Source organism: Phlebotomus argentipes, unplaced genomic scaffold (genome assembly GCF_947086385.1).
Source record: "Phlebotomus argentipes unplaced genomic scaffold, Phlebotomus argentipes genome assembly contig_8, whole genome shotgun sequence".
NCBI lineage: Eukaryota > Metazoa > Arthropoda > Insecta > Diptera > Psychodidae > Phlebotomus > Phlebotomus argentipes.
This window is the reverse complement of record NW_026776151.1, coordinates 232,797-365,862: the sequence shown is the minus strand read 5'-3', so window position 1 is coordinate 365,862 and position 133,066 is coordinate 232,797. Positions and strand designations below refer to the sequence as shown.

Below are 133,066 nucleotides of genomic sequence, written 5' to 3'. Positions count from 1 at the left end.
ACAGCAATAAGCGACGCGAACAAGCTTAATGAAGATTGAAAATTGAGATAAATTATATTGACAAATGCACATCAAGAAAAATGCTATTGCCAAGGAGGAGATAATGCAGCAAAATATTGATTTAGAAAACTTTCTGGGTCATCTTGACTCTAAATCTGCAATTTTCAGATCATTGGCGAATCACAACAGACGATTTTGTGATCTAGAAAGCTTCCACAACAGAGAAATTCAAAATATTGGAAGCCCTGCGCATCTTCTTATCTGGACATAAAAATGTCAATAAGAAGGATGACTGTCCTGCCGTCAGCATGATCTATCTAAGAAAGCGATTTTCGTCAGTTTCCTCAAATGAAAAGCTTCCAAATGGAATCTTTGTAGATTTCTCAGTGATATTTTGAGGTTATGATCGAGAAATATGCCCAAAAAAGCGTTTTCAAGTGAATTCTTAAAGAAATATCGGTTGGAAACTTAAGATTTCTACAGCTTTAAGTCATATTATCTCCCCCTTGGCCCTTGAATTTGATTTTCTAATAAAATAATACCTCTAAATTGCAACTGAGGAAGCTGAGCGGTACAAAATGAAGCAATTTCTTGCACAAATGAATGCAAAGAATTTTACTGCACTCTAATCACACTAAATGCTGCCGCATAAAGCATTAGATAAAGATCTTATCTTTCAGAGAGTGAAAAAAGCGAGAAAAATTTCTTCGGTCATAATTTTCTACGGCAAGAAAAACCGCGGAGAGAGAAATGTTTTTACACCTGCCACTCACTTTTATAGTATCCAACATTCGAGCTTTCTTGCAGAAAAACACTCAAAGCCATTGAGATATTAAATCATACTGAAGTCACGCTAAAATCACTAACGACACGTAATTTATCAGCTCGACTGCTATGAAAATCGCCTGAAATTTAACAATAAATTCATATGAAAATATGGCTCAAAATGTACATTATTTCTATAGCTATGTATAGTTTCACAAGCGGGAAAATCGCGAGGAATATATATATTTGTCAATACAATCCTGAAGGTCGAAGAGCCTCTGAATTGGGCGAGTCAAAAGGCTCGATGAATACAAAATTAAATTGATTGTTTAATTGAAGTGCAATTTAACCCTTTCGTGGCGACATTGAGAGTTCACCCTAAGCGGGAAATTTGATCCTTTTTCCAGTGGAGGGACGCAATTCTCAGCACATTCACACCGCGCCGCAAACTATTTTGTCAGACAATGAATTTTGAACTTTTCCATGAGCGAAATTCGGGACTGTCAGCCACATTCCTCGTTCAGGTTGGCGAACAACAATGGGAAGAGACTCGGTGTTTGTAATTTTCCCAAAATACACAGCAGTGGAGTGGATACAGGGCAGAGTGGAGGGGAGATAACAACAATCCTGGGCAATTAAGACACTTCATTGTTGAGTTCTCGTGAAGTTCATGTGTGAATTGTCCCTCGAACTCGATTTTCGTATCTGACGAACGCACATGAAGAGCCGCATGACAAATTGCGAGAAGGAGATTGATTGCTAAAGTTGCGATTGCAGACATAATGATAATGTCAGGAACACCTTTAGAGCGCAAGCATCTTAATAAGCAGAGCAGCAAATCTGTATTATTTACATTCTTTATTTCTTTTTCCTTCTTGTACATATAAAATTAGTCAACAAGATGTTCGTAACAAAAGTCTGTGGCAACAGGAACTTGTCAGTGGATTGGCAAGCAAAATCAGCCTTTTAGTGCCATCCCTTGTGGTCGGCCTTCTCCTTCTGCAGGATGTGCTTGTAGACGGTGAAGGGGACGGGATAGGGCTTGGGCACGGGCACCTCGATCTTCTTGATCACCTCCACGGGATAGGGCTTCTGGATCTCAACGGGATAGGGATGCTCAACCGGCACCGGCACGGCCTTCTCGATGATCTGCGGCACGACCTTGTAGATCGGGATCTGGATGGGCTGCTGAACAGTCACGTGAACTGGATAGGGCTGCGGAATGCCGACCTAGAACAGAGTTAAACGTCAATTTTACCCCTGAATGTTCTAGCTGAAACATACGCTTCAGGGGAATTATGTTTCACTTTCTGTTAACCTCATAAATTTATGCCAATTTCCCTTTAGTGCTAAAAAATCGGTATTTCTATCATATATAGAGACATTTACCTCAAGACAAGAAATGATCAAAATTTTATGATCTTTCACTTGGCGTTGAGATCATGACGCTATCTCAGTTTGGAGTCGAGATATCGCAAAATGCAGAGAAATATGAGCAAAATGACAGCGAAAATTAACTAAAGACGCTTCCTAATCTACTCTAAAACTACTACTGGCTCAGAGAACCACATTAAATTATGAGTTTGGAAAATCTAGAAGACATTTACATTATAAAGCGCCTTGGTTTGGACTTGTCAACTTGCTTATCTCTCCTAACAGAGAAGTCTGCGTCCCTCAGAGATTGAAATCATCCTTACCTTGACGTAGTTGGGAACTGCAACGGGGACAGGATGGGGAATGGGAACGCCGACTTTCTCATAGACAGGAACAGGGACGTGCTTCTCCACTTCGGAGTGTGTTGTGTGCACGTCGTGATGATGGTGGCTGTGGCTGCCCTCATCAATGGATGCCGAAGTGAGTGCGATCACAGACAAAATAGCGATGATTTTCTGCTACGGAGAAACGATCTCAATTTGAGCACTTGTGGGAAGATCTCTCTCTCTTCACATCAAAAGGGTGTGCAAAATAACACTTACCATGGCGTTCATTGTGGTTGTTCCTTTGCACTTTGAGACGAATTGAAGTAGAATCTCTGTGAATTGAGCACGGAAAATGCACTGGCAAGATAGTCACGAAATAACACGAGAGACACTTGTGCTGCTGCCTTTGTTGGTACACTGCGAATGATGCACCTTTCTCCGTCACGATCGCCTTTTATACGCGTGGATTTAATTGTAAAAGAGCATTTCTCTCACCGTGACCACCATCTGTGATTAGTTTGAGTGAAAGAATATGTAATTGTGTATGTTTGATCTTATTGACTAATAGCAACCGTTAAAAAATCTTTTGTACTTCAACTTTTTGCTTCCTCAATTGCGGTCCGAAGGTGAGGAGAGAACTCCAAGCGAAAGACACACAATTAAAGGTTAGAGAAGAGAGTGAGAAAGAGAGAGATCCCATCGAGTGTGATAGAGTGCAAGAAAGGGAGAGAAAAGGTGCAAGAGATGTGGAGTTTCAATTGAACTGGAGAGGCGAACAACATGAGATGATATTGAGAGTAAATTAATGATCTTGGAGTGTGTTGTTACATCACAAGATCAAGATCGCGATCACGATTTCAACCTCGTATATTACAAGATATATTAAGAAGCCAATGACTGGTTTCAACAGTAAAAGTGATCTACAAGAATAATATGCCAGCGCGCACTCAATTTATTTATATATTCTTAAATTCACAATTTAAAAATATACAAGAAATTACATACAAATATGAGGAAAGATCACTGCAACGTGAAGACTTGGCTATCCATGCATCGAAGTGATTGTTTACCTTATTCGTCTTAATTATAAACTCTCTTTTCCACTTCTTTTGCATTTCTCTCTTTCGCCACAAAGTGATCCATTCCTCACACAGTCTCAGGTGAGTAGAATTCGAGTCAGTGTGAAGATTACGCAAAAATCACGGGTAAAAAGTGTCTTGGAGAAAATTCTGGTGAATTCCCGCGAAAAAGAGCAAGAAATCCGTCACTCTCACTTAAATCCCCAAATTAACTTTTTTCTCCCAGGCTTATTGAGAGTGAAAGAGATTGTGTGTGATTTCTGGTACCTTTACCAGAAATTAAACCGTCTCATATTGCTTCTTTTGCCGCACGATCTTACTTGCTTGTCTCACTCGCCAAAATTTCAATTCATACTTCTCTTCTCACTCGCCATGCGCCTCTGACCGCACTAAGTTCAACGATCCGCAAAAGATCTTTTTTTTCTTCTCTCGCCATTCCTCAAATGGATCACGCATGTCATGCTTTGGAGCTCCACAAATCTCTCTCTCTCCCCAAGAAGAAGGCGCGAGCGAGAGAGATGCACTTTTTTCTTCCATCTGCACACGATCATAGACGCATTTTTTCTCTAATGCTCCACATGATCACAAAAGTGTGATCACTCTCACTTTCTATACAGTCGGCTTCTTGGCAGTGCGCAATTGTGTGTGATTCGTCGGAAGATCGCCGATCGCGATTACCGTATTCGATCATGGACCTCCAGATCTGCGATGTCACTGGGCCGATGGCTCATGATCGATACGATCACATGCAGCAATGATCTATGACTTCAGAGGAAGAAGTGATCGATCACAATATTCCCAAAGGTCACAAAATCTAGAACTGCATTCGCAGATTCGTTGAAATTCTGCCACAGTCTAAGCAGCTGCTTGCATCATCGTCAAGACGCTGCTGAAGATCCCAGCAATAATCTTAAAGTTAGCTGCATAGCGATGCAGAGTTCTAATGCTCTGATATCTCGGAATTCTTCCACGTTACTTTCCTATGCCGTCTCAGCAGAAGATCAATCTTATTTGGCGTAAGAATCTCAATTCTCGCAATTCTCTGTCCTGTTTGGTGATTGTTGCGATCCTGTTAGGAAAAATCAATTATAGATATCATTATATCCATCATAATCCGAATCTACTTTTATTATATTGTCGGAGAGCATCTTTACTTCCGATTCTTTGGAGCTTCCAGCTTCCTTGCAAGAATTCAATGGAAGAAAGGCTGAGAGGATCGATTCCTTGGACATTAACACAGTCAATTACACTGCAATTGATATTGAAAACCTCCTTAAAAGGATAGAAAAACAAGACATTGCTCAAATTCCTCCTTTTTCCTCAATGGCGCCAAATTCTCAATCATATCTTTGTGTTATTTCTTGCCAATTGGCGTCAACAATCCTCAAAGCGTCACTTCAGCCTTTAAGATCATTTCTCGATCTTCTCTGTTTTTATGGCTAATTTTCAATTTGTCTGAGAAGCCAAAGTTGTCGGTGAAATAATTTATGAGTCAAAATAAGTAATTTGGACGTGGTTAAGCATCCCGATAGGACAGAGTGTCCTCAGCACAAACAAACCGCCGTCGAAGTGAGGATAATTTTATGGATGAGACATTTATCTTCGGCAGCGGTCAGAAGGATCCGGCAAAGGGAGGAAAAGTCAAGCTGCGCTTTATATCCTATTTGTCTCCGTTTGCCGCCGACGACACAGAGAGAGAATCTCCAGAGACAGGAAGAGAAATCCTTCGTGTTGCAGAGAAAGTTCGTCTGATGGCGAGATGATTTGGCGATGGTGAAAGAATGAGATATCACGACCTCTTCATCCGAATCAGTGCGCGCGGATTGGCGATCTCGGGAATCAGTGATCCATTGATCCATCCATCTCCGCGCAGTCCGCATGCAAATGGCGAGTAATATCCAATTGTTCCATGAACATCATCCATCTAATCTGACCATTTGGTCCGTCCAATGAATTTTCAACAAATGCCTCACAAATCAATCCGAAAATCCACCCATTCTTCAACCACTGCGCACTTCTTGCAGCCGCCTTCAATTGTCCAAAGATGCAGGACTCCCGCGGACTCTGCATCTTGTCACTCATCGTTGGGGCCAATTGACTGGACAATATGCGCACAGAGAGGACTCGCCGGCGAAGAGAAACGACCTGCGGGAAAACAGTGGGATTTGGACGAAAATTGAAATTAGCACAGGGTGGAAGACGAGCTTTCCTTCTTCTCTCTTTCTCTCTCCGAAAAAAGACACTGTTTGAATGCTTTTTGCCCGCGCTGAAGTCCTCCAGTACTTGGAGATATTTTATAGCAAAGCATTTGCATACAATGCACATGCAAATAGATTGTGTGTGTCCCTTTTTGACGAGAGACAGAGAGAGGGAGAGAGCGAGGAAAGGGTAAAAAGAGCAGCACAAGATTTACACTCCATCGCCAAAGTCCACTTTTTCCCGACCAAATCCTCGCCGGTGGTCAGCCAATTCCGCCACTGATGAACTCTCTGGCCGATATTTAATTACCCCGGGAGGCTTAATAAATTCACCCAAGTGCTGACATGGACTTTCACGAGGAAAAACCAGCGGAACACATTCTCTTGGACTCCTTCGAAACCGTCTCAAGGCGGGTTTTTGTGCGAATTCGCCGAATGGCAAAAAGGCCCACCGGGGAGAATTTATTCACTATAAGCCAATTTATGGCCCAGATGGGCAAATCAATTGATTTTTCACAAACTGCATTGCAATTCACGAGCAATTCCATCGATATTGCCAAAGGACGAAATCAAAGGAGGAAAAATTATTGCTGAAATTTGTCAGTGTGGAAAGCGACTGAAAACTAACCAAAATCTAACCAAAATCTAACTGACAACTTAATAATCGAGGTTTTCAGATAATATTTTACGTTTTTCTTCAATTAATTGCACTTTGGGGTATATTTTTTAACGTTTAAATTATTTATAGCTTAAAATCGCAGTTGTTGAGTAAAATTGTGAGATTATGTTTGACTTTAGCATTATTTTTAAACACTCAGCTTACAAAATCGTGATTTTCATTGAGAGAAAATGCGCAATTCTGTAAATAATTTAATTTGCAGCACAAGAATTTCTATCTTAAGTTGTTATTTAGTCTTTAATCAGTCACATAACCTAGAAAAAAACATGTAAAAATGCATATCTGGGTAAGAATTGATATGTTGAACTGAATATTACAGTTCATTAAACATTATCTCCCCCTTGATTTCAACGTTTCAGCGCCGACAATCGTTATGCAATCAATCCAATTCATCAGATGAGATAAAAGACTTCCTTTAGACTTCAATCGAAATAACACATTGGCCACCCCTCGTAAACCTTCCGCAGAGCCGCAGCGCGCTTTCGCGAAAGGGTTTCTCGAAGGGAAATGTAAGGAATATCAATGGAAATCACATATATATGTGGCCCCAAGTTGAGTGCCGTGCCACGGGAAAAAGTTTAACTCTGTGGAATTTCCAAGCATGTTTTCACCCTCAATTCGCGATAGGTGATATAAGGTAAATTCTTCAGTTTCTGCAAAAATTCCCATAACTATTGCCCGTTCCCACGGCGACGATGGAGGAAAATAGCGGGAAAAAGTGGTGCGGGAGGAGAAAGGCGAAAAGCACTTTCTCTGTGTTGTGTGTTTGTGTGTGGAAAAGCAAATAAACGATTAATGATATCTGCAGAATATCCTTTCCTACACTACAAATAAACACTACGCCTGTCTAAACAATGGCAGCTAATCTAAATTCATTTTGTTTTTGCCAAATGGCGTGCCACATTTCGAAATACGCCGCGCCACTCGCCGCCCCCTGGCATTTGATGCATTTGATGGCTCACGGGCCCAGCCCTCTGTGGCATCGAGGGCAACCCTTGGCAGAAATCTGCATACAACTCTCGCGTACTCATTGTCTGGCCCACGGAGAGTGATTTGGTGCCGATACACTCTCAATCTCCGCCGATCGCCTTTTTACTCGAAAACATCGCCGAGACAATGCCAGGGAATTGTGATGTGTATGCAAAATTGATTCAATAGCGCGGTTTTTCTCTCAGGACATATCCAAGAAGCTCAGCATGATGGAATAAATTGATTTCACACAGAAGACACTCGAAAATTGGAGGGGATCCTTTCGATATTCCGCTCGGTTTTCACCCCTAAGCAAATTGATTCCGATTTTACGCGCTTCAGGCATCGTTAGACGTACTCTCGAGTGGATTTCATACTTCCGGATGACTTAAAATTCATGACATGGAAATCGGAAGACTTGTTTTCGTCATCCCTCAAATAAAATCAGTGTATTTTCTTTACATAATTGACCATAACTCATAGAATTAGGGATTTATTCTTTTGAAAATTGATAGTCCAAGAACTAATTACATATTTTCAGTCCTATTTTCTCCTAAAATTTTGTTAAAGATATGAAATTTTCACCCTATTCGTGTCGATAAGTGTCGAAATCTTCAAAAATTGGCATGAATGTTGTGTAATTTCCGTTTATACGTAAATTTTAGGGAAAAATAAGACAGACTGTCGATTTTTCAATTGTCGATAACTTTAAAGCTAAAAGAAGTAAGTTAGATATCGCATTCAGTTATAAAGAACGTCTTATCTAAATGACCAATAGAGTTTCTCTGAATATTGCTCATTACTTAAACTGAGAGTTTGCTAAAGGAAATCATTTCACGCCATAAAAAGCGATAAAGACAGAATTTAAATTTATAATTAATAATTTTTCAAATCTGCAGAAATGGTAGCATCAATTCCTAACCTATTCTGCGAGATGAGATAATCAGCAAAGTGTTTCTGCAGGTGATAAATGTCAATTTTATTCAACCAACCCACAAAATTCTTATTCTATTACCCAAATTAAGATTGGAATTTGCATAGAATTTTTTCCATGAATATAATTTATTGTTGGAGAAGAAAGAAATCAGTGGAGAAATGTGGGGAAAAAGAATTGCAGTGGAAGTCATAGAAGCTTATGTGAGTCTTCAAAGACACATTGCACAAGTGAAAAAGACGCTGTGGCAAAGAGAGGAGATTTATTGATTCGCCGATTTGCAGTCAGCAAAAAAGCCACAATCTCTGGCGTGTATGTAAATAAATCTGGGCAAAAGAAGACTCGGATGAGGAGAAGCACATTTGAATATTTACGCCAAGGCGCCATATCAACTCTCCGTCCTTCGGCGCGCAGCTTCTCAGCCTCACCTGGACCAATCTAATCCCAATCCGGCGAGCCTTTCTCCGCGGCATCGCAAGTGGCGTGAAAACAATCATTGCGGCTGATGAATTTATAAGTTCATTGAGAATTCCAATCAGGCGCATCATCTTCAGCATCTCGAATCTTTGATCTTTTTCGCGGACAAGCTCCGGGATTCTGCCCGCGATGCTCTCGCCTATTGGCCTGGATGGGGGGATCGTGATCTATCCGCGCGCGCTTCTCTCTCTCTCTCTTGCCTCTGGGACTAATTAAGCGGCAAACGACTCGCCTCACTAATTACCAGAAATCGTTATCGTTAATTAGCAATTGATTGATTATTAACAAGCTGGTCCTGATGGCCCTGCAGCCTCTCTCCGCCGCTCGCGCGCCATTCCCAGGCCCGCCGCGGAGCCCAAAACTAATGAGGAGGTCGGTCAACACTCGCTCTACCCGCGGAGTTCTTGTACTAATTACACAGACGTTCTACATGAAATTCGTGAGGCACTCTGCGGAACCTGCCTCCGCCACGGAGCATCAGCGCCACGGCCATCATGGTCATCATTCGCCGGTACAGTTTCTCTGCCTCACTCGCGGAACATCTCCGCGAATATTTCGTACGTGTTTTTTTGCGAAATGAGAGCCTGTCTTTTTGAGGGAATATGTCGCGGCATTTGAAATGCACCTCTCGCCATTGCAAAACCTCCTCTTCTCTTGCACAATCACTCTGTTCTGCTGCACCAGAGTGTTTCAAAACTCCGCACTTGATGCAAAAAGTGTCTCAATATTAGTGATTTTGATATATTGTCATGGGAAATTCACCTCTTCTGAGACACACTTTGTGGCGTGGGAAAAACACACAGAGGGAAGATCGCATTTATATAATTGGGTAAATTTGCTGAAAAGAATGTCCGGAATATTATGAACCAAGGAGGAGATATTATATTATGTAAGAATCTTAATTCCTTTTGATTAAATAAACTCCAAAAACATCAATTGAAAGTGGAAATATTATTATTTATTGACAGAATTAAGCATTTTTGTATAATTCAATTTTGCTCAATTAAACGCTTAAAATTCAACGAATTTAAAACATAACCTCAAAATTTTATTTCGATTTGAATAACGACTGTTTTTAGAGTTTTTCCATGAAGTTTTGAATCAAAATCTTCAATTTACAGTTGAAAACAACACAATTTGCATCTTTTGAATGTTCTAAACCGTTGTTTTAAAGTATTTTATTGTTGTTTTTTTAGGTTATGATCGGGAAAAATTTACAGAAAAGCAAATAAAAGTAGTTTTTCTTTCAAATATCCATCGAGATTTATTAAAATCTCCTTGTTAAAGATGCCAATTTAGTTTTGAAGCTGATAAAATCAAAACTATTATTGGTTTTGTCAATTAACCTCAATATCTCCCCCTTTGTTTTGATCAAATGTAGGTTTTTGACATCAAAATTCGTTTCTAGAAATTTTCCATTTCATAAAATATATTATTGAATGAATATAGGAATTTTACGAGCACCGCACGAAGTTTAGAAACTTTTCCCACGATTCCAATCAGGCGCGGAAAAGCGCCAAAGAAAAGCCATTGAGGAAGAGATATTTCATTAATGAAAAATGCAAATTCCACAATGAAATGATATAGAATTGCGTGACAGAAAAGGAGGCAGAAATGAAATTATTCCAACATTTCAACTCATGGATTCTCATGCAAATTGAATTTCATCTTTTTCTCGCACCATTTATGTCAAAAAATCACCGGACTGGGAGATTGAATTTTCCCCGGATGGCGGCGTCTAATGAAATGTGCTGCCCATCTTCGCCCCACAACACACGCCATCCAGAGAAGTTCGGCTTTCTCTCTCTCTCTGGGCAATTCTGTGCAATGTGTGCTAATATTAAATTTAGAAATTTCTGTCTATTGACAAGTGTTGTGCAGTATATCTTTGGCGGGGCGCAATTGTTATTCGGCTGAACAACACAAACACACAGCAGAAAAGCAGAAAAGTGACTCTGCGGGGAGTCGCATTGATGGTGTTTCTGGGGCCTGAATAAAATCCTGTCTCTCTCTCGCATCCCGTGATGAAGGATAGAGATTTACCGGACATTATTCTAATTTCCTGCTTGTCTGCAGAGTTCTGCTCAGCATCTCGGCGAACATTTTGCAAACATCCCAACAATGGAGCCATCGTCCAACCATGGGGATTTTGCACTATACAAAACCGTATTTGTATTTACAATAAGCCGCGCCAAACTGACAGAAAATAGCAAACAATTTTCACCCTCTCTCCAACAGCAACAACAGCCCATCGAGAGAGCGGGCAAAGAAGTGCTAAATATGCCGGGAAAAACGCTCAACGTGTGATTACATTCGGGTGCTTTTCACGACGAGGGAAAATTTGTGGCAAAATTCAGTGGCCAGCAAAATTTTATCTCACGCTCCGTTTGACCATTTTGCTGATCGTCCAGAACATTTGAGACAAGGAAATACTATTTGTTCATTGTTTCGCCTCGCTTTTCTTGGCCATTTTCTGTGTGTGTGCACTTCATTTTCCACAGCAAACAAACTTGAGAATAAACAGGAAATTCAGACAGAGAAAAATTCGCTATTTTCACCAGCTAAAAACCACAATAAACACCACACATTTTGCTGTTAGGAGTTCAATAGTCACACTCATTACAAAGTGGTGTCTTTAATTCAATTTTAGCTTAGAACAGATGAGAATTGATGCAAAAATGTAAAGCTACGAAATGTAAGTCACATTCTGAGGAAACAGAGAAAGATTCTCTGCGAAATTCTTCGGCTGAAATGTTCTCAAGATAAATTCATTTTATATAAATATCCGCCTCATTTTCTGTTTCATCCACTGTGCAAATTACATTGTGGAGTGGAAATTGCGGAGTGATCGCGAAAGATTGGCGCACAAAGGATGAGGAGAAGTGAAGATCACTCTCATGGGTGATTTTAATTGTAAATTATCCGTTCATTTGAGCAAACATCGCGCATATGAATCGAGGGCAAATTGGCCATTGAGGAGTCCGAAGAACAGACTTCCCAAGGGGGAGATATTATGGTCAAAAGTGGTGTTCATGATCAGTAGAAAATTTAGGAAGTAAAAATGTTTCAATTTATGCAATATTTCGTTCAAAGCTTTGATTTCCTAACGATTATTTGACTTGTAGAAATTAATTTTCTATTCAAGTCTTAATTTTGATACATTTTTCTAGGTTATGTGACTGATTTAAGACTAAATATCACCTTTAAGTAGAAATTCTTGCGCTTAAATTTAAAGTGTTGTCACAATTATAGTAGAATTATGTATTTTTACTCAATGAAAATCGCGATTTTGGAAGAAATAATTCTATAGTGAAACATAACCTCAATTTTTCACAAAACATTAGCATTTAATTAGAAATCACGATCAAATAAATTACCCAAAAGCGCAATTTTCGCGCTAAAAATCATAAAATATTACAAATTGTCAGTTAGATTTCAATTGTTTTCCATTGATTTTCAGGGTAACAAAAATCAACAAGATTTTTGTACAGATTTTACTATTATTTTCCCCTTGAAATGATCCATTCCTCGACGGTGTGTTCATAATTCGCACGAGGATCTCTTTCTGAAGGCGAAGCGGCTGTCAGTCCTTTATGGCTTGAAGTTATGGATATTCATTAAATGCGCTTAAATACGAACGTGTCTCTGATCGGCGCAAAATTCGCCTGCGAGGTAAAAGAAATTCCCAGAGCGATAAAATATAGTTTTGTAATTGCATTATTGCATGATAATGCTGAGTAACATTTTTCAAACTATTGCAATGCAATAAATCCTGGGAATTTTAATGAAAACAAAACCCTCCAAAAATACGCTACACTTGCGAAAAAAAGTTCCCTATTTATTTGAATTTCAATTATCATATCTTTGGCTGTCGATGGATGAAAAAAAAAAACACAATTCTGATGCGAGGCGAATCATTGAGCAACATATTAATTCTTGTGTGTGCTCGAGAGAAAATCAGAACTCCAATTTGAGTCTGAGCACGAAGAAAGGAGAGCTGGAAATAATGGAGCAGATAATTGAATAAATTAACAAAGTATTATTTATTTTTTCGGTCGCAATAAGGCCGATCGCCTGGAAAAAAATCCCCCTCTAATTGACAAGGTAATAAAAGCATTTAAATTATGTTGATTACAAACGCTCAGCAAGCCTCATTCGCCACTCATCCTCCCAAAAACTCTGTGCGCGCCGTTTTTCTCGCAAGGATGAAAAATATATTTACACCCAAAAATGCACGAGCCGCGCAATTTGCATAAAGCATTGATAAAGTTTCTCTTTTTGGCCAGTCGCGCCTCATTTATTCATCCTGCGCTGCCTTTTTTACCCAATAAATTTGTCGCAGCGGCGGTTCGCGCTGTGAGCCGCGGCGGCGGCGGGCGCGCGTCAAGCATGAGCTGAAGCAGAAAGCTGACATCATAATTGGAACAGAAACAATGGCTGTGTTTTGTTAGCAATTGGCTTAGCATTTTTATTAATTTCATTAAAATGCCAAACACACAATTGCGAGGCCCTCAAGTCGCGACTCCTCCCTTTTATACATAGTTGAGAAGAAGACGCACGCGAAATTCACGTTGCATTCTCAATAAAGTATCGTATTTCTTTCTCAGATAAATTTGCGCAAAGTGCTTAATTGGCTATAAGGAAACTTTAAGATATGAAGAAGCACAATTTAATTAATTTACGATGGTGATGATTATCTGGATGGAAAAAAATATAAATAATTTATCGCCTATTCAGAGATGCGTTGTTAAATAATTGCTCCCAACTTTCAGCAAACATGTTAGCTAAAATGCAAATTCACACAACACTGCAAACCTTCTCAAGCTCAATAGACTGAAGAAATATTAAAGGAAAGAAGGTTCAACACATTTTTGCTTGAGAAGTTTTTCTCTCCAACTATAAATTCTCATTTTAAACACTGAATTAAAGTGAAGTTAGCAAGGAAGTGTTTTGTGGTCACTGTGGCCAAATCTCAATCTCAAATCAATTCAAATTGATCCTCGGAAGCACTTGACGACTGGCCAGTGTGGCCAGATGACAGATGTCAAACCCATGCAAAATACATAAACGCCAGCAGAGACATCTGTCAGTCAAGAGAGCGTCGTTAGAATATAAATGAAGACGCAGTTTGATGGGCAAAATGGACAGGCGCAAAAATCGCGTTTAAAGCTCCCAAGGATCCGCCTCTGCTGCTCTCATCTCTCAGCGGAGGACCGAAGTTTGGGCCGTTTTCTGCATTTCTTTTCCTGCGGAGGCTCAAAATGAAGAAAAGTGTCTGCATATGGCGTACTGACACCATTCAATTGGCAATTTGTGAGGCTCTCAAGTGGTGCTTATGTTAATAATTGGGTTTAATGGCCGCTTTATTGTGCATAGCCGGCCATCCCCCCGCCGCCGCCGCCTGGGCACTAAATCGTGGGGCACTCGCCATTGCAGCGTGTTGATTGCATCTTCAATTCCAGAGGATTGTGCAAATGGCAATTATTGTCATGTAAATGCGATAAGAAATCGCTGTCGGTGCTGATAAAGTGGCTCGGGATTTATTCGACATGATCCACCGCATGAATTGTCTCGCTGTCTCTCTTGCTCTCTCGCAGACACGAGAAATTAAGCCCCGCGATGGAGGGCAAAAGAATTCATTTCTCCTTAGCAATCGACATCAAATGAAATGTGCCGGCATTTCGGGGGATTCACTTGTGTGGAGTCTTTATTTTATTCCTCAGCCCAAAAGCCATCCTTCTCTCAAAATTCACTCTTAATACGCATCGAATCGCCTCTCCGCCCCCTTGTCTCGGTCTGGAGTCAAATCTTCTCATCCTCCCGAGGATGTGTCGGCCATCGAGAGATGCTCTTTATTAATTCTCATATGGAAATTACGATTCGTGATCACTAATGAAATAACCTTTCCAAAACTGAGAAGATTTCGTGGATGAGAGAATGAAAATTGATCTCGTTGTTTTACCATAAATACATATATCAACATATGTTTCCATCTCAGCGGGGAAACGGACAAATTTCATGTCCGGAAACTGGTTTAAGCGCGATGCACTGAAATCAATCAATTTCACAGGCCATCGATCCACAAATTCCCAGAGCGAGAAGCACCGGAAAGCAACATAAGATCTTCCCGAGAGATTCAGAGCGATGAATAGAGTTATCAAAATTCATACGAACACCTAATCTCATACCTGTTTTCCCAGATCCCCAGAGATGATGACGAAAAAAAAAAATAGAAGAAGCGAAGAATCACCATCGATATCTTGATTTCGAGACACAAACACCGGCAATTTTACCGGGAGATTTATACAATTAACGATATATATATCGGGAGAAATCACGTGTGATTCCTCCAATAGAACAAATTGAGGCCGGGAAGATAGTGCGAGAAATTAACATGATTGATGGGATCTTTCTCTTGAAAACTTCTCCATTCCATTCCAATGTCTTCAGCAACGCCCAGAATAGCCATTAGAGCAATTTAATTCTTTCTCTCTCTCCTTCAGAGGAGAATTTATGAGAATCGATCTGTGCTTTTTTTTTCCATAACAACCCAACAAGGGAATTCCTTCACCCTTTTTTTTATTCTCTCTCTGGCCTCTTCCTCTCACCCAGAATGGTCATTGACTCTCAATAAATTAGTCAAAACAACCGAGAAGAGGCGACCCGGTGCGTTTTCTTCGCCTGTCACCTCAAGATCCCATTTTTACAAGCATCTGCTGAAGTTTGTCCAACAACTTTATGGGAACTTCCGACCAAGATAAACGACCAGACGAAGGGGCTAATAAAATTTCAGGTGACTTTTACTGGGCTATTAAATGGGGAAAATCTGAATTTATTCACACACAAACAGTTCTTCAATTGCTCAACTCCGCGATGAACAATGTGTTTGCATTTTGCCTCTCATTAGAATTTCATTAAAAACAGCGCCTCAGCGAAGCCCCCTTTCACCCCCCTTTCAGTCGGCCAACAGTGGCTCCTTGAGTGCATCAAAGAGAGATATTCATCTTGCTTGAAAGATGCTGTACTTGATGTTCCCCCGAAAAATTCCCTCATTTGTGCTCTCGCCGATACAATGTTCCCGCGCGACGAGGCAGTTCGGAAAAGAAGAAGGCCTTCTGGCGAGTATAAATCACCGCCACGACATCCTATTGTCATATTGTCAGCCTTGTAAGGTGCTCCTCTTCTCTCAAAAAACCCGAAGGAGTTGTTTGTTTGTTCAGCACGGGATGCAAATCTCGCTGTGCTGAAAGTCAGAAAGGCAAAAGTCTCTCTCTCTCGCAAGATGGATTCTTTACATTGCGCGCTTCTCCGCAGCTGAAAAGAATTTTCAGTCGACTTCTCAAGCACTTGCAATTCTTCTGTTCGCCAAAATTTATTTGCCCAAAGAAAGATGGTGAGGTAATTTTCAATTGCTGATTAAAAGGAAAATTCCAAGGAATGGGAAAATTGGTGAAAGACTAGAAAATTCAATAAAAAAATCATTTTCTTCGTGGAATTTCTAAAATTTCACAGTCTTTTCCTAATTATTCTTGAATTTAGATTTATAGAAATGAATCTATTTAAAAGGCAATTTTTCAAAGATAGTAAAATTTCATCAACTATCGCAATTCTTCACAATAAAAATGAGCAATTTCTTAGAATTTCCAAAGTTTGAAAAACACTTTAGCAAACCGTCAATTTTCCCATAATTACAAATGTCCACAAGAAGTTGTTCGTCTTCGAGACAATATAACTCAATTTTTATCTCCCATAAGAAGTCTCACGCCTAATTCATGACATCGCGGATTCCCATCAATTGATCGCGTAATCGTCATCGACGTCGTAAAATTATAATAAACAGATTGTGGAGAGAAGCGCGGGAAATTTGATTGACGGACGATTGACAAAGTGCCGTCAATCACGCGGTGTCAGGAATCATGCGGCCCTCAATGGATCAAGAGCCCAAATATTTGGATGTCTTCCTCCTCTCCCGCCCAGAGACTTCTCTGTGTCTCCTCCTTTGGCTCCCGCGGCGTAGGGTTGACATAAATCGATGTGGACGTGGCTCTGGCTTCTTGCCTCTGCTTTATGGGACTCACCTCTGCCCATCAATATTTTGACTCCGCACTCGGTGTACACCTTTTATTTAGATTACCTATGCGCCCCATCCCCCCACCCTCCCCGCGTCTGTCGCGGATGATAGCCGTCAGGGAGATTGACGACATTGTTTTACGGTCTTCACGGTCTCACTCTCTCTCCCTATCGCTCCCCATGCATCTTCTTCCCTCGGCTCTAATTCAATTGCTCCTCTTGCGCCCCAGCAACCACTTCGCGCGGGGATAATTGAAAATTTACGCGTCACTTATGCCAATTAGAATGTCTCTCGTCCTCATGACTCTTTCTGCCCTTCCACAAACTGGCGCTCCTCAGATGAAATATAGAAGTGCGCGGCATAAAAATATGCGAATCTCATTTCTTCTCAATTTCAAAACATGCTCTTTTAGCCAGTAAAAATGCAAGAATTTGGTTAAATATCACTTCTTCCTCTACTGCTTCTGACGCATTACAGCATTGCTTTGCAAATAAGTGAGCAGATTCAGCAAAAACAGCTGTAATTCTCACAAACAAATTGATTCTTTAAATATCTTTGGATTTTAAGTGAGTAATCGAGAGTCTAAGAGAATTAGAGTCTTAGTGAACTTATCGATATGAAATGCGTGCGAATTCTTATTATTTTCACACAGTTTTAGGGGAAAAATAGGACTAATACGGATTAATTAGTCCTAAACTTGGTTAAAATTCATAGTCGATAATCTTTAAGATAAAAGAAGCAAGTGAAATATGACGCTAAGAACTAATTAATCCACTTCTGTCTTATTTCTCTCCCGAAATTGTGCTAAAAATAGGAAATTGCACGCAATTCGTAACGATAAGTGTCGGTAAATATCGATAACTTCAATCACTTCAACGTGAAAAAGAAAATATGATAACTCCAGAAGCAAATGAAGCTAAAAAGTGAATTAAAAAGAGTCAAACTCACTGATTCTAATTCAGTAAATCGCCAAAATGCAACTTTAATCGATGATTTCTCATAAAATTTATCTTTCTTCTAAGTTTTCTACCAATTTGTAGCTTTGTTCTTCCAAAAACCACCCCTAAAAAATCAAAATTCCCCAGACAGAATCGATAAAAAAGCAATCCAGACAAATATCGCTGAAGAGCGAAGCATTTGCAGATCAATCTGATGATCTTCAGCAATGACAATTACAGCAAGAGCAAAAGAAGGCACAAATATTGAGATTCTTATCGCAGAGAAATACCTAGAAGTGATCAGAATATTCTGTTTGGTGGCCTGAGAGACTTCCTTCTTCTTCTTTTTCTCCATTCAGCCTCGGTTCAATCTCTTTTTGGGCATCCAAAAGAGATGCAGATCGCATCTGAAATGTTCTTGTGGCGCGAGCAAAAAATATGCGCTCGGCAAAGAACAAATCTGTGGGAGACGCAAAAGACTCAATTTGGTCGCATTTCCATAAATGCATTTCGGGGATTAATCGACATGGCGAGGAGAATAAAAGTAAAACAGGTCCTCGTTTGTGAGATTTTGTGGTGAGAAAGAGAAAAAGTTTTCTTGACATGCGGGACTCGCGATGATCGTGGCGTTTTTTTGGTGCCACTCTGTGTGGGTAAATTGATTGAATTTATGGTGCTAAAATAGCTGTATTCATCTCAAATTGCATAATTGCAATATTTATGGGCTTGATTGATGGGCAAATTGACGGCTGAAGATGGACACACATCTCTATATATCACACTAAAGAGGATATAATTTGCCATTTTAGTCATTCCACATCATTTCCTCTCTTCATCTCTCTCCCCATTTTTTTCTCTGCCCGCGCCAAAGCGATTCCACCTCTTGTGACATGCAATTTAATCCACCTGGAAGGAAATTAATTTACACACAGCATCGCGACCGTGAAGCAAAAAAAGACTCGCTGAGCTTGGAATGGCAAAAATTGTCACCTTCTCAATTACACACGCCGGAGGAATTAAACCTCTGGTAATTCTCATTTGTGTGATTTTGAGGTGTTGTGGCTGAGCAAAGAAAAAAGCCTCTGAGACTCTTATGGGATCAAATATTTGCCTCTTAACACTCTCTGTACAAGAACTATCTTGCTATGTTCACCATTCGCGATCTTTTCTTTTTTCCTTGCAACCCATTCGCACAAAAGCTGGTAGTGCGACTCTTCCTTTTGCCCCAACGCAGGAGAGACAAGTAAAAAAAAATTGTTTTTCTACTTAGAAACATGCTCGATTGTTGTATTTGCCTTATTCCAACCTTCTTTTGCGCGCCCAAAAGAAACCTTCCCGTGAGAGAGTTGAGCAAAGGCGGCAAAATCTCCTCTCACGAATTTTCACTTCACTCTGTGAGAGAATCGAGTGAACTTTTCAACTCGCGTTTGCGTCTTTGCGCTCTTTTGTCCAGTGATTCAACACACATTTTGCCCACAGATGGCGTGTCTGAGCGGAAAACATGCATTTGAATTAATTAATCGTTGGCAATCATTCGCAATTCAACTCTATTTGCAGCAAGAGTTCAGTGTCTGAATATCAATGAGATTGTTATGAAAATTGGGGCAGTTTTATAGCCAAAATTTAGGAAATCGAGCTTTCGTTTTATGCATTTTTCGACAGATCTCAGGAGTCGTTGCAACTTTACAGATTTCGTATTAGATTTCCTAAAAGTTTGCGCTTTTCATAGCTTATATTAACGGCTTCTAGTGTTAAATACAAGCGCAATAAATTAAATGCTTCTGAAATCCATCAATTAGTTTCCTTGAAAAGGATCAGAGAATGTCCGGGAACACATAACCTCAAATTAGTGCATTGAAATGTATCATAAATCCTCTCAATCTTTACTTATCAACCTGAAAACGTCATTACTGTCATTTTCATTGCTTTTCACATGAATATTCGATAAAATATATGAATTGACTTCCAGCGCTAACTTTTGACAGTTTTAAGAATTAAGAATTTTGACAGCTTATTTAAAATGTAATGAAAGTAAAGTTGCACAGATTCCTTGAGTTGGTTTTACATTACAAATGAAAGTTATAAAAAAATCATTAGAATTCATCAATATTAACAGTTTAGTATGATTTGTGATGTTTCAAGACTGAAATCTAAGCTTATAATGTCGCAAACATCTTTTATAACAAGTCATGATTTACCAATTAAACTTGCACTTTAAACACTCCAAATCTAAGCGGTTGAATTGATCCAGCTTATTCGCATATTTGATCACAGTGATTAGCAGAAATCAATCAAACGACGACGTGAATTATGACGGCGAGATCTCATTAGAAGATCTTCCCAGTTACATGACTGATCTTCGCCCAGCATCCAGCACTGCTAATTAGTGTTTATCGCGCCAATGCGACTCACATAACGCGCAAATGCATTCCCCGCTCTTGCCATTCACTCCGCAATTGCACACCATCGCATAAAAGACACCGAAGACCGTCTTGGCGCCTCTCGGCAGTCAAGCTCTGGCCTTTCTCGCGCCAGCACGCGTCCGCGGTGGTGTTTGTTGTCTCTTGTGCCCAACAAAAGGATCCACAAAGTGGCCTCAAAGCGCCACTTAACTCTCCTTGGCAAATATGAAAGTGTCTTGGCTTCTCTCTGCATCGCTGCTGCTCGCCGTGGTTTGCATAACATCGTGTGCAAGTACAAATGGTACAGCTGAGCTCGTCGGTAAAGGCAGTCGCGTGGCCAAGAATGCGCCAAAGTCCGCGGCCGGGGCGCCAAAGGAGTCCGAGAAGAGTCACAAGGGTGAGTCTTTTGATCGTGCTGAGCAGGAAAAGAGCGACTCTGCCCGGAAGTGTTGGCGCAAAAGTGGTTTACCAGTGAGATTAATTGGTCTGTTCGGATGCCGCGCACACGATTAGAGATCACTGAGCATTGCGCAACACTTCTTCTTCGCCAAGAGTGTGTGTGCGCGGGAAAGTGCGCGGCTTAATGTGTGTTTGCGCCTCACCTGGGCGCGCGCGAGTGGGAGGTGAAAAATGCGCCATCGCGAGATGAAGAATGGGACAAGAAATTCACAATGATCTTGATCCACTTACCCACTTTTCGTGTCTGCGCATTTTCCCGCGCGAGTGCGCGCTTTCAGTGAAATTTCACTTTCATTTGGAAGACTTCTTCGTGGGCGAAAATCACTCTCGATGGCCGGGAAAGAAGTGAAGTGAATCCAGCAAAGTGAATGGCAAAGTTGTTGATCTCATATCTTAGAGACTTTTGTGCCAATCACTGCAATTCTTGCAAGAAAACACAGTCAAACGTTAATGACCTTTCTTGACCCAAAATCACACTGCAAAAAGAGTCGTTTTTCCATCAACTCTCAGCCATTTTGCAGTCTCTGCAAAAACCTGAGCAATTGAGACAGAAATCACCTGTCTTAATCTCGATAATTAAGCCTAATAGATTATGAAGCTTTTGTCGCAATCCTGATGAAATTCTTACCCAAAAATACCCATTGAATCTCTTTCTCTCTCTCTTCTGAGAATATTGTCTCTAACGTGACTTGAGTCATTTTTTTTTCATTCTTTCACAATTGCTTCGGCACTTTGTGTGCATAAAGAGAGAATAAAATGGCACTTTGATATGGGAAATATGAGAGAAAATGAGAAAATGTCTGAGCAGGAAATTGCTTAAAAAGCAGCCAATTCAAGTACAGCAAGACTTAAAGAGGGCTTAAAGCATTCCGCAATTTCCAAATTCTTGCATTTTCCTTAATTGGGCGGCTTTGGAAAAAAATGCCCTATAAATTCGACTGCTTTTCGAAATGGCATAATAAAAGTCTTTCTATATTTCTCTCGCTGCATTTCTTCATCTTGCATTTTTAACGATCATTTCGTGTCGCAAGAAGACTCAATCAAAAAGTGCTTTTCGGCCACTGAAATGCGATGGAGATTATTTAAATTGATCTTTCAACTCTTTTATGGCTTTTGAGGATCTTGAAAAGAAAGCATCAAAGATCAAAAGCTAATGCCAAAAGCGTGAATTGCGCGCTTCTTACATGGTTGAATCCGTTGAATCACTGGGCAAATGGCACAATTCTGACCTGCCCAAGGGGGAGATAAGACGTCTTGTACACCACTTTCAGTCACTTACTCAATGTATCTTGAGAAATTGATTCTATTTTGATTTTAACCCCCTGAATATTAGTTGATGGCTCAGAAATCTATTTCAAAACCGTATTCTAGAGAGAATCTAGAGATAATGAACTCCAAATAGACATAAATAATTTGTCAAATACGTCAAATTGTGCATTTTTTAAGGTTATGTTTGATTTTGGCACTGTTTTTCAACAGAAAAATTCTGGAATTGTAATTTTAAAACCCTTAAAATATTCAACTTTGGAGACAAAGGAAAATCTTTCAAGTTTAGGCACAAAAATGGACGTTTTTATAGTTTTTTCGCCACTGAAATCTGTTTTAATTAATCACATAACCTAGAAAAATCTAAAATTGATATTTCTCAGCAAAATATTCCAAAAAAATGCAGAATTTTTGACAATTTCACTAGTTTAATTAAAAACAAGGAACATTAAAGAAATTCAAATATTGCAATTTACAATAATGGACGTTATACACCACTTCTGACCGTGATATCTCCCCCTTGGACCTGCCGAATATGTAATGCAGAGTTTCTCTGCAATTGCCATGAAATGCTCGCCGGTCGTTTCGCATTTCGCGCGCCAAAGATTTTCTTCTCTCGCTGGTGAGATTTGGCCAATCAATCACCGATCAATGGTCCGCGGATTGTTCGTGAGAGGCTCTCTGATTGAATTTCGGCGCGTTATCTAACGCTGCAGCTCAATTTCAACACACGCGGGCATTTTTTTCGCCCTCTTCGCAGGCGGTCAGAGGCTGGCCAAGCAGATCAAGAGTGACGCAAAAACCAGCGACAGCCGAGTCGTGGTCAGCACGGTGAAGCCCAACAAGAAGACGCGCAAGGCGGAGAAGACGGAGCTGATCTGCCCAAAGAATCCGGAAAAGCACGTCGGGTGGTTCGCGCTGCCCTGCACCAATGACAAGTCCTGCCTCATCATGGGCAAGAAGCACGTGTGCTGCAAGGTCAACAGCTACAAGAGATGCATTCAGGGCGTCCCGAAGCCAATCATTGAGCCTCCACATGAGCGTGAGTCGCCCTCCTTGCGAGATCCTCAATTCCCCTGCGAAACACAGTCAGAAACTCAATCGTTTTCCTCCCCCAAACAGCCATTCTCGGCCTCATCCAGCAGCGATGCCCTCAAACGCCCCTCGCCGAGCTCTTCTGGGAGCTGAAGACGTGCGACACAGACGCCGATTGCTGGCCACGAGTGTGCTGTCCGGATGGCCAGAAGAAGTACTGCCGCAGCGCCACAGTTGAGCTCCAGAAGTCCGACATTCCCTTCGCGCGCTCCCTCGCCAATCCACTGGAGGCCATGTCGGGCTACATCCAGTGCACGCCGCCGCCGGCGCCCAGCTTCGATCTCTTCCCGAAGCCCTGCAACAACACGCTGGACTGCTTCCCCAACGTGTGCTGCCAGGAGAAGGGGCGCAAGCACTGCCGCCCACCCAAGCGCTCCCTCCTCGCGCTCCTCACCACCATGACGCAGAACGTGAGCGCGCAGTGGCTGAAGGAGTGGGCCTCGAATCTCGTCATCCCCTGACAGTCTGTGATGCGGAAGCTCTTCCCGATACTTTTGTACCTTGAAATAAACGGATTTTTTAACACTGAGCGATTTATTATTGGCCAGAAAAAAGGAGTTTTCCCTGATTTTCAGGGAATTTCCGGGTATTTTCTAAATATGGTGTGAAGATAGCAGTTATATTTTAAATATTCCACGGCGAACTTTCGCCACTGGAAGAGCTGGAAATTCCATCGGACAACACTAGTTGGCAAGTCAAAAGAACCGCTTGAAACAGGCGTCGAGCTCAAAGCGAGCAATTTTCTTCGATTTCCATCAATTTCCACGTAAGAAGACCTTTTATCCGCCGCATAGAGACTGAGAATCAGGTGAGAATTGTCCCTGAACACCTCGCGTGGTAGATCTACACGGTGATTTGTGTGAAAACCGCCAGAAAGATGGACTTCGATAAGATCCTCGACAAGCACTTTGAGAAGATTGCGATGCTGAAGCTTCACTATCGGATCTGCCTGAACAAGGGGAAGCATCAGGAGCAGTGCAATGAGCTGGCGAAGGTGACGGCGGAGGTGCAGGAGCTGATGGCCAGGGCCAAGGAGTATCTCAAGGCCTGGCCGGCTCTGAAGCGCCAAATGGAGGAAGACGCCGAGCGCGCGCATCGCCAGAAGATGTTCATGTTGCGCCTCATGGAAGTGATGGAAACCATGAACCAGAGCGTCCAGCCCACGACCCTGTCCACCACCCCGCAGTCAGCGCTGCGCGTGAGGGAGCTCAGCACGCCCGGATCGGTGTTCAAGATGCATCGCCTCCAGAGCGCTCCGCGAACGGTAAAAATGCTTCGAGATCTGCAATCGTGTGACGCAGTGACAGTTATCTCTCTTCTCTCTTGCAGCCCAGCTCGGTTCTGCGCCACACCCAATCGCCCTTCGGCTGCCGGGCAGCGGCCAAGAGTCAGGACTTCAACTTCACCATCACGCAGAGCCTTTTCGAGCAGATTCCGCGGTACATGCGCGGCCGCGACACGCTGAATGACTTGCAGGACTTCCTGGAGTCCGTGATCCACAAGTGCTTCATGGAGAAGTACAAGATGCTGTGCCGTGAGAGGAACACCATCGCGCTGAGGGATCGCCATCTCTATGATCTGTTCCTGGAGCAGGAGAAGGAGTTTCCCACCCGAACGTTCATCACGCAGGGCGACATCACGCGCATCATTGGCAAGATGATCGACAAGCGCACCAGCACGCGCCTTCAGATGCTGCGCCACATCAAGATTCTGCAGGAAGTGCGCAAGAAGTCCACGATTTACTACATGCTTCTGCAGAATGATGAATAACTCTTTATTTTGTGATTAAAAACACACTTTCTAGATGCTCAGCTGAACACTTTTCAGTCCCTTGAGTTGATCCTTGTACTTTGCCAGCACCGGCGCCACTTCCTCCGCCAGGAACTCCTCCACTTGCTCAGCCGCGCGTCCAATGAACGTCTTGGCGTCCAGGATGGCGTCCAGTTGGCTGAGGATCGGGGCGAAGTAGGCGTCCGCCTTAATGCGCGCCACCAGATCGTTGTCCTTGCCGTGCACCTTCACCTGCGCGCCCGCCTCGTGCGACAGCACGCGGATCTTCTCGTGGCACACCTGGCGATCGCCGCCCGCCTTCACCATGGCCATGATCACGTTCTCCGTGGACATGAAGGGCAGCTCCTGCGCGATGTGACGCTCGATCACCTTCGGATACACCACGAGGCCCTGCGTGATGTTCAGCAGCGTGAGCAGCACGGCGTCGGCGCTGAGGAAGGCCTCGGACAGGGTCAGGCGCCTGTTGGCCGAGTCGTCCAGCGTCCTCTCGAGCCACTGCGTGGCGTGCGTGTTGGCCGCGTTGGCGTGCAGCGTGATCAAGTGTCGGGCGATGGCGCAGCATCGCTCGGAGCGCATCGGATTGCGCTTGTACGCCATGGCGGAGGAGCCGATCTGGGTGCTCTCGAAGGGTTCCTCGAGCTCCTTGCGCGACGCCAACAGGCGCAGATCCGAGCACATCTTGTGCACCGTCGCTCCGAGTCCCGAAAGCGCCGCCACAACTTCCAAATCCACCTTCCGGGAGTACGTCTGGCCCGTGACTGGATAACACTTGGCGAATCCCGCCAGCTGACCCACTCGCCTGTCCAGCAGACGCACTTTGGCGCCGTCGCCGTCGAAGAGCTGCAAGAAGGACGCCTGCGTTCCCGTCGTTCCCTTCACGCCGCGGAAGCAGAGATCCTCGCGGCATCGGCGCAGCGCTCGCTCGTCCATCAGCAGGTCTGAGAGCCACAGCGACGCCCTCTTGCCCACCGTGGTCAGCTGCGCCGGCTGCAAGTGTGTGAAGCCCAGCGTCGGCAAGCTGCGATATTCCCGGGCGAATTCCGACAGGCGCGAAATCACGCCCGCCACGCCATCCAGCAGCAAATCCAGACCACCGCGCAGGATCAGCAGATCTGTGTTGTCGCCCACGAAGCACGATGTGGCGCCCAGGTGGATGATGGGGGCCGCTTTGGGGCACAGCTTGGCGAACACGTGAACATGAGCCATGACGTCGTGACGCGTGAGTTTCTCCTCAGCCGCCGCCGCCTGGAAGTCCACATTGTCCACGTTGGCCTCCATCTCGGCGATCTGCTCGTCCGTGATGTCCAATCCCAGCTCCTTCTCCGCCTTGGCCAGCATTATCCACAACTTCCGCCACGTGGAGAACTTATTCTGGTCGCTGAACAGGAATTGCATCTCCTTGCTGGCATAGCGAGAGCTCAGCGGCGATCTGTAGCCCAAAAACTCCTCTCCGGACATGATTCTGGATTCTCGGGCTCTGGATTCTCTCGAAAGGCACTCTCCTGGGCAACTGAACAAACAAGACTGGTTGGAATTGAGTAAATCAATCGAATTATTGCGAAAAATACCCACGTCGCTCTTGATGAACTCGATGACCTCTGAAGCTGATAATTCTCCCTGTTGTTCACTGATTTCCCTGCGGAAGCTCACTTGAGTTTCTGGGGCAGATCTTGGGCATCAGCTTTCACTATCTGCGAAGCGAGATTGAGCAGTAAATCACTGCAAAAAGAGGGCAAAAGAGAGCGAATAATTATTGTTTACTTTTTGCATCTGGGAAACCACGTGGTTGACACTGGAAATACTGGAAGCGCGCGCGCTTTCCAGTAATGCAAATTCGCATGTGAGAAAAGAGCGGGAAACTTGCAGACTTTCAATGGCTCTCCAAGCTTCTGACCGACATTCAATGCAGCAATATTTGCGTGAAAAACTAGGTGAAAATCACCGAAACAACTTTTCTCAACACACTTTTCCCCCACGCACACGCACGCCACGAAAATGTGACACAGAAAACAGGTGATGAAAGAGGGGAAAAACCTGCACTTGACTCTCGCTCTCAACCTTAGAACGTCACTGACCATTAAATACGATCTTCAGCCGACTGGCATGAAAAACCATATCCATTAATGATTCTCGCGAGAACACAGCACGAAGCTTTTCACCATTTTCAGTATGTTAAGTTTGTGCGACAAGTTTTCACGCATCAAATATGGACATTCTCTTGCGAATCTCAATTCTCTGGATGAAATTCACATCCCTCCTCATCTATCCACTCCTTATCATTCACGGAGCAATTTTTACACCCCGAAAACCTCTGCCGCCCTTCGTAAATTGTGATCTCCTGACGATTTCTGCCAATGATCTCGCGAAGAAAATACGGTGTCGCGAAGTGAGGCAAAATCTTTCAGTCCAGCAAACGCAGTTCTAATCTAAGTTTCTTCTTCTCCAGGTGAAGTCAGAGAGCGTGGTCAGAGCCTACATTGCTCGACAGGAGGCTGTGAATCCTCTGATCAATGCCATTGTGGAGAATGGCTTCGAACGCGCCATCGAGATGGCAAAAGATGCTGATAAGAAGTGTTCAGAATTCGAAGAATCCTTTCTGGCGGAGAAATTTCCCCTCCTCGGCGTCCCCGTGACGATCAAGGAAGCGTGCAGAGCCGCCGGTTTCCCAATCACCATGGGAAACTTCTGGCGCAAAGCCACGCGATCTCTTGAGAACAGCGAAGCTGTTCAGCTGATACTCAATGCTGGCGCTATTCCGCTGCTTGTCTCCAACACGCCAGAGTTCTGCTACAGTTGGGAGACCAACAATTTTGTCACAGGACGCACGCTGAATCCCTACGATCAGAGAAGATCCGCCGGCGGATCGTCCGGAGGCGAGGTGAGATGTGAAAGTGCCTGAAAATCTGGGTTTTGGTCACAAGAAGAGGTTTAAAAACAAGCTTCTTGGAGTCAAATATTTCCACTGATCCGTACAGCACAACGAATCAAATTATCTCCCCCTTGGAAACTATTATTATCATGAATAGTTACAACAGGTTCAAGGGCAGAACTACACGAAGTGTAAACAGATCTTTATCGCTTATTCCAGCCATAAAACCACAAATTACCTTTTGCAGGGCGCTCTTCTGGGCTCTGGGGCTTCTCTGTTCGGCATTGCGGCCGACACAGCCGGCTCCATTCGCTGTCCGGCCATGTACAACGGCGTCTTTGGCCACAAACCCACACCCGGAGTGATCTCCAACGCAGGAATGCTTCCAGATCTCACCAAAACCGCAGGCAGTGACTACATGAGCGCCGGTCCAATGTGTCGCTATGCCAGAGATCTTCCGCTCATCACGAAGATCATGGCAGGTCCGAAGGCCATTCATCTCAAGCTGGACGATCCCGTGCCCGTGGAAGAGATCAGGATATTCTTCAAGAAGAGCGTGGGAAGTTCTCTCTTCACCATTCCGACGTCAAAGGACATGAGTCGAACCTTTGACGAGGTCATTCAGCACTTCAGTGACTTCGGAATGAAGCCAATGCCGGTGAGAAGATCAATCTAGAGACTTAAACAATAGCTGATCTTACTCATGAGATTCCACGCGTTTGCAGCTCGATGTGGACATGAGTGAAGCGCCTGAGTTCATGATCGCGGGAACGGCGGCTCTTAAGGACATTCCGAGTGTCTTGGAAGATCCATCAGGTGTTCACAAGACGCCATATCTCTTCCTGGAGATGCTAAAGTCACCCTTTGGCTGCTCCAGATTCACCTTCGGCGGCATGTACTTGATGATTCTCGTGAGAATCGCCACGAGTTTCCTCTTCAGGCGCAACAATGCCAAATACGCGGAGAAATTCGAGAAGCTCCGCAGTGATTTGGTGAGCAAACTCGGCTCCAACGGCGTCTTCATCTTCCCCACATCGCCGCGACCCGCGCTCAGGCATCACGAGTACTATACCATGTGGTACGGACTGTCCTACACTTTCCTGATAAACATGCTGGGCTTTCCCGGCACCAGCGTCCCAATTGGCTTCTCATCCGGCGGACTTCCGCTGGGCGTTCAAGTTGTCGCTGGTCCTTATCAAGATCGCCTCTGTTTCTCCGTGGCTCACCATCTTGAGCGCGCCTTTGGTGGATGGAAGCCGCCAAAGTGATGCTCAAGTGGGAGATAATATGAGCAGAAGTTGCGAACAGCGTGGGGAGAGTGTTTATCATCAAATTTTCTAGGTTATGTGACTTATTTGAGACTAAATAACAGCTGGAAAGGGAATTCTTGCAAAGCAAATGAAATTTTATCCACTTTTAACCAGAATTACGTTATGAAAATCATGATTTTGGATGTTTTGTGGTATAAAACAGCGCTAAAGTCGAACATAACCTCAATTCTACTTACTTAACAGCTGGAATTTTAAGCTAGAAAGTTGTTAGTTAGATTTCGGTTAGTTTTTGGTCAATTTTCAGGATGACAACGCTAAAATAACCAGAATCTTAAGAATTGTAGAAGTGTTGTGCAGATTTCAGCCATATTATCTCCCCCTTGGTGATGGCAATCGACGTGATCGAGTTGAAAAAAATCGTGTAATGGAGAGGAAAAGTCACAAAACTGGTCAATGTCTGTATCTGTAGTGCATTGGTAAAAGTGGATAATCATGTAAATGAGAATAAAGAGTTGTGGCGAAGGTCAAGATGAAATTGCATTGATGAAAACTTGTCAACAAATTCACTTCCACATTGCATTGGGCGCAAGTTGGCTGGCGTGGGAAAATCTGGAAAATCGTCAGACTTGTCTGAAGATCGTACATAAAAAAAAATTGATTACAACTCTTTCTTGTGTGTAGTTAATTTGCTTGAATATTCACAATCTCATAAAATTAACACACGTTAATCTCATGCTCATCTCCGCCTCGAGAGTTCAGAAGCATAAATTATAACATTAAAGTGTGCAAATGATAAAAAAAGCTCCTCATTTCTTCTGAGAAACAATTTATACAATGACTTTTGCCATTGAATATTGCATTTCAGGTTCTATTGGCGCTATAAGAAAATTTCCAACTTCTCCAATTACCAATAAATTCCTGTGAATTCATTTAGAAGACACAACATCACAAGGTGGTCAGCTAATAGCTCAATTCCACCTTACTTCTCCTGTCTCTTATCTGCACAATAACCACTAATTGTGGCTTTAGTGGAAGCCTTCAATTCTGCACAGTCTCAATATATCAATTAAGTTAGTAAGTTTTAAAATTGTACGCACAGCCAAGAAAACCATCATTTCAGTGCGGAGAATATTTGCAGAAAGAATCCATTAAATAGTGTTTAACAAACACACTTTTTCACTGCTGTCTCTGTTTCAATCTTCGTCTCGAACCTAACATCAAATATTTAATCATTTGGTTCATTCATCCGAAGAAATCTCCCCAAGAAAAAAAAGTCATTTGTACTCATCGACAAATAAATGGTCATTTCTTGAATAAATTCCTAATTTATCCTCTCGAGCACGTGAGCTTTTTTCCGCAGATCCGCAGAGAGACAAAATGACTCTACAATTTAGCAGCATTTTGCAAAGATTACAACGATGCATTTGTCCAGGAAAAGTCTCTATCTCATTACCGGAATTATTGAAGTGACTCTAATGATTACTTTGAGTGATTGTGCGAAGCCACACGGTTAAATTGTGAAAAAATACTGATAATTAATCGCAATGCAGAAGGAGACAAAAAATAATAGTGGAAGAGCCACAACGCTGCCTTATTGATTCTCCACGGCAAACACTCAGTCTGAGCATGTCTGCTGAGCTGAACAGTTCAATTGTAAGATTCTCCGTCTTTGCATCCAGTTTCTTGTGTCTTTGGACTCAGAAGTGCAATGAATTGAGTGATTTATAAGTGAAATAACCATAAGAAAGTGATCAAATCATGAAGGAATATATTCTAAAGTTCATTCTTCTCCTACTGAAGATCTTCTACTACATCAGCGATCCTTTCTACAGGATCTACATGTGCTTGTGCTATGCCAGTTATGCCAAGTGTCGATTGCCCACATTCTCCAATAAACTCTTGGAAATCCCAGCAATTGACCTCGCGGAGAAAATACGACTGCAAGAGGTGAGATTTGTGCTACAAAATTCTTTTTCTTCCATCAACAAAAAAAAACACTCTTAATCGAGCTTTCACTTTCAAATATTTGGCAACGGACGACAATATTTGAATAATGAGGTCATAAATATTCAAACAATCTCCGGCTGTGCAACCGAATCAAAGAAATAAATCCACTTTTTTTCCGCAATCGTGTGAGAAGAACAATTATCTCTCGTGTCTTCAATTGCATTCGTTTCTCCATTACGCAATAGCCATTAATTGTATTCCAATTGAAACAAATATAATTACTCTAAAATCGTCATAGTAGAATTGCTTATCAATTGTTACAGGAAATCTAAGCGTCTGAGACGCAATTTATAATAGAAAGGTCATATAAGTGGGGGGAAAAAACCGTCTCACAATCTCCTAAAAAAGCTTTTTGGCTGTGGCGCAAAAGAGACTCGAGCTATCGTGGGATTTTTTATGTAAATTGCTCAATGTCTTTTGGTGGTTAATCTTCTCTCAATATCGCTTCGGTGTGAGAAATTTCATAAATCATGCTGTGATTATTTTGTCCAAGCAAGGCAAACAAGTCGATCTCTCGCGCGCCACTCCATTATCCACATTGTGAGAATTGTTTGAGCAAATAGAGAACATTTCAATGCAATTAATTGCACCTCCGCTGTTATCTCGCACTCGCAGATCACATCCGAAGACGCCGTTGCGGCGTACATTGAGAGGATCAACGCCGTCAATCCTCACCTCAATGCCATCGTCGAGAGTGGCTTCCCGCAGGCTCTCGATCTGGCCAAGAAGGCCGACAATCTCTGTCGCAACACGCCAATTGCCGATCTCAAGACGCGCTTTCCTCTCCTGGGCGTTCCCATCACTGTCAAGGAGAGTTGTCGCCTGCAGAACTTCCTCTGCACCCAAGGCAGCCTCCTGCGCTCGAAGACTCGCAGTGCAGACAATGGTGAGGCCGTGGGACGCTTGCTAGATGCCGGCGCCATTCCTCTGCTCGTCTCCAACACACCAGAATTCTGCTTCAACTGGGAGTGTTTCAACTTCGTCACCGGACGCACACTGAATCCCTACAGTGGCCAGCGCTCCTCCGGCGGATCGTCCGGCGGCGAGGGAGCTCTGCTGGGCTCCGGAGCATCGGTGATTGGCGTAGGATCCGATGTGGCGGGCAGCATCAGGATTCCCGCACTCTTCAACGGCATCTTTGGCCACAAACCCACGCGCAGAGTTGTGTCAATTGTGGGTCACGCTCCCTATCCTGGTGACGCCACCGGCGCTGACTATCTCGTCATCGGACCCATGTGTAGGTACGCCAAGGATCTGCCGCTCCTGCTCCACATCATGGCCGGACCGAATGCTGCCCAGCTGAATCTCACTGAGTCCGTGTCGTGGAAGAACATTCGCGTATTCCACTTGGAGCAGATCGAAGGATCTCTCATTGTGCCGGTGACGGAAGACACAAGGACGGCCTTCTGGCAGGTTGTCAACCACTTCAAGGAGATCGGAACGCCGACAGAAGCTGTGAGTTGAGACGCAATTTCCTCCATCATATACTTAAGAGCTCTTTCGCAGTTCATTAGTTCATTTACTTAGTGCAACACTAAAAGTGACACTAATAGCACGTAATGGACTCTAATAAACTTAATCAAATGTCTGGCAGACATGAAATAAGAGTTAAATGAATGCATAGTTATCGATATTGGTCGCAAATAAGTATTAAGTCACATCGTGGAAGTGTGTTGAGTAATGGCGAGGAAATTGATTTTTAGCACGCTGCTTAGAGATGTTGGTCTGGAAGTGACTGTTATTCACTCATTTCCTAATGTTGTTAATGATCTCGATGCTGCAGCCGTGTCCTTTCCAAGCCTGTCATTAAATCAAGTGGTTGCTATTGAATGTTCCAACTGAATCATACGCTTCACTGAAATTGTCTTGCACGCTCTGTCTTATGGTTGGTCAGCAAACTGACAATCGAATATTTCTTATAATGGAGAAGGCTCTGTCCCTCAATGCATATTTCATAAGAATACTTATCTTTTCTGTTGTGTCTAAAGTGAGTTTCTTGTTCCACAGCTAAACTTAGACATGAGCAAATCCCTCGAGATCGCTTTGGCTAATCTGGCAGTCGTTCCTGTGGACTATGTCACGTCAGATCCGCAAGATCCCAACTCCAGTAAGAGCATCTACTGGGAATTGCTCAAATCCATCGTGGGAAGATCGCAGTTCACATTCGCCGCACTCCTTTTCAATCTTCTCTGCAACCAGAAGGCCTTCATTCCTGCCCGAGGCGGCAAACGGTATCGCCAGATGGGAGAGGAGATAAAGGAGCGCTTGATTAAACTCCTGGGCACGGATGGCGTCCTCGTGATGCCCACTTGCGCCACAAACGCGTGGCGTCACTACGAATACGCCGTCAATCTCAGCTCGCTGGTCTACGTGATCATCTTCAACGCCCTCGGGCTGCCCTGCACGCACGTCCCCACCGGACTGTCCGCCGGCGGACTGCCCGTGGGCGTGCAAGTGATCGCGGCTCCTCACCAGGATCGCCTCTGCCTCGCCATGGCCAAGCATCTGGAAGACACTTTCGGCGGCTGGACGGCGCCGAAGTGAAGAGCCGTCGAAATCACTTGAGCGAAATACCAAAGAAAATCCCATGAAAATCCCAGTAAATCATTTATATCTGGCATTTTATTATCATTTCTCTCTAGTACAGTATAGTTAATTATAATCAAAATTTTCTCCTCCTTTCAATCTTCACTTAAAACATAAAAATTTATTAATCGACCAAAAAGCATCGCTAGACAGAAAAAGTGGGGAAATTCTATAAGGAAATAAAATCCAGAAAATTAAATCACTTCTTTTTTGAACTCTGTTGGAAGGAAAAAAAAATTTCTGGAGGAAGAAAGAAAATGTGATAAAAAGTCCTTGAGTGGAAAAATGTCATTATTAAGAGATAAAAACTACACGATAAATTTGCAATGCAAGAAAATAAAATATTATACTTTCTAGATAAAATGAAAATATATATAAATATTTAGCCGCCATTCTCAATCTCAAGAATTTCATTCTTTGCCACTCTTTTTTTTTGCATTTCACACTTCAATTTTTCTTTTCTTTTCTTTTTCAGCTGTGATGGATTTTCAAGTGATGCATTCGCTTTTGCAATAAAAGTCCCGAAAAAGAAGACTCTTTAAAGCACTCTTATAAAAATACAAATATTTACCGAATAATTTAAGAGAGGGGAAAAAACGGAAGGATAATTAAATTTAACCATCGGAAGAGTGAATAAAGTGTATTGTTTTTCTTCATTCTTCCAAGTTTGCGCTGCAAAAGGTTTTTTTTTCCATATAAAAGAACAAGACGCGCGCGTTGCAGATTTTTTCTTTTCATTTTGTATACAATCAAGCGGATATTTTTTATGTAATTTGATTAACACTTGTGGCTGTTTTTTCATCTTCTCTTTCTCTCTCTTAATTTCTTTATGCGATAGAAAAAAATTTTTTTGTTGTTTTTTGAATAAAACCTTTGGTAGTTTGTAGCTTTTAGTGTTATTTTTCATTCAATTTCTTATCCTTTCTTCACACTAATCAACTTTTCAACACCCTTCGAATTTTCTTCAATTTTTTTTTCTTCTCTTCTTCAATTTCAAACCTACACTAGAAATTACTTCTCATCTCATCGAATTTTTTTTTTATAAATTACACGCTATTATAAGTAAAAGTTTTTTTTTACTCATCGTTCCTCCAATATAGAAATATATAGATTTTTTCTTCTTCTCTCTTCTTCTTCTTTCACCATTTTTCCGCCACTCTTATTTTCCTCATCATCATCATCATCAATATAATAATCAAATAGAATATATAGCTTTTTTCTATATACCAATTTTAACACGATTTAAGATTATCTTCAATGCCTATAATTTCTCGTCTCTGTTTTTTTTCTCTCAGTTTATTAGCAAAGTTGTGTGAAGTTGTATTTTTTATTTATTTACCTATTTCACTATGTCATTTGCAGTGGAATTTCGTCATAACAACATCTCACTGGGTCACACACTGTTATAAAATTCCACTGCTCAAGATTGGTAAGATTATTGGTAAAAAAAGAGGAAATTTTTCCTTCATTGATCGCCTATTAAAAAGTGGATTGAAAAATTTGAATTTTCCTAAATATTTTCACCACGCTCTGCACCTTCTTTTTCTTCACTTCCCCAACAACACACAAATGATGCTGCAACATTTATGGCGCGCGCACATTTAGTACAGAGAAGCCTAAAGACATCTTTTTTTGCTTATCTTAAGCCTTATTCCAGAGCTCTTTTCCTGCACGACTTCTAAATGCATATTTCTCTCTCTTTCTATCTCTTGTCAATGGCCAAAAAAGCTCATCTCTCCAATTATATGTAAATATAGCTTTTAAGTGTGTGTTTGTGTGTGTGTTGAAGTATTTTTCTCGTGTGAGTTTTTTCAAAGCCTTAGAATAGACGACATCGCCTCTTCAGCTCATTCCTACGCCACTGAGGTAGTCGATAGAACTCCGCTCGAGTACACTGTAGTATTGCTTCAAATTCCACGTCAGACAGATGACGCTAAACGACCGAATCGTTGTGTTAATTGAATTAGCATCGAATTGCAATTGATCAAATGAGAAACAACATTGTGCGCCACTCGCTCACCTCCAGATTGCATCGATCCACATCCGCTGGCAGACGATAGTTGGTGATAAGTAGCAGATGGTAAGGATAGATCTTGGCCGGCTCGTGGACTAGCATGGAGTGCGCCATGTTCGGCAGACTGCGACGAATGAGGCCCGGCTGTGGATGATGGTAGGCAATGCCGCCGGAATATGTGCTCGACACTGGCAATTCGGCGGCCATCAGAGCTCGACGATCGCCCTCAGTTATTGAGTCCACAGAAACTGTGCAAAACCCCCAATTAAAGGACGCTCTAAAATCCCTCCCAAACACTTCCGCAGCCAAAGAGGAAAGTCACAAGTGTAAATCGAATTCCCTTTATCAATCATCATGACCGTCATGGCGGCCTTCTCCTCCTGACGAGATTCTCGCTGTTAGCATTACTTGACGACAGAGGCAGCACTGAGCGGAGCGGTGCAGTGCATTGCCGATAGGAACAGTGACAGTACTAAGTACTAAAAACCGAACGTTTTCCAAGTCAAATTACGAAAAAAATCAAATTAATTTTGCCCAATATGACCGTTAGAGGGCAGCAAAGTTATCATTTCCTTTTCCAGCAGAGAAACGATCTTCTATCGTTAAAATGAATCTTTTCGCATAGAAAAAAGACCGAACTTTAGTTGACCAAGTTTGAAAAGCATTTAGAAGTTTTTCGACTCTTACTTTCACGAGTTCGAATCCAATCTGAGGCAAATTTTTTTTCTCCATATTTTCTCTTTTAAACCCACAAGTGACTTTCCCCTTTGTTCACAACAGACAATTTTACAACACTCACCATCTGATTTGCCACAACTAAACTCCGTGCTGTGTGTCTTGTCGCCAAGACCGCCAAAGGAGAAATCCTACGGAAGAGTTCAGTAAAATGTGTCGCAATATTTATTTGCCCAATTTATTCAGCGAGAGCAGATAAAAAGTGAAGCATTCATTCACTCTCAGAACTGTTCTACTAAATTGCTGAACACTTTACATTAGCAATTTTCTACAGAAGCACACTAATTATTTCTGCATAAACACAAATGAAGAAATGCGCTTTCATGTATGAAAACAAAGTGCAAAAACGAAAGAAGAAGAAATGTGCACCAAACCAGAAAGGAAACAATCTTGATCACGGATGAATGGGGGAAGAAAAGTGGAAATCATGCAAAATAGTTGTGCATTTATGAACGCATGAGAAGATTAAAAAGATCACTAAGAAAAAATCATATCAAGAGATGCTAAAATGCTCAAAATCCAAATAAAATCTATTGAATTACGAAAGCAAAGGCTGAAAAGTGCAACAGAAGCTCACTTTCTCACAACGTTCTCTCATTTACTTTCATCTTCATGTCTGGACAACTAAACACAGTCTAACGAAAAACATCTTAACACAGATAAGAAAAGAACAGAGAGAAATCATGGTAAAAATTTGGTGAGAAACTGAAAGAAAAATTAAAAATCAGGAAGTTTATACACAGTGAAAGCTTACAGGAGCGCCCTGGCCGGAACCAGTCGTTGTAGCAGAACTGAATGTATGCGAACGGGCAGCCAAGCCGTACCCAGGTTTAGGGATTTGTCTCAAGGAACTCACCACTTCAGTGTGAGATGCAACAGATTGTCAGTCACACAATTGTCCGCAAATTGTGTGTCACACAGAGAGATTATTAGTTGATGCAGTTTTCAAGTGTGAGGCATTAAAGAAATATTAATGAATTAGTATGATTTTCTGTTTTTTTTTTAGTTCAGAGAATAAAACCTAAAGCTATGCGCAAATTCATATAAAATCGAGGGTTGCTCAAGTTGAAGAATGGACGGGAATGACAGGAATGGATGAAATTCTTGATAAAATAAAACATCAAAAACCCAAGGAATATTCGGAATATGTTGTAAATATTCCGTTTTCCAGTCAGAATAAAGGATTTTCTCCTATACTCGTTTGGAAAACTACTAAAATCGCATTTTCATGCCATTTTCCATCCATTTTCATACATTTACATTTGACTTTTTAATAACTTTCAAAGTTTTTTTTATAGTATTTGCAACATTTAGAATAGTTTCAAGTCCCAAAATAAACATAAAAGCGTTAAAAAGAATTTAGTAGTCAAAAGTTAGTGAAAGAAAAACAATTCCGAGCATCAGAATAAATTCTTGGAGAAATTGAGGGAAAAATGACGATTACAAAGGAATAAAATGAAGGAAAATACACGAAAAAGCAAAGACAAGTGAAAAAAAATCACAACTGAAGGAGAATCGAACCCGCGATACTTCACGATCTTGTGCTAAATTCTCTTATATGGAATTTCTTCATATCTCTCTAAGTAGACGATTGCGAAGACACAATTTCTAGTTAGTTTTTGAGGGAAAGAATATTTCGAAAAATAGATGGGAATAGAAAGGAATGGATTGTGGAATATTATGGAATTTTTACGAATGGAAACCACTTGAGTAACCCTTGTTAAAAATGGATTCTTTCTTTCTTTCTTTCTTTTCAACAGAAGAAGTCAAACAGAGTATCGACACACCACTAGCCATGATTCTAATTCTCTTTCTTTCTCATTAAGATGTTTTTCTTCAATGTGTGTTAGTTTTTCTTTCCAAGCCAGTCGAAGTGATAGTGAAACTCAATCAATCAATCATTTTTTCTTTGCCTTTCCAACCAGTTTCTTTTTGACTTACAGAACTGTAACCATTTCGCATTGATGCCGGTAGGGTTGATGTTTTGAAACCATATCCTGGCTTTGGCGGTGATCGATACGAGTGTATCGCTAGAGTTTATCAATTGATATCAAAAACTTTATCGTCTCTCTCTCATTGTTTCAAACTAATTACTAGATATTCTAATATGTATCTTTTCAATGTAATTGGAAAACAAGTTTTTGAACAAAATCCACTTGTAAATTCATCTCTCAACTTACCATTGTAACTTGGTGCGCTGCCAATTGCACGGCCAACTGAGCCACGGTAACTCGTACTTCGATCAAATGTCGTTTCATCATCGTAAAACGGTCGAGGATGATCCAGATTCCTCGATGGTGAAGCACCAACTGGGGATTCATATCTAACACCAGAGAAATACATCAATTAGCAATCAATTTCATACAGAAATTTCCGTGAAATAATTGAGCAATTCCCAACAAAACTGAGGACTGTTAAAGATCAGTCATATTTTTCCCTAAATTGTTTTTTTAAATTATTTTTCTCAATTTCACTGAATTTTTAATTGCGATTTCAAACTGTTTTTTTCTGCACACAAGAAAATACGTCTTTATTCATATTCTAAGGACATTCTTTCGGCTGATAGATGTCTCTGCTGGCGTCCTTGTATTTTGCATGGATTTGACAGCTGTCATTTGGCCACGCTGGCCAGCTGACAAGTGCTTCTGATGGTATTTTTTGGTTTATCACGAATAATAAATGATCTTATCAAGCTTTTCTACTGCATTTTGCGCCAAAAGAAAGCTTTTTCAATTATCTACGCATATTTCAAAGATCAAGTCTTGACAGAAACCGCTTTGTAGTGTTAAAAAGATCACTTGTGTTATTTGAAATAACACATTCGTCTAACATTGCTCAGTTTGAGTGGGAATTGATCGGAAAATCGCATCACCTCAATTTATAGAGTGGCTCTTTGGAAGCTGACGGAGTCCTGGAAGCATTCCTCGGATCCAAGTGCTGCTGCTTCCACTTTGTATGTCTAGCGTGTTCCTTTAGGTCCTTGAGAATCACAGCCCCCATCCCAGAATTCATCTTGGCCAGCTCCTCCTCCTCCTTCTTCAAACGCCTGTTAATAGAACAGGAAATTATGTTAGACTTCCAATGCTTCAATCGCTCTTCAATAACAAAACAATTCGCATTACGCAATAACACTCGGAAATTTACAAAAACTGACCAAAGTCAGCACTTTCAGCATGATAAAACCTATGTGAAATCTTATCAAACCACCCAAAGTTATACAGCGTGTGAGATATGAGTCTCTTGATGACCTTTAGAAGAATCATAATGTCGCGAACACTTTTCAAATCCACTCATTGAAGTGTATTTTATTCGATGAGTTAACATTTTCCCAAGACTTTGATGTATTTGTGTGTCTTAGAGAAAAAGTCACTCTCTTAAAATGCAGACAAAATTGAGCACAAACATCCAATAAATATTCCCAAAGCGCCTACACAGAAGAAATGCCATTCAACCACTCAAAACACTGTGCGAAACATGTTTTAATTCCACAAATAGCACGCGAATTGATTGAAAAATCTGCACTCACTCCGCTTTGCTGTTCACCGCCGCCGTTGCGTCGGTTTCGTCCTCATCATCAGACACCGGAACGCCCTTGTAGGAGTCCGAGTAGCGACGCCTTCGCTCCGGGTCTGTGTAAGGATATGGCGGCGCTGGGAAATCGTCCCTCTCAATCTTCGGCTTCTCACCCGGCGGCGGTTTCTTGGCGCCCGGATAGTGTGACAACTCAATCGGCTCCTCATTGTTCATCGCTGGACTCTTGGGACGCGGCGTTTCCGTTCTGATGGAATCCACGAGCACCTTCATGGCACTCTTGTTGCGCGAATGCGGCCTGGACGACGGCATACTGATCGTGCCGCCGCTGGCCGAGTGTGGCCGATGGAAGTGCGGCGACACGGGCGTCTTATCGTACGGATCAATGGGCTTCTTGAGATAGTGCGGCTCATCCGTTAAATAGCTGTACGTGTAGATCCGCGAGATATCTTCATACCCATAACCATGCCGACCGTATTCGCGCAACATCAGTCCCGGACTTATTGTGCGATGATACTGAAATGAGACAAAAGTCACATAAGTATTCGTCTGATTATCTCTTTTGGCAAGAAAAAACATGCACAGAACATTTAATTATTATCAACAACACAGAAAAATACAGTAAAAAGAGAAAAAAACATCCTTGGCAAACACAAACTCAGATCAAATTTGATGGTGTCTTTCCTTTGGGTTTCTGTTCTTTGCGCTACAATTTAGGGGAAAATGGGGCGCAGCACTGACTGGAAAATGCTAGTTTATCATTGTGAAGATTAACAATCGTCAACTTTTAAACAAGAGGCAAGTCACAAGGAGATTTTTGAGAAAACTTAATGTTCTCTAATTAAATAATCAATTATTTGAGTAAAATAATCAAAAAATAATTATTTTCCTAAGTAAAATTGAAAAATAATCAATATCTGAATTAAATATAATAAAAAAAAGTTATTATTTTCAATCAGAATATTCTGAATATTCACAATTTTTCAATTATATTCAAATTTTGATTAAATATTCAGGAAATAATCAAAAAATAATCAAAATTTGATCAATAATAACCAATAATCAAAAAAATTATTGATGGGCTTAACTTGCGAGTGACTGTTCTCTTGCTTTTAAAGTTCTGTGAGTGATTTTCCACCGTTTTCTCTTTATCACAACTGTAAAAATCCCATCCAGAATGTTGTTCGCATTCTTTGTTTAATGATCCGCATTGATCATTCTAACGTCAGCACAATCTTCCTTCTTATTGACATTTCTATGTCGCGATAAGAGGATGTGCAGAGCCTCGAATGCTTCTAGTTTTTTATTACCCATGCAGTAATTTGAGTTTGAGGTCAATTCTGGAATTGATTTGATTGACTGACCAAATTCGCCCAAAAGATTCTCCATTGTAAGTCGAATTCCCTATTGAATCAAGTCCTGCCCAATTGGTATCCCTGGAGAACTTAAGGCGCAAATGCCACTGTCATGGCGACCTTCTCCTCCTGATGAGATTCTCGCTGTATTATTTGACACGGAGAAATGCACGATTCAGTCAGTCGTGTCATGATTGCGGAGCAGTGCTTGATTAATAAGCTTGAAGGAGGGAAAATCTTCCGAAACGTTGTAAGAAAATAAATCAAGTGCTTAAGAAAATCGTCAATTCTGTCTTTTGAATCAAATCCAATTCTAGATTAAAGCTATAATATATGAAATAATCGTCGTGATCGACGGAATCCCGTGGTCAGCGCTGCCCCACTTTTCCCTACAGAGATGACAGAGTGTAAGGAGAAAAAGGCTGTCTTCATACTAACCTTCCTGCTCGTGTACGGAGTGTTAAAAAGTGAGCCACTTGGCGTACGTGAACCAATAGAGTACTGAAAGTAAAATAAAGAAAAAAAAACACAACACACAAAAATGCAAAACATATTAAAACATGCTGATAGCAAAATTATAATTAAATTGATAAAATATATATTTCTTGGTAAAGAGATAAAATGAAAGTTGAAAAGCATCATTATAAAATGCCACAACATCGAGAACAAAGAGTAAAAACTGATAAAATTCTGTCTTTCTAGCTCAACAAAGTGGACAATATTGTTATTTTTCTTACCTGCAATTCGCTCATTGCACTTGTGCTCATGCGATCACACTCCGTGTCGGTGAAGTGACCATTTGTGCCGTTGAGGACAGTTCCCACGTCAGCTCCTGGGCCAGGACCGCAGCGCGGATGCCAAATGGCGCTGCCCTGCAAGTACATCTCCTCGCCATCCCCAAACGGATCGCCACACTTTGTGCACCTGGCGCACGTGGGATGGAAGTGATGATTGTCTCCGGCCTGCAACACTTTGCCACTGATGTAGCGATTGCAGTAGGCACACTTGACGCCGAAAGACTTCTGGTAGCACTTCTCGCAGTACGGCACCGAATCCTTGCCCATGTACTCCCCGTTTAGCACTGCGCTGCAACTTTTACACCTGCCAAGGGAAGGAAAAACGCAGAGATTCATTAGAACATGAGGGAGATTTCTGGGTCACACACATTCAATCATCGTGTTTGCTCTGTTGTTGCTAAAGCAGCCTCTCTTCTCAAATGGTATTTATCATTCAAATTCCATCGCAATAAATAATAAATTCAATTATTAGCAGAGTCAATAGAGTGAAAAGAGGCCCGAATGAATGGAGAGAGAGAGTCTATAGAACCAAGATACAGGAGTAAAACAACAGAAAGTTTACCGAAATAGACATGAAAGAGAACAAACTGATAAAGGAGGCAATTTCTTCTCCAAACACTGAATAAATACTGAATCACACACACACTGTTCAGCCAAACTCATGTGCGAAATTCGTAATTAGCAGAGTTTCAGCACAGAATTCCAGACTTAATTCTCACGAGTGAATCGAAAAGTATCAAAGACGATTTTTGATTGAACTTATCAACACTTATCGATACGAATTGCATGCCAATTTCCTTTTTCAACCCAATTTTAAGGAAAAAATAGTCAAAATCGAAAGTTTATGGACGAATTAATCAAAATCAATTCTATTTCTCCGTTAAAATAGTGTAAAAAAAAGAAAATTGCACGCAAATCCTGTCGATAAGTGTCGATAATTGTCGATCATTTTGTAAGTTATTGATCTGTTTCTATTATTTAAGAAATTTCGAGATTTCTATCTTACAGAGCAACAAAAAGAAATCTAATTTATCGAAAAAACACGATTTTTCAAAAAAATATTGTCCAAAACGCCTCTTTTTCAGTATTTCTCTGAAATTTAGATAGATTTTTGAAAAAGAATAATATTTAGCATATTTTTTTCAATTTCTTCAATAGAAAAATTTAAGAAAAAGTACATTTACAGTGTGAAAAGTCGTCAAAATCTATTTAAATCGACTTTTCAGTCAAAATTCCAGTAAAAAAGCAATAATATCAACCAGAATATTCACAAATTAATTAGAATAGATCGATATTAAAAGCTTTTTGGGGTAAATTTCGCAGTGATTTTAACTCTGAAGTCTCAGTCTCAACCACTGTTGGATCCTCACCTGAAGCACCACACGTGCCATTGGCGATCGAGCGCAATCAGCGCCTGGCCCTCCTTCAGCTGATCCCCGCAGCCGGCGCACTCGTTGGGATCGTAGTCCGTGGAGTTGTTCACGCGCCGCGGCACTTCCTGCTGCTGACTGGCCGCGGTGGCGCGCGTGGGGCTCATGGTGATCTCCCTGGCCGCGGCGGAAGGCTGTGGCGATTGCGGCTTCTGCGACTCGGCGCGCGATTGATGCGTGGCAGTGACTTTGCTGGACGCCGGATTGGACACGCACGTCTCGCAGAGCACCTCCTTTCCCGTGTTCGTCACCTTTCGGACAATCAGCCGTGAGTAAAAGCAGGGAAAGAGAGACAATTTTTGCATAAAAAGTAACTTCATTCCACGAAAGAAAAAGCCAAAAGAAAACAAATTGCGTGGAAATTTTGCACAAATTCTTGGAATGAACAGACTCTTGAATTCAAGGAAGATTTCATAGTCACCTTGCTGCCGGACTGGAAGGACTTTTTGCAGCCGCTGCACACGAAGCACTTCTGATGATATGTCTTGCCCATCGTGGACACCACCTCGCCCTCCACGTACTGCCCGCACGCGGCGCACTTGGTGCCGTAGAGCTTCTGATAGTCTAGCGTGCAGAAGTACGCGCCATCCTTGGAGAAGAAGCCGCCAGTGGCCAGACTCTTGCTACATGTTGTGCACTGGAAGCACGTCTTGTGGAAATACTTGTCCGTCACCCGCAAAACCTCACCGGAGCACTTCTTTTGGCATTTGGCGCAGTAAATCTTTGTCTTCCCTGCGAAACACAATCGAGCAAAAATCCATCGTAAGATTATATTGTTGGGGATTATTAATTAAAGCCCAGCAAAACACGCAATTTGGAGAGTTTATGATGGACTTTAAAAATCCTCTCCTAACCCAGCGCGAACACACAATGCTAAGTCTCAAAAATTGAGCTTGAAATAGTTGATTTTTGTGCTATTATTCGCTCAAATTTTAGCTATTCGATTGATTCACTAGCGAAAGTAGCGGCGACCAGTCAATAGATGTCGCTTCATGTAAAACCATGCCGTTCCAATAATATACTTCGTGATTACAACACTCAAGTGAATTATATAAAAACCGCCATGCAAATCCCTTCAAAAGTGAGAGATTTGCAGGAAGTTGGACTTCCTGTTTCCCTGTTAAATTTTTATCAGAAAAAAGCTCAAAATTGAGCACAGCATTTGGCGAAAAAGGAGCAGAAAAATTCGGAAAATTGCTTAAAAAAAATTGATGAAAAATTAGCTTAAAAATGTGCTGTAAATTGATGTTTTTTCAACACTGTTTAATTCTATTTCAACACTTCAGCTTAACACATTTTGTTCGAGTGCTGTTCAAATTTTAGCTCAGTTAACTTAGCACTTTTTAGCTAAACTAACTGCTTTTTTTTTTAGCTATTTTGACTCGCTGGGAATTTTTATCTCAACACAGGGTGAGCAAGAAAAGTATGAGAATAATTCTAGTTAATAAAAAACACACAAAAGGAATTGAAAAGGTGATTTGCTGAAGATGAAGAACAACAGAGCAAATTACTCAGAAAACACCCAAAAGAACACTCAATTTGCCTCCCAAAAGACATAAAAATTCATACACATCGCATTGCTTGACGAGCCAAAATACACACAATAGAAGAAATTCGGTCAAATTCCTTGACATTTTCTCATATATCTTCGCCATTGTCTTCTCTCTCTCTCTTTCGCTCTGCTTTTGTTCAAATGATTTATTTTCTCCAGTCGCGCTTCTTCGTCATATTGTTGTTTATTATGTTAAATAAAGAAGGTCAAGAGTCAATAAAACTATTTCATTTTGATTGTGACTCCTTTGGTTAATTCAATACACAGAGATAATGAAATTTGAATTGGAATTTCTCATTTGCATTCAATCAACAATCATTCAAATGGTCACTCGTTCAATTTTTCTCTCTCTCTCTCGCCCAATTGAGAGAAAAACTCTCTTTTTCTCTGTTTCGTGATCTCATTAAAAATCACGTCTTTTCCTTTGCGCACTCTTTGGTAAATGTCTTCTAAAGAACCGTCCAAGAGGCGTGAGAGAAAATAAACAAGAAAGGCAATTGCAAGAAGATTTACTCGAAGAAATTCCTTCACCATTAAACCCGAAGAGAGAAACGTGTTGTCTTATTGGTTTAAAGGACAAATAAACAATTATTATTATCATCGAATATCTCGATCGACATTAATATTATTTGAATATCACTCGAGGCGACTCATGTAATTTGCAATTTCCTCAGAATCCAACACATTCCCACAGCGTGTTTGATCCATTTAGTGACCTCTTCTTCTTCCTCGCCATCGACATTCGGTTCCAGCCTTTATTTACAATCCCAGCCTGAAATGCGAGAAGAGCGCGAGATATAAAGTGCGCTCGATGTTGGCGAATGCGGAAATGAACACAAGACGCCTCAATGTCTGACTAGGAATCGATCCGTCCACTAACAAATTCGCCCTCTTCACCCCCTTTCCACCCCTCCGACACGAACGCTCTCCCTCTCCCTCTCTCTCCCTCTCTCTCTCGCCCCGGTGTCCAATATATTTCCTCGCATTCCAGCCACCTTTTCCCGCCGCACCTCCGCGACCGGGCGCAATAAAATATCGTGCAACAAATCCAGCAATGTGTGAAGGGCAGTGAGACAATGTTAAAAGCCTCTCTCTCTCTCTGCCTCTCTCTTTCTCTTTCTCTTCAGCGCCGTTCGCAATCCTCATGCAAAAGAACACGTCAGTTGAGAATGGGAATTGTTCAAAAGTCAGGGAAAGAACACAGAAAAACAGCCATTGATCCAGACAAGAGTGAAGGAAATATTCTAGAGAACAGAGAATCCAACATCAGAACATTGATATTGAAAGCTTTTCCTTCAAAATTCAAGAAATCAAGCAACAGTAGACAAATTTTTATGAATTATAGCGTAAAAACCAAGGAAAGTAATCGTCAATGGGCGGAGCGTGCGAGTGGGCGGAGCTTCTGAACAATTTATCACTGCTTTATTGGCTAATTTGACCACTGAATTGACTTTCAATGAAGATTTTGACATCTCATGGTTTGTTATTTGTTTATTTATGACTAAAATTTACGTTCTTCTCTCGCAATTACATAATTTTTCCATGTATATTTACACAAAACATAAGCATAGCGATAATTGGTGACTTTTATTAGGTGTTTAAACACTTCTTCAACTCTAATTTGACTTTTAGTTAAATTTCCATGCAAATTCCTTCAACCTTTAACTCAACAGACTCTCCAGATTATCCCCGCACTCCCCTTAATATCATTCAACAATCGCACAACTTGTTAAGTGTGTCTTTGGCTCTTTTTTTGCAAATTAGACAAACAATAACCCTTTTTCTCTCTCTCTCTCTCTCTCTCTCTGCAACTTTAATTGTTCTCTCGCCGTCAAAAACTTCTTCAAGAGACACACAAAAAACACACATGAGAAAACCTCAAACAAGAGGGGAAACCGAACAGTGGAACTTATGCACAATTGAACCTCGGGAAGTGTGCAAAAAAGTTTGCGCAATTACAGCTATTCTATTGAGAGAAAGAGAAAGAGAGAGACAAAAAGACACCCGTAACTCTGAAGATGGAGAAAATTCTGGAGAGTTTCTTTGAAGATTAAGTAATTTGCGTGATCTCTGCTGAATATTTCTCCAGTTAAATGCCTTATAAGGGAAAAAGAGACTGTCTTAATAGGAATTCCATGTCTTTTCCCCGCATTCTTTGTCGATAGAATTCAAGAAATCGCTCAAATATCTTCAGCAAAATCAACCACAGTTGATTCTCAAATAATCAACTTGTTCTTGCAATTTTCTTCTTCTACCATTTTCTGAGACAAAAAAGATCATAAGCTCGTTAAGTTCCGAAATAACTGCCTTTCAGGGGAAAATTGCAAAGACACAAAACACGAGAAAAGGAAGTTGAAAACATCCGAATGTCAAAAACCAGAAAATAAACACTGGGAAAAAGACAATTGAATTGGAACCACAATTGCATCAAATGCTCCTCTTCGGAAGTTCCCTCAACTGCGACCAAGAAGTCAAAGACACTTACAGAACGAGAGAGAGAGAAAGAAAGAGAAAGAGAAGAAATTCGAGGCATCATCGTGATCAAGTCTCATTGAAACAATACGAGAGATTGTTGAATTCTATTAACACACAGTCGCTATTGCACACAATCAGGCCTCTTTAACATCCACCCAGCGATCCATCCATCCAACTGGACTGCGCGCTAATTTGAACTGACGACTCTCGAGGTCAATTATGAACATCCTGTGTTTAGATCAAACCCAGCCCACAGACAATTTCCCTCCATCGAGCAACTCTCCTCGCTCTGCCTCTTCGCGCTCTTCGATTTTCCATCATTCTCCGCGCGACAGGCTGCCAAAACCAAATAGTCACACTGTGTCGGAAAAGCCTCAAGCACAGAGTCTGCTTGTGATTCCCGAAGGGGATGTTAATAGAGATCTTGAGGGACACAAAAACCAATGATAATGAGTAATAAGCAACAAGAAGACGAGAAGAAGACAAAACAGCTGATTTAGTGACGAAAAATTGCCAATTTTTGAGCAATTAGGGAAATTTCTGGTGCTCTTTTAAAGCATTAAAGCCAATTTATTACACTAGAACCTTTGCAAAAATTGACTACAGAAAAGTCTTCGAGTTGCGGCTGCCGCCGTCAGTCACCACAAGCTTCAGTGGGAAAAAACAGCAGAAAAATCCTGCATCTTCGACTGATTTGTCCAACAATATTTTACACAAATTTAATTATACTGATAATTAAATGATGGATTTTCGATTTGACTTAATTTGAACACCAAAATTAAGTGGAAATGCGATTTAGAAAATCTGTGCTCAGTTCTTTGTGCTCAGTTTATTCGTAGAAAAGAGTGGAATAACTCCCATAGATTTTATAAACGGAAAATATACCTAAATTAACTCATTTAGAATATTTCTGCGGAATATAGAGTGAAAAATGTATTCCAAGTGTCAAAAGTCTCCTCGTCAGAAATAATTATAGATTTTAGATGTTTAAGCGAGCATTTTTGATTTGTTTGAACCACCATATAAAAGAATTTTAGGAAGAAAACATCGCAAAAGACTTAGAAAATTAATTAAATTCCTTTTAGCAAACGACTGAGAATAAATACTTAAAGAGAAAAATAAAAATCTGTGTTAAATACAAAAATTAGGACAAGATTCTAATAGAAATTATTGATATTGAGCGATTAAAGACACTTTAAAGGTTATTCTCTACTCTCAGCTATTGATCAGGTAATTATTAACACATTTTTAAACGTAAAACCGTAAATATCCGATTAAAGCTTAAGATTAACCGCGTTTTGTCACTGCATTTCCAATATTCGCAACCCCTTTTGTATGTTCCAAAGGTGCCGATGAAGGCGCCAAATGTAAAAACGAGAACCACTCGAGAATTTCCCCCCACTTGTGTGTATTTGTGTGTGTGTTTGTGTTGAGGCCTGATAAGAAATTACCCACAAAAGTACAAGATAATAAATGTGTATTTAATTTATCATAGACCGCGAAAAAAAATTACAAATTTTGTCGCTCATTAAGATATGTTTTCTCCTTCACCAAAAGCCACTGCCGAAGCCGCGATAAAGCGCTCGATTTACTCGCTAAAACACACAGTCGAATTTGTAATACTTTTGTGGTTTTTGATTTGACCGTTTGGGCGTCATTTTGATGATTTCCCCTGAGAAACAACACACACAAGACGTGATGAAGAAGAATGAACTGTGAAAGGCACTTTGGCGACAAATTTACGATGTTTATCTTCCTCCTACGTGCCCTGCTTCCCCACGATATTTCACCAATTTTTCCTTCTCCGCCATCATTCAGCATTTAAATAAACAAACAGAGAAAGGTCGAAGCACTTGAATTGCCAAAGAAGGCTCGCGCTGTGATTGATTTCTTGACAACCTCAACTCGTCTCTTCTTCACTTCAATTTCCTTACAGTCAATAAATTTGAATGTCAATTAAAGGCGGATTTTTTCATCATCATCGTCGTCGTTGTCGACAGTCTGGCAAACGTGATTCGAAGGCATTATTAACCTTTTCATCATAGAAGAAAAGTGTTCTCAGACCATCGAAAAGGTCAAAAGCACAGGATCAATTTTGCGAGTAGAATAACACGAGTGTGCAAAAGAAGCAAGAAAGCCGCTAAAGTGTGAACATTGAGTTAAATTACAAACTTTTCTGTCTTGACTGTAACAGAAGATCTTGTTGGAGAAAAGAAAAGAACATCAACAATTATAATTTAAAATTGCTTCCACAAATTGTGCGCGCGCGGCTCTTTTAGCACCGCAACAGTTTCTCACTCAATTTCTTACTCCATCAACTTCTTGAGACAGACAGAAAAAAGCGCCCCTCATTTGGGGATCTTGAATAATTCTATGTCTTCGCTTTTCTTCACGCGCCACTTTAATATTCGACGGGTGAATGGAAAACTATGAAAAGTCGATTTATCAGTTAGTTTTCGTTTTATGAATCTTCAAAAAGGCTTTTTATTTATTCTTCCTGAACAACAATTTTGAGATTTGTATCTTATAAGACAATAGAAAAAATCTTATTTATCTAAAAAGCACAAATGGAAAAAATTGTAATGTTTTGCGAATGAAAAATGTCTCAAAAATTGCAGTCAAACGCATAAAACACCTTTTCAGAAAATAATTATAGATTTTTAAAATGATCAGAAAATGTTTTTTAGACTTTGAATGAATATTTCTCATATCTTTTAATTTTTTTGACTTGAAAACCTTAAAGAAAAATTGATTTTTCAGAACTAATCGTCTTTGAAAAGTAATATTTTCAGATTTTCCATTGATTTTGGCATATTTTAGTCAAAAATTCCAATAAATACCGATAAAATCAAATGAAATTTTAAGAAAATAATAAATACAGAACAATATTTGCACTTTAACGGACGATTTGAAGGCGTTTTGAGAGTTTTGAAGTAAATTTGGCAATTTTCACATCTTATAAACGTTAAATTTTCAACTCAATTTGACTTTTGATAGTTTTCTATGCACCCGTCGATAATATATCCAACACACAATCTGGCCAACGTATAGATTTGACCCACAATCTCTTCAGCGACACAAACACAAGAGCAACATAAGCGCAAAAGTAAGAGTTTTTCGACTCGTCAACATTATGCAAATGACTTTTGGTCATAATCTTGGTCAATTCACATCGTGAAACAGTGCGATGATGTTATAACTCGCATGAGATCATCAGCATCACTTGAATATCTCGTTCTGTTTTTATATTCCTTCTCTCTCTCTTTATATTCAGTCAGTGGGGTATTATGTCTCGAAGTTAATTAATTGGAAACCGCATCGTGTCAAGATGATTCTTAATTTATTCTTCAACGACAAAATGCCACTCAGAATATATTTTCCTTCTTCTTACTTTATCAATTCTCTGTTACATTTTTCACACGTCTTTTCTCTCTCTCTGAAACCCCGCAAAATGTCTCAATTTTAACCACAAAATTGTGTAATTCTCAGCTGATAAAACAACTTCAATTCCTTAAGGATTTCAGCTCAGTTGACAGGCAATTTGTCCTAAAATTCACCACACAAACTTCCATAATAATTCCAGCCAGTGACTAATTCGTGGCAACAAAAATAGTTCATCGTCAGTGAAATCGGTCAACAAAGTGTGTGTAAATCAATTGAGAAGAGTTGAATTAAAACCGCACACACCGTCAGTCTTTTTTTCCCTTCCATCCATTCATTTGCTCTCACATCATCATCCATTGAAAATGCCATCGCTCAACCTCTTTTCCGCCATCAAACACATCCCAAGAGATGAAAAATATTCAGTCTTTTTGACATATTTACAGCTAAACCCCAACAAGTACGCACGTTTCGCGCCTTCACACCCCCTCGAAATTTGACTGTTTTTCACCACATAAAATGCGTGCCCAATTAAACTCACTCTCTCTCGCTCTGCGTGTGATTTATTCTCCGTGAAAGTGATTTCCATGCCCAAACTAGGCATTGCGTAAAACTATATTTGCGCCAAAAAATGCCAAATGCAAGCGAAATAGTCGTGAAAACATATCGATCTTGCTCTCTTTTCTCTCTCTCTCTCTCTCTGCACCGCACCCATTTAATATTGTTAGTTTATATTTGTGAAATTGGCATTTATCATTAAATGAAAAAGAGAACAAGAAGTTCATTTCATTTCATTATCCATCATAAAGAAATATTATTATTATTATTATTATTATTATTATTACTTGTGATGCTAAAATTAAACTTCTGTTGATGATTTCATGAGATTATTTCATAACTATAAATCAGGTAGAAATTTTTCTAAACATTCTTCCTCATTTGGAAGACTGTTATTTATCTCCGAAGTGATTAAGTTTGCATTCTTCACATTGCTCAAATAAGTAGTTTAATTCCCACTAAAACTGTGGAATGTTACAGATGTGTTATAGAAGATAAAACAGTCTTAATATTCTTATTAACACACGGAAAGCTTCAAATGACGATTGTGTTTAAAATTTCACCACTTCTGTCAAGAAATTCACCATTTGTGTTACGTGCTATTCTGATTCACTCGTTGACGGATGAATTTAAAACTATGAATTGTTAATATCGCTTCAAAACTTGTCAAATTTATCTGAAAATCCCTAAAATTGTTCATTAAACTGTTAAAATTACTTTATAATAAATGCTTTTTTTAATCTTTAGGTTGATTTTATTGGTATTTATTAAAATTTTTGACTGAAATAATGACAAAGTTAACAGATACAGGCCAATTTGTACCACTTGAATGTGTTATTTTAAAACACTCTCCAGAGGTTGTTTTAATGTCTCAAAAGCAGGTTGACAGATCAGAATAATCTGTCATTGTGACTCTAATTTTCAAGCCTGAGCATGAAAAATATTTGCAATAAATTCAAACCTTCAACATTCATATTTGATCATTTAACATTCCTCACTTTCAGTGGGAATTGATCCAAAAATCCTCCGAAAACACTCCCGTCAATCGAGACTCAACTGTTCGTTCTGAATGGTTAAAAATCACTCAGTAAAATGCACATTATGGCTCTTGTATTTTGTGTACGTGCACAAGAGAGTCTCTCCGTCAAATAATAATAAATTCTGTGTGTGAACACAAAAAAATGCCACGGAGGGAAAGCTCTCTGTGTTTTTCATCCATACACAAAAAAAGAGAGACCCGTAACCACAATCATTATGACGACGTGAGGTGGAAAATACAGAAATAGAATTTTCTTCTCTCTCACTCTCTTGGCTTGTAAATCTCCACGAGATTTCTTGCACAGCTTCTCCAACTTCATCTTCCGGAATTAATTGATTACGGCGACACAGGATGAATAAAAAAGACAGAACAATTTATGCTAAAACTTCACCAACTTGCGCAACACAGAAAGAAAGAGAGTTTGTCGACATTTTGTGCGTCTTTTTCCTGACACCAAGAAATGCAAGAAGATCAGCGAATTGGGTGAGGAATTTGGGATGTCATTCTTGTGTGTCTGTATTGTGAATTCGCCACCCACATGACCTCCGGTCGCACGCACACGAATTTCCTATCTATTTGAGGGCGATTTCAGCCGCCAACGAAGACACAACACACATTCAGCCGCGGGTTTATCATGCTCAGAAAGCAGCCGAACATGAGCAATGATGTAATAGCTTAAACATCTCCATCGCGTCACGGTCAATCGTCGTCACGGCGTTTCGTGTGCGGTGAAAAACAGAAATTCAATTGAACACATTCTTATTAACTGAAAATCTCTGGCCGCCCAGGAAAGACACTTGAGATTTCTCTTCAAACACCAAATCCTTCACCGAAATTATTTTCCACATTTTAAAGAAGTTTTCCTCAATGTTAAAAAACCCCAACAGAAAGTCAGTGAACTTCCTTAATGTTGAGCAGAAAAATACTTGATGTTCTCTGAATTGAATAAATATCTCAAAACCGTACAGGTTAAAATCACGAAAGACGGATTATTGAATGGAGAAAAGATGATTAAACAGTCATTTATCTTGAGAAATAATTGGAAACATGAAATTCATCGCGTTAATTTTAATCAACATTCTTTTATTTTCCACCATCCGCACGACAGAGAGTAAAAATTCATCTCACACACAACATGTGATTAATTTTCCTCCACACATTTATTGCAAGTTGTGTGCTTGAAGAAGTATTAGGAAGATTTTGACGTGATCAAAAAGTCCAAGGTTAAAACGTGTGTCATCTAAAATTATACTTTCCTAATACACAAATTAGAAGTGAAGGAAAAAAAACTCGACAAAATTTATTGTGCTGAGAATGAAAATGCAAATGAGAACTTTTTGTGCATTTTCTCCGCACTTTGTGTGACCCTCAAAGCTTAAAACATTACATTTCGATCAACTTGTGCCACTTTCTGCATAAACATGCCAAAATTCTCATTCTCACACATCATCAAATTAATTTGTCAGTGAATTAAAATCAATTATCGCCATTGATTTGCAATTAAACGATCAGAGATTTGCGGTTTGACAGCCTTCCATGGTGTTAATATTGCATGAACTTCGTGAAAATCACACCGATTAAAGTCACTTCGACACCTTCGATCGCAAGAACAACATTAAGAAAGGGTCTGAGATGCTAAATCTATCATTCTAACTTCAAGAATTCAATCCAATTTCAGAACCAATTCCCAGTCACACTGTGTGATGTGTTACGTTAAAACATGTGTTAGGATCTTTCTGCAAAACTACACTTGTGTTAAAGTATTCATCAGCATTGAAATGCAAATGAAATTGACAATTTAACCTCTGGCGATACAATTTTTGACATGAATTAATCATAAATAACATGTGTTATTTATTATGGGAAACTGAGGAATGTTTAACGTTCAAATATGTGAAACTTTAACATTCCCCATGAATAAAGATAAACATTACTTGATATTTATGCTTAAAACAAGCTAACATAGTGTTAGAGAGCTTTGAGCGATTACACATTGTGTTATCTTTCATGCTTAATCATGATTGAATCATTTTTGCAATCCATTCCGTAGCTTCCGATCTGTCAATCTGCTTTTGACACATTAAAAGAACTTCTGGAAGCCGGTTTTAAATAACACATTAACGTCAATTATGCGACGTTCCGAAAAAGGGTAATTTTTGCATAATTTCCTGATTTCTTGCCCTCTATTGGTGCCAGAATTGGGATCACGATTAGTAGTAGAGAGAAAATAAGAGTATTTTGCACAGAATTGGTGCTTGAAACTATATTTTAACCGATTTGAACACTCAAAACCTGCTGTTAACTCTCATAACACATCTCTAACATCCCCTCACTTTTAGTGAAAATCGATGCAGGATTGTGACTGAGAATTGCGTCCTTCTCAATCGCCGGTCACTTTTCTCTCATCAGCAGAACTTACGAGCCGCCCAATTACCGACACTCCTTCACAGCTGTCCACTTGCGTGGGAGTCGTAAAGACCGAATTACAGTGTGAAATTCCACCCTGAGCGAACCTTTCGAGACAAATTGTCTTTCCCCGCCGCGCCGCTATCAATTCAATCACCCTCGTATCGGGGCTAAAATTAAAGTCTCTCCTCAGCTTGTGGATTTTCAACAAACTTGACTTGTCCGTGTGGTGTGCTTATTAGGACAATGTCTTTATCGTTTTCACCGCAACGTCTTATCGCGCTCGCTTTTTTCTTTTTCTTCTTCCACACTTTCAACGCTATTTCACTGCACAATTTTTCTTCTCCCGCGCGCCTCACAAGCACAATTAAAATGGGGGAAAAAAATCGCGATGAAGAAAGCGAGTGGCTTTTCTTGGTGCACTTGCGGATGGGTGAGAAAATGAATCATCATCTCAGGGATTTGGTGTCTTCAAGGTCCCTTCGAGGAGGTTTTCTTGTGCGCATGAATGAACGACGCTTGACAGTCTGCAATCGCCAGTCGCAGAGGCTTTTCTCCTGTGCCAGGACAATGAGGAATGTGAAGTTGCACGCGATCAGCACTGGTTTTCCGGTGAGGACAGAAAAAGCCGGGAAGGCTGCTTTTGGTGCGTCTTGAGGAGGGAAAACACACCCATTTTCTAGCCCATTCACAGTCAGAGAGAGAGAGAGAGAGACACTCAAGTGGAGCCCAATTTCACTTTCTCACGCCAGAGAGTCTTTGTGGCGCAGAGGCGGCCTTTGGGGCCTCTCTCGGGCGCCCCCAAGTCCACACAGACTCGCCGGGCGTCCGACAGTGTTGGATTTTCGATGGAAAATTATGTAATGAAGCGAAATCGCGAAGGAGTGCTTTGGAGAGCTCTAAAAGTGAGTCTCAATGTCACTTCGGCGTGTGTGTGAGAAAATTCTCCAATCCGACTGCATTTTCTTTTCTAATTCATTAGCATTCATACGCAAATTTAGCGAATAAACACCGCCTCGGGTGCGCGTTCGTGGCAAGAAGAAAAGGCAGCAAAATTTGTGGTGGAAACACACACAAAATGTCAGGAGGAAAAATCAATGGAGGAAATTCTCCTGGCGCGCCCCCAGTAAATCCTCGTAGGAGCGACTCAATCTCACTCAGTGCACTTGAGAAATTAACACAGAAAGTCAGTGTGTGAAAAATTCTGTGTGTGAGAAAAACTCCCGACCCGGCATTGTTTCGCCGTTTTTCACACCAGAAGAGAGAAGAGAAAAAAAAACCCGAAGATGGCACACGAAATTCCCATTCGGGGCGCGGACTCACCCATTTCGGAAAATTCTCAGCGACTTTTCTCCACCACGCAGACAGGAAAATGTCACACTTTAGCACTCAGCAACACCACTGGCGGACGCAGAAGACAGGTATCACTAGGATATCAGTTGAAAGGACACATTTCCACGCGAAAAAGAGACACTTTTCCTCGCAGACAAACCGCGAACGACTGGAGATCGACTTTTCTTTTCTTCTTCTTCTTCTTCTCCACCGCCGCAGCTGTCAGCCGAGCGACAGTGGCGACGCCAGGTGTGTGGGATCGGCAGCGCGGAAACCGCCTCTTTCCGAAAATTCACCACTTTTTTCTGAAGTCTGCGCTGGATTAATTCCGCGAGGCTGAGAAATTAAGCAAAAGAAACCAAAAATTATAAAATTAGGATGAAGAAGAAGGTCAAATTCTATCCTTTACCATTCTTTCCGCCATTTTGAACACCCACAAAAACTGATTTTTCTCATTTACTCAGCTTCTAAAGCATGGATCGGCTTGAAATTATAGTATATTATAGCTGATTTGAAGATCTCTCCAACGAATGCACACTTTAAGTTCTAGGTTCTTCTGGTCCTTTGATTTCAAGACCTACATTTTGAAATTAAAAATGGCCATAACTCCTGTTCTAATTGTCCGATAGACATGATTTTGTGCTTTTTGGAAAGATCTCGTAAAATTCCATCTTCTCTCCTAACATCTCAAGTTAGTAGAATCACCACTAAGGGCGCTAAAGTCGTGAAAACTACTTCCGAAACTTTAAAATCGAATATCTCCAAGATAAAACTGTGATTTATCTTTATTAATTGTGGTATTGATCAGGTGGATATTATGGTTTAAAGATGTGTAAACACGGGACGGCCTATTGCTTGATATCACTAGTTTTTATTCAAAATCCTACGTTTCGGAGGTGTTTTGTCTCCTTTTTCAGGGATGGAGAAAATTTAGGGTGAGTTTTGTCGCCAGAATTTCACTATTTTGTGCTCTCCAACACTCTTCCATCACTTTCTGCACTTAATATTTTTATTAATTCACTTCTTTACCGACTTTAGTAGGCCAAAGCCATCTTTAGAGTCTCTGACGCAATGAAGAACGCCGCCATATTGAATTAACGCGAAGCGTGTGATCAAAAGTGTGCAAAAGAAACTCATAATTGAGAAGAAACATCCCTGCTTTTTCCATAGTTACTTTATTGATTTCAATTTTTCAATGATTTTCTCTCATTCTCCGCATATTTCTCTTTCACTTGATTTTCTTTTAACAGCCCACAATAACATTGTTTTTTTTTATGATCTTCTCTTTCTCTCCATTTCATTCCTCAAATATTCGCTTTGTACTGTTTCACATTTTTCCTCTTTTTTTTTTAAATTTCTCATTCTCTCCATCGATAAAATTTTAAAAGCGAAAAACCCAGAAACAAAACTTAATAATCTTGGATTCAGTGTTTGCCTCTTTCCATGTTTTTTTTTTATTTCTTAATCTTCTTTTTTAATTGTTATTTTCTTCACCTAAAATAATTCATTATAAGGTATGATTTATCACACAAATTTGTAGTTGTTTTTTTTTCTTTTCCTTTTCATATAATATATTCCTTTTAAGAATCATGTTTTCACCCCATTTTTTTTATTTCTTTTGAAAATATATAATTAATTAAATTGCAAGAATTAAGTAAAGATCTTCTTCGGGACTTTCTTCCGCACTTGTTTCTCCCTTTCATCACTATTTTACAAATACCTAGAGTTTTTTTTCATTTAGCAATTTTCAAATTGATCATCTAAATATATATAATTTCGTTTATTCAATTTTTCCATTCACTTCTTCTCCTTTCCTTTCTTTTTTTCTTGTTTAAAATTGATTATTGTTAAATATTTGGTTAAAACTTTTAAGTGGTGTTCAAATAAATTGATATTCTTTTGCAACATTTTACATCTTCTCCTCTTCTTCTTTTATATAATTTTCTCTCTCTCTCTCTCTCTTTCTCCCCCTTTCGTGACTACATTTAATATTATTTGCAATAATTAGCAATATATTCACCTTCGACAAGTAATTCATCGCAAGTAGATTTAATTCGCGAAAAAAGAAACTTATGAATTCAGCTATTTTCTACTCCTCATCCGTATCACCGTCACTCAGATATCCGGTAAGTTGTGGTCGGCGTGCAAATGGTGCGGAAATAACTTGCCTGCAAGGAAGAGAGAGAGAGAGAGAGATGAAATGCCTTTCGCACTTGCGGAACAAACAGCAATTTATGCTCAGGAATAATTACGCAATTCTCCGATAGTGATTCAGCCATTCCTCCAGCATTTGGGCCACGAGCAGCGGGCGCTTGTGGAGTCGCTGCTGCGCCACCATCAGGCCACCCTCCGTCATGCAGACATCCAGCCACTGTCGCATTATCGCCTCCTCCCGGCCCATCTGCAAGCGCACACGAAGCGGAGAGTGAGAAAATGCGAAAATGTCAATGGAACAGACTGAATCGCATGCAGATTAAGGATTAAAATGCACACCTTTAAAGGTTCTTTAAGAAATCCCTAAGAATCAAAGAAATCCCTAATATTATTCCCAGAACTTCCACACTTCATGAACTGTTTGTGAGATTGAGAAGTTAAATCTTAGTCAAAATGGAGTTATTTTTGGGTTTTTCAGCATGAAATCTAACCGAAATCTAACTCAAAACTAACTAAAAACTTTTTCACTGTAGTTTTACTGCTTTTAATCATTTTAATCACAATTTGTGTCCTTCAAAACCCTCCTACACTCGTTTCTAACACAAAATTGCAGCTGTTCAGTGAAAAATTGAGGTTATGTTTGACTTTAGAGCTAGTTTTCACCACTAAACTCTTAGAATTGTAATTTCTGTTAACTGAAAATGTGAAATTCCGTTTAGAAGTGAAAATATTTCATGTACAGCAAAAGAATTTCTATTAAAAAATGCTTTTTAGTCTAACATAACCTAGAAAAACAAACTTAAACTTAATTTAGTTGTCTTTTTAACACACATTTTCAGCTGTAAATGATTCAAATTGAAGGACAAGAGCTTAATTAGTGATTAAAATCACAAACTAGTCAATAAAAATAGCATAAAAAGTGGGAAAAAGCACAGAAATATTTAGAAAATGATAGAATTTTTCATTTTAAACATGAAATATTCACAAAAATACAGCTAAAATTATTTATTGTGTGAATGTTTGAAACAAAGCTCTCTTCTATTCTGTGTGAGTGTAAATAAATTGTATAGAAAAGTGGTTTCGGAGCATATTTCAATTCTAGTTTCCAGAGAAACAGACATTTCATTGCGTCACACACACAATTTCCATGCCCTTTCTGTATAAATAATGGCCTCAAACCACTCTGTGAAACACCCTCAAACCCCCTCAAAACACCACCGCGAAGTGCGCGCCACGACGTCCCGATACACGTGGAAAAAGCGACGGCGGGAGAGGAAGGACACGTGCTGGCATTTGAGACTCACCTCGGATTCTGTGAGAAAGTGAATTGGCAAGAGTTTCATTTCGCAATCCATCAGAGGCAGAAATGTCACATCCTCCGCATCATCACGCGCCCCGTCGATCCTTGAGTAGGGCTCAGTCGGCACGAGGGCACTGAAGTGTCCACGTGTGTATCCCAGCGAGATGGGTGACCGAATGCAGAAGCTTTGTTCCCACAAGAATGGCAAATAGAGTCCTGGCGAAAGGAAACACTCAATTACTCTCCACGCGCTCTAGAATCTCTCTCTCATTGTCTCTCTCTCTCTGTGCGACACTGCGGCGGAGCCTTGACATGCCAGAGAAGGGAGAGAGAATTGGGTCACGCAGCAGCCAAACTCACCCTCGAATCGAGCATATCCAATGTCTTCACCCCGGAAACTCTTCACATACTTCACGCCATACACAATGATGGGCCGCCTGAGGATGTGCGCCAGGGCGAAGATGTGCAGTTGCTCAAGCGACGAGCCCGGCTGACTGGCCAGCGACAGCAGACTGTTCCAATCCTCCTCCCACTGCGCCTCGGCGAGTGTGAAGTGCAGCAGTGACGCCTGAATCATCTCGTACTCCTTCCACCGCGGATAGAATCTGTCGAGAGAGATTTTCTGGGTCAAAAGGCATCAATTTATGGCATTGGAGGCACTCACAAGTGTCCGCACTGGTGCAGACTGTCGGCGAGGGCGCGCCGGAGGACGTTGTCGCGGTCAAAGACACCCCATGTGGCCTGCATGGCGGAATCCAGGAGGCAATCGCCGGCGCTGCGATTCCACAGCACCATCAGTCGCGATCCGAGGCGCGCCGTGATCTCCAGCGACCAATTGAGCGCCGGCGGTGGATTCTCCAGCTGCTTCTGGGCATCGCGATCGAGGAGCTCATCGAAGAGCTGCTCCTGAATGGCCAGCGGCAGCTCCTCAATGTCAGCTGGCAGTGCAAAAGTCGCGTGTTCATTCACGTAGTGACAATTGAAAGCACCTTTGCGTATTCGCAGGAAGGCGGCAAAGTGCCGGCGGATGTCCGCCGCGAGATCTGGCGCCACATACGACGGCACCCGCTTGATGCCCGGCCCAGAGCCAGAGATCTGCGCCAGCAGCATCGGCAGCATCTCCTCGCGGTGGAAGCGAATCGCGAGGTGGATGAGCGTGTGGCCGACATCGAAGGCCGAGTTCCGATTCAGCAGCGTCACTTCGTTGATCGTGAGCGAGCGTCCGGGATTGCCGCCGCACGCCAAGTACGTCTCCACGGCGCCAATGTTGTTCTCCACAACGCCCATGCACGCGTTCAGCCAGTTCCAGTCCGCCTGCCGCCGCAGCTGCCGCAGGCGCCGCTCCTGGTGTGCGTCACAGTTGTTGGCCGCCTCCAGACAGCGCGCCTGGCCGCGCTTCCCACTGTTCACCACATTCGTGGCCACGCAGTTCTCCTCGGCGCTGAGATCGCGCTCTGGCGAGGCGGGGAGGCCGCCGGGAGGCGTTTGCGGGGGCGCCAGCGTGGCCTGCGCCGCGTGTTCGGTCGGCGTGCTGGCCGGCGGCTCCTTGCCGCGGCCGCACATGGAGCACTTGAGACTCTTGGGCCAGTTCTCGAAGGTGCAGCTGACGCAGAGCCACTTGGGCGCCAGCGCCTGCGCCTGCCGCCCCTCGCTGGGACTCACGCGGGCCGCCGCCAGATTGGCCCTGGAGCCGGCGAGATTGGTGGCGGAGCCGAAGGGACTGGAGCGATTGCTGGCCATGAGATCGGGATCCGAGCGCCGGATGCTGAGCGCCTTCAGCTGCTCCTGCATGTTCTGCACGTCGGCGTCCCGCCTGGTGTGACACTGCGTGCAGCGCTGCGCCCTGGGCCAGTTCTGGTACGTGCACATGGCGCACAGCCACTTGCAGCGCGCCTCCGTGGACGGGCCGCCGGCGGCGCTGGTGAGATTGGAGTTGGACAGACTCAGCGCCGAGGACTCGATGAGCGCGGCGGCCGGCGGCGGCGAGGGGTTGAGCCGGAAGATGTCCTCGCTGAGGAGCGGCTTCTGCCCTTTGCACATCGTGCACTTGATGGCCGAGGGATAGTTGGCGTACGTGCAGTACTCGCAGACCCACTTCTCCGCCGACATGTCGCACATCGCGTGGCGTCCGGACTGCCCAGAGAGTCTTCCGGGTCTCACCTTCGCGACCACCTTCTCGGCCGACTTTCACTCGCTTCTTTGTGTCTCTGGCGAGGCGCTCAGGTGTGCTCTCTCTCTCTGGCTCTCGCGCTCTCTCTCGCTCTCGCTCTCTCGCGTTGCACTAGTGACGCTCCTGTGATGACTTTTCCTGCATTTTCCCACCACGAATTTCCCACTCGCACACCACCTGCAGGAGATGGGAAAAAAGCGAAGGGAATTCTATTAGCGAAATCCCAGCAAAAGCCACTCAAAATCAATTGCGAAATGGGCGAGAGAAAGAGAGAAGAAACACCACAAAAAGTGGAACAAACTTGGCAAATTTTCACTGACACTTTTCTCCCTCTGCCACATCAATTTCCCTTGATTTTCCCACACAAGCCACCACTCACGATCATCAGACACCCTTTCCCGCACCAACACCACCAGCACAGTGCCTTGGAAGATGGGAAAAACTCAATTTTCCTCTAACTCTCTCTCCCCATCTTTTTTTTCGATTGGAAAAATGTCAAATTCCTCCTGAGCTTCTCACCTCCAATGGCGTTTTCACCCGCAATTTTTCAGCACTCTTTCACCACCACCAGCTACACCATCTCGCGCCACATCAGCTCAAAAACCCTGCTCGCACCTTCCCCGTGGCCACACGTGTGATTTTCACCCCTCGAAAAGCGAAACTAAAGTGATTTTTTGCCAATTTTCCGCAGAGTTTCTCGCGAGCCACCTAAAATAAAATAACACACCATTACGTCACAAAAGTCAGGCAGTTTGACAGTTCTTCCGGACGATCTGCCATAACCTCACACGGTCGCTGCCGTGCAATGTCCCGGGAAACAGCGAAAAAGTCCTCGAATTCAGTGTCAGGGAAGATCCTGCTGGCCGTGACAGGTAGCTGAAGAGTCCTTCTTCCGCTCCAGATTGTGTGATTGGTAAATCATTGGCTTTGCAGGTGGTTTGGGAGTCGCCATAACATGCATCTCGATTCCCTTCGTGGCGCCTGCTTTCCGGAAAATCTGTTTACCCTACGTTCCAGCCACTCCTGCCCAGATCACAAACGTCCTCACCGCTCTCCAGCGAGCTGGCGGTGTGCCCAAGCCCCCGAGGAATCTCCTCCTGGACATAGGATCAGGCGATGGAAGAATTGTCATAGGTTTGAAGATGGATTTTCTGACAACAATTACACTTTTTATTCTCACAAATTTGATTGATTTGATCAGCCGCTGCCCAAAATGGCTACAAATCTCACGGTGTGGAGCTGAATAGGTGGCTGGTGCACTACTCGAGATTCTCCGCCGCCAGGGCGGGCGTGTGGCGCGATGTGTCGTTCTTCCGGCGCGATCTCTGGCGCTTCGGCATCTCTCAATACAGCCACATCGTGATCTTCGGCGTGGATTGCATGATGGAGGAGCTGGAGAGGAAGCTCCTGGCCGAGGCGCAGGACAAGTGCACGATCGTCGCCTGCCGATTCCCCTTCCCCACCCTGCGGCCGGCGCACACCATCGACGCGGGCATCGACAGCGTGTGGACATACACGATAGGAAGCTGAGAGCTAATCTTCTGTAGTGATTTAATTAAACATGTTAAATATAGTATCTCGTAAGATCACAATGCGTGGGTTAAAAGGGGGTGAAAATGGGGGTAAAACGTAAAAAAGAAGAGAAGAGAAGAGAGGAGACGAATCGGATTGAGAAATGCAGAGAGTTAGAAGTTCCTGCCCAAGTAGATGCGCATGTTGTCCTGCAGGATTTCAGCGAAGCCCAGCTTTGTGTAAAACTGATGCATGTAGCGATCTGTGCGATTGATGCACACGTGCACGCCGAACGATCCATTGGACCGGAAGGCGGCCAGGAGCACCGTGACGAGCCTCTTGGCCACTGACGGATCGTGCGTGAGTTGCTCCTTCAGCACGCAGCACGTCATCATCGACGGATAGCCGTTGAGCACCTCCTGCGGGCAGTCGTACTTGAAGTTGTGGAAGTGTGTGATCGTGTCCTTGGCCGTGGGCGTCAATTCCGGCGACTCCAGCAGCTCAATCGGATACTTGAGACACATGGCGGGCAGCCAGCACATCTGCTGGTTCTTGTAGAACACCTTGGCGTCCAGGGCGCCACAAATGTACCCAATCAGCCCCAGCGAGCCACACTCCATCACCATGCAGAACTCCGGATTGATGGTGATGAACGGCCCGACCAGGCGATCCGCCGGAATGCCCTGCAGATTCTCCGGGAACAGCTCCGAACAGTCCGATCCGTCGCGGCAGGTTTTGTGGCAGATTGAGTACACCGCCTCCTCGTCCGTGAACACGTACGGACGCACCGTGTAGAAGTTGGACGACGGCGCGTCCGGGAGTTTGTACAGGAACAAATCATTGCCCGAATCCACAGGCAGAAGTCTCTGCGGGAAGAAGAGGAATCTCTTTTACCATCAAATCCCCACATTTGCGACGCTCGCAAGACTCTCACCTGAAGATCAGCCGTCAATCCTCCGCGGAACACCCAAGGCTCCTGCTCGCCAGACATAAAAGTGTCCTTCCATCCTTTGCTGAACCCTGAAAACACAAGAAATCCTCAAATCCACAGCCCAAAGCGCTAGAAACAGGAGAAATCCCAGGAATCTTACACGTGTAACTGCCTTGCGTGTAGGAATTGATGTTGGACGGAAAGTGGGCGAGCGCCAGCCACTGGACGAAGGCATTCAGCAGCGCCACGATGCCCGCGATGTCCCACACGTACGAGTAGAGATCGTAGAGCAGCTCCTTGTTCACGCACACGCTGAACTTCTTCGCCAGCGCCAGAATTGATTGGCAGAGCGAGGCGAACTTCTCGCTGCGCTGCAGCCACTCCTGCACTTCCGGCTTCACACTGGCGTCCGTCGAGGGCTTCTTCGGCGCGCCCAGCAGCACGCTGGCGTTCGTCTTCAGCCAGTGGAACTCATTGAGTATCACCAGACCTTTGCTGCCGTGCTCGAATGGCAAGTAGAACAGATCACAGAGAAGACTCAGATCCTCATTGCTCAGCTCCTTGGCCACATCCTCACCCAGATCCACATTCGAGTTCAGCGATCCGTCAGAAGTCTCCACGTGCATGCTTCCGGAGCTCGTCTGGGGAAGAGTAAACTTCTATCGTCAAATAATGCTAACAGCGAGAATCTCGTCAGAAGGAGAAGGCCGCCATGACAGTGGCATTCGGGATCCTAATTGGACAGGACTTGATGTTTTGCCAAATGGCATTAAGAATTTGACTTACATTCTGTTGTTTGAAAGAGTTTAGCAAAATCTTTCCAAGGAGTTCAAGATCATTACAATCAGAGCAATAATATGTAAAGCCGACTGAGCCGAAAGGGTGTTAAAACACGTCTTTTGGTGAAGAAATAATCAAAATCGGTCTGTAAACTACTGAGATATAGGCCATTAAAGGTTTGAACTTTAAACTTCCATATCTTCGCTCCCAAAACATCAATTTCCATAAGTAGGGCATCGTTGGAAAGGTCTCGGCTTTAGCTACAACATACTGAAATTTAAAGAAAATCCACCGTCTTGTTCTCGAGATATTCAGTTTTAAGGTTTCCAAAAATCGGTTTTGCGGCTTCAGCACCCTTATCGGTGGTGGTAAGAACGTAGAATGGAAGAATTTCTATTTAAGTGAACAAATTCATGACTTACCGAGACACTCTCTGACATCACGACGTCTTCCGAGGAGCTCTTCTGCTTCGGCGAGGAAGACAGCACGCTGCTGCCGCACTCCATGGGCTCCGTTGTGCTGTGCGGCGAGGGATTCTCATCGGCAATGGCCATCACCTCAGTTCCGGCCTCAGTCTCAGCCCCGGACGCCGACGGAAGCGCCTTACCGTCCACCTTGTCCACCATGTCGTCCTTCTCCGTGATGTCCTCCACCTCAATCGGCTCGCTGATCTGCACCTTGGCCGCCACGTCGGCCTCCTTGTCCTCCTCCACGCTCTCCTTCAGCGCCATGATGGGCGCCTGGATGCACGGCACGGGAATCTTGTCCGGGATGGACAGATTGGAGACAATGGGATTCGGGATGGTGTCATTCGTCACGATCTTCTTCGCCGACACCAGCGAGTTCATCACGACATTGGGCAGCGGCGGGATCGTCTCGCCGCCCGTCACCGTGCTGCACACCTCGGCCAGCGCCTGCAGCTGCGTCGTGTTCACTTCCGGCACCTTCATCGTCTGCGTGCACGTGACGGTGGCCGTGGTGGACGTGGTGAGACTCATGCACGTGTTCACCGACGGGATGATGGGGATGATGGGCATGACCATCGTCACGGGCGGATGGGGCTTCGTGATGGGCCCCCACGCCTCCTTCTCCACCTGGAACTCCGGCAGCCACGCGCGGATGGCATTCTTCAGCGCCTCGCGCGGATGATAGATGTTCTTGGCCAGGCAATTGGGCGTCATCTCCTCGCCAAAACCACCCTGATCGCCCTCAGTCTCTAGTTTGATGTCCGCCGATATTGCATTGTCGATGCTGGCCTCGGTTGTGCACTTGGACCAGTGCGCGAGCGTGTGAATGGCCACGGCGTTGGCGTGATACTCGCAATTGGGATTCGTCAGGACACCCTTGAGCAGTGGGATGAGCTTCGGCGATCGCCCAGAGTAGGGCCCGAGGAAGAGGCGCTTCTGCAAGGTTCCAAATAAGCAGAATTGTAAGAATTGTTGCTAAAAGACCACCGAAAACAGACAAAAACGCCATCTGGCGTAAGTGTTGTATTCTACAAAATTGTAGGCTGACTTTTTCTCATTCCGAAACGTCAATTTTCTTGAAAATACGAGGAAAAAAGGAGTCATAAAGACTGTTTATACTGTAAAATGCATAGAAAAGCCCTAAAATTCAGGTGAAACTGGGTTCTGACACAAATAAAATGTCCTAGAGAGTTGTAGGTCAGCTTATCTTCTTCCGAAACCGCCATTTCTCTTTAAAATCTGCCGAAAAATGGCGGCGTTTTGAGTGTTTATAATGGAAAATCCAAAACTTATTGCAAAAATTAGTTATTAAGACTATTTGATAGTCATTTTCCGATCTTGGAATCATCTTGAGAGTTGTAGGCCATCTATTTTTTATTTCAAAACGTTAGGTTTCTTGAAAATCTAACAAAAATGAGATCATTATGGATGTTTTCACTGCAAAATGCATAGAAAACTCCTAAAAATTAGGTTAAGCTGAGCTAGAGAGTTGTAGGTCAGCTTATCTTCTTCCGAAACCGCCATTGCTGTTCAGGATCCGCCGAAAAATGGCGGCGTTTGGAGTGTTTTTGGTGCAAAATGCACAAAATCAGAAATTATTGCTAAAACAAGTCATTTTTCGTCCTCGGCATGTTCTAGAGAGTTGTAGGCCATGAAGTGACCTTTCCAAATCCGTATTGATTTTGGCAATCGAATAGAAACTTTGGAAGATATGAAAATATTTGGGATATTGATACTCACGCTGCAGTAATCATTGGCGTGGAGATTGTCCCAGATGACTGGCGGCCTGCGCAGCACCTCCGTGATCTCCTGGATGCCCTCCACGGTGAGGAACTTGGACACCACGCGCGGGCCCGTCCACAGGATCTCGATGTCTTGCGCCAGCTTGCCGCCCACGGTGTTTAAGTACTCCGAGCGCGTGACCGACGGCACGGCGCGCGAGCTGCAGTACTGCGTGGGGCAGAAGAGGAAGCGCGGACAGTTGAGATGGTTGAAGATCTCATTCGTCACGGACACCTGGGCGTGCGCGAAGCTCTGGAACACCTCCTTGTCTGCCTTCGTCATCTCCGGCTCGATGTCGTCGAAGAGCAGCGCGAAGGCTTCGCAGCCGAACTGCGACACCTGCTCCAGCTTCCGCTTCAGCGTGGCCGTCTCCTTGGCATTGCTGTACGTCATGTCCAGGCCCGGCGACAGGGCGTAGTAGAAGTTGATCTCGTGCTCCTTGGCGGCCGCGATGAGGCTGCTCAGGTGATCCGCCTCCTCCACCGTGTACAGCTCCCGCCAGTACGCCCGGTGCTTGTAGTCGTCCTTCGGCGCGTACACGTAGGAGTTCATGCCCCACTTCTTCAGCCTGCGAGAGAAATTCCCCGTGATTAGAGGCAAAAAAAGGTCAACAAAGCAGCCAAAGCGCGCTTCTCACTTGGCAAACAAGTCCTTTCGCTGCTCCGTCGTCCACGGTCGCCCGTAGAAGCCTGCAAAGACACCAGATTAGCCACTAGAACTACCCATCGAGGTGGGATTCAGGTCAGGATTACCTTCCACAACGCCACAAATGAATTGTTTCTCATTTTTCATGTTGAAATTCCCATCAACCGGCGCCTCATTGGCCATTATCTCGTCCGCTTTCACTCACACACCGATTCTATCACCTGTCCTTGCTTATGTACAATTACAGTTAACACTTTAGTGCACAAGTCTTCACATATTCCATCTAATTCGAGGGCAGGTGAGATTATTTGTTGGATTGTTTTTATTTTTGGGCACTCGCACTAATCCGGAGGAAAATTCCACTAAATGTCTCAGTGACGCAGTCAATCGCTGTGCGTGAAGTTGGCTGCAAACGCGCGCTTCGGAGATGTTCCGGAGGGTTGTTCGGAAAAGTGTGGAATTTTCCATGAATTCACAGAATTTCAACTAAAATTCCCATCAAGAACTGCTTTTTAGTCGCTAAAGAGTGTCTTTAGCCCAATTTTAGTGAGAATCATTGCATTTCTGGGGGAAAACAGGTAGAAAAGAGACATTGCTGAGCTTCTCTCATTGGCGGATAGAGGCGCTGCTGATCCAGTTGTCAGCATGAATCCGTGGCTCGAATCTGAATCTCAGAAGAGCAGCGATTTTCAAAGCGATTCCACCACCGAGATTGGCTTCGAAGACAACTTCCAGCCCAAGAGTGAGCGTCTTCCAGACTCACAGGAGTACCTCGATAGACTAGGTGGGCGGAGATTGGCTTCCCGCGCCGGGAAAATGCCACTGATTCCGGGTGTGTTTTTGCCGTTTTTGCAGAGTCCAAGTTGAGGCGCATCAAGAAGGATCCCAACGTCCTGAGGCAGTTGGCGGAGAAGCGCGAAGCCTGCCTGCAGAGTCTACTCGTGGATTGTGGTGACGGAGTGCAGGCGAACAGGGAGATTGACCTGAATCTCGACGCTCCAGTGAATAGCACGGATTTCCGGGCTGCGCAGGAGATTGCCAGGTTTCTGCGTCCGGAGCAGGCGCTGTCGGTGGGTGAGGTGGTGCATCTGGTGAAGCACGATCAACTGCAGGTGGAGAGTGAGGAGGAGGAGCAGCAGCAGCAGCCCAAGGAGGCCGAAGGCGAATCATCTGACGGAAGTCGCTAGAGAAGAACACACAGGTTAATATGTCTTCTTTGGCGGTGAATCTCAATCGGGTGGGCTTCCTGCTCGTCACCGGGGCGTCCAGGGGCATTGGCCAGACGATGGCCATTGAGTGTGCCAAGGAGATGAAGCCGGGCTCTCTGGTTCTCCTCCTGGCGCGCTCTGCCGCCGGTCTGGAGGACACCAGGCGCCAGATCCTGGCCCAGAATGATCGCCTGACCATCGTCACGGTGTCGGTGGATCTGACGGAGCCTTCGCGTGAGGAACTGGAGACTGTCGTGGCGAAGTCTCTCGCCAACAGCGCCAAGGAGTCCTTCGAGTTCGCCCTGGTGATCCACAATGTGGGCACTCTGGGCGACGTGACCAAGTGGAGTGTGGATCACAACTCCCAGGCCACGTGGCGCGAGCACTTTGCCATGAATGTCTTCTCCGTGGCCATTCTCAATGCCGTCTTCATGGCCAGCTTCCCGGAGACGCAGAAGATCGTGGTCAACGTGACTTCCTTGGCGGCTCTCGAGCCCTTCGCCAGCATGTCGCTGTACTGCAGCTCTCGCGCCGCCCGCGAGATGTACTTCCGCTGCCTGGCGGCGGAGAATCCCGGCCTGACGGTGCTCAACTACTCTCCAGGTCCAGTGGACACGGACATGCAGACGGAGATCCGCACAAAGTCCACGGATGAGCAAGTCAAGAGCACCATGGCGAATCTCCACGTGGAGAACAAGCTCGTGACGCGCGAACAGACCACCCGGAAGTTCCTTCAGGTGCTGCGCGAGGGAAAATTCACGTCAGGCGCTCACGTGGACTACTTCGATTGAAAATCCACTCAACATTCCCACACTTTTGTTGCAATTTATACGAATATATGATATTACAATTGGCTCAACTTCGTCTTTCATTAATCATTGCAGAGATTCTGGGCAGAGAGAGAGAGATGGATTCCGTCTTCGGCCAGACATTCATGTTCCTCACGAAGCTCGCGTGGAACAGTCGCACGACGCTTCCGCTCCTCATCACCGCCTTTTTCATGGCCATGGACTTCCGGATGCAAGTGGAATTGGACCTTCATCTGCAGAATGACGTGAGTTTGCTCGCATAATCTAAAGCTATTTCATCTGAATCTGAGTAAAATGGGTTTTTAACTGTAGCGTTGTTAGAGATTTCTGATGTCCGCCATTTTGAACACCCTTAAAACACTCTTTTTCTCATTTATTCAGACGCTATGGCATGAATTAAGCCAAGATTTTGGTATTTTATAGCTCACACTGAGACCTTTCCAACAAACCACCACTTACTTGTGTGTAACGTGAGTTTCCTCGCTTACTTCTGCTATTTTCATGATTGAGCTGAAATTGCATCACGCTTTTAACAAAATTGAGGGTCAAAATCTCGTTTTCTCAAGACCGTGAATATCGGAAGTTTCTGAGTTATATTTCATTAAAACGTCTCTCAGCTCTTTCTCACTTTGTAATTATCTTCCTGGCTTGAGTCAGGCTTGCTCCTCCGTCATCTTATCCATAAACTTCCACACTAGTTACTTGTTTTCGCATCGCCATTCCTGGCAGCTTCATAGGAATTCTTCTAAAGCTTTATGTCTTACAATGGCTGCGCCCTTAACAAATGTCTACCTTGTTCGTCTTCGGATATGTTTTTCTGCTGCACAGGCCGTCAGCTGCTGAATTGCAATCATGAGGATCATGTCTTCTCTCATCTTGGTGTCAAACGCATGAATTATGCTCTTCAGCAGACACTGGCTGAAGGGGCTGAAGGGGCTGAAGTGGAAGTAACACTCTGTTTGCGCAATAAGTAAGCGCACTGTTTGCTAGTAAGCTGGCTTACAAGGTTCGCAGGTCTTCCTGCTCGTCCACTTCTCCTGAGCGTCTTCCACTCGAGATTAACTCGTAATCATCGCCAGTATTATAGCTTCAGATTAGACTGACTGATGTGTTTGACCGCCATGTTTGTTTCTGAGGCGAAGGACATAGAATTGGGCTGCGTATATCTCATTCTATGTTTCCAACGCCAACTGGTGGTCAAATTATCGTTATCAAATTATTATTGATTACCGCACCAATATTTGCACTAATCGTTCTGCGATCACGCTAAATTTCTCAGCTAAATATGTTCGACGATTGTTTACGTCCTTTTTCTGTTTCTCTCTCTCCTCCAGCAGGCCGATCGTCCCGTTGAAGTGTACGATGAGGACGAAGAGAGCGGCTCATCTGATTATTACTACGAATCGACAACTGAGGTGGAATCTGACGAAGAAGCGGAAGTAATTCACATTCAGCGGATTTATTAACATTGGCGCAATCATTTTGTTGATATTCTCAATACTCCATTGATTAATATAGATTTATTCTTCTCACAAATTGTGTCTTTATTTCATTTTCTCTCTCTCTTTCTCTCTCATCTAAATTCCAACTACAAATTCCTATCGATTGACTTAAAAAGAAATTACAATGAAACATAATTGAATGTGTGTCGCGATAAAAAAAAATCAAGAGAATGATAAAAAGCTTTTTTTCCTTTCTTTTCTTTTGGAAATTGTGTGAATTATGGGAGAAATATTATTATTATTATTATTTACAACGCGCAAAATTTACGAATAAAAAGAAAAAAAAAGTGTTGATTTCTCACAAATTTACTTCAAGAAAAAGAAGCTTTCAAAGACAATCTCTTCGCGACGCTACGCTAATTCTTTTTTTTATCATTGAATGACTGACTACTTCGGCATTTTTACTCCAATTACGCCATCAATCTCTTCTCCTCTCTCACTGTCCAGGAGAGTTATCTTGTCTTCTGCCTCAATTCAACACACAAATTCACAGTTCTTTCGCATCGAAGAAAAGACTCCATGTTTTTCCACTTCACCGCGCGCCGTAGGTCGTCGTGTTCCTCTGGAAGGCCCTGACCACGTACCATCCGACCACAGTGATCGCCGCGATGCCCAGGCCGGCCTTCCACCACACCAGCGGATCTCCGGGCGTCAGGCCGAAGTGCTTCAAGTGTCTGGATTGTGAGAGAAAACGCCCATTAGAGCCCGATGGAAAGCGCTTCATTCACTCACGCCCAAAACAATCACACAATGCAGAGGAAAAAGTGGTGAGAAAATGCACTTCGACAAAGTGTTGTTAGCGGATTTTTTTTCTACGTGAATTCAGCCGGATTATTATACAAAGCATTCCTTGCGCGTCTTTCCGACACCATCGAAGAATTCCTTTCATGCACAATTAATCATTTTGCCATTTATAAAGAACTCAATTAAAGACTGACGCGCAATTAAACACAAGACATTCATTAGCAATCTACAAACATTTACACTCAGTTTTACTGCATAATTAAATAGGAGAGAGCGAGGCTTTTATGAATCCTGTCGCTGAAGGCATGAAAAATCCTTAAAGCCAAAACATCTTTTAATCACTTAAAACACCTTTAAATCGACGGGTGCCTCGAAAACTATAAAAAGTCAAAATCGCCATTTTTCAGCAAAGCGAGTTCAAAATTTTGCATTAAAACAGCTGCGAAATTTGCCAAATTTACTTCAAAATACTCAAAATGCCTTCAAATCGTTCGTTAAAGTGAAAATATTGCTCTGTATTTTTTATTTTGTAAATGTTTTATTGGTATTTATTGAAATTTTTGACTAAAATGTGGCAAAATTATAGAAAATCTGAAAATATTACTTTTCAAAGTCGATTTTTAATGGTTTTTGAGTCGATTTTATACAAAAAATCAACTTTTCATACTTCAATTGAACTTTTTCTTAATGTTTTCAAGTGAAAAAATTTAAAAGATATGAAAAATATTCATTTAAAGTCCAAAAAAAACATTTTAGGATAATTCTGAAAATCTACAAATATTTTCTAAAAAGACGTTTTTATGCATTTGACTGCAATTTTTGAGACATTTTTTTTTGGGAAAAATTCTTCAGCGTAAACAATGAAAAATCGACTTTTAATTCGCACAAGATAACAATTTTTTTCCATTTGTGCTTTTTAGATAAATAAGATTTTTTTCTATTGTCTCATAAGATACAAATCTTAAAATTCTTGTACAGAAAGAACAAATAAAAAGCTTTTCAAAAATTCATAAGACGAAAACTATGATAAATTGACTTTTCATAGTTTTCCATTCACCCGTCGATATGGAATTAATATAAATTGTTGAGTGAATAGAAATCTATGAAAAATTGAATTTTTTCAAAGATTTCTTCTTAAAGTATTTTTGAAAAGTTCTCTGGAAAAAATAATAGATTGATTTTCAATGAGAATATTAAACAATTTTTTAAAAATGCATTTAAAATGAGAAAAAGTTAATTTTTTTCATTTAAAATCGACTTTTGGAAACTCAATAAAAGATTCAAAATTGAAAAATTCACAATATTAGCACTAAATTTTCATCTTTTCCTCCTAAAAAGTGTCGATATTTTGACTTTTCATACTTTTCGATTCACTCATTGAAATATTGATCCTTATCTAGTGTTGAAATGTTAGCGAAAAGACAAACAAGAAAGGTTATCAAGAAGGTCAAAAAGGCTAAATTTTCATAAAGAAATTGCGATTAACTGGATTTCGTCATTAGTTTGGATGAAAAAAGAACAAATCAATCAAAATATCCGCATTTTGAGATCAAAACAATGAATTATTTTTAAATTTACTCTAAAAACGTCTTCAAAAATGCCCAGCTCTTCTCTACACAAGTTTTTCGCCCATCATTTTCTACTGACAAAACCCACAAAATTAACCCCAAAAAGTGCTGACTAAGAAATAGAAATCGAAAGAATCGTGCAAAAGTGCAAAAAATTCTAGTGCAAAACGCCGAATAAAAAGAAGTCAAGAAAATATGTGAGAAAAGACGAAAGAAACGGAGAGAAAGTGAATGAAATTCTCCACCTGTTGACATTGAAAGGTTGGGACCAAGAAGACATCTGAGTGTTGGGACTCATGAAAAGGAAATTCACGACGCGCCGAAGTGGACTGAAAGTACAGAAATTGTTTCATCGACTCACTTTTGCCATCAAAATTCTCTGTTTTATTTTATTTTATTGGTTCTTTTTTTGCATCGCATTTCAGCCAAGCTTCAGAAGAAGAAGAAATTGAAAAAGGTAGTAAAATGAAAGAAATTAAAATTGAGAAATGCATGAGAGATTTTTTTTTACTGATAAGAAATCGAACGAGTGAAAAATCTACGTGATTTTGTGGCTGAAATCAATTAATTTTTCTACCCACAATTAAGAATTCATTTGCTTTCATTCAATGCTAAAATTCTCGTGATTTTTTCTTCTAAGATGGGAAATTTCTCAGTTGCGTCAGTTTGAAATTTAAATTTGACGCTAATCAAAGTGTCCGAATTGTCACGAAAGCAGCCGATAAATGACATTTGATCAATTTTTCAAACATTTTCTGTCAAAATGTCATTTTAAACACAAACATCAGTTATTACGCCATGATTATTTACACAGGATGTACAAGAAAACTTATTATTAATTATAATGCAAAGCTTTCTTTCTGTTATCAACATTAACAAAAGAAAAACAATCCTTTAATGCGTGTGGATTTCGCGTGCGATTTTTCGACTGTTCAAAAAAAAAAAAAACTCAAAGGGAAGAAAAGAACGAAAGATTATTTTGCTCGCAGCATTATTAATTAATTATTTTTGCACAAATTTAGTTAATTGAAGCTGAACTTACGTGGTCTCCCACAGCTGTACCAACCTGTGCTTGTAAAAGAGGATCCAAGCCGCTTGGAAGCGACTGTTTTTTCGTGGATTTTTAAATTGCATTTTCATACAAAAACATATTGTTTTTCCCCCGAACGAGTGTGTGTGCGTGTGATCAAGAAGATAAATACAATATCGTTAGAGAAAAGTGCTTCAAAAGTCCCAAATTCTTCCCCCTCTTTAGAAATATCCTCTAAAAGTGGATTATTAAATGTTCAATTTTCAAATTTCCCACCGCAAAAACCCAGTGAAAGAGTGTTTAAGAGCGATTAAAGACTTGCTGGTGATCCACGAGAGGATAAGCGAGAGCGTAAGTGTGTAAAACTGACGGTTGAGCCATAAAACACAACTAATCCCTCGATATATCGAAGATTCAACCGATTTTTATGCGGTTTCCGACGATCAAAATGGCGAATCTTTTGAGAATAATTTCTTAAGTTCTCAAAATCCATTAAATTCTTCTGCAAATCTTCCATTTTCGCAACTTTATCGTAAAATTCAACGCTTTTTGATAGAATAAACTAATCAATTGACAGCTGAGAGCGGAAAAGGAAGCAAAATTGTCGCTAGTGTCGACAAAGAAGAATAACTCCTGAGTGTTCACAGCGCCACTTCAGCCACGAATTATGCACAAATCTCATCCACGAGGGATTAATCCCACTTCGCGCCTATTCGAGGATAACCCGCAAGTCTGTAATCGCTCTGAAATGCCGAAAAAGGACGAGAAATACTCACGGAAAAGCCGCCATTGTGGCCAATTTGGTGAAGAGATCCTTCTTATTGTCCCTCAGACTGAAGATTTGCGGTGGCAATATTTTGTACTTGCTGCAGAACTCCGTGGGCTGCAGCAGATAATTCTGAGGCACTTCCAGAAGGTCACCCTTCGTGCCGACAATCAAGACGGGTATTTTGCTCTCGGCAAAGTACTTGATGTAGATCCGGGCGATGTACTCGAACGAGTTGGGATTGCTAATATCATAGACTAGACAGGAAACATCACAGTGAACCTCATTCGGCTGGAGCGGATCCAGTGCCTGCCTCACATCGATGTCGCGCAGCACCAGATGCTTCTCCTGCCCATAAACCTGCACAACATTGATGCAGTGCTGCACGCCGCCGCGCAGGTCCTTCTCACTGATCTTCTGCAGAGGGCAAGAAAGAAATTTTGCTTTTCTAACGCATTTTCAGGGGAAAAGGAGTTAAAATCGACAGTCAAGAGACTAAATTAGTCCTATTTTTCGCTTAAAACAGTGTTAAATTGGACGCAATTCAACAAACTTGCGTAAATCCGTAGCTCAATCGTAGAAACTATACTTAATCCAGACTTATGAAACACTTTAAAGCTTCGATAAAAAGCTCAGCGAGCCAAAATGCTAAAATCTCAAAGTTGAGATTTTAAAAGCTATTTTTCTTGCTTTCTTTCGCGAATGTAGCGGCGATTAGTCAATAGATGTCGCATCATGCAAAACCATGGCATTTCAATAATATACTTCGTGACAACAACACTCAAGTGAATTGTATAAATAACGCCTTGCAAATAACCTCAAAATTTAGAGATTTACACGCTTTCAAACCTTTTATTCCATAGAAATTGGACTTTCTGTTTCCTTGCTAAATTCTGATCAGAGAAAAGCAATAAATTTAGCAAAATATCAAGCGAAAAACAGTAGGAAAATTACTAAAAACATTGATGACAAATTAGCTAAGTGAAGCAAAAAAATAGACTGAATATTAAGCTTCTATACTTTAGTTCAGTCATTTTAGCTCTTTTCGGCTAAATTATCTACTTGTTTTTAGCTTTTTTGACTCGCTGGGATGGCAAAATTAATAAAACATTCTAAAAACTGAAAAGAAATACTTTACAAGAAACTTTTTAAAAGTTTTCAAGAAGGAAATTAATAAATAAGATTTTATATTATATTCAGAGTCTGAGAACATTATTGGAAAATTCTAATAATTCAAAATTATTTCTTAAAGATGCGTTTTATACGAATGATTGCAAAATAAACGACTTTTCTATGAAAAATCGATTTTTCACACTCTTCAATTCACCTTGATTGGATATAAATCATTCAAATCAAGCAAATATACCCGGAATTTTGGCTCATAAATCAATGGTCAGGAAGGTCCTTAAGCGTCCTGAACTCACCTTCATGTCATCGTAGATGAAGGCACGGCAGAGCGCCGTCTTGCCGGCGCCCTTCTGCCCAATCACGTGGCACACGTAAACCGATCGGCTGCTCTGCTTCTTGGCAAAGTCCAGCCGGCGCTCGCGCGTCACGTGGATGGCCGACAGCTGTGACTCATTCTCGTGCACATTGAAGCCCAGCCACGCGAGATACTCGAGCGTCTTGGGCAGATCGACGAGCGTCATTAGCGCCCAGCGCGAGATCCAGCCGTGCAGCGTCAGATGGCCGTTCTCGTTGGTCGACACCGTCCACTTGATGTCCGACATCCACGGCGGACTCGGGCAGGCGCTGAACAGGTTCCGGAACTCCTCCGGCGACAGCGCGCCGTCGCCGTCGCGGTCGCTGCGCTCGAACAGCGCCGTGAGGAACTGCTGGCCGCGGTGCGACAGCTCCGTGCTGCTGCCCGGCGGCACCTTCACCGCCGGATGCAGATACTCGCCGGACATCTCGAGGTGCTCGTTGTAGCCGAAGCGGCGCAGCACGGCCCACGTGGTCTCGTTGCGGCCGCGCTGGATGAAGAGGCAGTGCAGGAAGAGGAAGCCCTTGAGCGTCACGGCGTCGTGGCGGATGCCGTCGGGGATGTTCTTGATCAGCACCGCCTTCACCTCGTCCAGCACCTGCGGCTGCAGCGGCGCATTGAAGCAGCGCCGCTGGAAGTGGTTGAGCTCATAGTCATTGAGCAGTCCGTCGCCGTCGATGTCGCACACCTTGAAGATCCGCACCAGCGCCTTCTTGCACTCGTTCGTCAGCTGCAACGCCGATGCAGACGATAAGAAAATTAACACTTCAGACGCTATTAAACAGCCCATGAGAAATTCACTTCAGTGTTACTTTAAGTGTTACACAATGCAAATTCTGCACACATAAAACACTTTAGCTTCTTTACAGTATTTCTTAGACGGTGAAAAATGGATTTCCATATTTTTTACTACGTAAATTTAGAGTGTAAAAATAGTAAAATGTTGGAAAGTGTCCATTTTGAGACGTTCTGTTTTCCACTGCATATTTTCCAAGCTTCTCATCTGATTACCAAAATCGGCACGGATTTAGAAAGGTCACTCGATGGCCTACAACTCTCTAGAACATGTCAAGATCGTAAAATGTCTACCAAATAGTCTTTTTAACTAATTTTTACAATAAGTTAGTTTTGTGCATTTTGTACTAAAAACTCCCAAAACGCCGCCATTTTTCGGCGCATCCTGAAGAGCAATGGCGGTTCCGGAAGAAGATAAGCTGACCTACAACTCTCTAGGACATTTTATTAGTGTCAGAACTCAGTTTCACCTCATTTTTAGGGCTTTTCTATGCATTTTGCAGTGAAAACAATTCATTAAGAGCCTGTTTTCCATCGGATTTTCAAGAAAATTGACGTTTTGGAATAACCTACAATTCTGTGAAACACACTGCTTCCGCTAGATGGCGTTTTAACCTACTTTTGAATACACTTTAAGTACAAAATATGAGGAATTTATCCAATTTTTAAACATTTTTCAACGCATTTTAGAAACTCAGAGAATTTATACAGTGAAAAACACTGCTTTTCCGCCCCTTTCGTGTGACTACGCCTCTGGAAGAAATTATTACATCGCGCGTGAGGAAGAGAAAGGCTTCAGAAGACTCTCCTTGGATTGCATCCAAGATTTTCTGGTGCATCAGAAAATGCGGGAAAAGCCACTTGAAGTGCGTGCAAAATTACATTTTCTCCCAATTCTAATGCGTGAGGAATAATTCAGCTGCAGAATATGTAATGGAGATTAATGATGAGCAGCGCAAAGACGCTGTTCTCGCGTGGTTTCTTGCAAGACCAACGCGGCATTGCGAAATGGGAAATGAGTTTTTTCCACTCACGTCTTGCTCCTCTGTGCTGTACAGCGGCGCCGTGGGATGCAGCACGGCCTTCTGTGCGTAGTAGAACATCTCGGAGATGTTGTGCAGCGTCTTGGCGCTGCACTCCACACAGCTCTCCACCTCCGGGAACTCCTCCATGATCGCCAGCACTTGCTGAAGGGGCAGAAGAAGACTGTGAGCGCGTGTTACGTAAGAAAAGAGCGCGCGCGGAACTCACGTCGATGGTGGAGAAGTCCACCAGGTCCACCTTGTTGCCCACCAGCACCACCGGCTTGCGCTGATCCATGGGCATGCTGTCCCGGATGAGCGGCAGCCAGTGGGACGCGATGCGCTCGATGGAGCTGTCGTCCTCGACCGAGTACACGATGCACACCACGGAAGCGCGCGCGATCTCCTCCGTCAGCGCGTCGTCCGCCTGCTCGGCGGCTGCAAAGAGGGCGGGCGGCGTCAGGCGGCCGTGCAGGGAGAGAGGGAAGGAAGCACGTGCGGACTCACCTGAGTAGTCCACGATGTTCGTGGGCACCTGTTCGGGCGTCACGTCGGCCGGAATGGTGATCTCCTCCGCCTTGGCGGGCACATCCTCGGGGAACTCCTCGCTCACCAGCGACAGGATGAGCGACGTCTTGCCCACGCCCTGGTCCCCCACCAGCAGGATCCGCACCAGCCGCGAGTTGCTCCACGCCACCATTCTTCACCGCACGCAGAAACCGTCCCTAAACCCCCGGAAAACTGCCCTGCGGGAGTCCCCGCGACAGTGGCGCCGCACGCGGCCCCACACGCACACCCACCCCAACACTCCCGGAAGCCCGGATTCTCGCGAAAAGCGCCCACTTGTGAAAAATCCACACACACGTCAATTGCGCACTTTTCTCCGGCGGAAAAACTCTCTTCGCACCACTGAAATTGTCACTCGCTCAGCATCAGCGCCTCACATTGATCACTCCTGGGCTGCTATCACAGCGATTCTCAGCACTTTTCCTCGCCCCCAGCTGCGATTCCCTGTCTCCGTCGCGCAGACACACGAGCGCCCCTGAGATTTCTCGGTTCAGTTTGACAGATTTGACAGCTGAAAAGGTGGTCGACGCAGTTGGCGGGTTTCCTTATTCGAACAAAAAAACTGGTCGAAACACTGTGCGCCAATCGAATTGAAACACTTTCAGATTACAATCAATATTTCAAGAAAATATATTTTAAAAACGAAAATGCAATACATTATATAGATGGAATCTTCGCACTTACTAACATTACATAAAAATTTTATCATCTCCAAAAATTCATCATTGATAAATTCATCGAAAAGTAGTTTTTTTCTTCTATTTCTCTTTTAGGTCCATTTCTGAAACATCCTTAAGCATTAATTGGGGGATATATTTCTTATATAAAAAAAGGATCCTTACTGATATTTTTTCATCCTGTTTCTCTTCTCGAAAGGAATATATATATATTTTGTATAAGGCAATGTTTCATTACGATTAATTTCTAAACATTAACATCTCATTTCTCCGTCACTAAACATTAAAAAATTACACTCTAAGTAAGTTGTGTGTGTGTTATAAATGTGAAAAAATACGACACATTGAAGGATTAACTGTCCTGAATAGGAGACCAACTCCGTCTGGTGATTCCTCTTTCTCTCTCTCTCTCGCTCTTTCTCGCTCTTTCTCCTAATACTGCGGAAGTTGTTTGCACTGTAAAAAAAGTGGTAAAAGATATTTTTTAAAAATGAAAATAGTAATTTTTTAATAGAAAATATGATCAAAAGAGTTAAATTTCATTAATTTCAGAGCCTTTTCTTAACTATTGAATGCAAATCAATTGGAAATAATTTTTTTCTCTATTGAAACTGCAATTTTTAACGAAAAATATGGAAAATGTAGTAAAATTTCATTAAGTTTCCAAAGTTTCTAAGCCTTTTACTATTTACTGTTAAACTGCAAAGAAATAGAAATTAATTTCTTCTTTAAAAAGACAATTTTTCATGAAAAATATGACAAACATTGTAAAATTTCAAATAAATTTCAGAAATTTTTAATAAATTTCAAATAAATTTCAACAATTTCAAACCCTTTTACAAATTACAGTTAAACGCGAAGCAATAGAAATGAATTTCTCCATTAAAAAGGCAATTTTTCATGAAATATATAACAAATGATAGTAAAATTTCCAAAATGTCATTCAAAATGTCCAAAATTACACCAAAATTTCAATTTGTGCCAAACTTCAGGTCAATCAAATAACGTCAAACGATCGAAGTAAGCGTTGAAGGTAAATAAGCAAAATAAAACGCTGGAAAATGGCGCTTTTCTCACCTTTTTCACGCCGCGTTCGCGCCTAGAACTGGCTCTCCTTCCTGGTGGTGGAGGACGTGGTGGTGGTGACGGTTTCCGGCTCGCCGTTCGTGCCGCCGTGCGATATCGACGTGATGACGGACTTCACCACCACGGACGTGGTGTTAGATTCTGTGGTGTCCCCAATCGGCGAGAGATCCTTGAGATTGAGGGAGTTGAGGTTGTCCAAGTCCTTGATGGTGGCCGACGTGACTTTGTCACTGGTGCGCGTCGTCAGCACACTCACGCGCCCCACGATCTCCTCCGTGGTGGCGGAGCAGAGCGTCGTGGTGGTGCTGTTGAGGTGATCCCGCACCGAATCCACTGTGATGTCGCCCATGGAGCTGCTGATGGTCTCGTTGGCGCGATTGTTGCCCTCCAGCGAGCCATTGGTGAGGCCCTCGGCGTGATGGGCGTCACTGCCGGCGCCCAGGGAAGCATTCAAGTCACTCTTCACCTCCTCCTCCTCGTGCGCCACCACCACTGGCGTCGTGTCCAACTCCTCGGCGCCCACGTACGGCTCCAGATCAATCACGCCCTCCGGACAGATCATCTTCGCCGACGACAGCGTCACGCGCTGGATCTCCGACGAGGACATCATGTAGAGAGCCTCGCCGTGATTGGTGAAGCACAGCGAGGAGATGCCATTGATGTCCTCGCGACGCACGGCGGCCGCATTCAGTTGTCTCTTCAGCTCCGGCACGGACAGCACCAGACAATCGCCCAGATTCGTCAGACACAGCAGCCCAACTTCCGTGTATCTGTCCAGAGAGAAAGAGCCCGAGAATTAGTCATTTGCTTCCCAAAATCTAGGCCCCCGGAAGAACCTAGAACCTAGAGTAAGGGTTCATTGGAAAGATCTTGAGGCCAGCTACAACATACTAAAATCTGGGATCAATCCATGCCATGGAGCCTGAGTAAATGAGGAAAACCTCTTTTATCGCTTTTCAAAATGGCGGAAAAACAAGTGACAGGTTGGATTTAACAACACCATCTTCTGAATTACTGAATACTTTGACTCTTTGGTGTAAATCGCATGATATCTCTCATTATTTGGGCTCTAAAAGACCTTCTAGAAAAAAACGACCTTCCGCCCTTATTTTTGAGTGAATTTCCTGAATTTATGCAACTCACCTCTTCTTCTCGTCCGTCTGATCCTCAGCCTGCGCTCGTGCCGCTCCCCTCGCCGGACTGGCGGCATCAGCTGGCGCCGGACACGAGAACAGCCCGAAGGACATGCGCCTGACGCGAGCGCCCTCGTGCGCCGTCAACTTGTACTTGGTCACTGGCTTCAGCTGCGGCAGGGAGAAGACCTTGAACTGCTCCTCGGACGCAATCAGCACCCGATGCGGCGCCATGCCGGCGCCCGGGAAGTCCAGCGGCACGCCATTGTGATCCACCACGGCGATTCCCACCACGGGCGCCCGGTGCTTCAGCTGAATCTCCTTCGCCAGCTGCCCTGTGACGGACTTGCGCTGCTCCGGCGGCAGCTCCTCGTCCGACTTGGGCGGCAAGTGGACGACGAAGACGGACACGCAGCTGGAATTGGTGGCGGACCAGAGAGTGGGCACGGTGGAGTGGACATTTGTGATGTAGGTCTGCGCGAAGGCCAGACAGCGCACCATCGAGCCCATGCCGTCGTCCACCGGGCGCGCCTCCACCTGTCGCTCAATGGGACGCGTCTCCAGGATGGGACTGGTGGTGGTCTGGCCAGCAGCGGCGGCCGCCGGGTTGTTCCTGGTGGAGCGTCCGCGACGCAGACGCCTGAAGGACTCCCTGAGCGTCTTCTTGAAGGACTTCTTCCTGGACAGCGTCTCGCCGGCGCCACTCAAGTCATTGGGATTGAGTGTGCACTTGTGCAACACCGGGCGCTGATTGAAGTAGTCGAACAGCACGAGTCCGTGTCCCGTTCCCGCCGCCACGAGATTCCACGACGACTCCAGCGCCACGGCGGTGATTCCCGCCGGCGGCAGCACCTGCAGCACACTCACCACCTGAATCCCCTCGTCCGTGGTGTACGTGTCGTCCAGCAGCTGCTGGCGCACGTTCAGCTGATCGTGTCCCTTCCACACGAATCCGTCGCGATCGCTCACCAGATTCATCGTCGTCACCTTCAGCGGCACCTCGGATTGCAGGATGTCGAAGCTCGCCACGACAATGTGTCCCGCCGTTCCGGCCACCACCAGAGTGCCCGTCTTGGGGCACAGCGCCACCTTCTTCACCGCCAGGCGTGGATCGTCCGAGTAGGGATCGAAATTCCCCGCCTTCCTGAATGGCGGCTCAGAATCGTCCAGAGGCTCTGAATTCTCCTGCCCATGCTCCGCCTCAGGCTCGCCGTGGCCAAACAGCGGCGCCGTCTTGAAGTTCAGGATCGGCGTGAGAATCACATCGCTGCAATTCCAGAACCGCACCGAACCATCTTCGTGGCCCGTCAGCAAGATATCGTACTCCGTCACCTCGCCACTCTCCTTGAAGCGCTCCTGCAAGCGTCCGCCACTCACTGGCCACTCGATCAGGCTGTTCGCCTGCTGCTGCTGCTGCCCAGCAATGATGATCTTCTCGTAAACCTCAGCCGACACCTGAAATCAAAGCAAACGCCGAGGTTAGCCTAGCTTAGACCAAAGCTATAAAGTATTCAAAATCCAAACTTTAAACCTACATAACTCCGGATCTATAACATCTGTAGAAAAGTATGACCTATATTTAGAAACGTCCTGACCAGAACTACAACATACTAAAATCTTATCGAAATGCACCGGTTAGTTGCCGAGATAGAGGCGTTCAAAGTTTATTCAATATGGCGGCGTTCCTGCTGGCGTCACAGATTTATAGCGAATATGCCCAATAACAGGGCATTGAAACGCGTTCTTTTCGTGAAAATATGATTTAAATCGATACGAACTGAGATATAGGCTGGTAAAAGTGTGAACTTTGATCTTCCAAATCTCCGTTCCTGAAACATAAGATCCTATAACTTTGGTATCATTGGATAGATCCCGATCTTTGCTTAAACATACTCAAATTTAAAGAAAATGCACCGACTTGTTCTCGAGATATTCGGTTTTAAAGTTTCAAAAACCGTTCTTTCGACTTTAGCACTCCTAGCGGCGGTTATACCAATTTATCATGTTAAGATAAAATATGGGACTTTCCAAGGTCTTTCCAAAGACCTCAAAATGATCAAAATCGGATTATCTGAGCTAGAATTAGGGATGCTTAAGGTTCGTTGGGAATCAGTCCTCCTGACGTCACATTAGTCGATCCAATTGAGTCAGTCTCAACTCAATCCAGAGAGAGAGAGAAAGAGTTCAGTGATCATCATGCAATTAAATTCCACCCAGTTTTGTCTGAACGTGCAAGAATTCTAAGACAAAATCGTGATCGACAGATTCCATGACCAGAGAAATTACTCGCGATCTCTATTTCACCGCCTCACGATCATCAGCATAAACACAAAAGTGTTATAAAAAGAACACCCACCCAATCAAATATTCTCTTCTTTCTTTTCTTCTTCTTCTGCTCAATTCTACGAAAACACAAAACAACGACCCAGTTTTTATCATCACACAAAATTTTCCTCACTTCAAATATCTCTGAGCCACGCGAAAAATATTGTTGAAGAAAATTCACCTCATATTAATTGCTTTGATAAAAGAAAAACACGCATGCGCATCAGAAAAACAAAACCATTGGCTTTCGTTATGCTCCAGAGAATGTGAAAAATTATCACTTAAGTCACAAATAAAGTTGATAAAATAGTTTCATGGCAATTTTTTCACAAACACACAGAAAACACACAGAGAAAACCAAGAGTTTCGAGAGGAGGAAACAATGCAAAAGAAAGAAAAAAACAATGTGTTGTAAGATTTCCGAAGAACCCGGCAAATAATCTGGCAATTTTGTGTATTAAAAAAGGTAAGAAAAAAAACTTGTTAGCACTCGCCGTTGATTTGAATATTGATTTTGCTAAGAAATTCCCATTCGCTGTCTTTTTCTGTGTGTCACAGTCTTGAGACGACAAAACGACACACTTCTTCTCTTTATGGCTTTTCCCAAATGCGCGCGAGGGTGTTTTATTGTCACAATATAAGCTGAATTTACATAGAAAACATCTCCCTCGGAAATATTAACATTAATAACAACCTATAAATATATGATTTCATTGTGATTCATTAATATTTCGCATGTCGTTTTTTGACCTTCTTTTCTTGAATTAAGAGAACTTCAATTTTTAAATTACAAGTTCGTCATCATTCGTTGATACGAAATTCAAGAGAAGATCGTGAATTGAAAGAAATCTTTGGAAGATTTTGCATTTTGTGGGCTAAAAAAGACTTGAAAATATGCCAAGAAACATATTAATTTTACGCATAACGAAAAGTCATAAACTAAGAGATAAAAATAAAGAATAATTTCAAGAATTTATATAATTTTTCTGTGTCTGGAAGTCCTTTGGCGCATTTGGTTCTTTTCGCTTTGAATTTATCGGCATTTATCGACAGTTATCGACACATTTCGATACGAATTACGTGCAATTTCTTATTTTCTACCTAATTTTAGAGGGAAAATAGAATTAATACTGAATAAATTAGTTCTTAGACTGTTGATTTAAAATAATCGATAAGTATCGGTCAATGTCGATAACTTCCAAGCGAAGAGAACCAAGTGTGCTAACGGACTTATGAAGCAATTCTGAGACACACAAAAAATGTTAAAATCGTGTTATATTGGGTTAACACACGCCTTTGTTATTCTGGCCAACATGTGTTAAACCATTTTGTATCGTCAGAATGTGTAATTTTAACACGATCTCTAGAGGTTGTTTTAAAGAATATTTAAATCTGCAAATATCTTGCAAAAATGAATCAATCTTCAATTGTGGTTCTAATTTTCAAGCCTGAACAAGAATTATGTTTACAGTAAATTCTTTTTATCACAAATTTACTAATTATTTATTTGTATTGTAATAATTTTGCTAAATTTCACCATTTTTGCTCTTTACACATTGTGGAAAATATTGTTTTAACGAGAATATTAATGGCTGTTTTTCCTTATTAATTTCAAATGTTAAACTTGTGACTCAGAATTGCTGCATTATTTTTTTCAGTGCAAAGAGTGCGAATCTTTGACTGAAACTACAAGAAAATGACTTTTTTTTTCGCCAAAAGTTCAAATAACGACGGAAAATCCACGAAATTTCAGGCAACGCATCGCAGAGAGTGTTGAGGCAATATTCAGGTGTAATTGGGTGGGTCTCTCGCCTTCACTTGTTTGTGATAACAGCCGCGTTTCTGACTCACGACGCAATGTTACCCATTTTAATAACAAAATATCATATTTTCACATATCTTCGCACACTCACACACACATTTTCTGTCCGCCTATCTTATCCTGCGCGATTCTCGCACAATTCCCAACTGTGTGCATTGCAATCAAAATGATGTGTAACCTGGCCTGATAACAAGTGCCGAGAGATAAGATGTTGAGCCCTACTCATAAATAGAGTGTCTTTTTTTTCGCCACAAATTTTCCATTTATACAATTTTTCTGGGGGTCTTTGAGGAATTTTCCCTCAACAATAAAAAATCAATTTTACACTCTCAAGAAGTCATTGAGGAAGTGGTGACAAAATAGTCATAAAAGGCGAAAATAGAGTGAAAATTATGAGTAATATTAACTTCCTCTATATATTGTGAGAAATGGAAATATTTATACTGCAACTTAGCGCTCATTGAGTGGAATTCAACACAATCGAGTCATTCAGTGCGAAATGGCAAGAAAGAAAAGAAGGAGGGAAAAAAAACCACGACACAAAACCACTGAGAATACAATAATAAATAGTAAATTCTGAAGAAAAACATTGTAACAATAGAAAAATTGATTATGATATTGAAATGTTTGTACGCATTTCAGGATGATTCTGTAATTGTGGGAAATCAAGTGTAATTTACTATTAAGCATTTATTGCACGACAAAATCTCCTTTTTTACTCAAAACTCACCCACTGACGTTTGCAATTACATATATAGGGAATAGCGGGGCAGAATGGGATAGAAGTAAAATACAAAAATCGTGCTTCTTATTAAAGATACAAAATTATTATTGCGCTCATAAAGTTTGATAGCTTGTTGTTTTAATTTTATTAATGTTCTAGCAGGAATGGAAGAAAATGAATTTTCTTCCATTGTGTCTCTGCTAAGGTGTCTTTGCTACAATAATAATAATAAATTGGCCAAGAAATATTCTTCAGTTATTTTTGGGCTTTCTTTATCATTTCCTTTTGGATTATGCTCTAAGAATAAATCAAAATTGCAGTCAAAATGTGCCCCAAAATTGTTCAAAATTACCCCAAAGTGGGGCAGCTTCGTACAGCGCTTTTTTCGAACAAAAAATTGAACTTAAATTGTGTATTATCAATTATTATAGAGTTTATAAAATTTTATAGCTTGCTGTTTTTCATCTTATTAGTATCATTCTTTGCAAGAATGGTAGGAAATAAATTTTTCTATCAAAAGTGTCTCTGCTAAAGTGTCTATGCTACAATAAAGAATTTGTCATGAAATATTCTTCAGTGAATAAAAAGCTTTCTTTGTCATTCCTTTTTGATTACACTTTAAGAATAACTGAAAAATTGCAGTCAGAATTTGCCCTAAAATTATCCAAAACTACCCCAAAGTGGGGCAGCTTTGCACAAAATGCCAAGAAATGGAAAATCTTGGATTTTCAAGGCAGAATTCAAAGGACCGAAAAGAATTCTCCTCCAAAATCCCCCGTTTTCCCCTACAAACCTCCTCATTGCTCTGTAAAACGTGACTCTCGTTCGCTGTCTTAGAAGTGAAACAGATGAACTTTTTTGTGTCTGTTTGGCCAGCGAGAGATGTTTTTTTGGGTAGAGGAAAAATTGAACGTATTTGCGCGGTATTTGTGGTCGTTGATCTCCAACGCTAGAGTTTAACCACTATTGTAAAACCCGATCGCGGAATTGAATGACGAGAGGCGGAGTAAGAGAAGTATGATTAACTACAAAAGCAAGTGATTTTTCGAGACTCGATGACACAATCAAATCTATGCAAATTGAGGAATTATTAGTCATCGCCGAATATTCTGGGAATCTTGGATGGTCAAGTGGACAAAGAGAGAGAAATTTGTGAAGAAAATCCCTCAATTGAGTAATAATTTCTGCAATTTCCACTGCTTGAGCGAATTCTATTCTTTCCCGCCGCGCCAGAAGCCACAAACAGATCCAAAGACAACAGATCTTAAGGGTAAATCTTGAGATCTCTCAGAAAAACCATTGTGTGAACTCAACATAAATATATGAGCCAACATGAGCACGAGTCAGTGTTTAGCTTCCACTGTTTCACCTCTGGAGAAGTGGAAGAATGACGGCCGAGCAAGAGCGGCACAAGACAATGATTAATTAAATTCACACTGATGAAATTTTGTGTTAGATTTACATTTTAGTCGGTCAAATTCTATGTCTTAACATGTGAGAATTTTCCTCTCAACTTCTTTACATTTTATTGAGCATTTTCTCTATTCAACTGGCAATAAAATGTAATTTATTATTTTAGTGTTGAAGAAAATCTCTTTGTGCAAAAATATTACCAGCAAAAGAGAGTCAAATAATACTGAATTCGACGGATGAATCGAAAACTACGAAAAGTCAATTTATCATAGTTTTCGTCTTATGAAAATTTTGAAAAGCTTTTTATTTATTCTTCCTGAACAAAAATTCTGAGATTTTAACGCATAAAACATCTTTTCAGAAAATAATTATAGATTTTAAATATTATCAGAAAATATTTTTTAGACTTTGAATGAATATTTCTCATATCTTTTAATTTTTTTCACTCGAAAACCTTAAAGAAAAGTTCAAATAAAGTAAGAAAAGGTGATTTTTTAGTACTAAACTAACTAAAAATCGACTTTGGAAAGTAATAATTTCAAATTTTCCACTAATTTTTCCATATTTTAGTCAAAAATTCCAATAAATACCGATAAAATTAACTAAATTATTTACAAAATAAAAATTCAGAGCAATTTTTGCACTTTAACAGACAATTTGAAGGCATTTTGAGGGTTTTGAAGTAAATTTGGCAATTTTTGCAGCTAAATTTTGAACTCGTTCTGCTGAAAAATGGCGAATTTGGCTTTTGATAGTTTTCAACGCACCCGTCGAATTGCAAAAGACCCGAAAAAGCAGCACAGAAACACTTAATGATGGGTTTTAGGGAGCTTTTGGCAAATATTTTCAGTTCCAATTAAGGGCAAATAATGTTAAACACCCATCAAATATTGACTCAAGACAAACACGACTTTAAAATCTTAACCCAATTTCGACATTTACGCAATTTAACTATCTGCAAAACACCCACAAAATCCACAAATTGCATTCAATGAAGCGGAGAGAAAAGTGGAAATTTCCTCTAATCAATCTCCGCTTTTTTTTCCACCTTCCCAAACAGAAGTATTGCTCAAGAGGTGCTCGAAAAATGGTATTAATTTCAACATAACTTCTCTCTCCTGTATTTACTCTTGTTCACACTCACAAACACAGCGGAAAAATTACAACAGATAACATACTTTTGTGGTGGATTTTCGAGCAATCAGAGAGAGCAGAAGAAGAAGTAAGAAAAAACCGTCTGATAAGATTACAAAACACCAAAAAATTGGGTAGGTTTCCAAAAAAAGGTGCTTCGATTGAAGAATTCCTCTAACTTTGCACAAAAATGTTACTCAAAATATTTCTTTCACAACAGGAAGTCAACTAAATAAGCTTGAATTTGTCTCTCTTCTGTTGTTTCTTCGGAAGAAACCTGATAATTTAGCAATCAAGACATTTCTTAAACAGTCACATAATTTTTTGCTCACCTTTTGAGCAAAGTTAGAATTTACATTTTGATCATTTTGATGTTGAAATTTTTAATTAAGTGTAACATAAATTTTACTTCATCAAAAGAGACTGAAAATTTGCCTTTCAAAATGCATTTTCAGCCAATACAAATTGAATTAATAATCATGAAACGCCATCGAATTGTTTGATTTATTCTCAAAAACCATTCATTAAGTCAACAGTTTCCTTATCAGCATCAGATAGTGGAAAAGCCATTTGAAAGTAAAACAAATCCCCAGGAAATACACACAGAATCGACAGAAAGAGTTCAATTCTCCACGAACATCCCAGCGAGACAGAGAAGCTAAACGAAAAGCAGCTAATTTAGCTGAAAAAGTGCTAAAGTGTCTGAGATAAATTATCAGCGATCGCAGCGGACGATAGAGGAAACTCAATAGCGTATTAAAAATAGCAATTTCAAGCAAAATATTTAGCTAATTTTATTTTGCTTCACTTAGTTGATTTTTCATCAATTTTCTTATGGTGAAAACACAGCATTTTGCTCACACCATCTCGCCTCGGTCCCGTCAGATTCCCTTCAGAATTTTGGTCTGCAGATCAACTCATTGTGGCTCATTGTGGACGAAATCAATTAATTTTTGAGTTTTTTCCACACTAAAATTCATTTCCTTGACGATTTTCTCGATTTCCCATATGAAATTTGTCTATTTTGACCCTTTTGACAGCAATCGCATTGTCAGACACGTCAAACTCAAATTCAGCGCGGGTTGCCCAACGTAAAATCTGCAGGCACACACTCGACATAAAAATGTCGTGAGCAGGAAGGAAAATACACGATTCGCGTGGGGAAGAAAGAGATGAACTAAAACAATTATCCAGATGACAAAAGCTGTGTTTTTACCATTATTTTCTGCTGTTTTTGCTAAATTTATTACTTTTCTCTGATCAGAATTTAGCAAGAAAACAGAAAGTTCAATTTCTTTGGACTAAAAGGCTTGAGATCATTAATTTCATTCAATTTTGAGGTTATTTTCAAGGCGGTTTTTATATAATTCACTTGAGTGTTGTTGTCACGAAGTGTATTATTGAATTGGCATGGTTTCACATGAAGCGACATCTATTGACTAATTGCCGGTATATTCACTAGTGCGCCCGCTGAATTGCTAATATCTTAGCAAAAACATTCGCTTTTTGCATCTCAACTTTGAGATCTTAGCATTTTGTGCTCGCTGAGGTTGTTTCCAAATCAAACATTCACTGAATATTTTGATTTCTCCCAATAAAACTGTAAAATTCACCAAAAAAAAACTACTAAAGATAAATAAAACATTTGTAGGGCTGAAGAATTCCTCAAGTCAATGTGATAAGAATGAAGCGAACAAGTTCTTCAGCAACACATTTAATCAACATTCAAACAACACTCGTCAACGCAAGTTGATGGAAGACGCGAAGCCGAGATAAAAAAAACGCACCTTATCAGCCAATATTTGTGGTCATTGATTCCCCTCGATTGATTCTCCGTCGCCTTTTCTTCATTTGCTCACACACTTTTCAAGCCCTTCCCTTCATTTCTCTCTTTCTTTGAACATTTCCATAAATTCCCAATATTTATTCTTTACGATACGCGCGATGCGTTTTATCGCGCGACAAGAGAAGAAAAAGTGCAGAGTCTTCTTTGGTGCTTCATTTTCTTGTGAATTGCGCGAGATTTTTGACCTCTCGCGTGGACAAAATTCACTCCTACGCGCCGTTGAGCGACTCATGCACTGAATTGACGCACCCAAAATTATATCTTTGTCTAATCTTATCATCAACTTTCTGCTTGTGGAACACAAAATGGAGACATATCGATCCTCTTCCTCTCCTTTGCCTCACGTTGCGCGATTGATAAAAGCGTAATGATTGTCATTTATATCGAAACCGTAGCGAATTAATGGTGAATTTTACACCTTTTTTCTTCTTTTTCTCCCTTATAATTCCAACTCCGCGCCAATCAATCGATATTAGTCATCGCGGTGTTTTGCTATGCAGGAAAACATGCTTCAAATCAAACATTAGACATGAGAAAAGAGAAGCATTGATATGATCTTCAGTACATTTTTTTCAGTGGGTCTCTCATGTTTTATGTATTTTCACACCGATTATTGCACCTTAAACACTGTCTTACACAATTTCTCGCGAAGGTGTTTCAACAAGAAGCACGAGAAGTGACTCATTTCGGCGCGACGTGCATAATTTCACTCGCTTTACATTCATTTCTCTCACAATTAAATGCGTCATTTCCCCAAAATTACGTCATTCTTTGCGATCTTGAGAATCAATTTGACATATTTTTGAGAGAAAAACACTTCTTGAGACTCAGAAAACCTAAATTTGACTTTGAATTAATTGATATCAAAGACAGCAAAGGAAAATTCTTCGTAAAATACTCATTTTCACGTTGAACTGATTGAAGTTTTCGACAATTACCGACACTTATCGACACGGAATGAGTGCAATTTTCTTTTTAAAAGAATTTTAGGAGATAAAATAGGACTCAAAGGGATAAATAAGTCCTTAAATTGTTGGTTTTGACTATTTTTCCCACAAAATTGGGTCAAAAGATAAGAAATTGAACGAAGTTCGTATCAAAAAGTGTCGATAAATGTCGATAACTTCAAGTTTACTAAAGGATTAAGATTAACATTGAATAATAAATCGTCATAAAACCAAGTCTTTTGCCAAGTGAAAACAAATTAATAAGAAAATGATTCTATTTTTCTCCTTAAATGAAAAAAAAACCACTGAACAATTTGGGAATAAGAAATGAGATCAAAGATTATTCTTGGCCAGACGAAATTGACTCTCAGTGTGGATAAACGAGTTCCTGAATTATTGACAGCAATGCGGCGTGCGTAAACGCAGAGAAACAAGACTCTCGCCGCCTCTGCACGTCTGAGGTTTCTGGCCGAGTGCCGTTAACCCTGCCGAAGGAGGTCAAGAATCTCTCGGGTGAGTCAAAACACACCCCCGTGGGAGCGCCCCGCACGCGATGCAGGCGCAACAGGTGCCGGCGGAAGGGCGGCAGGAAGAAGAGCGAAAGTGTGGCTCACCTGGGAGACGAGGTGGTTGCACGTCACGGCGGAGGCGTGAATGGAATGTAGATAAGGTGTCTTCACGACAGGCACTTTGGGATCCGTCAAGTCGTACGCCGCCAGCTCCTCCTCCAGCAGCACAATCAGCACCTGCGCCTCCTGCTCGTCGCCGAACGTGACGAAGAAGTCCACGACCTTGGACGTGAAGTCCAGCGCGACTTTGGCGCCGTCCGCGCAGTGCACGGACACGCAGTGATGATCGCCGTACGCGGAGCGCGGCATGCCGCCGGAGAACACCACGAGGTCTCTGCCGGCGCGCCGCCCGGACACCAGCCGGTTGATGGACTTGCAGGGATCGGGGCCGTAAGGCACGTAGTTCTCGTTGTCCGGCACGCCGGCGTCCGCGATGCGCCAGCGCGCGAACGAGCCGTCGGCGTGATACCACGTGAAGTGCTCGCCGTCCGAGGACACGTGGATGCCCACGCTCTGGCCGTGGCCGGGGGCGACGAAGGAGCGCACGACGGCGCCGCTGGTGAGATCCCAGAGCACGCACAGGCCGCGGTTGTAGGTGATGAGCAGCTTTGTGGCGTCCGTGGGCAGCTGACGGAGGCACTCGATGGCGCCGGGGTTGAGTTTGTACGTGGAAGGCACTTGCTCCAGCACCACGTCGTGGTAGATGATGGGCTCGCGGATGCTGAAGCTCTCCAGATCGAACTGGTACACGTTGCCACCCTCCGTGCCGATGAACACCACGTCCTTGTCCAGCGAGCAGCACAGCGACGACACCTTCTTCAGCTTGCCGTCCAGCGAGAAGGTCTTCAGCGGCACCAGCATGGCGCCGGCGGGCTCCCAGAACACCAGCTGGTTGGCCGTGGTGAGCGACAGGAGGCGCCCCGTGCCCGGCACCCACTCCAGCAGCTGCACGGCGCACTCCTGCGCCCCCGCGGCGCCCGGCGAGGCCGCGGCGGCGTGCTGGCCGTAGAACTCCACGCCCGGCCGCCCGAACACCTTGATGGAGCCCGAGTGCGTGCCGATGGCCATCAGGCGGTGCCTCTCGTCGTACGCCAGGGCGGAGGGCTTGTGCGGAAAGCCATGCTGCACCGTCTTGCGGTACGCGAACAACTCCTTCTGCAGCCTCTGGCGCTCCACGGACACCTGCTGCCCCTTCCCACGGATAAACTTCAGCATTTCTGCACAGCGGAACCGCACCCAAAACTATCGCGGAACTTTTCTGCTGCCTTTGCGGACGCGGCCGATTTCCGACTGACTTTTTTTTCCACCGCGAACACCACGACAAAACCAGTCGATGACAAATCGATGAGACGCTCGGCCTCATCGACCGACGCAGCGCCGCCAGGCGGGGAGGGTCGAAGGCTTCGCCAAATACAAATTCGACAAATTCGTTTGTTTCTGTTCTGCGGGGAAAATAAGACACTCTCAAAGGAATTAACAAGTAAATCTAATAGGGAAATACGGTGAAAACGCATCTTCAACGTGGTGTTGGCCAAATGGGCAAAAATACACGTGGCCGTAATGCTTTATAACGGGAAAAAATTAATTTTAAATGTTCTGTCGATTAGGTTTTGTCAACCAAATCATACTGAATAAATTTATGATGAATATCAAATGTGTGGAAGAGTTTCTTCTTACTATATAGAAGGCTTCTCTCTCAAAGGTTATTCAAAGTATAGGGACAGATGGAAATACAATTCCATAGAAGTTTATACTTCATTTGGAACATTTTATAATAACACAGCAACCTTATTTTGCGCCGAAATTACACATTTTGCCTTCGAAAGGCTATTTTTTCGCATCTGCTGTGTTCGATCAATTGCAAATGATGAGGATCGAACACACGACCGTGGTAATCTTAAGTCCGTCACTCTACCAACTGTACCACGGCCACCCTTTGCATCTGAAGCTAAAGATCTCCTGAAACATGATTTCTGAATGACCTAAGAATCTCTGAAACGTCAATTTGGACGTGTTAACGATCGACTAGAAGCTGATGCCTTCCACAAGAGGATCTCTGGTACTTCTGAGAAGGATTAATGAAAGATAATGTGTGTTTGCTTGCGGATTTATTGGCTTCACGGCTTGTAATGCTCCCACTTGCGGTGGTCCAACTTCGTGAAGTCCTCGCAGTGCTCAGCGATGTCCTTGAGGTACACAGCCAGCTTCAGGAGCTCCCTGTCCGTGGAGCGATTCACGTGGGCTTGACGGAAGGGCCGAATTCGCAGTCCGGAACGTGGATTCATGAGAAAATTGCGCCGAATGTCATCGAACATGATCGTGTTCTTGGCGGAATATTGCTTGAATTTCCCCCAAATCACGCCCAGAGGCTTCACATCAATCACTCCGTGGTCGCCGGTGTAGATGCTGATCATGGCGCCGCTGTCCAGATAGAAGAGAATCTTGTAGTTCTCATTGGTGCTCACGCCCAAGAGGCGCATCTTCTCCTCAATCCATCGCATCCCGGTGGCGCTCCAGATGACGATGTCGTAGTTCTGGTGAGCTGAAGTGAGGAACTCATGCAGGAACGGCCGCATCAGCTCAGTCCCTTGCTCTGCCGTGGAGCGATGATCGAAGAGAGTGTAGTCAATGTCCAGCACGAGGAGTTTCTTGCCCTCGCGCGGCTGATTCCTCATCTCGATCTTGTAGTCACGAATGCGCTTGCTCACCTTGGACAAGTACACTTCCTGCTTGTCATACGACTGCTCCTCGAAGGGATTCGACGTCTCAAAGTCATCTATCACATCCTCCTCCTCAGGCACTGTGCAGACCTCCTCGATATCCGCCTCAATTGAGCCCACCATCATCAGCTTGAAGTTCGGCTTGATCTCCAGTGCTGAGAGCCTAATGTCGTCCGATGCAAACTTGCCTGGACCACGAGAGAGGAAATCTCTGAAGCAAAGGAGAGAATTGAGGTGGAAAAATGCGAATTACCTTTATATTTGAGGTTGAGAAGTTTCTGTCTGTTGGGCTGAACGTTGGTTCTCTTGCATATCTCATGCTTGAGCAAGGCCACTGTGTCCTGTTCCGTGAGATCTCCTATTTCGTACTCCTTCCCACTCCATTTCACGATAATTTTGATCTCCTTGAGGCCACTCATGATTCCGCAAAGCATTCACCGCAACTTGTGTTTATGTTTACCCACCGCGCCACCTTGGCTGTCATCAAGTTGGCTCTTTTTGGAGCATTTTCGGTCTCAGTTGACTTCCAAGCGACACCAGATGGCGCACTTTCACCACATGCACGCTGGTTTTTAGTTCCGAACTTCACCACACAATGAATCGTGGCGAGTTTCCGGGACGTTCAGTGTGTTTTGCATACATTTCGGCGATTTGGCGGAATTTGCATTTAAACCATGAATGCGCGCATATAAATTCCAAGACATTTTAATGCTTGCGATGAAAGGAAAGCACCGTATCTCTCGATATTGATGGTAATTGTTGATTCGTAAAAATCTCCGCGTAATTCTCAAGCAGAAAACATGCACAATATTGCATAAGACACTCTTTTTTGTCTTTTAATTATTATTGGCTCTTCATCGAGTATCGCCGCGGAGTGAAAGAGAAGTGATCATATTTTGCTAGAGAGCGGCGCCTTTGTGGATTAGCACGCCTCGCTGGGCTCTCAATGGATCGTGTCCGGTGGCTTCGAAGTGCACCTGAAGATCTCTTCAGTGCCGTCTTTGCGCCGGCAAACAATCCATCCGGAGGAGTGACATCCCCGGAAGATCACGATGAAGGCGAAAGTCTCCTTATCTTGAAGTGCAAAAGAGTGTTTGGGCCTTATCGCTCAGCACAGCTGCATTTTGCTGCTCTTTTTCGCGGGCTCAGCAATCGATGAAAAATATTTATGCACACAATTTATTGTCTTATTCATTCCCCTGTGGACGCCGAGCATGAGAAGCACGACTTGAATGCCCTTTCTGTTGTATCAATTTGCATAAAATTCCCTCTCGCGATGCTCGCATGCGAAAATGGACAGATCTTTGGCCAAACACTTGCGCGCCCGTCCATTGTCGCGCCGAATCAATGATATTTGGTGTGTATCGCGTCATAAAATCCAATGGATTTCTGCAAATTGCTAATGCAAATTGAAATGTGTCGAACAGACCATTAAAGAGAGATAAAATGCCACATGAATGTGGCGAAAAAGGGCGGCCGAGTGTCGTTGCAAAGTGAAGTTACAATTTTTATTGCGCCACATTTCTTCTCAAAATGTCCAGGAGGGAAAATCAAAGGAGGAAATAACACAGTCTCAGAAGAAGAGTAGTTTTCTGCGTGCTTCTTCGTGCTTTTCTATGTTATGAGAAGACTTCAAGAGCAAAATCGGAATAAATTGTGATTCTGAAGCTACAAAGTGTGCTAAGATTTACAGATAAAAGAAACATAACCTCAAAAATGACAATTCAAACTGAGAAAACGTTCATTTACAAAGCTTTCTGATCTTCAATCTTAAACACTTCAGTCATTTCTGAACGATTTTAAAGGCATTTTTCATAGATTTTTACAACTTTCCAACTGTTTTTCCTTCGCTATGTGCTTAGAAAAATTCTTATCAAATTGTGAGGTTATGAATCCTGTTTTCAGACTTGCAAATGAGTAAATATAACGAATATCTCAATGATTCTACAAGATAATTAGGTTTAATTTCCCATTTTCAGCACAAACAGCGGAAATAACTAAGAAAATAGACATTTTTGAGGTTATGTTTTATTTCAAGGATATTTCTCAATAATTATGAAGTTTTTTCGAACACAAATACTCAAATTTGTTAAGAAAATAAGAAATATTCACAAATTAATTATAAAGTTGATCATTTTATTTGCCAATAATCTGTTTTAATTTAATGACATAACCTATAAAAACAGTAAAATTTGTAGAAAGCGTTTTTGTACATTTCATAATGAATTTTTAGTGGAAATATCGAGTGAAAACTATAGAATAAGATAAAAACAAGTCAGTTTAAGAGGGTTAAAGTGTTGAAAATTATCTCCTCCTTGGCAAAAAATTAAAAAGATGTCACGATTTGGAATTTTCATTGAATTTCAATTCCATCGCGAAATCGTGGATTCTTCGAGCGGGCAAAAAGACTCTGAGACAGTCACATTTTCTTTCAAACTCTTACTTGGCGAAGACTCTTTGCAATCAGTCTTTTTTTCAGGGTGGAGATAAAGCCTTCTTCGCCTTCTTCGTCTTACCGTGAATAGAGAGACGGCGAAGAATCTAGTGGAATAACGCCAAAATCATGTTTTCCGGTGAATATGACATCGTGAAGATCGAAAGGCGAAGACACTCAAGACAATCGAGTGAAATGTTATTTTTAATGCAAGAGATTTATGTATCTTCACATGCTCAGAAAACCCATTTATGCATGCAGATTGTCAAGTGATTTGTGATGTTGTAATAGCGAAAGAGAGAGAGAGATTTTTTGGGGGATTCTTTTGAGGGAGTTAATTCGGTGGCTTCAGAGCTCTTTCATCAGTGAATTCCCAAGTGTGTGTTTTTTAGAGTGAATTTTGGAATATGTGACATTCAAAGGTTGTGAAAGTGCTCGTGACTCTATTGTATCAGCTCAGCAAAAGTGCATCCGCTCTTTTGGAGTTAAAGAATATCTCGCGGAGAGCGTCTGTCTCTGTTGTGCAATCGAGCTTTTCTGCTGCAACAGCGATACATATTTTTGATTAATAACCCAAAGAGCTCTGGTGCCGATAAAAATGTCACAAGTGCGCGCATTACGATGATGAAAAGTCAATGATTGGGATCTCCAGAGGGATTTTGCCACAACCATTCGCGACAGTCGACTTGTATTGCTCGTGAAATCATCTTTTCCACTCTCTAAATCCACAATTTTCATGGGATTATGAAAACAGGGCGCAAAAAAGCGAATGATTTGGCATTTAATTGAACTTTAGCAAAACTGTCTTTGCCATGAGATTCAATATTTATCCCAACCTTAATTAGCTATTCTTAGATAAAAGATCTCTTGTGAAGAATGTTATCACACAATTCCAGACAATCTTGGACTTTCACTCTTAGCCAAGGGGGAGATAATAGAGTCTAAAGTGGTGTACAGCTCAGTAGAAGTGTTTAAGAAGTGAAAGTGTTCAAAAGCTTACAATATTCCTTTCCTCTGTGCTATTTTTACTGACAAATCTATCCCAATCCTTCGGATTTCACTTGATTTTTACACAAAAACAATACTTTTCTAGGTTATGTAACGAATCACGGACAGATTTTGTGAATATTTCTCACTATAGAAACATCAATTCTTATTCTCAAGTCCAAGAGATCGAGTTATTGGCAATATTAAGACCATTTAACACCACGAAACACTGTAAATTGTATTGAACACGAACATAACCTCAAAAATAGTAATTTGGACTTGAATTCATTCAAGTTCAGTTCATTTAGAAAAATTTCTGCATGGTTTTAACGTTAAATCAGCACTTATCAAGCGATTTTATTATCTATAAACCTTCTAAAGTGAGTTTTTGAAGATTTCTTGGTTATATTTTTGAGGTTATGGTCGGAAAAGATGTCGAAAAGAGTGTTTTTAAATGGATTCTTGCAGAAATATCAAATGGAAACATAAGAAATTCATAAGAGCTTAAAAACTTCGTGTTCTAGAAGTGTCAGGCAAAATTGGAAGTGTTTGGCAGATTATTTCCCCCTTGATCTTGGCGATGGAATTGCTGCAGTTGCTAAAACCCTTCCTAATCTACCTTCGAGTGTTCGGAATTTGCTTGCAAACGCCGGAAATGACGAACAGAGCTAAGAAGTGGATGATTTCTTTGACTGTGGCAAATCTTCTTTATCTCATCTTCACTCCAATTCTTATAACATTCTTCGCCTTCTTCACACTTCAACGCATCAGCAGCAGTTTGGATATCAAATCAATCTTCCACATTATCATCTACTACGGCGCTTTCGTCATTCACAGCATTATCATTGTCGAAATGCTGATGACGAAGGAAAAGCAGTACAACTTCTGGAACACTTTGCTGACCATCGAAAGAACTTTCTCACGAGACAAATTTCGCCTTCAGAAGGCAAATAAGCTTCTCCGGAGGAAATTAATTAACAGAATATTCCTACTTTCTTTCTCTACAATTGCGTGCAAAATTGTGTTGTGGACGAATAATAGATTCTCAGACATGCACATTAGTTGGATCTTAATTGATATCAGCACTTTTTGGTGTCAAGAATGTGGAAGACTTAATTTCTTCTGTCATTTCATTTTTGTCGAGATTATTCGATTGCACGTGATTCTCTACAACGACAAGATTAGAGAAATCGCGAAGAAAGCCTGCAAACACAACGCTAAAGATCTTCTTCGGGAGCTGAATGTCTTGAAGATCAGACACAGTCTTATCTGGAAGCTGAATTGCTGCTTGAATTCGTTCTTTGAATGGGCGCAAACGCTCAATTTTCTCTACTACTTCTTCAACATCACTTATTTTCTCTATTGGCTCTACTTTCTCATCAATTCCAGTGGAACAGCGCAAATATTCCGTAAGTTTTACTCCTTAAGATACCATGACAATTAAGTAAAATATTCACAGTGTTTTCCCTGCAATAGTCGAAATGATTATCTTCCTCATTCACTGTGTTGTGGGTTTGATTTATTTCTTCTACTCCTGCGAAATGCTCAAGGAGGAAACCAAGAAAACGCCTTCATTGATACACGAAATCAATCAACAGATCCTGAATCCATTTGATCAGAATATTCACGACTCAATTATGACGTTATCAATGCAAATCCATCACGAGAAGATCTTTATAAGTTACGGAGGATTTTTCAATGTCGATTTGGCATTATTAACAACGGTGAGAAATTATTTAGTGTGAAAAGAGGATAAATTGAATAAAATGCTCAATTTTTTTCAGATAAGTGCAACAATTGCAACATATTTGGTTATTTTAATCCAATTTATTGGTTGAACATTGAGAAAATAGACATCAGCAATAAGAAACTGGAAGCATTCGAGGCTCTTCACATCTTCTTCTCGTGGCATAGAAATGTCAATAAGAAGGAAGATTGTGCTGGCGTTAGCATAATCATCACCATTTGGTCTGCAAATAGAGTGAAATACCCTGTAAAGTTAATGAATGTTGTAATTGCGTATGGAAATTAATTTAGATTCAATAAAGATTTGATTAGTGCGTGTAATTGTAATGATAAAATCGTCATAAGAATTAGATTTCATGAAATTCTACTCAGTTGACTTTCATTGCTCAACAATGGAACTCATAAAGCTTTTAAAGCCTCTTTTCACATACCTTAGATTTTATGGAATTTGCCTGCAAACTCCTGAAATGTCTAGAAAAGCGAGAAAATTCACTTCTGCCTGCGCCGCAATCAATTTAATTTACATCGCAATAATACCTGTAATTCTATTATTTTACAATTCAGACACTTTTGGTGATTTGGCAGTGACGAAGAGAACTCTTCTCAATCTTATTCTGTACTTTGAAGTGTACTTAATTCACATTTCTGCTATTCTTGAGACATTTCTAACGCGCAACAAGCAAATTCTCTTCTGGAACACTCTTTTGGTCATTGAAAGGACATTTTGTAAAGATAAAAATCGACTCGAGGAAGCAAATAGACGTCTTGGGAGAAAACTGTGCTTTAGACTTTTTCTCTTGAGCATTTTTGTTGCAATTTGCAAAGTGATTTTATTTGTTGCGAATAGAATCTTGTTCAAATTGCGCGGCATTTGGATATTCATTGATCTCTTGTCGCTGCTTTCTCAAGAGTGTGGAAGATTGAGTTTCTTCAGTCATTTTATGTTTGTGGAAATTCTGCGAATGCATTTGACGCTGTTCAATGAAAAGACGCAACAAATTATTGACAAGGCGAAGAAATCTTCCGACGCGGAAACATTAAAAGACTTAAATATCCTCAAAATCAGACACAATTTCATCTGGAGACTCAATTGTCAGCTGAATTCGGTTTTTCAGTGGACGCAAACCTTCAATATCCTTCACTATTTCTTTCATATGACGCATCTTTTGTATTGGATCCACTTTATAGGCTTCTCGGGAGGATTAAAGTACACAATTCGTAAGCTAAGAAAGTGATTTTGGTGAAATGCTTTGTTAGTAGACAAAGAATTCGATTACAGGAATGATCATCAGTCTTACTCTTGACGTTGTGATTCTGTTTCACCTCATTTATTCGTGTGAAATGCTTAAGAAAGAGAACAAGAAAATACCTTCGCTTGTCCACGAAATCAACCATCAAGTGAATAATCCGTTTAATTGGGAAATTCATCACTCTTTAATGGCAATTTCCATGCAAATTCATCACGAGGAAATATTTTTAACCTACGGAGGATTCTTTAGAGTTGACATGAATCTTTTCACCACGGTGAGAAGCTTGATAAGAAGCTAATAAATGTATTTCTTGGTGCCTAAGAGTGTTTTCTTTCAGATGACAGCAACAATTACAACGTATTTGGTTATATTCATTCAATACATCGATTGAAAAAAACACGCAATTAAAAACAGTGTGAATAAATGGAAAATTGACATTCTAATAAATTAATTCCGATCAAAGATAAGAGCTTAATTAAACTCTTAATCTCTCTAAAAGCGCCTGGAATTGTTCAGTCAATTTCCATCGCTCTACAATGAAGCTTTCAAAGTTGCTAAAATCCCTGCTGAAATTCTTTCACGTCTTCGGAATTTGTCTTCAAACGCCAGAAATAACGAGAAGAGCCAAATATTTAATGACATTTTGTGTGGTGCTTAATGTAATTTATTTGCCATTTGCCGTTTATTATTTAGTCATGAATTCTAGCAAGACATTCAGAATGTCTGATAAATCATTTCTCTTCATTTTCATCTATTACGGCGTGTTTGCGACACACGCAATTGCTATTCTCGAGACTTTCTTCACGCAGCAGAAACAATTCAATTTCTGGAACACACTCATGAATATTGAGAGCACTTTCTCACATGACAAACACATCCTTGCCAAGGCGAACGGAGCGCTGAAGCGGAAACTCCTGCTCAGGATTCTTGCTCTGTCCGTCGTCTTGTGGATCTGCAAGATTGCAATGTGGATCAGCCATAAGATTAGGGGATTGCGGGGCGATTGGCTGATGATTGACATTGTTGCGTTCGTCGCTCAGGAAAGTGCCAGACTCAATTTCAGCAGTCATTTTCTGTTTGTGGAAATACTCCGAATGCACTTAAAGCTGCACAATGAAAAGACGCGTGAAATTGCTAAGATGGCGAAAAATTACAGCACAGAATTTCTCCTCAACGAATTGAATCAGCTGAAATTGAGACACAGCCTCATCTGGAAGATGAACAGACACATTAACTCCTTCTTCCAGTGGACACAAATCTTTAACTTTCTTCACTACTTTCTCTACATCACAAACTTACTCTTCTGGATCTACAAAAGCAGCAGAGTTGGCAAAATTGAATACAGTTAAGGACGAATGATTAATCATCCTTTAAGCACTAAAACAATTTTCTTTCGTGGCTTTTCAGTCAAAATTTCCACTCTCATTCAATGTGGCGTCACTCTGGTGAACTTAATCTACTCTTGTGAAGTGCTGAAGAAGGAAAGCTTAAGAAGTCGATCTGAGATTCATGCGATTAGTCAAGAAATTCCTGATCCTTTTAATTTGCAAATTCACGATTCAATTATGACAATTTCAATGCAAATTCAACACGAAGGAATATCAATAACTCACCGAGGATTCTTCAATGTGGACATGACACTATTAACAGCCGTAAGAAAGACAAAAAATGCGTGGAAAAGCCAGTAATTTCTGTCTTTTGTGCAACTATTTCAGATGTCTGCAACAATAACAACATATTTGGTGATTTATATTCAATTCACTGATTAAATGCAATGAAAACACTCCTGATTAATCACTCTCAAACATGCACATTTTTAATTATGATTAAAGTATTGCGCAACTTTATCTTCAGTTGGCTTTCATGACTTCAGCAATGAAGGCTGTAAAATTGCTGAAACCCGTCTTTGTTTATCTTCAAATATTTGGCATCTTCATTCAAACGCCAGACGAGACGAAAACGACCAGAAAGCTTTTAATTGCGTGTGTTGTGATTAATATTATTTACTTGCTCTTCATTTCAACGCTGGCAATTCGCTACAACATCGCTTTCCTTGGAAGATTCATAATAACCAAACGATCTCTTCTCTACATAATCATTTACTACGGCGTTTTTGTCATTCAAGCACTTACGATCTTCGAAACGCTTCTAAGTCGTCGAAAACAGCTAAATTTCTGGAACACTTTAATGTCAATTGAAGAGACTTTTGCCAGAGATCGACAACAATTGGCAGAAGCGAATGCTTTTCTCAGGAGAAAACTCATTTCTCGAGCTTTCTTACTTTCTGGCTTTGCGATGTTGTGCAAAGTTCTTGTGTGGATCACAAATAGATCCTTCGGAAGGGACTCACACTGGATTGCGATTGATTCGATGACTTTGCTGTCTCAAGAAAGTGTCAGATTGGGCTTCTTTGCGCACTACATCTTCGTGGAGATTCTCAGATTGCATCTGACATTGTACAATGAAAGTGTCAGAGAAATCACGAAGATGGCAAGAAAGTACAGCGAAGGAGTCTTGCTGAAGAAGCTCAATTTGCTCATTCTGCGTCACAATCTCATCTGGACACTTTGCAATCAGTTGAATTGCATTTTCCGTTGGGCTCAAACGCTGAGTTTTCTTCACAACTTCTTCCACATCACGAATCTGATTTACTGGGTGAATTATGGCGCCAATAAAGGATGGATGGAGTACATAATCAGTGAGTTTATAAATCTATAAGTATTTGAGTGAAAATGATTAATGAGGGCAAAATCAGAGAAATTATGCAAATTTTACTATTAATTATGGTCTTATGTTCTGGAAACTGGAAAATAACTGAAATCTGACTGAAATCTAACCAGAATCTAACTAAAATCTAACTTACAACTCTATTAGTGAGATTTTCAAACAGTTTTCTTCCTCTAATTGCACTTTTAGTAGCTTTTTTGACGATAATCTTAGCATAACATTGAATATTCTGCATTCTTAAAAGAAAATTGAGGTTATGTTTGACTTTAGCGCTGTTTTTTGCCACTCAGCTTCCAAAATCACGATTTTTATGGACAGAAATGCGCAATTTTACTAATAAGTGGAAATAATTTCATTTACATAGCGAGAATTTGTATTTAAGCTATTTTAAATAACATAACCTAAAAAAATTGATTTCTAAGGTGAAAATCAATAGAAATAGACCTATTATCTCGTCCTTGGCTAGAATAGAAGCCAACGAAGTAACAATTACCCAAAATTCTTCCTTAGGAAATGCTCTAAACCTCATTCAATGCATCGTGACAATTGTTTATCCCATTTATTTCTGTGAGGACACAAAGAATGAAGCTCAATTGACACCAAATCTTATCCATGAGTTTAGCCAAGAAGTTCCGAATCCTTTTGATCGGCAAATTCATGACTTCATGATGGCGATTTCCTTGCAACTTTACCAGGAAAAGATCTCGATCAGCTACGGAGGATTCATCAATTTGGACTTATCGCTGTTGGCAACAGTGAGAGATTGAAGAGAAGAAAGTATTTGCAAAGACTAATGGCTTTGTTTTCAGATCAGTGCCACGATAACGACGTATTTGGTGCTGTTTATGGACTTTGTTGATTAGCTTCATTGCCTGAATCTGGAAAGAATCCTTGAAAGAAACTTGTTTGTGTGGTAAAATTATGCACAATAATCAAAATCCCATCGATTTGCTATCAATATCAATTCGTTATAAATTGAAAATCAATCAAACAACTCGTAAAATAGGCAATTTTGTGACCTGAAACAATATTTTAGAGGTTATGAGCAATCTTAGCGTAATTAACACAGTTTAATAGTCACTATTAATGAAGAAAATAGTCTAGAAATTCTCAAAGTATTGCGATTATTCACCACTTTTGATCATAACATTTCCCCCTTGCTAATTGTCATGACATGTTATGAATTAATATTGATAAAACGCGATATGTCAGATGAATTAATGCTTGTATGAAAATTTAAAAATATAAAATGATTGCGAGAATTATTGCTGTTTAGCTCAAGATTAGTTGCTTTTCACGGTCTTTCGATGGAACTTGTTAAGTTGTTGACGCCGATTTTCGCGTATTTCCGAGTCTTTGGAATTTGCTATCAAACGCCAAACATGACAAGAAGATCAAGAAATCTAATGATTTTCTTTGCCATCTTAAACGGACTTTACTTATTGATTATTCCAGCGATGCTTGTCAATAATTACTTGAGAAAAGCGACAAAATTCACCCTCACAGAGAAATCAATTGTGAATATTGTTATTTATTTCGGAATATTTGTCGTTCATGCAATTGCAATCGTGGAAACTCTTTTCACGAAAAAGAATCAGTTTAAGTTTTGGAATAATTTGATGCTGATTGAAAAGACATTTGCGACTGATAAAAATTGTGTGATTGAAGCTAATTTGCGGCTGAAGAGGAAAATTGTCTTGAGACTTTGCGTGCTGACAATTTGGGTGATGATCTTCAAGAGCATTTTACTGTTCATAAACAGATACTTTGATTTTGATAAGATCATGGTTTTGGTGGATTTGATAACATTTCCATCGCAAGAGTGTTCGAGACTCAATTATTTCTCTCATTTTGTGTTTGTTGAGATTCTTCGAATGCACGTCGCGTTGTACAATAGGAAGATTAAGTATATTGCAAGAATGGTAAACAGTCGCAAGATTCTTCTGAAGGAGCTTGATTTGCTGAAAATCAGACACAGCATAATTTGGAAGCTCAACAATAATCTGAATTCAGTCTTTCAATGGGCGCAAACCATAAACATTCTTATGTTCTTCTTCAACAAAACCAATTCGCTCTACTGGATTTACTACGGCGTTTCAAGGGGTCGATTTCAGTATATCATAAGTAAATCAGCTAAATGTTTCATTTTATTCACCACAAATGCTAAATTTTCCAATGTTTCCCAGGAATGATTGCCAATTTAACCGTCTCGATTGTCGTTTTCATGCACAATGTTTACTCGTGCGAAATGTTAAGGAGAGAAACCAGTCGAACGCCAGCTCTTGTCCATGAAATCACCCAAGAAATGTCCAACGCCTTCGATCTGCAAGTTCGCGATTCACTAATGGCTGTCGCGATGCAAATCCAGAATGAAAAGATACAAATAAGCAGCGGCGGATTCTTCACAATCGACATGTCCCTTGTGACAAAGGTGAAAAGTCCTTTTCTGCAGAATTCAGCGCTAAATTGATAATCTTCTTGCTTTCAGATGGCTGCCACAGTTACGACGTTCTTAGTGATTTTCATTCAATACATTAAGACAGACAAGTAATCCAGCAAAGAAGTCTAAGTTGAGATATTAAAAGCAAATTTCTTTGCTTTCTTTCGCTGATATTTTAGCAAATTTGTGTGAAATCTAGCAATCGTTGCTGAGATCAGTTAACGTGCTGATAAGACACTTCACTGCATAGATGCAAAGACATTCCGTTTCAATAATATACTTCGGGATAACAACACCCAATCATATTTTATAAATAATTACATGTGAAATCTCGAAAAAGCAAGAAATTTACTTGCATCTTAGGCCTTTAAGGTCAAATAAACGTTTTTCCTTGTTTTCTTGCTGAGATTTGATCAGAGAAAAGCATTTAATTTGAGGCGTCGTTGCAACTTTACTTTCATAGAATATTAAATAAGCTGTCAAAAATATGAATTCGTTAAAAATCCACTAAAACTCCGCTAAGTCAGTTAAAATCCTGATTCCGGAAGCGTTTCTAATCGTTTGACATATTTCGTTGCGTCAGATTGAGGTTATGTGTTTTCAATCCTTTCCACGGAAATTGATTGCATTTTGTCAGCATTTAGAAGTATTTTTCAGGGCAGTCGCGGATAAAGATGTCTTGTAAGTGAGATTCACAATTTTGCCCTTTTTTATCTCATTCCCAACCCAAACTTTGCCCTGCAACGCCTTGTCATTTGTATTTCATTCTTATTTAACACTAGCGCCGTCGGGCGGCCAGTAATATAAGCTATGAAAATGTAAAGTTGCAACATCAAGTTGCTTGGAAATTGATCGAATTTAGCTAACTGAAGCATAAAAATTAGCTCAATAATTGACTTTAAATTGTTAAACTTCAATTTAGCACTTTTTAGCTAAAATATCTGCTTTTGTGGTTTGCTGGGAACATTCACTTTATGTCAAAGTAATGCAGTTAGAACAATAATGAAGATTATTATCTAAATTCAATTAAATGATTGCTTCACTGATAATTGCTGTTGATTCACTAGAAACATTTAATAGTCTTAATAGAATATCGTGAGCTTCGTCACAGTGAAGAAGTGCAAAGATGGATCTTGTTAGAGTCACAAATCCGTATTTGAATTACTTCCGATTTTACGGCATTTTCTTTCACACTCCACAAATGCCGAAAGGCATTGAGATTTATTCGCGCACCACAAACTTCTTGGCCATTTCTTATTGTCTCTTCTCGGGTTCCATCATTTACTTCCTCACGTCGCCTTCGTCGGAAGAAGACATGATGAATTATGTTCTTGCGGTTGGATTTCTGCTCTCACACTTGGCAATTGCTTTGGAGAGTCTCTTGACGAAGACAAGTCAATCAAAGTTCTGGAATTACTTGGCGAAGCTTGAAGTTCTCTATAAAGATGCGCCAATTGGCGTTGATCAGTCTTACATGAAGCTTTCCAGAGTGATTAAGAAGAAATTCTGGGCAATTATCATATTGTCGTACGCCATGGAAGTCCTTACATTCGGACTTATGGGCGTCTTTAACGATGGTGAAGAATCTTCGCAAGTTTGGGTTTATTGTTGGCTAGTTTGTCTCTACGCCACTAAAGCAGCACGATCGCGTCACATGAACTTTATAATTGTCATCGAAATACTCAAAATGCACGTGATTCTGCTCAATAAATCCCTTCGCAAATTTAAGACAGACTTCAAGACATTGAGCAAAGTCAGCGCTGTTAAGGAATTGAATCTTGTCAAGTTCAGACACACTTTCATTTGGGAATTGTGCAGAAGCATCAATAAGACTTTCTGTTGGTCAGAATTCATAAATATTTCTGTTAATTTCTTCCATTTCACCTGCATGAGTTACTATTTATACACTCACATCACAAATAGAGACATAATTCACGTGACGTGTAAGTAAAAGTTCAATTTAAAAATATGCCATAATTTTAAGAAATTACTTTCATTTCAGTCACAATCATATCGATGATTCCACTGTCGTTCCTTCTGTTTATCCTCATGACAATTTGTGAGGATTTACTAGGCGAATCATCGAAATCACGTCATTTAATACAGGAATTGCAACAGAAAGACAGCAAAAACATCGATTATTTCCTCAGGAATTGCGTGAGAATATTTAAATTGTATCAGATTTTAGCAGTTTTGCAGGGAAATTCTTATTGGAAAATTTCAGATCTTGGATTTATCACTTCAGATGACTCATGAGAAGATTTCCATCAACTTCGGAAGGCTTTTCGTCCTCAACAGAGCCTTCATGATGACGGTAAATTGATTACTCTTTTGAGGTTATAAACGAGGGGAATAGTCAAGAATATGAGGAATTAATGAGAATAAAAGTCATTCCATTCCATTCCAATTGAATACTGGTTTGGAATGATTGGAATTAATTGCTATTAAAGAATAGAAAGAATTTGCAAAGTGTTCGAATATTGACATCTCAAAAAACACGTGTGAATAGAAAAATGAATAAAAAAGGCAAAATTAAAGTATTTTCTAAGTTAAATAAGAACATACAGTTACTCCAAATTAAATAGAGCCACCTGAGTAACATTAGAATTTTTTGCCACTTAAGTATGTTTTCTGTTCTTAATATGGTTTAAATGTATCCGGGGTGTCTTCAGGATAATTGTCCTTTCGATTTTCATTTATTATCTCGACTTTGGAACTGTTTGATATAAAAATTTGAGTAAGTGAATATCAAGTTATGGGGCGCATACAGCCCATGACTCTGGAGGATCATACGGAGGTTTTTCGGCTGCGCAACAAAGGACATTTAACAAGGGGAATAACCAGAAGGACCTCTTATTCCAGAAAGAGAGTTTGGAGCGAAATTGACCGCGAAAAAACTTTAATTTCGCGGAAAAAGTGTCGCGGATAAGATCGCGAAAAACTTTTTCGACGAATTGTTCAGTTGTTTTAGGCGAATTCCATCATGTCTGCTTCTAAGATCCATTAGAAATAGTTTCCTAACGTTCCTCCAATCCTATTAATACCATAAAGAACATATTTTATGAGTCTAGGACTGAAATCAAGAGCGCGGAACAACAATCACCATTTTTCTCGACATTTTTCTCGTGGAATCGAAGTTTTTTCGCGGTGAATTTCACTCCAAACACTCTTTCTGGAATAAGAGGTCCTTCTGGATAATTCCCTCATTAAATGTCCTTTCCTGCGTAGTCGAAAAACCTCCGTACGTTCCTCCAGAGTCATAGGCTATATGCGCCCAAGAACTTTGTATTAATCTAATCAAATCTTCATATTATACAGTTCCAAAGCCGATATAATAAATGAAAATCGACAGGACAATTATCCTGAAGACACCCCGGATACATTTAAACCACATTAGGAACACAAAACATACTTAAGTGGAAAAAATTCAAATATTTCCCAGCGTGTTTTATTTAATTTGGAGAGACGTTTATCCATAGGTTCGGTTTTAGTGTCACAAACAAATCAAGTATTAAGCCGAATGTTTTCAAATTTGGCAGGATAATTACTCATCAATGAGGGAAGATTGGTGGAAAATTTCAGACCTCTAGCTTCACGTGAAAATTCGCGGCACACCGATATGTCTCAGGGCCTTGGGTGGCTCTATTTAATTTGGAGTAACTGTACTTTCGTGAGGAAAAGGAAAAGGACATGAAAATCCAATATTAGCTGCTTTTTCAAATTAATATTGTGGAAAATTTACATTTAAGGCTTGAAAAAGGATTCTCATGAGGAGTTTAAAGTCACAGAATGGACATTAAAGCTGTTAAAAACTTTCTCTCACTGAGAAAAAAGGCATTTTTTGAAATTATATTTAGCGTTAGAAAGTGTTTTAGGCGAAAATCGAGCGAAAAATGCTGATAAAAAGTGATAAAATGAAGCGAATCGCGAGAGAATCGAACCCGCGACTTCACGATTCTAATTCTCTTCTCTAATATTTTGTAATTATTTCGAAGAATATTCTAGGAATGAATTTTTGAACAATTCTCAGATATAAAACGAATTCATTCAATGAATTTCATTTTCAGATGATTGCAACAACTTCAACGTATCTCGTGATTTTCATCCAATTTCTGAATGATTAATCAAAATTGATTTTTCCATAACTAAATTCAATTTATTACACGTAATTGAGTTGACACATTTAAAAAGGAGGTTTTTAGCGCACTAATTGCAAAATCAATAATAACTATTGAGAAGTGAAAATTGCTGCTCAACGAAAAGCCACTGCGAGTTAATATTCTGAGTGAAAATGGAGCTTTCGCGACATCTTGGCGTGTTCTTCAATTTCTTCAGGGTTTTTGGGATTTGTCTTCGCACTCCGGGAATGTCAAGATTGGCCAGAAATCTCTCTTTCACCTGTTCAGCTCTGGGAATAATTTACCTCATTTCCACATCTTCGTTATTGTATCCTTTGGCCAAAGCAGGACACAATAACGAAATAATTGACTTGTTTCAAAGCATTGGTCTTTACGCCACGCATTTTGTCGTGATCGTCGAAACTTTATCGACATGGAATCGACAATTGGACTTTTGGCGCTTCATCAGAAGGATCGAGAGCCTCTATGAGAAGGACTCAGAGCAGATAAAGAGCTTCTATGTTGAGTTAAAGAAATCTGTGGCGCGCAAAACGTGGATTCCGTTTGCAATCTCGATTTTCTGTGAAGGATTCATGGTGGCATCTTATCTATTGTCCGATAAAACTCCTCTTGAAACGTGGGAAGGACTGCGAAATTGGCTGATAAACATATATCCTGTGCTATCAGGAAGACTTCGTCACTTGACGCACTGTTTAGTCGTTAACATTCTCAAGACGCACGTGGAATTGCTCAACGACTCCTTGAGGAAGTTCAAACGCAACTTCAGAAGTCTCAACACCGAAGCTGTTATTGAAGAATTGAATCTCGTGAAATTCCGCCACACTTACATTTATGAATTATGCAGAAACATCAATTCTTGCCACAAATACTCACAAGCTGTGAACATTTTTGTGAACTTTTTCCAACTCACGTGCATTTTCTACTATGTTTACTTCTTGGCCGTTGGAGGATTTAAATTCATGGTTTTGCGTAAGTTAGAAAATTGTCTTCTATCTGCAAATGTTAATTTTCTCCATTTTTACAGCAGTTGCATTGCTTGCCGTCGCACTGACAAGTCCTCTGTTTACACTCTTAAAGACTTGTGATGATCTGCAAAATGAGGCAGAAAAATCAGCCAATTTCCTTCACGATATTCTGAACAAGAACAATGAGAAGCCAAATCGAATACTTAAGAATTGCGTGAGTGGAAAATGAACATTTTATGTGTATTGTGATTTGTATTTTGGGGATTTTCATTGCAGATTGTTGATTTATCTCTTCAATTTCATCATGAGAAAATTGTCATTGGCTTTGGAAGACTCTTCGTATTGAATATGGCCTTCATGACAACCGTAAGGAAATTGCTTGCGTTTTTGTATTGCACAATGAAATTTATAGCCAGTTTCCACATTAATCCTCAAATTATAATGAATTTCTTAAGTTTCCACTCGATATTTCTTCCAAAATACATTTGAAACCGCTTTTTTGGGTATCTTTTGCGATCATAACCTTAAAATATCATTAAGTGATCTTCAAAATCTCAATTTAGGAGCTTCCTATTTGTGGAAACTGACGAAAACTCTGTAAAATGTTTGCATAGATTATGCTAACACCATCAAAATGATCTTCCTTTTAATTGACATTTCTATGTCTCGATTTGAAGATGTGAAGGGCCTCAAATGCTTCCAGTTTCTTGTTGTGAACACTTTCTAGATCACTCAAAATTGCTGATTTAGAGCCAAAATCGTGCAGAAAGTTGTCTAAAAAACAATTTTCCAATTTCACTATTCTTTTTTTGAGGTTATGTTTGTCTTCAACGAGATTTGCAGTGTTTTTAAGCATAAAAATGCTCATTTCTGCCAATAATTAGCAATCTCACTGACTTGAGAATTGAGAATTATAAGAATTAATGTGAAAGAATGCGAAATACTTTATTAAATCTATTCCTGAATCGTTACATAACCTATAAAAGATTATTACGTTTAATTCTACATAAAAATCGAAGGAGATCTAAAGAATCGGGATAGTTTGTCAGTAAAAGACGCTTTCTGGGAATCCATTTCACTTCTTTAATACTTCTGTTCATTTGTACACCACTTCTGACTCTATTATCTCCCCCTTGGTGTTGGAAATCTCATGTTATATTAAATATTTCAGATGATTGCCACCATTGCGACATACTTGGTGATTTTCATTCAATTCTTGAAGCCTGCATTTTAAAAAGAATTATCATGATATGTTTCTGTGTAATAAACTAGAAGAGAGTTCAATAAAAAAATACTCAAAAGCTTGATGGGAAAATCGATAATGGTTGAAATGCAATATAATTAGTTGAACGAATGGAATTTCCATTCAATATTCAGTTAAACGGCGATTTGCAATGGAGCTTCTGAAGCTCTTCAATTTTCACCTGAATTTATTCCGGGTTTTCGGAATTTACCTGCCAAATCCCGGAATGTCTCGTCGGTGTAAAATATTGTCTGTTTCGAGTGCGATTTTTGGTGTTTTTTCTGCATTGTGTCTTGTGTGCATTTCTTACATTCTCAACAAGCCGAAGGGTTACGAGATCTTGAATTTTGTTCAAGGAACTGGTTTGATTGCCATTCAATTGTTTGTTAGCACTGAAACTCTTCTAACTACGAAACAACAATTACGGTTTTGGAGTTATTTGAAGAAACTGGAGAATCTCTATGAAAATGACTTTGATCAAATCCAAGTGAAATACTTGAATGTGAAGAAATCAACAAGAAATCACTTAATAATTGCTGTAATTATTACTATTTGTGTGGAATCGGTTCTGACAAATTACATGTTTTGGTTCAGCAAAGGCAATGAAACACTGAAATTCTCCATCATAGGCTGGTCAATTTACATTTTGCCGGTAATTGTTGGCCGATTGAGATATTTGGATCAATTGTTTTTCCTGGAAATTCTTCACGCGCACATTGAATTATTCAACGAATCCATCGCGAACGTGAAGAGAAAAATGATGAATATGGAAAAGACGGTGATAATTGAGGAATTGAATAAGATAAAGCTTCGTCACACATTCATTTGGGAGCTTTCGCGAAGCATCAACTTTTCCCATCAATGGTCGCAATTCATCAACATTCTCGTGAACTTTGTTCAACTGACGAGTCTCTGTTTTCGGGTTTATTCTTACGTGATCAACCATCAGTTTCTCCAATTGTTCCGTACGTTTTAAAGACTAAATATAGCAGAGTTTTAACATTAATAAATAATATTTTTCAGCTACTTTCATTTGCTACGTTCCTATGACTCTAAATATTTACAACGTGGCGAAATGTGGTGAAAATATTCAGTCAGAAGCAAATAAATCAGCATCTTTGTTGCATCAAATGATCAAATTAAATCCATGTCAAGACGATTATTTAATTAAAAATTGCGTAAGTATAACTATTTGAATAAAATAATCAAGAAATGATTATTTTCCCAAGTAAAATTGCAAAATAATCTAATATTCATTAAATCAATCTAAAATTATTATTTTTTTAAGTAAAATTGCTAAACAATCAAATTTTTGAATAAAATAATCAAAAATTTAGTATTTTTCAAAGCGAAATTGCAAAATAAACCAACTTTTAATAAAATAATCAATAATTTATTACTTTTAAAAATAAAATTACTAAACAATCAAATTTTTATTAAAATATACAAAACATTGTTTTTTATTCAAAGTAAAATTGAAAAATAATCTAATATTGATTAAATCAATCAAAAAATTATTATTTTCCAAAGTGAAATATTAAAATAATCAAATTTTTAATAAAATAATCAAAAAACATTTTTATTTATAAAGCAGAATTGCAAAATAAGCAAATTTTTAATAAAACAATCAAAGATTTATTATTTTCAAAAGTAAAAATCGTAAATAAACAAAATTTTAATAAAATAATTTAAAAATTATTATTTTCCAAAGTGAAATTTTAAAATAATCAAATTTTTTATAAAATTATCAAAAAATGTTTGTTTTTTCAATGTCAAATTTTTAAACAAACAAATTTTTATTAAATATTCAGAAAATAATCAAAAATAATCCGAATTTGTATGAAATAATAAAAATTGAATAAAAATCATAAATGATTTGGTTGATATTTAGTAAAATCCTTTCTTTCAGGTCGTTAACTTGTCTCTGCAAATGCATCATGAGAGGATTTTCATTTACTTTGGCAAAATATTCACTCTAAACTATGGTTTTCTTGCAAAGGTTGGGATTTCCAGTCAAATTTCACATTGAATAACAATAAAAATTAACATTTTCCTCCAGTTATTGGTGACCATCGCGAGCTACGTTGTGATCCTCATGCAATTCCTGGACACCACATAAGCGGAAAGAGATGGAAATTGGAGAAATATTATCCAATACAGTCCAAATAAAGTGCTGAACATGGAAACATTATGTAAAGTAACATCAATTTATGGACAATGTTGACTCACTTGCGCGGATCGAAGAGGAATTTCAACTCTCAACATTCCCGCCATAAATGCAATGCTTGGAAAAAATGTCTATTATTGTGCTGATTAAATTTTCCATCTGATGCTTTCATGCGATTGCGACAATTACTGCATCTTATGTGATCATCTTGGCTGAATGCCGCGAACGCCGATGGAGTTCAATGAGTTTTTGCCCAGCGCTCGAGTGAAGAAGTTATTAAAATATTAATCATATAAGCAATAAAAGTCACAATGAAACCCATTAAATAAATTGCATCATTATCGATTTCCAATGCAAAAAGCGACATTTTAGAGTAATTTCTTCGTTTGACTCTTTTTTTGCTTAAAGATCTCTTTGATGAATTATTGTGATGAGAAGAGTTGAATTAAAGCTAATTTATTGGTTTAACTAAATTCGAGCTTTGTTGAGATATAAATAACTTTCATGTGTGTTAAATTATTTACCAGAATATTCTGTAATTTAATTGTGTTGCGGCATAAAATATTCGTGGAATAAAACTTTGCTCCAATCAATAAATATTTATATAAATAAATCATCGAATTGTTGCCTTTCAAATCAAAGCGGTTGAAATATGTGCAGTTTATTACCAACCAGTTTAAAACTAAGAAATTAATAAGGCTAGAAATTGATTCAGTGAAAAGTTTTGTGCCGCAAAACCACTTTTCCTCAATTATGTATATTCAAGGGGTTGCTAATATTGAGGATGCAGTGTTACTTTTGAGGTGCGCAGAAAGAACAATTTTGCAGTTGTTCTGAATGAGAAAAAACATATATTTTATCTTGTTATTTCTTCAAAATTTAATAACAATATTATTTAACATAATTTTGAAAGAGTAAAAAGCGAATTCTCAGCTGAAAAGCTTGCAAATATCGCAATGAATAGACAACTTTGTTTAAATACTTAATCTTCAGACGTATATTTACGGTTTTACGCAAAGTTTTACGTTAAAAACGTTTGTGACACTGGAAAAACTTCCTAATTTTTGCAAAATCGAGAATCTTTAAGATTCTAAAACCGTAAAGAGTTCTTTAATCGTTCAGTGCTTAAAGTTTAACACAATTTTCATTTTACACCTAAAAAATACATTTTCCTCACAAAATCTTCTCCTAATTTTTGTATTCAACACAGATTTAGATTTTTCTCTTTAAGTATTTTTTCTTTAGTCAAAATGATCCTTTCTCTAAATCCCGCGCAGAATTTTTAAGATGTCTGAATTTTGAATGAAACTCTCTTCGAAATGACGAAACGAATCGCAATGCAGCGAAGACGCAAGATGCTGTGACACTCAAAATCTATATAAGAAACCCCTTGAATCTATTCTTATTAAAATTCATTTAATATTTAGGAATTTTGTGAGAATATGAACACACTTTTGTGCTTGTTTTCTAATGTTTTCACGACGATTTTTCAGTTTAAGTGCAACAGTGAAACATTGTGGAAGGATTTTTCACTTTGGTGTGAAGAAAATGAAAATTTCCAAGCATTTGGAGAAGTTTAATTGTGAAAAAGCAATGTTTGACTTCCAAATCTCCGTCTTGACGATCAATATCTTGTCTGGACCGTGGAAAAATCGTCTCTTGATTGTGATTTTGGTTTCTTGTCCAATTCTTGCGTTGAAATTCACCATCAATCGTCTGTTGGATTCACTATCAATGGAATTGAACATGGATTTGAATACGACGATAATGTATTTAGTCGGTTTACTGCAAATTGTCTTGAAATTCATTCTTGGCCTCGTTGATCGTCAACATTTTCTCAATCTTCGCAAGTGGATTGAATCTGTTTACAGCGAAGAAGAAACTGATCCTGAGCTGAAGTTTGCTTTGGAAAAGCATTTAATCCGATCACTCAAAATTTGGAAACTTCTGACCAAGTGAGAAATTGTGCAAAGAAGTGTAAATTTAATATTATTCCTTCTGATCTTCTTTAAGATGGGGAATTCCGTTGATAACCTTATCTGCAATTGCTGTTACAGCAATTATGACGCCGAACAGCGACTTTGGACTATTTATGCAAATTCTCGGACCGAAAACACTTCCTGAAGACATCATTTACGTCTTGCAAATCATCTTGCTGACCTTCAGTGTCATCGCCGTGTCGATGATTGATTTCGCCACAGTTTTCATTGGGATTCAAATAATGGCGGGTTTGAGCATTCTCAGCGATTACATGACACAAATGGACAAGAGAGTTAAGGATATTTGGAATTATCTAAGGAAAATCATCTCTCGCCACAGTGAAATGATTCAGAATGTCAATTTATTCAACGTCGCCATTCAAAAGACGGCCTTTGTTCAGATCATCAGCAGTATTTTGCTTCTGATCTTTATGTTTGTCTTCTTGCTGAAGGAAAGCGATCAAATTACAGTTTATTTAATGTGCACTTCGGGAATTTTTCAAATTTTACTTCTTTGCTTGTTTGGTGAACTTCTCAAGATGAAAACCGAGAGACTCTCGGAGATTCTTTATCTCACAAATTGGTACGAATTGCACGCGAAGGATCAGAAGGCATTTCTGCTTGTCCTCGCGATGTCGCAGAAGGATTTCGGACTCAGAGCCGCCGGAATGTACGACGTGAACTTGAATGCCTTCGTGCAGATCATGAAATTGGCGATGTCTTATTGTGCCATTTTGCATTCTTTGAGCAAGTGAATTGAACACCCAAAAACGATAAATCTCTTCATCCGATCTTAACGATTTTGGACTCATTGGAGAGATCTTGCAAGATTCTAGAACTGTTTGAAGCAACAAATGTTTATCTAATGAAATGAATAAATATTTAAGACTTCAATTTCCAATTGAAATTCACATTTTTATCTTCTTTCAATTAGACTAAGTGATTGTTTGAAATAAATTCTGTAATCAATGGTTTGAAAATTGTTTTTAACTTCACAATAATTGTAAAATCAATCAAAATCCACTTAAGCCAGGCACAGAAGATGTTCTAAACCATTTTTTCCCTCGCAGAAAGTCAACAGTCAAGAGTGAGTGAAAATGGAAGTTGTCAAGCTCTTCAATTCGCACCTGAATTTCTTCAGATTCTTCGGGATTCGCCTTAAGACGCCCGGAATGTCGCGTCGTGCCAAAATAATCACGAATTCTGTGGCAATTTTTGGCCTAGTTTTCGTCCTTCTAATGGCACCAATTTATTACATTCTCGAGAAACCTTCGGACAATCTTGAAATTTTGAATTACGTGCAAGTTTTCGGTGTGTTTGTCACGCACTTTGTCACCATTTTCGAGACTCTAATCACGGGAAAACAGCAGTTGCTCTTCTGGCATCATCTGAGTAAGATTGATAGTCTCTACAAGAGGGATTTGGAGGACATTGGCAGGATTTACAAGGACTGCAAGGGCAAATTTGCGCGGAAAATACGCTTAATGCTTGTGTTGTCGATTCTTGTGGAGGGAAGCGTTTTGACGATGGCAATCTTAGCTTATTACACATATTTCACCACTCAGGACATTATTGATGTCCTTGTTCAGTATCTGATGCATGTCTATTCAGTCTTTGCCGGCAGAGTTCGTCACATGTCGCACATTATGGCAATTGAGCTGCTGAAAATGCACGTGGAAATATTCAACATGTCTTTGAGACGTTTGAAAGTGAATTTCGGAAAGATCAACAATGAATCCCGACTTGAGGAGCTGAATTTCGTCAAATTTCGCCACACTTACATTTGGGAATTGTCCAGAAGCATCAACATTTGCCATCAATGGTCGCAATCGATGAACATTTTAGTGAATTCCATTCAATTGACGACGATTTCTTACTACTTTTATTTCATCTTCATTCACGAGTTGTTCAAATTACTTACGTGTAAGGACATTTTTCATCCTGTCCTTTGTGTTGAAGGGTATTTTTAAACTGTTTTCTTTCAGCCACTGTCCTGCTTTTAATACCGAACATTTGCAGCTTGTTTATTCTTATGACGACGTGTGAAGATCTTCAAACTGAAACTCTCAAATCGAACAATTTATTGCATGAATTGCAGAGAAATTTCGGTGATAATCAGCGTTTTATCAAAAATTGCGTAAGTATATTTTGATGGATGAATTGAAAGCTATGAAAAATCGACTGTTTATCGCATTTTTTCTAAGAAAATTGTCTCAAAGCGCAGTAAAACACATAAAATGCCCACATGAAATATTCTTAGACTCCAAATTATTATCATATTTGTCAATATTTTAATTTTTTCACATGAAACTCTTAAAGAAAAGTTCATGTAAGTTATCAAAAGTTATTTTTTAAGAACTTTTTCGGATAAAATATACTGAAAGACTGTTAATTTTGCCATATTATAGTCAAAAATTTCTATAAATTCTAGTAAAATCAATGGAAATTTTCAGAAAACATTTATTATAGAGCAATATTAGCACTTTAATGAACAATTTGAAGGTGTTTTGAGGCAAATTTCAAAGCAATTTTAACACCTTATTTTTAACTATGCTTATTTCAAGGCAATTTGTGATTATTCAATCATTTGTTTTTATTATTTGTAATTATTATTCAAATTTTTATTATTTCATACAAATTCTGATTATTTTCTTAATATTTAATCAAAAATTTGAATATAATTGTGAATATTCGGAATATTCTGATTAAATGATTAAAAATAATCATTTTTTCTCATTATTTAATTCAGAATTTGATTATTTTGGTTTTTTTTTGTAACTTTAAATGGGAAAATAACCTTATTTTAATTATTTTATTCAAAATTTGATTATTTTTCAATTTTACTTGGGAAAATAATAATTTTTTGATTATTTGATTAGAGAACTTTAAGTTTCATCAAAAATCGCCTTGTGATTTGCTCCTTGGCTTATTTTGAAAGAATGACGATTTTGATTCTCCTTGATAATTTCCAGATATTGGATTTGTCTCTACAAATTTATCATGAGAAGATAAAAATAGGCTTTGGGCGACTCTTAACGCTGAATATGTCCTTCTTGACAACGGTAGGACATCAAATAGGCATTTTTCATTCACATTCACAAAGATCTTTTATCACTTTCAGCTGCTCGCGACAATTGCCACTTATCTTGTCATTGCAATTCAATTCCTTTAGCGCCTTTTTCCACTGCATTTAGCTTAACAAACAGTTTAATCTTCGATAGGAATCAATAGGAAAGTCACTTAATAAAATTACAATTCATATTTTATGGCACAATTTGAAAATTTAGAGCTTGAAAGAGTATTTAAATAATCTTGGGGAAAAACACTTTCACGCAGTGTTTGAGTGACTTTTGGTGAAAATGGAGCTTCAAAATCTCTTCTCTTCGCATTTAAATCTATTCAGAATCTTCGGAATCTTCATTCACACTCCCGGAATGTCGCGTCGCCTTACAATTTCCCTTTATATCCTTGCGTGTCTTGCATTCGTCTTTGTTGCAACGCTGACGCCAATCTTGTATTTCACAAGCGCGCCATTGATTGGAAAATCATTTGTGAACTATTTCCAAGGAATTGGTCTTCTTCTCACGCATTTGATTATCATAGTTGAGACTTTGGTCACAAAGGATCAGCAGTTGAAATTCTGGCACTATCTTAAGAAGCTTGAGAGTCTTTATGAGAAAGATGCGGAGGAAATTCAAAGGAATTACGGCGTTTGTCACAGAAGAGTGACGAATAAAATACGGAAATTGTTTGGATTTTCGGTGTTTATGGAAAGTGTTCTGTTGATTTTGCTGATCATTTACTTTCGTAGACAGGAAGAATTGCTGCAAAATCTTCCGACTTGGTTTATTCTTATTTATTCTGTCATCGCCGGAAGATGTCGCCATTTGTCGCATATTTTGGTTGTGGAAATTCTCAAAATGCACGTTGAAATATTCAATAATTCCATCTTGATGCTCAAAAGGAATTTAAAGCGATTCGACAGCAAAATCATAATTGAAGAATTGAATCTTGTGAAATTTCGTCACACTTTCATTTACGAATTATGCGCAAATATCAACATTTGCTATCAATGGTCGCAAATCTCAAATATTTTCGTCAATTTTTCTCAAGACACCAGCATTTTCTACTACATTTATTACTACACAATCAGCGGAAGTTTCACGATTATTGGTCGTAAGTTTGCAAAGCTTTTTTCCAGCTCTGCAAAATTTCGTTAACCACAATTTTCTTTTTCACAGCAACCGTTTTGCTTCTCTTTCCAATCACATCACACTTATTTATGCTCATGAAATCGTGTGAACATCTTCAAATTGAGGCTAAAAAATCCACCAATTTGTTGCACGATCTTCTTCGCAATGACAGCGAAAATGCCAACATGTTAATAAAGAATTGTGTGAGTGAAAAGAACCACGCGAAAAGTTGATTCCATCATTATTTCACTGACATTATACGAATATACGAATTTTCAGATTATTGACCTCTCCCTTCAGATGCACCATGAGAAAATATGCATCGGATTTGGAAGGCTTTTCACATTTAACATGGCTTTTATGGCAACTGTAGGAAAAATTCAAACAATTTCTTGTCTTCCAGATATTCAATGGTTTTTTCTTTCTTCACAGATCATTGGCACAATTGCGACTTATTTCGTAATCACAATACAGTTTTTTTGATTTCGGAAAAGTGGTTAATAAAATAGATAAATTTTACTTTAAGGAAACCACAAAAAATGTACTTTATCTCGCATATATTATAATAAATGGTTCACAAACCGCAAATTCCGTTAAAATCTTATCATTAAATGCTCTGTGAGAGTTTGTAAAATGCTTAATTGAAACAGTGTCAAGTGTGCATTCGAAGGAAGTTCAAGGAAAAGTGCTGCGAGAAATGGAATTTTTCGAGTTTAGTGAAAAAAGCGCTCAATGGGGAGTCGCATTGAGTGAAGAAGACAGTAATTTGTACGAAAGCTTGTGGAAGGCAACTTTGGAGAGAGATTCTTCCAAGGTTGTCCAATAAAATAATGAGATTGTTGGAGTGATTCTCACTCAAACGGAAGATTGTTAAACGTCAAACATGTAAAAAGCTTTACATTCCAAATGAATAAGGGAAAACAGTGTTTGCTATTCTCACTGAAACAGTCTTAAAGATTTCTAAAAGATAACACATTGTCTATCTTTCCAAGTTATTCTGAAGTTTCCGATCTGTTAATCTGCTCTTAACACATTCCTTAAAACAACCTCAAAAGATTGTTTAAGAATTCTCTTAATTCTGATGGTTCCAATTGCCAGAATTGAAAAATACGCAAGTGGTGAAATTTTTAACACCCGTGGTGAATTTCTTAACACGTGTGATGAGTATTTAGCACTCGTGGTAGATTTTTAACACACGTAATAGATTTTTTACTTAAGTGGTGAATTTTAAACACAAGTGGTGAATTTATTAACACGCGTGGTGAATTTCTTAACACATTTGGTGATATTCTTTTAACACAATAGGCATTTTAAACCCAACACGTGTGTTTCATAATACCAAAGACTGTTTTAAACTTATATAACACATTTTTAACACCACTTGTTTGAGTGAGAATCGCTCCATTTAATTGAAGAACTTTGAAGAATTGTAAAAATGTCATTATCGCACTTTCAGTTCAGCCAAATTGTCCATTCGAGTGGTGATTATTGTGAGAAGTTCATTAAGAAAATTATAGTGATTCGAAGAAGTGGCGAAGAAGCGGCTGGACATCTTCTAATTGGCCAGAGTCTGTGTCACTGGGCGGCAATTTGCAATGCCAAGCAGATAATGAGGCTTCTTCTGAGCCTCGGCGGAGATCTCAGCCAAATGTCACTGGGTTTGTTGGCTCTCGTCGGTCATTGAGACACTCATTAGCCTCTAATGGAAGAAGTGCTTTCAGAAATCGATGCGAACAGCTTGAGGCGCACCGAAAAGGAGTCCGTCTTCCAATCAATCATGGCCCACATTGACGAACCGTGTCAGTTTCTCAGCGACATTCTCAGCGAGAGAATTCGCGTTCAGGGCAAGGAGAACGACTTGGAATTTACTCTCGATGAGATTTCTGAACCTTTTTAATATAATTCCTCCAATAAGGGTTGAAATATTCCGGCAGATTTCACCATTCTCACACCAAACAGTCGCGAAATGAGTGTTTTGGGAGCAATTGTGAATGCCACAAATGACATTCACAGCGAAGAATATCAGATGCTGAAGCATCCACTAATTGTCTCCTTTCTCATGTGCAAATGGAGACACTTTCGCGCCTTTTTCTTCGTCCTCGTCATTCTTCACCTGTCTTTCGTGCTGACTATCTCAAGTGGCGCGATCTTGGCCACAAAACCCCTCCAATGGCTTCACAACGACACTCTCGGGCAGAATTTCACTCAATCACCTCAACTGACTGATGATTTTCTCAGACATTTCAGCAACACGATGCTCCAAGTGGAAATCCTCAACGTGATTTCAATCTCTCTGGCCATTCTTCTCCTCCTACACGCGATCATTCAGGTACGTTTAATGTGGCTCTCGAGAGCCTCTTTAGCACTTCTGTGGAGCTGAGTTGGTGTCAAAAGAAGATAATCAAGCCAAATGGCAGTTCTGCTCGAAACCACATCATCAGATGGCAAATGACAAAGTGCTCAACATTGTTTCACTCACTCTTCATCCATCCCAGTGTTTGTCCACTGAACTGAGTTAACTAATCAGCTATTTTTGCTCTAATCGTCGCTATTTTGCAAGCTTCGTTGGATTATTTCTTAAATTAATAAGACAAGAGCCTGAAATTCTCCATTTTTTGATACTAGAAAGCACTCTGTGGCCACTGTGGCCAAAAATAATCTCAAGCCTCGCTGAGTTTCGTAGAAATTGAAAAAGTTTTCATTCAAAAAGCACCAAAAAGCTTAATAAGTGTATTTTAAATTCAATCAATTTTTTAAATCAATTGCTGTAGTTTTAAGACTAGAAAGCACTTTGTGGCCACTGTGGCCAAATTTCAATCTCAAGATTTATGCTTTGAGATATTCATAGACAATGGAAAAAGCTTTCATTTGGCACAAAAAGCACAAAACAGCTTAATAAGTTTATTTTAAATTCGCAATCAACGAAAAAAGATCCTCCAAAGCACTTGTCAACTGGCCAAAGTGGCCAAATGACAGCTGTCAAACCTAGGAGAGACATCTATCAGTCGAAAGAATGTCGTTAGAATATGAATGAAGTCTGAGAGCGTGGAAATTCAGAGATTTCGCAGGGAATTCATGAGCAGCGCTTCAAAAAATCTCGCAACATTCTTTCCAATGTCTTTGAGAACAGTCAAATGCATCTTTCCTGTGAGTTTGTGCTCAAATGCAAGTCTCTCAACACACGCGACAGAGAGTGAAAGTGCATGTTTTGCGCATGCGGCAGAAGAAACCTCACGTTGACACCTTAGAAATTGTGGCAGTTGCAGAAAATAAAGGTCACGGAGTGAATTACGAGTGTGTCTGCCGGCGAAATATCACCAAAGCGACTCTTCTTCATCCTCAGCTGTGCTGTTTATGTGAAATGAGGAAAGCCTCGTTGGGGCAATTAATGTGATTGCGTGCTTCTGCCTCATTGCACAATCGAGCACGATTCTCCTTGCAGGCGACGCTGATCCCACTCGCGAAGCTGATCTGGGAATTCGAGGTGATGCTGAATCTCATCGCCGCGCCACTCGCCATCCTCACCTCCGGCTGTGTGATCCACCACGCGTCCGGGCGGCGTCTGCTCGATGCCGGCTGGCTCTTCCACATGCTCAGCGCCGCAGTGCTGCCCGCCTGGATCAACCTGATGCTCCTCGTGGGCCGCTTCCCGCGCCTCGGCTGCTACAGCCTCATGTTCACCACCGTGCTGAGGAACTTCCTCAAAGTCATGATCTCCTTCGTCTTCCTCATCATCGGCTTTGCCCTCAGCTTCCTCCTCATGTTCCCCCACTCGCAATTCTTCCGCGATCCCACGCAAGCCGCCATGCGGACAATTGTGATGATGCTGGGCGAATTCGATTACACTTCCACTTTTTCCGCCGAGCACAATGTGAGTTCTCTAATGTGACTTCTCGACATTCATTTTTCATGCCCATCTCGCCATCTCTGTGGGATTCGACGGAGAAATCACGATCGCACTGTGGAAAAGGTCACAAAGTCGAAGAAATGCGGGAGAAGCAGAAAGCATCTCCCGAATCGATCCAAGGGGAAGATAATAGCCATAAATCTGTACACAATTTCAAGCACTTGAAATTTCTAGACTGTTTGCACAATAATTTTCAAATTATGTTAAATTTCCTGACTTTCCATTCGTTATTTCTGCATCTTTTCCCATCATAACCTCAAAATGTCACTGAGGGATCTTCAAATTGACGGAAAACGGCATTTTTAGCTTAAACTAACGATCGTGATGATGTCAGAACAATCTTCCTTTTTATTGACATTTCTATGTCTCGATAAGAAGATGTGGAGAGCCTCGAATGCTTCCAGTTTATTTTATTGTAGAAGCTTTCTAGATCGCAAAATCAACTCTTTCTAATTGTCAATGAACTTATAATTTCTAATTCACAGTCAGAATCGTACAGAAAGGTGTTTAAATAATAATTTTTCAGGCCCACATTACTTTTTTTGAGGTTATATTAGACCGCAGCACGATTTGCAGTATTTTTGGCATGAAAATGCTTAATTCTGCCAAAGATTAACGGTCGGAGAGACTTGAGCATAAGAACTGATGTCCAAGAATACAAAATATTTCGATAAATACGTTATGGATTCGTTACATAACCTAGAAAAATAGATTATTGTGATTGTTTCTTCGTGAAAATCAAACAGATTCCAAAGAATCTCGACAATTTGTCAGTAAAAGACGCTTTCAGGGAAGGAATATTGTAAATTTTTGAACACTTTCACTTCTTAAGTACTTCTGCTTATTTGTACACCACTTCTGACTCTATTATCTCCCCCTTGAATCGATCGAAATGAAGGGTTTTATGAGGAAGATGTGTAGTTAAATTGCAATGTTTCTGTCATGTGCTTTTGTCCTCTGAGTTCAACAATTGCATATATTGAACGAGCATCTGGACAAGATCTTTTGCAAGAAACAAGTACGGTTAATTTGTACGCTAAGCAGTATTAGAAATAGAAAGGTATGCGACCTTCACAAGGAATTAACTCCACTTTGAAGAAAAGAGGCATATCTTATATAAAAAGTCTTTTGAAAGCGCGATTTACCTCAGTTCTGATGTGCCTACAAATTACATTCACTTCTCCAAGTCATCTTCCTCAATTTGAGCCAACAATGCATAATGATTATGATTTGGCCCCACGAAAACTACGATGGAATTCATTCCTATGAAAGCTCTTGCAGAATGTTAAGATATCGATTTCCCCCTTCTTAGAAAGATCAGCGGAAAAGATGATGAATCTCATGCCCTTCTTGGATGGAATTCTCGCGCTGAGTTGAATTTTAACGTGCGCTCATTTCCTCGAAAGTCTTACTCAACCGCCCCAGAAGAGCTCCGGCGGAGGAGATTCTGTGGCGGCAATTTATTGGTATTTCGAAGGAGATGTTTCTGCTGGAAAATCCTGAAATATTTGCACAAGAGATGCATGAAAAATGAATGCCGAGAGTCTCTCAATGCACTCAATCACTTAGTAAATTCACTCACTGTTCCAGTATTTCATCATCGGCACGTCACGACTTATATTTCTGATTTTCATCATTTCATGCTCCATCATATTGATGAACCTAACTCAAGGTGAGTCTTTTGCTGGTTAAATTACATAAAATTTCTCACTCTCACTCGCGACATTTTGCTCCAAATCGCATTTATTAACAGCCTTAATTGACGACGCGATATTTCGATGCCAATTAGCAAATCCATCTACGAACATATTCTCTCTCTCACTCTCGAATGTGTGACGCTTTTTCTGAAGACACTTTGGAGGACTTTTCTGCAAAAATGACCTCCAGCGCGTCGGCGATGATCGCCAAGCAAACACAGTCATAAATCTCCATACCAAAATGCGCGCGACTTTCCACAAGTGAACCAGTTTCCATGTTATTAATGGACGACGAGGCATTTCGGTGTCCCATCAATTGGCCATTAGAATTGTGCCATCATCGAGACGCAGCTGCAAGTCACGTTGCGCAACTCAGGCGAGCGAGATCATCTCAATGACGGACCTTGATTCCGTTCGTGGCTCACTCAAGCTCACCCATTCAAATCAGCCCCGGCAAAAGTCCCTCTCATTGAATTGCAATTAGTCCAATCACTCCGCCACATCTTGCAGACGATCTGAGACAGATTCCGCCAACTAATCGCCAAAGCTGATCTCATTCTTATCTCAAAATGCTACGGCGAATCCTTGAACTCTCGCAGGTGAACGGCAAGAAGAATGGAAAATGCCCAGTAAACACTGTTGAGCTCACAAAAGCGAAGTTTTTTTTTGCATTCTTCCGCTAAGATTTTAGCTATTTAATGCAAAAACGTTACACTTCAAAATATACAGTAGCGAATTTATGAAATTTTGAGACAATATTTTGATGCTAAAAATTCGGTATTTCTATCATATTTAGAGACATTTATCTAAAGACAAGAAATTATCCAAATTTTATGTTCTTTCACTTGGCGTTGAGATCATGACTCTATCTCAGATTGGGGCTGAGATATCGCAAAATGAAGAGAGATATGCGCAAAATGATAGCGAAAATTAAGTTAAGACACTTCTTAATCTACTCTAAATCTAATACTTGCTCAGATAACCACATTAAATCATGAGTTTTGATTATCTAGAAGACATTTACATCATAAGACGCCTCGATTTGGACTTGTCGACTTGCTTTTTGTATGTTTTTAGCTTTCTCAAGTGTCCTAAGTTAATTTTCGTTACTGTATTTCGTGATAACAATACCGATTTAGATACTCTGTCTTAGCACTTTTTAGCTAAAATATCATCTCTTGCAAACTTTCGCTGATCGCTGGGAGGATTCTTCATTATTCTGCTCAAAGATAGGCAACAGTTGCTGAACACAAAGTGAAGAATCGTGTTAAGATCACTTCCTTGTACGATAAATATTTTGTATTACATTTTTTGCTGATTGACAGCAATTTCTGTGCTCAGTTGTGGGTCTGAAATCATTAGTTCTCCACCTAATGAAGTCATTACATGGGTGTTGATGAGAATCCAGAAAAAGCGACACGAGAAACTCGATGAAATTAACACCAACTGAATTTGTGATTTGATGGAAATGTTTGTGACTCTGCGTGAGTTTCTAACGCACAAAAAAGTCATCTTCCAAGTAAATTTTCCAATAGCGCAGCTTGAATGACATCTTTTTTCAGTTGAAAAACAATCTCTCGCAATATTTGAAAGTCTATCTTGGGCTTCTGCATTCACGTCGATTGTCGAATGTTGGGTTATTTTATTAAATACTGTCGTGATGCCGCAGAAATGAGGGGAGAAAAAAAAGCGTTGCGCGATATCAAATTGCATTCTGAGCACGAGTTTCAATATGAAAGTAAAATCCTTTGCTGCAAAGTTGCTTGAGAATGCGCTGAATGTCTTGTGCACTGAGTGGAGATGTTTTTTCAAGGAATCGCAGTGAATGATATTAAGCTGTTGCACGAGATCAGCCAGGAAATTCGTCTGGAGAAAGAGACGCGATTTCTCTGTGAGCTTGAGAGCGTGTTCAGTCACAGGTTCGTCGCTTCTCAGCCGCTGTTGCGGAAATTGAAGACAAAATTCTTCGACAATGGCACACAAATCACGTGTCTGATTGTCAATAGGAAGACGAACTCGCAAGGCCTCTCAGCGAGTCTCTACGGTAATTGATGGGCATTTGCGCTCAAAGTCAATTGGATTTCTAGTGCTCTGGAGAGAGAGAAAAAAAGAGATTAACTCTTGAAAAATATTAAATCTCATCTTGCAGATAAATTGCTGAAGCGCCAGAGAAACGTCAAATGCTGAGGAGGAGAAGAAGAAAAAAAAACCCCGACAATCTCTGGCCGCGGAAGATGAACAAATAGTCTTGTGGCAATAAATTTGGAGATACACATTTTCGTGTTTAAATGGAGTAATGGCTCATTCAAGAAATTACCATAATTAACATGTACAAATTGCGAAAGTTATGCGCCTTCTCATCACTGTCACTGCTGAATATTCTTATTTTCGGCACGTCAATTGTTGCTCAAAGAAAAACCCCCATTTTGGGCACGCTAATAGGATTTCTCACACAGAAATGCTCCAAAGCTACCTTTTTGGCGTCGTGAAGAAGAGCTGAGCATTTTTAATCACGATTCCAAGAATACAGCTTAGCATGAAGACGCGGCGCAAAGAATGGAGGAGGAAAGAGATTGCACGATGCGATTGCGGAGAAACCACGGAAAATTTGTAGAAATTATGACGGTATAGAGAAGTCAATAAGTGAACCATTAATAAATCGTACATCATTTGTTCAATCTGATAAGTTGAGCATGAAGAACGGAGGTTCGATCTCAAGAGCTATCGCGCGTCTCGCGTCTTGTCGTGGCGCATGAAGATTCTGTGAGTACTTTGCATTGGCGATGAGCGCCAAGAAGAAGTGACACTCGGAGAAAAAATCCATTCTTTTGGATCAAGAAGTGAGTGTTTTTGAAATTTTCTCCAAGAATTGTCTTGAAATTAACCTGAATCTAACTTATAAACTCAAGTTTTTAAGTCAAAATCGTAAGTTTTCGAACTTACCTTGAATTGAACCATAATTTCCAGACTTGTAAAGAATTATTGCAATTCTCTTCTTCTTTTTAAATAAGTAATGGTTAGAATTAAGAATATTTTGGTTTAATACTCCATCTTATCTTCGACTTAAACTAAGTCTTGATTTCTCTATAAAACATATTTTAAGAAGAGATTTTTCTTGTTTTTTATTCCTAGATTTACTGAAATGTGTAGAAATTTCATTTGAATTGCGTAAAGAACTAGAAATAATATATTTTTCCTGTTTTCTTAGACTAAAACCAAGGATTTTCTTAATATTTTGAAATTTTTTGTCTTGAACAAAAAAATTTTTTTCAATGTTTTATTCTAAGCTAGAGAAATACAAATTCCAAGATAGAAACAGACTTGAATTGAGACTGAAATCAATAAATAAAAAATTTTCACCGTTTTAAAACCCGAAAAAGGCAATAAAGCTTTAAATATTTAGGGAAAATTTTGAAAAACAATTGTTTTAGTGTAATCTTATATATTTTTAAAATTTTAAAATGAAATATTTAGGCTGAATATTCTTGATTTTAATCTTCTTCGTGTAAAATCGAGAGGAAAATCTTCCCTAATCGGTTTTCAATATGGATTATTCTTGGATAAATGGGCGGAATTGGCCAAATTCTAGGTGGATTTTTCTCTCAGTGCCGCCGAGGTGGTGAAGAAGGCCAAGAAGCCAAACAGCGCGAGTGATAGTAAAAGTGGGAAAGTTACAAGACAACTATTTCTCAAAATGCTAAGCGATATGACACAGCGCTGCTGTTACATAAAATCTGTATTACAGCGCGAGGAAGCGTCTGAGATCCAGTGTATCTTCTTCATCCACCGAATCCCACGGTGTCATCTCTTGTACGCGCCGCACAACTATTGTGCAATTCACCGCCAAGACGACCAGGTGGAGATTTGCTGGCCAAGAGGCCAACTTGTGCGCCGAGGAGTTAATAAAAGAAACAAACAAACATATTAAATTGATGAGATTTATTACTTCTTCATCTTCTCCCGAAAAACACCTCGCGATTTGAACAATGCGAGAAAATGAGGGCGCCAAAAAAGTGGTGCAACAATCAATTTAGCTACTGGCGAAGAGTTTAGCATATTTCTGCAATTAACAGAGAATTTACCGCGAGATTGTGATCTTTGTGGAAACAACAACGAAAAAACTGTCTTTCTTCGACGCGCTTCTCCAAGGAAATTCCTCAATTTTATCGTTTTATGATTTTTTACACCATCTTCTTGACTTTTACAATCTTAAGAGGCTTACTTTAATAGACAATTTTTCCATACTTGACGGTTTATCACCTTATAATGGAGTATTTGTCTTATAATCACTTGACTTAAGTGGCGAAAAAACTCTCCTTTCATTGATAAATCCTCAAATTCCTCATATCATTGACATTTGTAGATGCGAATGTGGTAAAAAAAGTAATTTCCATATAAGAGTTTGGACAAGAAATTTGAAGATTCATTTTTGAGAAAATCATCTTGACGCATTTTTTTTGCTTTGCTACCATTTAAGATGACCTTCGCGATGCTAAAGAGCACGCAAATCCCATAAAATCCTTATCGTGTGGTGAAGAAAACTGATCAATAGAGAGCCAAGATTTCCCACCAGCTATTTTCCTGTCATCTCACGCGATAAATTTGTCACTCTAAAATGTTAATTACCTCTTTGATATGTGATTAGATATACGGCGAATCTTCATTGGAAATTCAATGCTTTTTTCCAGCTACATAGCATAAGAGTTTATTCCGCCACGATGACACGCTTGGCAATTACTTCTCACTGTAATTATCCCGCGAATGTGTCCTAGAAAGAGGTCAGCGAGATCTGAGGAATCTTCATTTGGACAAAGATTGTGCATTTGAGGCGCTAATAAATTACCGGTTTGGGTGAAGGAAATCAAGAATTCGCCGCTGTTTCAACACGCCAAGGGGGAGATAATACGCCCTAAATCTGTACAACACTTCGAAACACTTCCAACTCTGTCTGACACTTCAAGAACTTAAAGTTTTTAGAATGTTTCTTGAGTTTACATTCGATTTTCATGCAAAAATCCATTAAAAACGCTTTTTCAGACATCTTTTCCAACCATAACCTCAAAATATCACTAAAAGATCTTCAAAAACTCTGTTTGAAAGCTTCTTAGATCACAAATCATCTGTTATGATTTACAAATGAGCCTTAATTTGCTGATTCAGCGTCAGAATCATGCAGAAATCTTTCTGAATGAGCATTTTCCAAGTTCCAACGTCTAATTTTGAGGTTATGTTGGAGTTCAACACAGTTTTCAGTGTTTCTTGGCATCAAAGATTCAGAAAACAATATTATATTTAAACTGCGACATGAGCATAAGAATTTAAATGCTAGAATGCGAATTATTCACTTAATTTGTTACATAACCTCGAAAACAGATTTTTTCTGATTGATTCTACGTTCAA

At 40.6% G+C, this 133,066-nt stretch overlaps 16 protein-coding genes across 27 annotated transcripts; 8 read left to right on the top strand and 8 right to left on the bottom strand.

Moving 5' to 3' along the window:
- Positions 1–1,604: 1,604 nt before the first annotated feature.
- LOC132261258 (MAGE-like protein 2) lies at positions 1,605–2,942 on the bottom strand. 2 transcript variants are annotated; one of them, XM_059759980.1, is made up of 3 exons: positions 2,742–2,942; positions 2,463–2,657; positions 1,605–1,995 (listed from the first exon to the last, which is right to left on the bottom strand). In XM_059759980.1, the coding sequence occupies exons 1-3, from the start codon at positions 2,751–2,753 to the stop codon at positions 1,732–1,734; spliced, it is 471 nt and encodes a 156-aa protein (XP_059615963.1). In that variant the 5' UTR covers positions 2,754–2,942; the 3' UTR covers positions 1,605–1,731. The 2 variants fall into 2 exon arrangements, with proteins under 2 accessions (XP_059615963.1, XP_059615973.1); XM_059759990.1 differs by having other exon boundaries at positions 2,463–2,654.
- Positions 2,943–20,319: 17,377 nt separating this feature from the next.
- LOC132261527 (uncharacterized) lies at positions 20,320–23,493 on the top strand. Its single transcript, XM_059760378.1, has 3 exons — positions 20,320–20,609; positions 22,698–22,953; positions 23,001–23,493. The coding sequence occupies exons 1-3, from the start codon at positions 20,438–20,440 to the stop codon at positions 23,491–23,493; spliced, it is 921 nt and encodes a 306-aa protein (XP_059616361.1). The 5' UTR covers positions 20,320–20,437.
- Positions 23,494–23,909: 416 nt separating this feature from the next.
- Positions 23,910–24,802, top strand: LOC132261356 (uncharacterized). The gene is made up of 2 exons (XM_059760172.1): positions 23,910–24,296; positions 24,362–24,802. The coding sequence occupies exons 1-2, from the start codon at positions 23,910–23,912 to the stop codon at positions 24,800–24,802; spliced, it is 828 nt and encodes a 275-aa protein (XP_059616155.1).
- On the bottom strand, positions 24,714–26,649 carry LOC132261337 (adenylosuccinate lyase). 3 transcript variants are annotated; one of them, XM_059760170.1, is made up of 3 exons: positions 26,585–26,649; positions 26,392–26,514; positions 24,714–26,333 (listed from the first exon to the last, which is right to left on the bottom strand). In XM_059760170.1, exon 3 carries the CDS (start codon positions 26,279–26,281, stop codon positions 24,833–24,835), a length of 1,449 nt encoding a protein of 482 aa, XP_059616153.1. In that variant the 5' UTR covers positions 26,282–26,333; positions 26,392–26,514; positions 26,585–26,649; the 3' UTR covers positions 24,714–24,832. The 3 variants fall into 3 exon arrangements, with proteins under 3 accessions (XP_059616153.1, XP_059616135.1, XP_059616145.1); XM_059760152.1 differs by having other exon boundaries at positions 26,396–26,514; XM_059760162.1 differs by lacking the exon at positions 26,585–26,649 and having other exon boundaries at positions 26,396–26,558.
- A 346-nt stretch (positions 26,650–26,995) lies between these two features.
- LOC132261518 (fatty-acid amide hydrolase 2-like) lies at positions 26,996–29,563 on the top strand. Its single transcript, XM_059760367.1, has 4 exons — positions 26,996–27,209; positions 27,270–27,701; positions 27,940–28,350; positions 28,418–29,563. The coding sequence occupies exons 1-4, from the start codon at positions 27,030–27,032 to the stop codon at positions 28,958–28,960; spliced, it is 1,566 nt and encodes a 521-aa protein (XP_059616350.1). The 5' UTR covers positions 26,996–27,029; the 3' UTR covers positions 28,961–29,563.
- Positions 29,564–30,593: 1,030 nt separating this feature from the next.
- LOC132261561 (fatty-acid amide hydrolase 2-A-like) lies at positions 30,594–34,603 on the top strand. Its single transcript, XM_059760434.1, has 3 exons — positions 30,594–30,910; positions 31,586–32,425; positions 32,978–34,603. The coding sequence occupies exons 1-3, from the start codon at positions 30,722–30,724 to the stop codon at positions 33,512–33,514; spliced, it is 1,566 nt and encodes a 521-aa protein (XP_059616417.1). The 5' UTR covers positions 30,594–30,721; the 3' UTR covers positions 33,515–34,603.
- Positions 34,604–34,724: 121 nt separating this feature from the next.
- LOC132261547 (actin-binding LIM protein 1) lies at positions 34,725–56,401 on the bottom strand. 3 transcript variants are annotated; one of them, XM_059760402.1, is made up of 12 exons: positions 56,153–56,352; positions 43,840–44,150; positions 43,359–43,669; positions 41,929–42,292; positions 41,630–41,692; positions 39,832–40,352; positions 39,178–39,351; positions 38,486–38,628; positions 38,247–38,335; positions 36,370–36,436; positions 35,577–35,818; positions 34,725–35,489 (listed from the first exon to the last, which is right to left on the bottom strand). In XM_059760402.1, the coding sequence occupies exons 1-12, from the start codon at positions 56,154–56,156 to the stop codon at positions 35,376–35,378; spliced, it is 2,403 nt and encodes an 800-aa protein (XP_059616385.1). In that variant the 5' UTR covers positions 56,157–56,352; the 3' UTR covers positions 34,725–35,375. The 3 variants fall into 3 exon arrangements, with proteins under 3 accessions (XP_059616385.1, XP_059616393.1, XP_059616403.1); XM_059760410.1 differs by lacking the exon at positions 41,630–41,692; XM_059760420.1 differs by lacking the exons at positions 34,725–35,489; positions 38,247–38,335 and having other exon boundaries at positions 35,703–35,818; positions 56,153–56,401.
- Positions 56,402–57,607: 1,206 nt separating this feature from the next.
- LOC132261509 (ubiquitin thioesterase trabid-like) lies at positions 57,608–61,724 on the bottom strand. Its single transcript, XM_059760355.1, has 5 exons — positions 60,280–61,724; positions 59,976–60,220; positions 59,620–59,831; positions 58,414–58,562; positions 57,608–58,329 (listed from the first exon to the last, which is right to left on the bottom strand). Exons 1-5 carry the CDS (start codon positions 61,722–61,724, stop codon positions 58,251–58,253), a joined length of 2,130 nt encoding a protein of 709 aa, XP_059616338.1. The 3' UTR covers positions 57,608–58,250.
- Positions 61,725–62,550: 826 nt separating this feature from the next.
- Positions 62,551–63,320, top strand: LOC132261161 (ATP synthase subunit C lysine N-methyltransferase-like). The gene is made up of 3 exons (XM_059759780.1): positions 62,551–62,657; positions 62,719–62,919; positions 62,987–63,320. Exons 1-3 carry the CDS (start codon positions 62,591–62,593, stop codon positions 63,313–63,315), a joined length of 597 nt encoding a protein of 198 aa, XP_059615763.1. The 5' UTR covers positions 62,551–62,590; the 3' UTR covers positions 63,316–63,320.
- Positions 63,321–63,467: 147 nt separating this feature from the next.
- On the bottom strand, positions 63,468–68,260 carry LOC132261156 (protein O-GlcNAcase-like). Its single transcript, XM_059759767.1, has 7 exons — positions 68,010–68,260; positions 67,895–67,946; positions 67,216–67,825; positions 65,431–66,411; positions 64,389–64,869; positions 64,232–64,317; positions 63,468–64,163 (listed from the first exon to the last, which is right to left on the bottom strand). Exons 1-7 carry the CDS (start codon positions 68,083–68,085, stop codon positions 63,471–63,473), a joined length of 2,979 nt encoding a protein of 992 aa, XP_059615750.1. The 5' UTR covers positions 68,086–68,260; the 3' UTR covers positions 63,468–63,470.
- A 166-nt stretch (positions 68,261–68,426) lies between these two features.
- LOC132261308 (uncharacterized) lies at positions 68,427–71,455 on the top strand. 2 transcript variants are annotated; one of them, XM_059760097.1, is made up of 4 exons: positions 68,427–68,686; positions 68,758–69,103; positions 69,995–70,164; positions 71,257–71,455. In XM_059760097.1, exons 1-2 carry the CDS (start codon positions 68,548–68,550, stop codon positions 69,087–69,089), a joined length of 471 nt encoding a protein of 156 aa, XP_059616080.1. In that variant the 5' UTR covers positions 68,427–68,547; the 3' UTR covers positions 69,090–69,103; positions 69,995–70,164; positions 71,257–71,455. The 2 variants fall into 2 exon arrangements, with proteins under 2 accessions (XP_059616080.1, XP_059616070.1); XM_059760087.1 differs by having other exon boundaries at positions 71,254–71,455.
- LOC132261298 (sepiapterin reductase-like) lies at positions 69,110–69,988 on the top strand. Its single transcript, XM_059760075.1, has one exon. The coding sequence runs from the start codon at positions 69,110–69,112 to the stop codon at positions 69,899–69,901; it is 792 nt and encodes a 263-aa protein (XP_059616058.1). The 3' UTR covers positions 69,902–69,988.
- A 326-nt stretch (positions 71,456–71,781) lies between the features above and the next one.
- On the bottom strand, positions 71,782–79,890 carry LOC132261279 (mitochondrial Rho GTPase-like). 6 transcript variants are annotated; one of them, XM_059760014.1, is made up of 8 exons: positions 79,337–79,890; positions 79,059–79,267; positions 78,842–78,994; positions 76,954–77,742; positions 75,540–75,946; positions 74,776–74,838; positions 73,979–74,062; positions 71,782–72,095 (listed from the first exon to the last, which is right to left on the bottom strand). In XM_059760014.1, exons 1-8 carry the CDS (start codon positions 79,527–79,529, stop codon positions 71,954–71,956), a joined length of 2,040 nt encoding a protein of 679 aa, XP_059615997.1. In that variant the 5' UTR covers positions 79,530–79,890; the 3' UTR covers positions 71,782–71,953. The 6 variants fall into 6 exon arrangements, with proteins under 6 accessions (XP_059615997.1, XP_059616007.1, XP_059616027.1 ...); XM_059760024.1 differs by having other exon boundaries at positions 74,800–74,838; XM_059760044.1 differs by lacking the exon at positions 73,979–74,062.
- Positions 79,891–80,074: 184 nt separating this feature from the next.
- Positions 80,075–94,386, bottom strand: LOC132261336 (lethal(2) giant larvae protein-like). Its single transcript, XM_059760136.1, has 4 exons — positions 93,118–94,386; positions 82,303–83,747; positions 81,151–81,929; positions 80,075–80,529 (listed from the first exon to the last, which is right to left on the bottom strand). Exons 1-3 carry the CDS (start codon positions 94,285–94,287, stop codon positions 81,173–81,175), a joined length of 3,372 nt encoding a protein of 1,123 aa, XP_059616119.1. The 5' UTR covers positions 94,288–94,386; the 3' UTR covers positions 80,075–80,529; positions 81,151–81,172.
- Positions 94,387–95,169: 783 nt separating this feature from the next.
- LOC132261248 (ubiquitin-like domain-containing CTD phosphatase 1) lies at positions 95,170–96,276 on the bottom strand. Its single transcript, XM_059759968.1, has 2 exons — positions 96,046–96,276; positions 95,170–95,980 (listed from the first exon to the last, which is right to left on the bottom strand). The coding sequence occupies exons 1-2, from the start codon at positions 96,224–96,226 to the stop codon at positions 95,190–95,192; spliced, it is 972 nt and encodes a 323-aa protein (XP_059615951.1). The 5' UTR covers positions 96,227–96,276; the 3' UTR covers positions 95,170–95,189.
- Positions 96,277–118,348: 22,072 nt separating this feature from the next.
- LOC132261331 (odorant receptor 33b-like) lies at positions 118,349–118,624 on the top strand. The gene has a single exon (XM_059760121.1). It carries the CDS (start codon positions 118,349–118,351, stop codon positions 118,622–118,624), a length of 276 nt encoding a protein of 91 aa, XP_059616104.1.
- Positions 118,625–133,066: the final 14,442 nt, after the last annotated feature.

Excerpts from the sequence above, each read along its gene's own strand:
- LOC132261509 (XM_059760355.1), bottom strand. The coding sequence starts at position 61,724 with ATGTCGGCGGAGAAGTGGGTCTGCGAGTACTGCACGTACGCCAACTAT. Across the intron at positions 59,832-59,975 it reads TGGATATGCTCGATTCGAGG|GACTCTATTTGCCATTCTTG; the intron begins GTGAGTTTGGCT and ends TCCTTTCGCCAG. Across the intron at positions 58,563-59,619 it reads ACTTTCTCACAGAATCCGAG|ATGGGCCGGGAGGAGGCGAT; the intron begins GTGAGTCTCAAA and ends GTGCGCTTGCAG.
- LOC132261298 (XM_059760075.1), top strand. The coding sequence starts at position 69,110 with ATGTCTTCTTTGGCGGTGAATCTCAATCGGGTGGGCTTCCTGCTCGTC.
- LOC132261518 (XM_059760367.1), top strand. The coding sequence starts at position 27,030 with ATGGACATTCTCTTGCGAATCTCAATTCTCTGGATGAAATTCACATCC. Across the intron at positions 27,702-27,939 it reads GCGGATCGTCCGGAGGCGAG|GGCGCTCTTCTGGGCTCTGG; the intron begins GTGAGATGTGAA and ends TACCTTTTGCAG. Across the intron at positions 28,351-28,417 it reads TCGGAATGAAGCCAATGCCG|CTCGATGTGGACATGAGTGA; the intron begins GTGAGAAGATCA and ends ACGCGTTTGCAG.
- LOC132261356 (XM_059760172.1), top strand. The coding sequence starts at position 23,910 with ATGGACTTCGATAAGATCCTCGACAAGCACTTTGAGAAGATTGCGATG. Across the intron at positions 24,297-24,361 it reads TCCAGAGCGCTCCGCGAACG|CCCAGCTCGGTTCTGCGCCA; the intron begins GTAAAAATGCTT and ends TCTCTCTTGCAG.
- LOC132261331 (XM_059760121.1), top strand. The coding sequence starts at position 118,349 with ATGTGCACTTCGGGAATTTTTCAAATTTTACTTCTTTGCTTGTTTGGT.
- LOC132261561 (XM_059760434.1), top strand. The coding sequence starts at position 30,722 with ATGAAGGAATATATTCTAAAGTTCATTCTTCTCCTACTGAAGATCTTC. Across the intron at positions 30,911-31,585 it reads AGAAAATACGACTGCAAGAG|ATCACATCCGAAGACGCCGT; the intron begins GTGAGATTTGTG and ends TCGCACTCGCAG. Across the intron at positions 32,426-32,977 it reads TCGGAACGCCGACAGAAGCT|CTAAACTTAGACATGAGCAA; the intron begins GTGAGTTGAGAC and ends CTTGTTCCACAG.
- LOC132261248 (XM_059759968.1), bottom strand. The coding sequence starts at position 96,226 with ATGCTTTGCGGAATCATGAGTGGCCTCAAGGAGATCAAAATTATCGTG. Across the intron at positions 95,981-96,045 it reads TCTCAACCTCAAATATAAAG|GCAAGTTTGCATCGGACGAC; the intron begins GTAATTCGCATT and ends CTCGTGGTCCAG.
- LOC132261337 (XM_059760170.1), bottom strand. The coding sequence starts at position 26,281 with ATGTCCGGAGAGGAGTTTTTGGGCTACAGATCGCCGCTGAGCTCTCGC.
- LOC132261156 (XM_059759767.1), bottom strand. The coding sequence starts at position 68,085 with ATGGCCAATGAGGCGCCGGTTGATGGGAATTTCAACATGAAAAATGAG. Across the intron at positions 67,826-67,894 it reads CGAAAGGACTTGTTTGCCAA|GCTGAAGAAGTGGGGCATGA; the intron begins GTGAGAAGCGCG and ends TTTCTCTCGCAG. Across the intron at positions 66,412-67,215 it reads ACGCCAATGATTACTGCAGC|AAGCGCCTCTTCCTCGGGCC; the intron begins GTGAGTATCAAT and ends GGAACCTTGCAG.
- LOC132261258 (XM_059759980.1), bottom strand. Across the intron at positions 1,996-2,462 it reads CAGTTCCCAACTACGTCAAG|GTCGGCATTCCGCAGCCCTA; the intron begins GTAAGGATGATT and ends ACTCTGTTCTAG.
- LOC132261308 (XM_059760097.1), top strand. The coding sequence starts at position 68,548 with ATGAATCCGTGGCTCGAATCTGAATCTCAGAAGAGCAGCGATTTTCAA. Across the intron at positions 68,687-68,757 it reads GGAGTACCTCGATAGACTAG|AGTCCAAGTTGAGGCGCATC; the intron begins GTGGGCGGAGAT and ends CCGTTTTTGCAG.
- LOC132261279 (XM_059760014.1), bottom strand. The coding sequence starts at position 79,529 with ATGGTGGCGTGGAGCAACTCGCGGCTGGTGCGGATCCTGCTGGTGGGG. Across the intron at positions 78,995-79,058 it reads TGGACTTCTCCACCATCGAC|CAAGTGCTGGCGATCATGGA; the intron begins GTGAGTTCCGCG and ends CTGCCCCTTCAG. Across the intron at positions 75,947-76,953 it reads TCATCTACGATGACATGAAG|AAGATCAGTGAGAAGGACCT; the intron begins GTGAGTTCAGGA and ends TGCCCTCTGCAG.
- LOC132261336 (XM_059760136.1), bottom strand. The coding sequence starts at position 94,287 with ATGCTGAAGTTTATCCGTGGGAAGGGGCAGCAGGTGTCCGTGGAGCGC. Across the intron at positions 83,748-93,117 it reads GCAACCACCTCGTCTCCCAG|GTGTCGGCTGAGGTTTACGA; the intron begins GTGAGCCACACT and ends CTTTGATTTCAG. Across the intron at positions 81,930-82,302 it reads CAGACGGACGAGAAGAAGAG|ATACACGGAAGTTGGGCTGC; the intron begins GTGAGTTGCATA and ends CTCTCTGGACAG.
- LOC132261527 (XM_059760378.1), top strand. The coding sequence starts at position 20,438 with ATGAAAGTGTCTTGGCTTCTCTCTGCATCGCTGCTGCTCGCCGTGGTT. Across the intron at positions 20,610-22,697 it reads GTCCGAGAAGAGTCACAAGG|GCGGTCAGAGGCTGGCCAAG; the intron begins GTGAGTCTTTTG and ends CCCTCTTCGCAG. Across the intron at positions 22,954-23,000 it reads TGCATTCAGGGCGTCCCGAA|ATCCTCAATTCCCCTGCGAA; the intron begins GCCAATCATTGA and ends CCTCCTTGCGAG.
- LOC132261161 (XM_059759780.1), top strand. The coding sequence starts at position 62,591 with ATGTCCCGGGAAACAGCGAAAAAGTCCTCGAATTCAGTGTCAGGGAAG. Across the intron at positions 62,658-62,718 it reads GATCCTGCTGGCCGTGACAG|GTGGTTTGGGAGTCGCCATA; the intron begins GTAGCTGAAGAG and ends TTGGCTTTGCAG. Across the intron at positions 62,920-62,986 it reads CGATGGAAGAATTGTCATAG|CCGCTGCCCAAAATGGCTAC; the intron begins GTTTGAAGATGG and ends TGATTTGATCAG.
- LOC132261547 (XM_059760402.1), bottom strand. Across the intron at positions 41,693-41,928 it reads GTGCAATGAGCGAATTGCAG|TACTCTATTGGTTCACGTAC; the intron begins GTAAGAAAAATA and ends TTTTACTTTCAG. Across the intron at positions 38,336-38,485 it reads CAGCGCACCAAGTTACAATG|CGATACACTCGTATCGATCA; the intron begins GTAAGTTGAGAG and ends GATAAACTCTAG.